Genomic DNA, 120,666 nt, shown 5'->3' with positions numbered 1-120,666 from the left:
AAAGTGTCGCTGGAATTTTCTTACCACAGACGCGTCTTGTTTCTTGTTTCAGACACTCGTAACTGAAACGTGTCGGTAGTAGTTTATTATTACAGACGCGCCGTAGAGTGTCTGAAATCAGTTATTATCACAGACTCCTTATTAAAGACGCTCGTACCTGCGTCTGTGATGACACTTAAGGCGCGTCTGTGATACCAGCACCACCCTAGAGTTCTAGTCACGGGTAAGGTCAAGACAAAAACTGCAAGTATTCGTCCAACTTACTACACTAGCTACTACACGTATTTATGCGTTTTTTTTGTTCATTAGTACTAATTCCATATTTATTATACGTTGACGACGTCAAACCATGCATGCATTATACGTACAATGCAATTCCAGCAGTACATGCATGTGCAGCCAGTGTATGATCAGTAACTTCCAAAATTCTAGCTGGACAACTTGCGGGGGCTAGCTAGTAGCTACCTTTCATCTATCACGTTTTCCTTGGCTACGAGATTTGGCATCGTCCCGTCCTTCCCAATCAATGAGTAATAATGCAGAGTAGGCATGTCTTCACAATTCGGTTCTAAAAAAAAGATAGCAACTGAACCATTTTTTACATGTCACATTATTAAATTAAACTGCCACTAAGTAAGGGATCGACCATTCGCCACTACAACTACAACTGTTTTGTAGCTAGCTAGTAAAATAAACTCATGAGATACATCGTATTGTGACGAAATGTGAAGTCATAAGTGCATCATTACAAAGCTAGCTGCTGCCTTCTTCAACGCTTGTCAGTGTTTTTACCACCAGCTATATATATGTGAACGAGATGTGTTTACGTGTAGCAGATTTAGAAAGCTGCACACTACTAGATACGAGATTCAGGCTGAGTGTACGTCATATGCTCATTAGGATGGTGATTATATTGCTTCTACGATGTATATATGCCAATGAGCACAAATATCCCTAAGGTGTCTTAAGTTTTAGGCGTAAGTACTATCTATCATGCATGGGCTTTCCAACCCTTCCTATATATAGCCTGGAGTGTAGGATTGCAGTGATATCCTATCCTAACTAGCACTACTACAGAATGAGGCATTGGTCGATGCCCCAAATCGCCAAAAACCTCGGCATTTTTTGCGGCTCAGGGCTAAAGGCCCCTTTAGCACCGGTTTGTAACAAGGGCCGGTGCTAAAGGGTCCTGCCCAACGGCTACGTGCTGTCGGGGCAGGGACTCTTTAGCACCGATTCGTGTTACCATATATGTTTCCTGTTAGGTTATCATCACAAGATCTGACTAATTAGCTATTTACATATGTATATCGATTTATTTATGCCTTGCACATCGAGTATATATAGGTACATCACTGTCAACGGTGTTTTCTTTTTCTTATCTAAAAAAAAGTATACGTACATCACTAGTCCCTTATACTACAAATATATAGCTTTGTTCTAATCTCCATCACATGATTCAGCAATAATATATCAAAAATTAGAAAATTGTACATAACATGTAGATAAAGTCAATACAAACCAAATGTCAAAAAGTACACAAAGGTCCATAGAGGCGGGTGGCCAATTAATCACTACATAAGAGGTTTCTAGAGACAGGAAAGACCTCTAGGATCGGAAGAGCCTCTATCAATTGGAAATGGCAGAGACGGCGAGAATACTTGTATCTATGAATTGAATGAAACAAACAAAAAAGCATGTTGCCCAATCCATCGAGCCTATCTAAGCCTATAGATCTGTAACCATCCGAATTGATTGGAGGGGAGGAGTGAGAAAGGATCGGCTCAGACAGTTCAACCCTAGGCTTAATTTCGGGTAATTAAATTGGGAATGCCCGAACCCAAACCCAAATCCAAATTATCAGGCACTCAAAATTGTGGGTAGTATTTTTTTTAGGACTAATATCAGGTAGCAATTTTCATTATGCGAACTATCCGACCCAAAAAATTCAGATAACTCGAACGCCCAGACTGGTTGGGAGTCAGAGGGAGTTATTAGATCACTGTGAAGCCATGCCTAGTGTGGTGGATTAAAAATGGGCCTCAGTTGATTTTTTGAGGCGAGGGCCTTACAAGGCTCTCTTCTGAAAATGGATCACATTAAAAGAGAGTTATTCCCCTCAAAATATAATTAAGGCCCTGTTTGGTTGCTCTCGATAAAGTTTACCATCCATCACATCGAATGTTTGGACCTATGCATGGAGTACTAAATGTAGACTATTTACGAAACTAAAAACACTGATAGAGAGTAATATGCGAGATGAATCTTTTGAGCCTAATTAGTCTATAATTGGACACTAATTTCCAAATAAGATGAAAATACTAAACTTTAACACCCCTAACCAAACACCCCCTAAAAGAGACAGTTATTTTTCTGTTGCCTCTGTAAATGGACCAGAATGTCTCCTAAAACCTTTTTTCTAGTACTGTGTTTTCTAAAATCTTTTTTGCAGTATCATATCAACAACCTATGCATGATTGGGGATGTTCCAGCTTGAGTCAAACATGTCAGAGATTAATTATGTTTGTGATTTGATTATATGGAGGAATCAAGTAGGTACATCGTAAAAAAAAGAGAAATGAAGTAGGTAGAGGTTAATTTGATTATATGCAGGAATCAAGTAGGTAGATACCAAAAAAAAAAGAAATCAAGCAGGTAGAGGTTAATTATGTTCTTGTTTTGATAAAATAATACATATATATGCTTATACGCCGGAAAAATCTGTTAGGTAGAGATTAATTATGGTTGATGATTTGGTTGAACGGATTAAGTATAGAAATCAAGCCAGAGACTGGATTGGATTCTTTTTGTCTTAACATGCCGACTAATGAACGTTACATAAAAAAGGAAAGGATTTTGCTCTATGAATGGGGGGGAGGATTTTTGTTCCTTCATTTTTTTTCGGTGACATTAAACCGATTTCTAAGTAACATTTCTGCATAATTCTTATGAAATTCCAAAAACGCCTGGCTCTAGCTCCCATTTTTATCCATCAGTTCTGGGTCTCTAGGCTACTGTAGCAAGAGCCGAAGATGATTTATATCCTCCTTAGTAAGCTTTTTGCTTTTCCTTCTGTTCACTCACTACTTAAAAATTGATTGTCAGAGATGATCTATATCCCCTAGAATAGCTAGTGGATTTCGAAGACAGTTGAAGCATCTACGAAGACAGTTAAAGCATCTACGATAGATAGATAGATAGATAGATAGATAGATAGATAGATAGATAGATAGATAGATAGAAGCATGTTTTTTTCTTTAAAAATTACAAGGTACAATGTAGACGTCCACACGCACGTATACATACTCACCTATATGAATATACATATATAAGTTATACCAATATGAGGGCTTCCGAAGAACTAAGCTGGGAGATTTTGAAACTATCGTCGACGGGAACAAGGAATACCACATATGTTAATTTGAAAACTTAAACCCAAGTGAACAGCTTAAATCCAATCAATTATTGTGACGAGAGCCATCTCTAAAAATGAAGTTATTGATAGAGATGACCATGTTAGAAGGCCCACTTATACAGCCTAAGGCCCATTAAAATTACCTCAACCATAACTCACTGCGACTGCCTCTACAGGAGAGATAGGCTCGTTCAAGCTTCCTCTGAACAGGTCAGCTTCTTTTTCCATTTCCTCTCTTGATCTGCATTTTCCATTTGGCTTAGGCCCTGTTTAGTTTGCCACCTAAAATTTTTTCATCCATCCCATCGAATCTTTGGACACATGCATGAAACAATAAATGTACATAAAAAAAATAAACTAATTACACAGTTCGGTTGAAAATCACGAGACGAATCTTTTAAGCCTAGTTACTCCATGATTAGCCTTAAGTGCTACAGTAACCTACATGTGCTAATGACAGATTAATTATACTTAATAGATTTGTCTTGCAGTTTTCTGACGAGCTATGTAATTTGTTTTTTTATTAGTTTCTAAAAACCCCTCCCGACATCCTTCCGACACATCCGATGTGACATTCAAAAAATTTTTATCTCCAATCTAAACAGGGCCTTAGCTATAGCTCCTCAGGATCTACTACTGCTGCCTTCCTGAGTTTTTTATTTGGCCTCTATTTCTATGACATGTGCAGGTTTAACGCGTGGCTATGCGTGGTTACCTCCAAGCATGGAGGCTGACCATGAGAGGTATAGCTGCTATGGCTAGGGACGACCACATGGGCCCGTCACAGGCGTCAGAGAAGTCCACTGTGGTATATATATATATATATATATATATATATATATATATATATATATATATATATATATATATATATATATATATATATATATATATATCGTTTTTTAATCTATTTTAAAGACGGGCATCTTCACACACTCGTCACTGGAAATTAAACAATATTTATAGAGGAGGAAGATATTGCTGTCAGAATATAGTTAACGATTAACAAAGGCCATTGAATACAATCAGTGACTGTGAGTTGTGACCGCTTTTGAAGTTCCATTTTGCACCGTGAACTTGAATTTTTATAGTGGTGTCTTGTCTCCTATCTTCTTGATTCCTTTTTTTTCAGTTCTAGCTGTTTTCCAAGTCACAACGCTCATAAGCACTCATCTATATAAACATACACACACAAACCCCTGAGTCATCGTATCTTAGGCCAGTCTCAATGCATGTTTCATGAGAGTGTCATGCACATTAAATATGGTGCTACATAAGCAAAATTGCTGACTTGACAGGGTCATTAAATAAAGGAGTTTCATCAGATGAGAGAAGAATTTCATCCCCATAAAACTCATATGGCTCGGTTACCTTATAGTATTGGTAAATATGTCAAACTATGCATTGAGCGCCTCACTGCCTACGGAAAGTGTGCCTTTAGTCTAACTAGTAATTTGTGCACATCTATGGCCGCGTAGGACTACATCCAATTGATGTGGAAGAATAGAATTGGTGATAAGTTGCAGTCGTAGCAGGCATGCATGGACCATATGAATGTACTTTATGGTTGTGGTTATGTGATTGAAACGACAACGTGACCACTAGGACTAAAATGTGATTTGCAGGGGTTTTTTTAGGTCCAAGGACCGATGGGAACAAGTGGCACGAAGTCTTGGAAAGAAAACAATAGCAAAACAAAGGAAACAACAAAAGAGAAGTGATCATGGGATCGTCCTCATGTTTATAATTCGAATGGACTGAACTGTTGGATTATAGCACTGAAGGCCTGGACAACTGGGGTCCGCTGTTGTGGCTCGAAAAAAATACAGCAGACCGAGTAGTTAGGTGATGGAGAAATGTAACCACCAGACGATCAACGAATAATGCTAATTTTAGGGCTATGCTGAAACTTTGGGTAGATAAAAAATGTTAGCTTCACGAACCGATCATAGATCAGCCGGTTGGATTTCTTGTGATGGAACCCGTTCATCCGAGTTCAAGTCCCCGACTTGACACGGGACTCGTATTTTTCTGAATTTATTTCAGGATTTAATGGTGTTATGCTTTCAGTGGCAGACGACGTTACTACTAAAAAAAATCTTTTGCATGGCATTTTGGAATAGACCTCGGAGGCGGGCAACAATTCAAACCGCCTCGGTTAATGCCTAGGATTAACCAAGGCGGTCTTTTTTATTACCTGAGGCGGTTATAAATTGATTAACCGAGGTGGGCATATTAAGTTAACCGCCTCCAAAAATCATCTATTTTCGGAGGCGGTTGGCTAAAGATGTCTGTCTCCAGAAAATAATTTCTAGAGGCGGGCACACTATAATGTCCGCCTCCAAAAAGGCCAAGGCCCAATAGGCCCAAACGAGTGCAATGCACATCGTCTAATATAAATATAAGAGAATTAGGGTTCACTCTTCTATCTCTATCAGACACCGAGCAACACCGTTCCCCTCCCCTCCCCATCGACACACCGAGCCCCAACGCCGCCTGTCCCTTCCTCTGCCTCCGAGACCTCCCTCTCCCTCTCCTCCCGAGGACACGCGGCGGCGAGCTCCCTCCCACGACATGTGTCCACCACCATCATGGTGTGCGGCCAGATCTGATGGCGGCGCGACCAAGGAGGCCAGATCCGGTGCGCACTCCTCTTCTTCTCCACCATGGCGGGCAAAGAGGGTGCATGTGGCGGTGGGTCACTGGATCTAGCGGCAAGCGGTTGGATCGGGCAACTGGCGGTCTGATCTACCGGCTACGCATGGTCTAGGCTCCTTCCTCTTCCCTAATGGCGCTGGAGAGGCAGCTGGAGCTGGGCCGACAGACCGACAATGGCAGCACGAGGTCTAGATCCGTGCGGCCCAGATCCGAGCCCATGTGGGCTTTTTTCTTTTTTGTTTATTTTAATCCATTAACGAAGGTGGGCAAAAAATCGCCTCCTTTAATCCTCCATTGACTATGACCTTCTATTGGAGACGTTTTGTGTGCCCGCCTCGCAAAATCAATTTTTCCCGCCTCGGTTAAGGTTTATTGTAGTAGTGTGTGTCCGTCGACAACGAGGCGCCTCTGGTGACTTGGTTAATCTCGAGATTTGCCACTCTAACTCGGTTCTTCGGAGGTGCTCATAGGGATAGGGTGTGTGTGGGGGTATAAACCCCTATACCCTTACGGCTAGACTTCGGCCAGGAAACTTGGCCCATTACGAGACGAGTTCAAGGCTTGATCCGACAACCTGGAGTTTCGCGCAAGGAAACAAGATGGGGAGATCAAGCAGGATTCTAGTCGGTTAGAATATGAATTGATATCGAATTATCCATGGCAATTGTAACCGACTAGGATTAGTTTCCAGATCTGTAACCCTGCCCTTCAGACTATATAAGGAGAGGCAAGGGACCCCCCTAGGACATCATATTCTCTCAACACAAATCAATACAACCAGACGCAGGACGTAGGTATTACGCCAACTCGGCGGCCGAACCTGGATAAAAAGCTTGTCCGTGTCTTGCGTCACCATCGAGTTCGTAGTTTGCGCACCGTCTACCGATAAACTACTACCGTGGGTATACCCCAAGGTAGACTGCCGACCAGCTTTCGTCGACAGTGGCGCGCCAGGTAGGGGGTGTGCGTGCAACTTTTCCGACGAACAAGATGGCCATCATCCCCGACTTCGCGGCCATGGCGGGCGACTTCGCGTTCACCGTCAGCTTCAACAACTTCACCGCCATGACCACGGAGGAGGTGTAGATCCGATCTGTGTCGATCACTTCTTCACCGACGTCGGCTGGAGCTCCAACCACGCTGGCTACGGCTTCGACCACACCAGCAACGTCTCCGACCACGCCGACAACGCGTCGCCGCTTCTCTGCTACAAAGGGAGGCAGATCGACGACACCGACCTGCTACGGCTATCAACCAAGTTGTTTGGCCTACTTGCTCTAACCACGAGTCGCAATAATGATCACCGCGAAGAACGGCGCTACGACAACCGCGACCACCGTCATGACAAGTCGAAAAGCTCGAGGGCCAGACAATTTTGTCGTCACCGACCAGACTTTCATCCAAAGATAAGTACACTTCTAATATCTTATTTATTTTTGGCATAATATTTTTTATTATCCTTCAAAAACAACTTTTTGTTTAGCCACACTAGTTTTTTCTCCTACACGAGCTTTCCAGAGCCGGTACTGTCTCCGACTCCTCCCTACACGTGCACGAGATCCGCCCTCTGCGTTCCGGGTGGTCGGCAGTAGCTCTCTGGCGAGGCTGGCAATCCCACGCGTGTCTAGGTTCCGCACCTCATGCTGATTGTTGGCTAGACCAGAGCTGGTACAAGCTCTAGGATGAATTAACTACTTGTGCTAATTTTATAACAAAAAATCTAAAACTTATCTCAGTACTGATTTTTATCTAAAGTTTATTTATACATCATGTACTACCTATTCTTTATATTTATTTTTCAGGGGTTTGGCCCAGTCGACAAGCTACGCTCGGGGACTCGTCGACTATTCCCTACGCTGTGCCCGGGGACTGCTCCGACCACCGAGCACGTTTACGTTCCCAACCACGCTCGGGGACTTGTCGACTACTCTCTATGCTGTGCTCGAAGACTGTGCCGACCACCGAGCACGTTTACGTTCCCAACCACGCTCGGGGACTTGTCCACCGGTCCCTACGCCGTGCTCGGGGACTGTGCCGACCACCGAGCACTATACGCTCGGGGACTGGTCGACCAGCTCACCAATTTATGAACTTGGGGACTGCACCGACCACCGAGCACTATACGCTCGGGGACTGGTCGACCAGCCCACCAATTTGAGAATTCGGGGACTGTACCGACCACCGAGCGTTATATGCTCGGAGACTGGTCGATTAGTCTATTCAATCGCAGACGGACTGGTAAATTCAATTTTTTAGACCTTGCTACAAGGCTCATACTTCGCCTTCCAGCAAGCTCGGGGACTACATCGGTACGATGCATCTGGCGATGCATCTCAGTTACAGAATTTCTTTGAGGACTTTTATTTTGACCCTGGCACCACGTGCCTACGTCACCTACTACCAGGCTCGGGGACTAAGTGGGCACACTTCACCTTGCGGTGAATATGCTTGCTTTTTTGATGTTTATACCTTTCAAAAAAGTAAAGTGGGCACACTTCACCAGGAAAGAAATCTTTTTTAATTTAGAGCACCATGCATTCTTCGAACAACTCGCTTCTTCGATGTCAATGTTGATCAACTGTCTTTTGAGTTGGTCAAAGAACCGTTGCAACTGTTTGGGCGACTTTCCCACTTATTGAAGACGTCAAGTCTCACTGATCGAAGAAGCTCAAGACGGCGTGTTACATCACAATACATGGTGCTCGGGGACTAGCTGTGGGGGTATAAACCCCTATACCCTTACGGCTAGACTTCGGCCAGGAAACTTGGCCCATTACGAGACGAGTTCAAGGCTTGATCCGACAACCTGGAGTTTCGCGCAAGGAAACAAGATGGGGAGATCAAGCAGGATTCTAGTCGGTTAGAATATGAATTGATATCGAATTATCCATGGCAATTGTAACCGACTAGGATTAGTTTCCAGATCTGTAACCCTGCCCTTCAGACTATATAAGGAGAGGCAAGGGACCCCCCTAGGACATCATATTCTCTCAACACAAATCAATACAACCAGACGCAGGACGTAGGTATTACGCCAACTCGGCGGCCGAACCTGGATAAAAAGCTTGTCCGTGTCTTGCGTCACCATCGAGTTCGTAGTTTGCGCACCGTCTACCGATAAACTACTACCGTGGGTATACCCCAAGGTAGACTGCCGACCAGCTTTCGTCGACAGTGTGTGTGCATGCGTTCATAGGAGATGAGCGTGTGCTCGTGCATGTGAGCGTCTGTGTTTGTAACTAGGTGTTAGTTGTTATGAAGTTTAGGCGCTCTAGCATGTCCATGACTTTTGTTTGTGGTCCACTATTACTTGGGTCGGAGACTATATGCAAGGGCGGATCAGCATCTGCGCATATGGGCTCCAACTCTTCTTATTGTTGCTCGAAGCATGTACTCCTAAATAAGCATGTAACCTCTCCTAACTATTTATAAAATACCTGAGGATTTCAGAGGTGACATTTTCATTTAGTCACAATCAACCACATCGCAAAATACATTTATGGAAGCGGATATATTCTATTTATTGAGGTGGTCGCGATTGTCCGCCTCGTAAAATTAATTTATAGAGGCGGACAAAAAATAACCGTCTCCTCAAATCGATTTATGAAGCCTCTGTAAATCGTGGGCGAGCTCACCTGGCCCATCTAGACCCGAAAATGGGTTCGTAGTATATATATGTTGAGAAACCCTAGCTCTCTTTCTCGCCCCCTCCATTAGCCACGCGCTCCATCTCTTCGCTCTCCCTCTCAGTCAAGTCAAGCACACCCGTCGTGGCTCCACTCTCTACCTCTACCTCTCCCTCTCTTTCTCTTCTCTGCCTTGGAAGACACACAGGGCAGTGGCTTGCAGGGTGCAGCCATGGCGTGGCACGCACAGGTGGCTATGGGGCAGCCATGGTGATGTGCACAGGCGACCACTTCCTTTCCTCCAGCGGTGACGCCCCTTCCCTAACCAACACCTCCTCTCCTTCACCAATGGCGATGGTGCCCCCACCAGCCCCCACCTCCAGATTTGTCACACTCCACCTTTGGATACGGCGACCTCTACCACATCCACTCTAGATCCAATTACACCACTAGCTCCAATTACACCACTAGCTCCAGATATTGTGACATGCACCACCTCCAGCTCTAGATTCGGTAGCTAGGAGCACACAGGCGGCATGGAAGGTGTCCTAGCGATGATAGAGTCTGACGACATGTAGGATCAGGTTCAGTGGGCTTTTTTTAATTCGTGAAATTATTTGCATAGCGGGCATCTATACCCACCTTGATTATTTGATTAACCCTGATAGGCAAACTGCTTGCCTCCAAGTCTACATTAATGCAAATCTTTCGATGGACGCAAATGCTTTGTGTCGGTGTTTGGACTAGTGATCCCTACAACGGCGAGTAAATTTATATCTGCGTGCCTTCGATCCGGATGGTATGCAAGAAGAACACAAACAATTTATACTAGTTCAGGTAAGGAGTGCCCTACGTCCAGTGAGGGGAGAGGAGTCTTGTATTATCTCGCACCGAGGAGCTTGTAGTAGGGGTTACAAACAGAGTGAGAGAGAGAGGATCCCAGGTCCTGAAGTAGAGTGTTGTGAACTGGAGTGTGTTCAAGTGCAGGTGAACTTGTCTGCTCGTATCGTCATGTGTTGTCGTGTTGGATGAGGTTGTGTGTTTTTCTACCCTCTAGAATTGGACCCTGCCCCTCCTTTTATAGTTTGCAAGGGGAGGCAGAAATTACATATGTGTGTTCGGTACCATTCCTATTGAATATGAGGCCGTGCGGCGGTATGGTGTAGTACTGTGGAGGAATGCCCCCTGTCCTTTAGGTGTTGTAACTAGTTGTTGTACCAATGTGGGGCATGCCTGTCTCTGTAGTCGTCGTGCCGAGCTATGCCTGCCCTATAGACGGGATGTCCAGACCTGTAGTGGGTGTGCCTAGGGATGAAAACGGTACGGATATTTTTTGATCGTATTCGAGACCGAATTGTTTAGAGGGGTTCAGATCTGTCCGTATCCGAGTCCGAATATTCAACATCCAATACCATATCCGTATCCGAATACTTAAAACGAATATTTATAATGTCGACATCCAATTATATCTTATCCAACATAATTGACATTATCCTTATTCGAATCCGAATCTGACCAAAAATATAAAAACAAATATGATATCAATGATATATGTCCGTATCCGACCCATTTTCATCCCTAGGTGTGCCAATTCCTATTTGCTGACCGATTGGGGGGTCCAAGACCCTTCATGTTGGGAGTCGTGCCTTGAACCCTGGTAGGTTGGTGGGAACAGGGGCTGGATAGACACCCGAACGTTCACACAGGTCTTTGTCATACGCACAGTGATGGGAGTTACCCCCATCTCATCCGGCTGTACTGCAGCCCCATCGTGGGATCATGGCTGACGTCATGGGAGGTCTTGAGCGCACCAACGGGGGAAGAGTGTCCGAGCCTTGGGGTCAGGCGAGTTAGAGATTGCTTAGTCTCGGCCTCGTTCGAGGCCTCGTCATTAGGTCTCGGGTGAAGCGGAGAAAAGGATCGATCTTGGTTCCATCAGAGGCCCCCTCATTAGGTCTTGGGCGGGACGAAGAATGATGGTTGGTCAGCTTGGCCTCTTACTAAGAGGAGTGGAGGGGGTTTTAGTGCTCCGCTTTGGGTACGCCGGTTTGTGGTACCTGACACTTTCTTATCTCGATTAATCCAAAACAACCGCCTCAGAAAAGTTTTTGGTAGTAGTAATTTTTGATGATTGTTAGCTTAAAAAATATGTACATACATAGAACTAGAAAGAATGTCTCACGTGTTGATGTGGAAATCGTATGTGAAATTATACTACTTACATTTACTTATATATCGAATAAATATCATAATATACGGCAGTGGATGATTTTTTGCATTCTAATGTGGACAACTAAATATATGTTAGTAATGATATGGTTTGCTGATGTGAATAGCTTGATTCAAGGCATAATAGTATGTGCTAGTGGATGCTGGTGTGGATACTTTACATAGTGAGATAGATTCCTGCAAGGCCGTCCCCGGGCAAGTGCAGCATGAGCGACGGGCGCACGGCCAAATATTGTAGGCCTCCAAATATACTTTATATAGATAAGCACATCATTAGCTACGGCCTTTGGCCCATTAGCAAGCCAAATTATGCAGCGTGCAGCACTACAGCCTAATAACTTGTTGGCCGCCCGCTAACGCTAGCGTGTCTGCACGGTGGGCACTGGCATCAATTTGTTGTGACGATCCAAATTCACAGGGTGCGTCAAGTCTCGTCTCTCGTCTGTCGTCTCCTATCGGTCTATCGCCGCCAATTCTGTCGCTGGGCGCCGGCCGCGATCATTAACCACGAGGAACTGATGGCAACAGCCAACACATAGCGAGGTGTCCCTGCTGAGGCCCTAAGGTAATGTTAATCATTCTTTTTTCAAATCATTCACAATCATAGCGCAAAAGCATCAAACTATAAGTGGTGCCTGGTGGGTCGATCACTAAATTTTTTTTATTTCTTTCATCTAGAGACTAGACACCTACTGGAGTTGTGTTCAAAGATTAAAGCTATGTCTTCCGCAAATCGTTCTAGAAAATTTAAATCGGGTTGGGAAAAGCGTAAGAAAAAACAGAGACTAGAGAAATTAGTCAAATCTCAGGCAGGAGCTATGGATAGGTTTATTATAAAACAGTCATAATATAGGTACTATTTTTTATATATTATATTATTATAATGCACTACATACTATGTTATATTATACATTTGGCTATATTTTTTTCTAGACTAATAGGCCACATTTTTTATTTCCTACGAGGCCTCCCTTTTCTCCGCGACAGCCCTGGATTCCTAGTGGAGATTGAAAATATATTAGGTATACAAATACAGATATAGATACAAGATGGAAACGCCCTCCTAGCAATGTTGTTCTAGATCTGCCCTTTCTATATGTTACTGCCTTTGACCAATTTTGTGCTTGGATGGTACGGCACTGAAACTTTAAATTCAGTTCCGTCGTGTACTTGTCTCCAATATGTGCATTACATGCTGAAATTGAAAAACAGCAGTCCAGCGCTATATTCTCCGTCTTGCTTTGGATGGTGAACCGTGAACGTGACATTTCAAACTACAGCCAAACAGTCAAATGCGATTAATTGGAGCTGGCCGAAATCTCTACAACTAATAAAAATTATGGAGAAGACCCGTCTACCACATCACGGTGAAGCCATAACTTCCGTCTTTTTTACTGTGCCACAATAGGCTATGCCATTAACTCAGGCCCTACTCACCTATGCATACGAAATTGTTTTAGCGAATTAAAAAGTCATAACTCTTAAACCGAAAATATAAATTAAATTCCGATTGCAACATTAAATTTCTTATAACAAATCATTCAGAACAAGATCTATGGATATATTTAGATAAAATTTTATTAATGAATATTTATCTCTACAACTAAAAATTATGGAGAGGACCCGTCCACAACTCACATCCCTTGTAGTCTTTTTTACTGCGTGATGACACGTTATCCCATCAATCTAGGCCCCACTCACCTATGCATGCAAAATTGTTTTAGCGAATTAAAAAAGTCATAACTTCTAAATCGGAGATATAAATTAAATTCTGATTGCACCATTAAATTTCTTATAACAAATCCTTCAAAACAAGATCACACATGGATCTATTTAGATAAAATTTTATTAATGATATTTATCTTATAAAGATAAGATATTTTTTTTATTAAGTAAAGACAATATTCTAGATTCTACACACAATGTTCTGTCTTTGTAAAAAAAATGTTATCGATTTAGAAGATTAGTATTTTGGTTTTAGGTTTATGAAACTGATATTACAATATACATAAAAATACATAAATACATGACATAGATAAAAATAATAATAATAAAATTAGAGTAAAAAGCATAAGAAAAAAACACAAAATGGAGAAAAATTTCAAATAATGTCAAAGGGTTACGTTTCAAATAATATTTATAGAACATTAACATCACTAAATACATCATAAAACATCATTAAATATATTATAGAACATCACATCTATTATAGATTACATGTATACTAACCGAACACCATAAGAAACATCAAAGAACATCACATGTATACTACATAAACATGACATAACACAACATAGAACACTAAAATATATACTACATAAATATCACATATATATAGAAAATAAAAATAAAAAATAAAATTACTAAAAAGAAAAATATAAAAACAAACATGATTAACAAATGATAAAAAGTGCATAGAGCAAATAAAACAAATGAATAATTTAAATAAAGATAAAAAGAAGATTAAAAGGAAATAAAATATAAAATAAGAATGAAGAAACATAGAAAACCTAAAAAGAAAAAAAGAAAAACAAATAGAAGTAAGAAAGAACAATAAAAATAAAACCAAAATAAAAAGGAAATAAAAGGTAAAACTAAAACAAGAAAAGAATAAGGAAAGGACATAAAATAAAATAAAATCGAAAAACAAAACTGAAAAAAAATGAAAAAAAAAGAATATAGATAGAAAAAATGAAATAACAATGAAGAAACATAGAGTATGTGAATTTTAAAACTCGTAACAATGTACGGACATTAACCTAGTCAAATGTGAATTCTAATAATATAATAAAAAAGGAATAGGGAAATAATAATAAATTGGATTCTAGTAAAGCCATGGAAGCTCCTTCCGAAATGCATGCACCGTTTGAAATTGAGCTTTGTGCTGGGCTAGTTGGAAGCCCACTCGAAGAGAGGGTTGATCGAGGCCCATAAAGACGAAACGGGCCCACACCACACAACCGAACGGAGGAAAAAGAGAGGAAGGGGAAAGGAAGCGAGCTCACTCGCCGACAACGCCGCGCCGGCACCAGCCACCGCCCCGGCATCCACGCCTCCGCCACCGGCTTCGCCTGCAAGGTCGGCACTCTCCCTCATCACCTCTCTCTCTCTCTCACCCTGCCCCCTGGCACCTGGACCCTATTTTCCTCTCTTCTTTTTTTTTTGTTTCTCGGTCCATTTCTTGTGGTAACTTAATCAATCCGAGAAAACGTGTGGCGCATTTGTTCTTGTGGTCCGGGCGGGGGATCTCCCGACTCGACCTGTTGCTAGGATTTTGGTGTACTAGTGGGGTGTACGGAACGGAAGAACCCTAGAATCGATGCAGTCAGTGACCTGACAGACGTAAACGGATTTATGCGCTGTAACTGATGTGGCTACAGTAAAAGACGCGATAATTTGATGCTGCGTGGTAGTCTCCAACAGAAATTTGGATATTGTATCAGTGTAACTGTGTATATATGTCACGGTTCCTCTGCAGATGGGAACTGGTGGTATGCTTTTATTAGATACGAAGAAGTTTTGGTATTTTTTCATAAATTTTGGTTGCCATTTTTGTAGTCCACTTTAATTCAATAGTTGTTGCTTGGCAGTCGGCACTGACCTCTTTTTAGATTTAGAAACAAAAAAAAAGTTACATAATGTATTCGTTTTGGCATAGTACACACTGGCTTTGACTTGTTCGTGCTGCTGATTTCCTGGCCCCTTTGGGACAAGCGTAATCGATGCCGTGTTCTGGGGTGAATCCAAACAGCTGCATCAACTACTGCTGCTCATCTTGGAGGATGCCAACACCTGGATTCAGGCTGGGTACAGGCCGCTAGCACTACTGCTCACATCGGCTATTGTCTAGGCTGCTTAGTGCTTTGTCGCCAATCTTGTGCCATGTAATCACGCGTATGTAATGTCGGGGGTTTGCAAGGAAAGGGGTGTCTTCGGGGTGCATCTTGCATTGCCGTGGCACTACTTTGCCTGGGTTGTATGATCTTTCTATCTCCTTTCCTGTTAATGAAAGAAAAACTTGCGCTATGGTGCATGTTCACGAAAAATATTACGCATTGGGCATTTATGCCATTTAAACAACCTTGCTTGGTATCTTTCACGTGATGATCGGGTAGGGTACCAGGAAATTAGGTAGTTGAATTGGGGGCCGTTAAACAACCTTCTGTGCACACCATCAGAATTCTAATTTGTATCAGTGTATATTGTTGTTTCAGGATACCTGTGGGCATATGGCATAGCTACTATCAAGCAGTGAGTATAGAAACTTTCCCTGTCACCTAAACCCTACATTCTTTTTTACTCTGTTCATTTTGAACGACCATTCTCTTTTCGACTCAAATCAGGCCAACAAATTGTGTCATGCAGTTGTTTTGTGGTGGGATCTTGGCTCTAGTTAGTATGATTAATTTCCACTGCTATTGTAGGGTGTCTTTGTCTCTTGAAAGTTATCTGCCTATTTCTCATTTTGTATTCAATTCATGCCTCTAATTTGTGTATTGAATTTCCTTTGTTGCAGTGAGTCTGCCATCATGCAAAGCCCTATCACAATTCACAATTTCTGGCACCTCTGCCTCCACAGAAACAGCCCCTGCTACATGTGGGATTCAAGGGTGGGCTGATCTCCCTGGAGGCCCACTCCAGTCTATTGTTGCCCTCCTGGGCTCCTTCACTGACCTCCTTGCCTTCAGAAGCACCTGCCGTTCTTGGCGTGCTGCCTTCTCATCATACCCATCCAAATCCAGGTTCTGTGCCTTGCTCCCACCTCTCCTCGTCAGGCCCAATATCCCCGTGCGTGCACCTGATGGCAACGAGCTGCGCAGATGGCAGGTCATTGATCTAGCCAATCCAAAAACGGATCTTTGCTGCCAGATTCCTCAAGAAATATGCAAGGCTATGCACTTTGCCGGCTCCTCTTATGGTCAGCTGATATGCGGCCTTCGCAAAGATTGCCTCATTGTCGATGTGTTCACTGGTGCCAGAGTTTGGGCACCACCGCTCCCACTTAACGAGGACACTTTTTTCTACTCTGGCATGCTGACCGCTCCTCTTGCACTACAAGACTCGCACCTCCTTGTCTGTGTAGTATCCAGCCAGCACAGTGTTCCGGCCTCCCTTCTTGACTGGTCAGTTGGAAGTGATTGTTGGTCGGAAATACAGCTCGGTAATTCACTGATCGAGCAGATTGTGGAGTTCAATGGCCAGTTCATCGCGATGGACAGCTACTACAGGCTCTACACTCTATCCTTGGGCCCCCAGCTTGGTCTGCAGGAGATGACAACTGTGTGGTGGGACGACAATGACATGCATGGATGCCCATTCCGAAGGCCATGGCTTGTGGTATGCAGTGGCATGCTTCTAATTGTGGACTACTACTTGAGTGTCACATCATCTGGAGCACCTGTCAACTACAAAGCCTACCACCTGGATATGTCCACTGAACCTGCAACTTGGGTGGAGGTGGTGAAGCTGGAGAATGATGCCATTTTTATTGGGGGTGATGTGAGGAGCCCGCCGATCTCTTGCATGAGCCCAGGACGATGGGGCGGGAGAAGCAACTGCCTGTACTATGCTCATTACAGACAACCCTGGGTCTTGCATGGGCTGGGTGATGATGTAGATGCTGTTTGGGATGATTCCACTGACCCTGGCCTTGGGTTCAAGAGGGACTGGTACATCCAGCTTCAGCCATTCTGGGTGTACCCGAGCATGTTCTACTCAGATGGACAACAGTGATCCTTGCCCGTCCTATGTTGCTGAAATTTCGCCTTCGAGTTCTTTGGGTAGCGAAGACTTCTGCATTTGAATAGATGATGCCACTATGGTAATGTAGTTAAAAGAAGTTGTTTAGCGCTTACAGGTTTATCATTTTTCTCACTGAGAGTGGTGCCCCTGTTTGGTTGAGCGGGCCGTCTCCCTATCTGAGTGAGGTGTTGGTATTGTTCTAGTATATGGTTTGTCAAAAAAAAAAAAGTATTCTAGTATATGCATTAGAGATTTCAATTTTTGTGTAATTGCTAAATAATTTGTGTATCTGAAGAAAGATGTATGCTCTTGAAAAACAGTATGAAGGAGAATTACAGATATGAGTGTTCTGTCTTTACCTTATTTTGGAATCCTGGTGGGATTCGGATGTGGAAGGAAATGTGTGAGACTGGTAACTAGTACAAGAATAAAAATATAATTTCAAACGGTTGCGAAACAGATCAATGTGGTACCGGAATTCATTTTCTAACTTATGTCCAATTTGAAACTTCAAATCCGAAGCAATGTTTTTTTTTCCTTCGGCTGAAAAAAGTGTACTGTCGCTCAAAACAAATGAGCGCAAAATTCCAAATATGATAGTAAATAGCTAATGGGCTGGTTGTATCCTTCATTTGGGCCTGCCTACGTGAAATCGCTACAGCCATGGCCCACAAGGCCCTATTTGGCGCAGAGAGCGTAGAGAAGCAGAGGAAATTTAAATATTTGCCTTGTCACTCCTTTAAAATGACAATTAAACATTTGTCACCGAAACAGTTCAAAGTGCTTCATTTTTACCATTTTCGGCGACGTAGCACGCAAACTTATTCTTCCAGCATGGAGAAGACATAGGAAATGACACTCTTGCCCCTGTCTCTTTATCCTCTCATCCTCTCTCCTCTCTCTCTCTCTCACCTGCTGACAGATAGGCCCCACCTGTTAGCTTCATCCCAACCTCTAGCAGGCCTTGCCACTCTCTTTTTCTGAAAATCCGGCGAGAAATACCATGGCAGCCGGCCACCCCAGCTGCACCCCTTCCTCCCCGCGTGTGCCACCTCCTCGCCTTGGGCCCTTGCACAGTTGCGCCCCGACCACACTAGCGCTGAGCGCTACAGCAGAGCACGTGTTGTGCAAACAGCCGAGGTGAAGCACCAACGCACGCAGGGGTGAGCTGGTCCTCCACCACTGGCGCCTGAGTCAAGCGGCTCACGTGAAGCTCAATTTTTCACTCACCCCTTTTTCTTGTTCGTGTGCTCGGTCTCTCTGTTGGTGCGTTTGTGCACTTTTTGGACGAGCCGTGAGATCACCGGCTTCACTGTGGGTCGTTAGGCGTTGTACACCTATTGTTGTGCTCCCTGCAGCCGCTCACCCAGGCAGACCCTCCTCCCGTGCGTAGCTCCCTTCGCTCGATCTCTCTTCCTCTTGTGTTCCGTTTGTTGCTCGTGCAAAGCACTCTGAGCGCCGGCACATCCCTCTCTCTCTGCGTTCATGCTTGGCTGCTCATGTTTGGAGGCCGAGCTCCTGGCCTAGGTCTGTGAGGTCGGCTAAAGGTTGGGGATGAAGTTGTGGGGCCAGCATCGACGGTGAGAGAGAGAGGCAGGTGGAGACATATGGCTGGGAGTAAAGATGGTAATTTGTACCCGAAACCCGATGGATAATTACCTCATTAGGGTAAGAGTATGGCTATTTTTTACCTATGGGTAAGATAATGGGAAAAAAACTTTACCCAACGGGTAATGGTATGAGACTGCATTGCCCGTACCCGTTAACCCATGGGTAATTTTAACCCGATTTAATAAGTTAGAATCATAGGTCAAAATCACCATACACAGCCAAAGACCAATAAAAATCATATATAATGCTGTCAAACCCTAGACCATCACCTTAATACCTCACCCATCCGCTCCCTCCCCTTTGCCTTATCTCCTTGCAGCTGCCGCACAATACGGGAACTTGTGAATTTTGCCACTTGTTATCTAGTAACGATGGATTTATCTATTAAATTACTTGATCAGGTGTTCATGGAGCTTGTATATTTGATGATTTTATTAATGACTTGTGATGCTTTGGCTGAAATTGGAAGCCTGAAATATTTAAACATGTATTTATTTTTTGCAAGTATTCTTACAATCATGGGTAAGGATAACCCGTGGGTTACTCGTTACCCGCGTGGGTAAGGGTATGAGAAAAAACTTTTATCCGTACACGGATATAGATAAATTAGCGGGTAAAATATTTTCTCGTGAGTATATATACTCAGCGGATAATTACCCATTGCCATCTTTACGGGGGATGAGAGCGCATGAAGACAGGGTATGACTGTCATTTACTATGCCTTCTCCACGCTAAACGTGCCATGTCACCAAAAATGGCAAAAATAAAGCACTTATTCCGGTGACCGAGCGAGCGAACCGGAGAAGAGGCAATTCTTGCCGCCGTCGACGGCGAAGAGGAGAAAGGGGAAGCGATTTCGCCGCCGTAGCCGGCGAATGCGCCGGCATCGATCGACCCCTGCTTCTTAGGCAAGTCCTGCACTCTCACTCTCTCCCCCTCCCTGATATTTTTTTCTATTCTTTCTGTTGGTTTATCTGCGCATCCCTGTACGTCTCCTCCTCAGTCCTTCGGTTTCTTGAACCAAAGCCAAGAAATTGAGTCACGCATTTGTTGCTGGGAAGATGTCATCTTGAATCGAGCTGTTTAGATTAGGTTTGCATTGGATTTTGTTGTGATGGTAAAGATGTACGGCACAGGAAAGCCCTAGTGTCGGTATAACTGAACGGGACGGGAAAATGTGAGTACAGTACATAGAAGAAACGGCATTGATGTTGGGTTCCTGTCTCCGGCAGAAGTTTCATCAATCTTCGTGTATGTCACGGTTGATCTTCAATCTTTGTGTGGTCTATTTTCGATTCTGGATCTAATCCTTGTCATTATTAATTACTGGTAAAAAATCTTGTCTGGTAGTTTTCCATGGAAAATCTAGGTGTGTTAGCAGCCTGAGTGTTGTTTAACTTTGGATAATCGTTGCTGTACTCCACTTGACTTAGAAGCTCTCCTCTCCTTAGACTTAGAAACATGAAATTCCTTATTGTACTTGTTTTAGTGCGTTGATATGTGTTTATGCCTTTCGAGCAGCCCTGGCCTTCTCTGGCATTTTGTGTAGACTGTAGACTACTCAGGCAAGTAGAAGTAGGCATTACAACTAGAAACCTCTAATCTGGATAACAAATAATTTCTTCTGTGTGCTACATCAACATTCCAATTTTGCGATTTCAGATGCCTATGGGCTAATATCTAGTTGACAGTACAGATTCGCTCTGTAGTCCCTAGTTTATTTTTACTTGGTTCATTTGGCACATCTGTGCCTGTGCTTTAGTGCTTTGGTTTCTTAATCCAAACCAAGCAAAGGAATTTCGTCAGCATCATCCTCTGAGTTTTGATGAACCCTATAACAGATGGACCTCATTGATCAAGTAGATCCAAAAGGATGTATGCCCAATGACTAACAGTAACATGGCTATGGTTAAAGAATCCGCTTTTATGTTAGTTGGAGGGTTCAACCCAGGATATTGAAATATTTTCTGCATGCCATGGTTGATTTGCGAACATTACATGAAATTGTATTTCAGTGCATAATAATTGGGCATTTTTCCCACACTTTTCACCTTTGTTTCATGCTTCACTAATCTGTGCTGCAGATCATCCTAAATAATAAATATCATGTCCAATTCGAGATGGGTTTAGGCTTGTCTTGAAGAAAGGTTTTGAATTGAAACAACACTTGCATAAAAAGTGTGTTTTCCATTGTTTTGAACATAAAATACAGCAGGGGAAACCCCCACTGTGAGATTTTATAAAGAAAAAAAGGGTAAAAACTGTACAAGAAAACAAGCACAACAAAAACCACCCAAGAGGCTGAGAGAGCCACTTGGCAACAAGAAAACTAAGAAAAGGGATCTAAACAAAGGAGGAAAGAAGAGCGTTTGTCCTCAGATATCCTAAGAGCTTGCAGCTAGCCTCGTCTAAGAAGGAGCGTTTTCCATTGTCCATCTGTCCTGGGCTCCTGGCTAGAAAATTAGGATTTACCCAGCGCGAAGAATTCCTTGTTTGTAACAGTGTATAGCTACTTAACAAGTGACTTCAGATCTGTACTGTGCAACACATATATACTAAAATATTTGCAGTTACCAAGTCTCTCTAGCAAGTTAACTGTCTATTTTCCATTTTAGATTCAGTTCTAACTTGCTCATTTGTTTTTACTTTCTTGCAGATAGTCTGACATCATGCAAGGCCCTAGCAAAATGATCTGTGCCTCTGCCTCCAGTATGCCCCCTGCTGTGTATGGACTTGAAGGGTGGGCAGATCTCCCAGAAGGTCTGCTCCATTCTATCATTCCTCTGTTGAGCTCCTTCCTTGAGCTCCACGCTTTTGCTGGCACCTGCCGCTCTTGGCGTGCTGCTTTCGCCTCATACCCATCTAAATCCACATTCTGCACCTTGCTCCCACCTCTCCTCATCCTGCCCCATATCAAAGTCTCTGCTCCTAATCTTCCTTCTAGAAGCGATGATGGTCACGAGCTCCGCACGTGCCAGGTCCTTGATCCATCCAACTTGAAAAGTACCCTTCGCTGCCAGATTCCTGAAGAGACATTTCAGAAGTTGCACTTTGCCGGCTCTTCCTATGGGCAGCTGATTTGTGGCCGCGGCAGAAATTGTGTTATCGTGGATGTGTTCACTGGTGCCAAAGTTTTACCTCCACAACTCCCATTTGGCGACAACACTTATTTCTACTCTGGCATGCTGACAGCTCCTGTCGCATCACCAAACTCACACCTCCTACTTTGCGCATCATCGAAACAGGGAGGTCAGTGCTTCCTGCTTGATTGGCTGATTGGAAGTGATTCTTGGTCAAAACTTCAGCTCGATGATTCACGGATTGAGCAGATTGTGGAGTTCAATGGCCAGTTCATCGCGATGGACTACTACTACAAGCTCTACAATCTGTCCTTGGCCCCTCAGCTTGGTCTACAGAAGATAGCAACTGTGTGGTGGGATGGCAATGATGAATGCTGCCCATATCTAAGGCCATGGATCGTGGTGTGTGGTGACATGCTCCTGATGGTTGACCATTGCATAACCCTTTCGTTAGCTGGAGCACCTGTCGAGTACAAAGCCTATCGCCTTGACATGTCAACTGTGCCTGCAGCTTGGGTGGAGGTGAAGAAGCTAGAGAATTACTCGCTTTTTATTGGGTGTGATGTGAGGAGCCCTGCATTTTCTTGCGCCAGCTTAGGACGATGGAGCGGGAGGAGCAACTGCTTGTACTACGGGTATTATGATCCACCCTTGGTGTTGCATGGGCTTGGAGATGATGCGGATGCTGTGTGGAATCCAGACAACGATGATTACCTTGAGTTCAAGAGGAACTGGTACACCCAACTGCAGGTTTTCTGGGTGTACCCAAGTTTGCTCTATCGCTGATGGCAAGTGATCGATGAACTCCATCTGCTTGTGCTGAAACTTCGCCTTGAATTTCCTTAGAGAACAGAAGCTTTAATTTGCAATGAATAATGTATGGGAGATGAGAGTTCTTAGACTTGCAGTTTCCATTCAGTTATCAGCTGTGCTCCGTTGCTACTTCTAATCTTTTGCGCTACTTATGACTTAGGAACTTGTTAGCTATTCTGGGAAGCCTGGAAGGCTGGATACTGTTATTTTAAAGAGTAGTAGAGAAACGTTTCTAATATGTCTGAGTTTCCTCTGTCCATGCAAAATGTGAAGATGTAATTGCTCGTATGTATGCAGGAATCTTGCTGCTGCCTTGTCCTTTATTTGCTATGCTATGCGATCTGTATGTCTTAATGGAAAATAAAGGTTGTCTTATGCACGCTGGACATGAAGCAGAAATCCAAATGTGCACGAGTATTGTCTTCAGCCACTCTCGTTTCGTAGATGGATTTCAGCGCAGAGATTTTGACAGTTAGTATCTGAATTACACGAGCTAAACAAATGACAGAAAATGAATTTGGAAAGAAATAGTCCCTATGAACAACATGCACAGCATTGATACCTCTGTGAACAACCCTATCCCTATGAGCATCGTCGAACGATTGAGCTGAAGGGTTTTGAAATTGACTTAAAACCTGAAATAATTCCATGAAAATGTGACAAATGAATTTAGTGAACAAAACTAAAATCAACATGCCTTTTGATGAGATGGTACCTCTTTATATTTTGTTGAGAGAGAAACCTCTAATCTGTTCACATGGCCCAGGAAGGCTGTAGAAACAGTCATCATGCTCCAGGGCAGTGCTGGACTGCCTGAGGAGGCCCTCGCCGCTGCACCGCCATCTTTCAACCGTCGGCGATCAGCTGCTCGCTGCTCAACTCAGAACAGAGAAATGAGTTATTTGCCGATGTGTAGAATGCACATTTTTTCCCTGTCGTTTGACGAAATGGAAGTTTATGTGTTATCTTTTCTTGCTATAGTAAGAATTCTATAGCAGATCAATTCGCTACAAAAATCGACAGAAATCACAAAATCATAATAGCCGGTCGTTGTAGACAAAAAAAAATCTGAAATTTCAACAAGACAAATTAGCTGTTGGGCCAGTTGTAAGCTTCGTTTGGGCCTAGTACAGCCCTGGTTCACAAAGCCCAAATGTGGCCCACAACAGAGAGCATACTTCTACCACAGAGCTGCCTAATTTTTTTTTTACATTTGGACCCTTTTTTTTGAAAAAATTTATATTTAGCCCCTTAAATAACATAAACTCATCTTTAGACCCTGAGGGTCGGCGCCAGAACTCATGGCTCCGAAATAACACATCTCGGCGCCATAAATCTTGGCTCCGAGGTGTCTGGTCATGCACAACATGACATCCTAGGTGGGGCTGACGTGGTCGGTACCTCGTAGCCACAGATCTTGGCGCCGAGCTCGGAGCCATAGATCTGGGCACTAAGGTCAAAACCGTACAAAAAGATATATCTGCATCCTTTATGTATACAATTGCAGAGATAGTGGTGGGTATCACGACATGCATGCAATATGTTTAGCTCTGCGCGGCATGCAATATGCTAGCTGATGCATGCGGCACTAGCCTAGAGCTGAAAGCTAGCATGGAGTAGCATGGGGTAGCTATAGTAGGTAGTCGTACTAGCACAAAAAAAATCAAACAATGAGCCTAAGATAAAAAAGAAAAGTCTGTTCGTTGATCTGAAAAGTCATGGCTGAAATTACTATTGGCTGATCTATCATGAGACAAAAACATTGTTGCCTGGCACAAAAACATAGACTGTTATCAATGAGTTTTCTTTTTCTTTATTTTTGGGTGGAAAATCAACAGAAAAATACATTACTTGGAGTTTGAATATAGTTAAGTCAATGCAAATAAGAAAATGATTTCCCACCCATATACATTACTTGGAGTTTGAATATGGGTGGGAAATTAACATTAGTCATATTGCAAATCATTTTCTTATATGCTCCAGAAATATCAATTAGGCATAGAATACTTTTTTTAGCAAATTAGCCATAGAATACTTGGACTGCAGATTCCAGGTTAATTTGCAATATTCTTGGCAAGACAAATCATAAACAGGTAGCTTGGTGAATTTTTAAGTCACTTCATATTTATTATTCTAAAAATAATTAACAAATAACAATAGGCGGTTGTCGTTGGGCCAGTTCAAAGCTTTATTTAGGCCTGGCCTGCAACGGCCCTGATTCACAAAGCCCAAGTTTGGCCCACAACAGAAAAGCATAGCACGGAGCAGACAACAGTGGAAGCGAAGAAACAGGAGAAGCGGCGGGTTCTGGAAGAGGGGAAAAACGATCTCTTCATCGCCGGCGAAGGCGACGGCACCGCCGCCGCACTGTCGGCTCTCTTCGTAGGCAAGTCTCGAACCTTCACTCTCTCTTGCTGGCGTCTGAGCCCGACCCTCCTTGTCTTTTTTCCCCCCTCGGTTCATTTCGCACGTAGGTGTCTTCTCCTTAGGCCTTGGGTTTCTTGAACCAGTCCAAGGAATTGCATCGCGCGTTTGTTGCTGTGGTCTCAACTTTAACCGAGATATTCTATTTAGGTTTGGATTGGATTTTGGTGTGATTGTAAGATGTACGGGTCATGGAAGAACCCTAGAATCGATAGACCGTAGCTGGCCGAGATAATTTTGAATGGGATTATGCCCACGGCTAATGTGGCTACAATAGGATTTTATAAGACACGGCTTTGATGTTGGGTGCTGGTCTCGAACACGAGTTCCAATTTCTGTGTAGGCTTTGATGTTGGGTGCTGGTCTCGACCGTACCTGAGTAGTAGTATCGGTACACTGGTGTTTCTAATTTTGATTTGGGGTCTAATATAATTGGCTATTTGCTATTGCAATTTGTTAGTAAATCTGCTAGTTTTCCTTGTAATGGCTAGGGTGTGTTTGGCAAATGGTTTATGAGAGATGGGATTGGGTAAGGTGTTTTTAACCTGCGTAATGCTTGATTTGGGATCATCATTGCTGTAGTCCACTTTAGCAACCTGCTCTGCCTAAATTCAGAAGCAAGAAATTGCTTATTGTGTATATGTTTTAGATCATTACTGTGCATTTATGCCATTTGATCAATCGTTGCATCATTTCTTTCATTCACGTGGCATGGTGCAGACTGCAGACTAGGCAAGTAGGAAGTAGAACTGGAAACCTTTAATATGGAGATAAAAAAGTCTTCTTTGTGTTACTATTACATTGACATTCCAATTTTTGAGATTTCAGATGCCTATAGGCTAATATCTAGAAGGCAGTAGCGAGCCTTGCTCTGGCATCTGGTTCCTGGTTTCCTTTTTGTGTTCATTTGTGCATTTTCTTCAGTGCTCTGATTTCTTAATCCAAATTTCCAAACCAAACAAAGAGATTTTGTTAGTATCTTGGTTCCAATGAGTTCTGCTTCTGCTTTACCCTGAAATGATGGACATCATTGGTCGATTAGATTCAAGGTGTATGCCCACACCTAACATGGCTACGATGAAAGACTCTTCACTTTTATGATAGGAACGGGTTCAGCCCAGGATATTAAAATATTTTCTGTATGCCATGGTTGAACTTCAAACACCAAACAGTACAAGAATCTATATTTTCAGCGCATAACTGGCCATTTTTTTGCCATACTTTTCACCTTTGTTTCACGCTTAACTAATGTGTACTGCATGTAATTCTAAATGTCGTGTTCTGAAAATAGATTTGGTTTAGGAAGTTTTGGAGAAAAGATTGAATCGAAACAAGACTTGGATAAAAACTGTGTTTTCCGGTGTCTATTTGTCTTAGCCTGAACATTAGCCCAGTGCATAGAACTCCTTGTTTATAACAGTGTATAAGTCTAGCAAGTTAGCTGTCTATTTTTCATTTTTCACTCAGTTATAACTCCCTCCCTCCTTCTTACTTTGTTGCACAGAGTCTGACATCATGCAAGCTCTGATTCCCTTTCTCTTCACTCTTCAGAATCTAAATGAAATATACCTTCCACTTCACTTTCTCTATCTTTCTCTGGCACCTAAACCTGAGTTTCGTTCTGTTTCTTTTTTCTCATCAGTTCATTTCACACATAAATGTCTTCTCCTTAGGCTTTGGGTTTCTTCAACTAATCCGAGGAATTGTGTCGCGTATGTTGTTATAGTTTCAACTTAAACCGAGATGTTACATCTAAGTTTTCTATTGGATTTTAGTGATTGTAAGATGTATGGGTCATGGAAAAACCCTATAATTGATAGACTGTACCTGACCGAGTAGATTTTGAATGGGATTGTGCTCCACGAATAATGTGGCTATAATATTACCATATAATATACGGCTTTGATGGTGCTGGTTTCAAACGGAAGTTTTGGTTTTTTTTGTGTATTTCATGGTTAATCTGAAAGTGAGTAGTTCTATCAGTGCACAGGTGTTAGTAAATCTGGTAGTTTTGCTTGTAACAGCCAGGTGTTTTAGCAGCTTGCGTGAGGCCTGACTTGGGATTATCATTGCTGCAGTCTATATCCTGATGTTTAGGGCTCTGCTCTGCTCTCCTTAAATTCAGAAGCACAAAATTGCTTGTTGTATATATGTTTTGGTATGTTACTGTACATTTAGGCCATTTGAACAATTGTTGCATCTTTTCTTTCATTCATGTGGCATTTGTGCAGACTGCTGACTAGGAAAGTAGGAAGTACAACTGGGAGCCTTTAATCTGAAGAACATAACAAATTCCTCTATCCTTTAATCTGAAGAACACAACAAATTCCTCTATGTGTTTCTGATGCCTATAGGCTAATATCTAGTAGGCAGGAGAGAGCCTTGCTCTGGCACATGGCACTGAGTTCCTTTCTTTTTTTACTAGGTTCATTTGTGCCTTTTCTTCACTGCTATGATTTTTTTTTAATCCAAGGTTTGAAACCAAGAAAGAAATTTTCTTAGTATCTTGTTTCCACTGAGTTCTGCTTCTGCTGTACCCTGGAATAGATGGGCCTCTGATTGATCAGGTAGATTCAAGAAGTATGCCCACACCTAACATGGCTGTGATTAAAGAGTCCAATTTTATGTTTGGTGGGGGTTCAGCCTAGGATATTGAAATATTTTCTGTATGCCCTGGTTGAAGAGCAAATGGTACAAGAACATGCATTGTTCAGCATATAATTGGTCATTTTTGCCATATTTTCCACCTTTGTTCGATGCTTCACTAATGCATCGTGCTCTGAAAATAGAGATGGGTTTAGGATGGGTTGCAGAAAAGTTTGAATTGAAACAAGACTTGGCCTGAACATTAGGATTCAGCCAGCGCATGGAATTCCTTGGTTATAACAGTGTATAACAACTTAACAAGTGGCTTCAGATCTGTACTGTACAACGCATTACACTAAAATATTTGCAGGTTATTTAAGTCTCTAGCAAGTTAACAATCTATTTTTCATTTTTGATTCAGTTCTAACTTGCTCTCTTTTTTTTTTTTTTTACTTTGTTGCAGAGAGTCTGTCATCATGCAAAGCCCTAGCAAAATCTCCGATGCCTCTGCCTCCACTACAACCCCTGCTGTATGTGGACTTCAAGGGTGGGCAGATCTCCCAGAAGGTCTGCTCCATTCTATCTTTCCTCTATTGAACTCCTTCCTTGAGCTCCTCGCCTTTGCTGGCACCTGCCACTCTTGGCGTGCTGCTTTTGCCTCATACCCATCTAAATCCACATTATGCAGCTTGCTCCCACCTCTCCTTGTCCGGCCTCATATCAATGTCCGTGCTCCTAATCTACCTTCCAGGAGTGATGATGGTCACGAGCTCCGCACATGCCAGGTCCTTGATCCAGCCAACTTGAAAAGTTCCCTTCGCTGCCAGATTCCTGAAGAGACATTCGAGGATTTGTGCTTTGCCGGCTCTTCCTATGGCCAGTTGATTTGTGGTGGCGGCACAAATTGTCTTATCGTCGATGTTTTCACTGGTGTGAAAGTTTTACCACCACAGCTCCCATTTAATGACGACACTTATTTCTACTCTGGCTTGCTGACAGCTCCCCTCTCATCAAATAACTCACACCTCCTTGTCTGCGCTGCATCCAACGTGTACAGCATTCAGTCCTCCCTTCTTGACTGGCCGGTTGGAAGTGATTCTTGGTCAGAACTACGACTCAGTGATACACGGATTGAGCAAATTGTGGAGTTCAACGGCCAGTTCATCGTGTTGGATGGCAGCTACAACCTTCACACTCTGTCCTTGGCGCCCCAGCTTGGTCTGCAAGGGATAGCAACTGTCTGGTGGGATGGCATGGATGAATGCCCGTATCTAAGGCCATGGCTTGTGGTGTGTGGCGGCATGCTTCTTATGGTTGACCATTACATGACCCTTTCATTTAATGGAGCACCTGTCAACTACAAAGCCTATCGCCTCGACATGTCAACTGTACCTGCAGTTTGGGTGGAGGTGAAGAAGCTTGAGAATTACTCACTCTTTATTGGAAGCGACGTGAGGAGCCCAGCGTTTTCTTGCGCCAGTCCGGAACGATGGAATGGGAGGAGCAACTGCCTGTACTATGGGTATTACTATCAACCCTGGGTGTTGCATGGGCTTGGTGATGACGCAGATGCTGTGTGGGATCCAGAGAATGACCCTGACCTCGTGTTCAAGAGGAACTGGTACATCCGGCTGCAGCCCTTCTGGGTGTACCCTAGCATGTTCTATCGCTGATGGCAAGTGGTCCATGTGCCCCATCTGCTTTAGAGAACAGAAACAGAGACTTGCCATTATGGTAGTTGAGAGTTTGCAGACTTGTCGGTTTCACTAGTTTTCAGCTGTTTTTCGCTGCTACCTTTAATCTTTTGCACTAGTTCTGAACTTGTTGGTTGTGTGCTGGAAAGCCTGGAAGGCTGGAACCCATTAATGTTGGTTGAACGAGTAGTAGAAAACACTTTTGTAATTTCAGAGCTTCCTCTGCCCCTGCAAAATGTGGAGATGGTGATTGCCTTTCTGTATGCCTTGACGCCAAAAAAAAAAAAGGGGGGGGGGGGGGGGGGGGGAGTGTTATTTGCACGAGAAATATGATATGGTCTTCACTTGGTCTATGATAGCTTTGCTGCTTATGGATTACATGAACAAGTGAAACAAACGTCTGTAAACAAATTTGAAGAGAAAATTGCTCTTAAATTTTAAAGTCACTTCGGGCAAAGCCTCCATTTTTACAGGTAGCCATCCCCAGAAAAGTACAAAACACGGAAGCGGTCAAGTTGCAGTTAGAGGAGAGTACAGAGGTGCCTCGCCGACGCCGCACCACCTGCCTCCACCCACGGTCCGCCGGTTAAATTGTTGGAAAACAATGTTTTTGTTATTTTTCTGTAATAGTAGACTAATAGGATAACAATGATGAAAAATCGTGTTACTCAGAGGAATCTTCCTGATCGGGGGATATTACCCAGAAGTCTTTGTACTGCAAGAAGCCTGGACATCCGTGTGCATTAGTGTAGTATCTTAGCAAAACCAGCATTATTATGTATGTAATCCAACCATGAACCATAACACACTTGCCTAATTTGCGACCGGTATTGTTTTTCCATGCTCTGTTCAGCTGCATTCTTGTGCTTAGGATTGACATTTTGAGAAACCATATGCGCTGGCCATTTTTCCGATAAAGTACCATTTGCTTAACAACTGTGTATACTGCTATGATTCTCTTTCTGGCCATCTGGTTGCATTCAGAGTTGGGCGAACCACAACTGCTTGGAGATGATGCCGCCAGGTCTCAGGTCCTTATTTTTCGCATGTTCCATCGGCAGGGTGCAACCAATATGGGTTGTTCCCAGTATGTTATCTTAGTATTGTGATGGTCAATGATTTCTGCTGTAAGAATTTACCACTTGTTTTCTTACTGCCGTTGAGAACTGGTTTGTCTAGTTATGCAATTGGAGTATGATGACTTTATGCTTCGTATTAGCATTCATCGGATTTTTCATGTTCTGAGCCAGCTTTATGCTTGTGCGTTTTTTATGAACTATTGAGTACTGGAAGCATTGTTGCTATTTCAGTGATGCAGCTGCGCGACTTATTAGTACTTGTTTGTTCGGCATTCATGTGAAGGCAAAGCCAGCTTTAAGCTTGAAGTTCCCATGGTTTGAGCTATGTTTTGAAAGTAAAAACATTGTATTGCTAGCCGTCAAATTTTCACCGTCACTCACTGTCTACTATACGCTCCAATCCCTCGTGGCGCCACAATCTCAATGGGCCATTGTGCTCATCTTCTGGTCATCATCTGGCAATGGCGTGGAACAAGTGGACGGCCGTTTCAGATGTCTGCTATAAGGGACGGCAACGAAGTAGTGCTTGCGACGGACGAGCTGTTCGACAACGTCCATGACTAGCAGCTAAAGAATGCCACGTAGGTAGAGTTTGGGTTACGTTCTTGGCCAAGAACATGGCGAGTTGAGAGGGAAATATTTAGGACAAACTAATTACTTTATTTGAACTAATTAGCATGCCCTAAAATCATAAAGAGGGCCTTTTCTAAAAAAACATAAAGAGGGGGTAGTAATTTCTAAAATAATGTACCATTGTGGTATATGTGTTCGTGAGTTCTGAAGCAGTTGCACTTGTGCTCTCCCCCAAAGGGAATGAAAGGGGGGAAAATGCATTTTTAAGTGCCCTAACTTAACTTCTTTTAGATTAGGTACACATCATGGGTAGTCCTTCAGGATCATCAAAGCTTCGATCCAATTTTCATGTTCCTCAGGAAGGAGGTACCACTCACACTGATGGCATCCAGGACATCCTGGGCTTCAGACTCCCTGCCTGCATGATCATATAGATGAAACGCAGCGCTCAAGATGAAGCTGTCAGGTTTCAGCGACCCACGCGTCGTCTCATAGAGAGTGATGCCTTCGTCCATGAGACCGTGCTCCATGTACACCCTCATCATGGTCCTACAGCAGGCCAGATCAGGAGCCACACTTGCCTCCTTCATTTGGTTGTAGATCCTCTGGGCTTCACCAATCTGGCCTTCCTTCAGAAAGGCGAAAATCAGGTGGCTGAAATGAGGACAGGAAGGGGTTGTGCTGCTGTTCAGCATCATCCGGATGGCTTCTTCTGCCTCCATGTATAGTTTAGCCTCTGTGTATGCTCTGATCAGTGCGAGATAGGAGAATGAGTCGGGAGCGTGACCACAGTCCTGCATCTCATGGAATGTACTCTTCGCCTCGCTGCACAATCCTGAAGTGGCATAAGCATTGATCATGGAATTGAAGCTGATCTGCACATTGCAAGTTTTGTCCAGATTAGCCATGTTTGCTTTAGACGGTCAGGATTCCTTGTTTTCTGAAGGTGATTTCAAAAGCTCCTCTCAATGAAAGAGTACCTTTCCAGGCCTGATGCCATCTTCCTTCATTCTTTTGAACATTAAAGACGCCTCCTGATGCCTACCTGGAAATATGAAAAATCCATAGGCTTAGAACTGGAAAGAAGGAAACTGAAGTAGTGGGTGAAACAAATCAATAAGGTTTTTAATTGATTTGTTTACAGGGCACAAGAACCTGACCGGCTTTTCCATATAAGCTAAGCATGTTGGTGTACATCTTTTCATCAATCGGCAAGCCTAGCTCCTGTGCAGCAGCAAACATTTCAACAGCCTTGTCCAGCTTTCCTCCTTTGCCAAAAACACTGAATAGAAGATTGAAGCTGGTGAGTGATGATGTGGTGCTACCAACAATGTATTCAATAAAAAGAATGCAATTCTGAATTTGGGCTCCCATTTTCCAGGGGTTTCTGAAATCTTATCTACCTTATCATTAAATTAAATGTCTGCATAGACTGAGAAGTGCCAGAGGATATCATACGATCATATATGCTGATGGCTGAATGCAGTTTACCTGCTTGGAAACTAAAAATGCAGAAGTTAGCTATGATGCCCTGCAACCAGAAATTTTGCTTGCCTATCTGATGAATAGGAGAATATGTTAGCCAGACCTGACTCAAGCATCGACTTGATAAAAGTATTGTACAAGACAGTGTCGAGCTGAACTTCATCTTGAAAACAGCCATGTATGATGTTTTCAACCTCTTGAAATTTCCCTGGCAGTGGCAGTAACCTTGGCCATTTAAAAAGAATTGGATACATAGCAGGCAGCAGCTGAATAAAGCCATAGAACAAGTACAGATATAAGAAAACCTTTACCATGTTTAGTTAGGTGAGTGACAAGAATGCTAACTGTCACAGCATCTCTATTACTGCCTTGATCGACCATTTCCATGAAAAGATGATATGCATCTTCAGTTTTGCCACATTTACAGAATGCATCAACCATGGCATTGTAAACATTTGCTCCTTCTGGAAAGAGCGCTGATGCTGACTCGAATAGTTCTTGTGCTTGCTCTAACTGCTTGCCCTGTCCATATTGGACAACCAAAGTAGCAATTGCGGTATGATCAGGCTTGAATCCCAATTCAGTCAGCTGGTCATAAATGAATTTTGCCTCATCTGTGCTCCCTGCAGCAAATACATGTATAGACAGCAGTCAGAGATTGTTACAACTAGGTGTGAGTGCCCTGTTCTCTGTGGATCCTAGCTTTCTCACCTTCCCTAGCCAATTTGCTGATCAGTAGGGACACACTGGACAAGCCCCCAGGCATGTCCAACAAGGATTTCAACGCCACACTAGCTGCTGAACTGTCAGTTCCATCGAGTGCCTTTGATGAGCTGTGTTCTCTAAGAATCACACTGGATTTGTTTCTAGCATACATCTCTATAAGCAAAAGCATTGTTGGAATCTTCACAGTTTTGTTGTTTCTCTGAATATCTTTGAATATTTTCTCTGCATCATTAATCATATTGCTTTTGCAATAAAATTTCATCACTGTCATAGAGAGGTCCTCATCAAGCCGAAAATCATCTTCCCTCATCTTTAAAACTAGTGCCCTGGCCTTCTCTAGATGTCCCAGCCTCATATACAATCTGAGCAGGTCATTACAGCAAAACACATCAGGGAGGCCATGTTGGGAGAGAGCTCTGAAGGTATCTTCTGCAGCAACTATGTCTTCCTTTGCAACATAACATCGGAGAATAGCACTATAAGAAAAGTGTGAAGGCTTCACATTCCTCATCATCATAGATTCTAACACCTCCAATGCTCTATCATAATCTCCAGCATTCAAGTGAACTTGAGCCATTGCTACATAAGTCTGCTCGTCGCTCAGAAGACCCGCCTTCTCAATTTTCTCAAACGTTTGCTCTGCCTCCTCATAAAGCCCAAGCTTACCATATATCCTAATAAGAATTCCATAGATAACCTCATCAGGAATGACCTTACTATTTTCCATCTCAGATAATAGCGAAAGTGCCTTTGAGTAGTCTTCATTCTTATAATAAAGTGCCAAGAGAGATGCACAGGTGTAGTTACTGGGGACAATTCCCTGAGCCTTCATCTCTTCAAAAAGCCGCAACGCCTGCTCTCCTTTGCCATGTCTGGAGCTCGCACTGATCAAAAGGCTATAAGTCGCCTCTTCCGGAACAAACCTACACTGCCGCATCTCACCAAACACATCCATGGCCTTCTCCAAGAGATCTTCCTTGACAAAGGAGCTGATGACAACTGTATATGTGAATTGATTAGGCAGCGCGCCAGCTTCCCGCATCTGCTTCCACACATGGATGACCTTGCCATGCAGCTTTTGCTTCTGCAAAGACGAGATCATGTAGTTGTAGACCGAGACCGGGGGAACTAGGTCGCGCCTGCGCACGGCCGAGTAGAACAGCATCATGTCCTTGTGCCGCCCCCACCTAGCATACATGCACAAGAGGGTCCCGCAAGCCACTGCATCAGGCTCGCAGCCAACCTGGAGCATCTCAAGAAATGTCTCTTCAGCAAGCTTGATCTTCCCAACCTTGCCATACAGCCGCAGCAGAATGGTGTAAGCTACAACGCTTGGTTCGTAGCACAGCTGCAGGGATCAGCAGAATCAGGCGGTCAGGGATGCAGTCAGTTGACAATTGGGACAAATTGCCCAAGAATTCAGAAGAAAATAAACATGGAGTACTTTTAATACTAGTTTCTAGTATAACAAAAGCTAAGAAAGCTCTATGAGTTTGATTTGCTGATGACGGTGTGTGTGATGACACACCTGAAGCTTCATCCAAGCGAAGAAGTCGCGCGCCTGGCGCCATCCGCGCTGCTCGCGGAGCACGACGCACATCTCGCGGAAGGTGAGCCTTGTCACGAACGACGCCATGGCCAGGCGCATGTCCGCGGAGGGGCGCGACGCCGTGGCGCGCACCGCGCGGACGGCGGCGACGACGTGCCGGCCGTACACGTGCCCCGCGCGGTCGTCCTCGACGTACCGGGCCATCTGGTCCGTGGTGCGGCGCACCCACCGCGGCGTGTCGGCGCCCGGGCCCTGGCCCCGGCGCGCGCGCCGGAGCCGCTGCGCCTCGTCGCGGAGGAGGCGCCGGTACGGCTGCCGGCGCCGCGGCGACGACAGCGACCAGGAGGACGATGCGCCGCCGTAGTCATCGTCATCTTCGTAACAGGAAGCGGCGGAAGACGAGCAGGCAATGGATACGGCGGCGGACGTGGCCGCTGCGGCCCCCACTGGAGTGTGGCCGTGAGGAGGAGCGGCAGCCATTGCCACGGGCGCGGGAAGAGAAGACGGAGATAAGGTTGGTTAGATTTTTCTCTTTTTCTTGGCTCCAGGTAACTCCAGTGGGCCCACATTGCAGCCACTCCGGTCAGCACAGGACCAGTAAACCATCAGTAAGTGTGCCCGACCTGTCAGCTTCTCAGGTCAGAACAGGAACAGCAAATCAGGAAGCAATGAAGCGTCAGTAGCACTGACAACTTTTTTTTTTTGCGAACGAGTAACACTGACAACTAGACAATCTGACAATCTGAATTTTGAAGCTCTGCTCATCAGCACAAGATATTTCCTTTGCTATATTGGTTTTGTTTGGAAAACTTACTAGCAGGCATACAATTACAGAAAACAACAACACTGCAACAATGCTCTACGACGAACAAAGAACAAGATTACACGACTGTACAGTTACTAGTAAAATTGTGACAGCAAATGAACCACACCAACAACAGCTATACACATGTCAGATCACTCTGCGGCGACGATGAGGCGGGACGAGCTGAGCTCGGTGGTGCTATAGAAGGACTCCTCGGGGCAGTAGCCGGCCGCGTCGCGCTCGTCCTCCCACCGGAGCACCTCCCGGATGTAGCGGAAGGCCTCGTCGACGGTGGGGCGGTCACGGGCGCGCGCCTGCCACACAAACAGCTTCCTCCCCGTGCTCGCCGCGTACAGGTCCTTGAACCTCATGGCCACGTAGTAGAACGCCTGCTGCGCCAGCGACTGGTTGTTGTGGTTCGTCCGCAGCGGGCAGAAGTCACCGAACCACTCGCACGACGACAGTGGCGACCGGCCGATCTTCTCCTCGAACAGGTCGTACTTGTTCAGCACCAGCACGAATGGCGTGTCGCGGAAGCACGGCTGTCTGTATATAGCAAGTAAATAAATGTGTATATATATGGTTCAGTAACTTAATATGACGCGACTCAAACTCTCCTGAAAATATGGAATTGATGAACTGTACAGAACTATCTGCATCAATGGAAAAGTTCTTGTACCTGATTGTTGCTTCAAACAAGTCCCTGCTTTGAATCATCTTATTCGTGAGTGTCCTGCTACTGCCGCTCGCTGGGGCTCCAAGCTGGTCATAGTCACTGAGCGCTACAGAGAAGATCACCATGCTAACATCCTCAAACATTTCCACCCACTTGCAGCCCTCGTTCATGCCCTTGGCGCTTACTCGAATCAGCTGGTATCTGAAAGAAGATAGAAGCAGATGAGACACTTAAGAAGTTAAGATTTTTAGAACTTGTTTTAAAGAAGAAAGAATTTGACAGATGAAGAGAGGAGAAAATGCAACCCGCATACTGTGCTATTGAATTAAGAAAAAGAAAGTAGCAAGAGATATGATTCCACAATACCAACACATCAAAACGACTATTAGATGCAAGAAAGAAGGCCAGTATCAATGTGCTTTAGACATGAGCATGAAGATAGACTTTACTTGTTTACTGGTTGAGAGTATGCATCGTGATTGTCACCGAAGGGTTCTGACATAGGGCTCCGGTCATCCAAAGTGAAATCAATAAAGGCCAATCCATTCCCTTGTGTTACTCCTTCAGCATATATTACATCTTTCTCTGATGGTTCGTATTCATTACTTGATACTTCAATAGCCTGCATGCATTTATCATACAACGGACAAATCAATTTAGATAATCAAATACCATTACAGTGTAGGCAAAAAATAAGTGGCGGCACATCCAGTTAGCATGGAACCGAAGATCATTGTTTGCAAATGAGGGAAGGCCAGCAAAATCTGGAAACATAAAGTTTCTTAAATGATTCAAAACCTGTGGACCATCAATTCCATTTCCGTAAGTTTCAAAGATATACCCTAGGCTAATTAGCAACAATATTACTAATGGGTAAAGGGATTCACTAGCAGAGTAACAGTCACACTATATATGGAGTGCTGATCTAGCAGAATCTATGAAATGCAAGCTGTCAACAGGATAAATCAAGGGTAACTCCGTACTCAATTGCAAGTTATCAGCAATGAAATGGGCTGAACTAATTTAAGTTACAAAGTTTGATTTATACCCTGCTCAAGAAATACTCAGCGGCATCAGGGAGAAAATGCAATTCATCCTTTCTTTTATATGTTGCTTGAATGGCAGGATCTTTCCACAGCTCATCAACAACTGGAGCATATTCACGGGTAGCTGCAGGAAAGAATGCATCTAGGTCTCCCATTGCAATGATGTCCAGAAGCCAATCAGAAAACTTCTTCAGCTTTGCATTTATCGAGTAGATGCAAGGACTGGAACTTGAAGATTTACTCTCATCTGCATCAAAAAAGACCAACTTAATATACAGCATATGCTCCTGAAAAAATTAGCAGAACAAGTATCAGCTGTCCTGATACCTTGCTGAGAATCATCGCCCTCTGAGCCTGGGTGATTTGATACAGCCAAAGCCTCTTCTTCAAAGCGCTCACGGCCCTCGAGCAGAATCCCCAGGTACTTGAACATGTTGCTCTGGATCATTAATTTGATATTCTCAAGTTCCTCCTCAGTAAATCTATTGCCGTATAACAACTTAGCCTGTTATGTAAACCAGATATCATGCAAATGTATACGAGATAAATAATAACTTAGCCTGCTATGACAGCATATGACCTCGAATGGTGCCATTTCTCATTTAAAATCTAGATGCATATAAAATTATTAAACTAGACACATGGACATATATCATAGCTATCTTACAGAAGATTTCAGTGTTTAACCACACAAATCAACACTCAGAAACAATAATACTATTTCCACACTATCAAAACAAGGGACTCCTTTTTTGACAGAGGTAAAACCCGGCTTTTATAGAAAGCATATAGGAGTTTCCTGAAGAGAACCCCTTTTTTGTTGTTCTTTTGCTCAAACTTTATTGCCAAGATTCAAAGTGTTGATTCTACCAAACATATAATGTATATAAGACCTAGTTTGCGTAAGGTTTTATAAACTACTGCAGAAACCGACACTCCAAAATAGTCAAAGGTTTCTGCGTTACCAGAATTTGGACTACTTGAACAGACAAAGTTTATTAATATAAATGTTCAGAAGAGTTTCACAGAAGAACTGATGACAAATTTGGAGTCCATCCAAGGTTCTAAATAGCTAGCTATAAATACGCTACAGATAGCTATAGATGAGTGATGCATGCTGCTATATAGCCTATAAGTGATGTCACGTGGCACCTCGCCGCTACCCTGCAGAAACATATAGGGAAACTCAAGGTGTTATAGATGTAAATTTCAGTGAGACCTGCTTAAATATGGTGCTTGTTCCAGCTCCAGGTGATCCAAGAATAAGAAGCTTTTGTATTCTTTTATGATCTAAGTAGTCAGGTACAGTTCTTGATGAATAAGGGACGTCATCTTTTGTCGCATCAAAGTGTGTAGGAGGCACTGGTAGTGAAACCAAGGCGCACGCAAAACGTGTCAAAGGCTGTTAAAAGAAGAGAACAAACAAGTCATGCTAAAAATAACGAAACGACAATACACATTGATTTTTTTTAAAAAATGAACAATGTTTAGAAAATCAAAAAGGAATGCTTGACCAAGATACATACTGACTCCCATATTTTCCCTTTGATATTGTTCTGTCCTTCTTCCTCATAGCCGCCATCATGGTAAACCCAAAAGTGAGTATCACGGGGGCATTGGACTTTTGCAATCTACATGAAAGATGGTGATTGTGACCGATTCAGTTAGCGGAGTGACACAGTAGAACTACAATGTACATTTAATAACAACTTTCAATCATCGTATTCTTGGACGGAAAACCAATGGTAAGGAAAAATTGACACCTTTAGAATTCTCAGTTCAATCTTTGTAATTTCCCGTCCGTTAATGAAAACCTGAGCGTTGCCGTTACTAGCATCAGGCTGAAGCTTTCCGTTAAAGTTGAGGTTAGTGCTAATAATCCTGTCTGGTTTTTCACCTTCCTACAAAGGTATATCAGCAGAAACAGAACGTTATCATCAGAATAGGCTGCTGAGGTTGCATGAAACAGTTCGTTCATCGCAAACCGACAAGAATTACCTTTCCCCACAATCCTGATTCCTTATCATACCAATATCTTCCAGGCTTGAGATTCCCAGGAGGCCGTTGGCAGCTAAGCAAATCCGCCATCTCCTCGTCATGAAGAGGGAAACCATTGACCACGAGCTGCTCAGGCCTGAGCTGGTTCGCCTGGCACTCCTTCTCGACCCTGAGGATCTGCCTGACCTCCAGGGGGCTGAGCAGGCGCGCCAGTACCCTGGAGCCCTTCCCGAGCTTGGAGCGCTTGGCCTCGTCGATGGGCTGGCCAATGCAGGTGACGCACTTGCGGCCCTCAGGCATGGACCCCATGGCGCGGAGCAGGCAGTGGCCACAGTAGCGCGCGTCACAGACGATGCAGGACTCCTTGCTCTCCCATTTGCTCTTCCCGCATCGGTGGCAGCAAGTCCTCTTCCCCTTCCTCTCCACAGCCGGCCTCGTCACCGCGACGTACTGTTGGTCGGCGGACGCCGCGTCGAAATCGTTGCTCTCGTACCTGCTATCCTCCGGCTCCCCAAAGGTGACCACCTGAGCCCGCCTTCCCTCCAGCGCAGCAGGCCTAGAACTCCGCGGCGGGCGGGAGCCGCCGTCCTCCTCCTCATCGTCATCGGAGCAGCCATCCTCATCCCGCGCCGCCGAACCACCCGACGGCGAGCTTTCCCTCCTCGCGCGCGCAGCCGGCTGCGCCTGCGGTGCACGGTGAGCAGCAGCGGAACCAGCCCGGGACGCTGCCGGCGGGTTGTCACGGGCACGGGCCGCAGCAGGGCCGATGACGGGCGCGACAGGCACGACGCCGCCGCTGCCGAGGCCGAGCCCCAGGGGCCCCGAGACCGGCTCGGCGGTGGGTATGGCGGGGAGACAGACGGGGTCGATCCGCGGGAGCTCGTACGAGACGTCCGGCCCGTCGTACTCCAGCGCGATGGAGTAGTCCAGGTTGGGCGGCGCCTCCGGGATGGTGGTCCCCGGCGGGAACATCCGGCGCACCAGGTCCTCCCAGTCGCCCCGGCCCGCCGCCGCCGCGCCCGCCATGCTTGTATGCACGGTGCAGCAGCAATCCGTCGAGCACCTTGCGCGCGCGCGTGCGGGTGACTAGTCCAGCATCGGCGCCGGGCAAGGGGGGCTACTTTTCCGGTTTCCGCGGCAGATATTTCCACCCGCAGCGGAAGCAGCAGCAGGCGTGGAAGCGAAGAGAAGGCGGGGAATTCAGTTCCGCGCCGGCGGATGGATGGGTGGAAGTGAACGGAGTGGCCTCGACGACGGCCAATCCAACCAAGGCTAGGCTGGGTCAAAGAGAAGAAAGGCAAGGCAACACCTCCACTAGCGGCGGTCGTGGCCAACCAACCAACGAACAAACAACCGCGACCGGCGGTGCTGGTGCAGGCCCGGGGTGGCCGGGTCCCCCCAACGACTCCCCACTCGGCGGCTCGGGTCAGTCAGTCAGCGAACAACAAATCTTTGAACGGGGGAGAGGGAGAGGAGACGACGAACGCTGGGGGCAGCGTGGGAACTGCCGTTCTCCGCCAACTCCGCCCGGATTATCTTATCAAACCGACGCTGGACTGGCAGGACAGGAAACGAAAGGCGCTGCAACTTTCCTCTGGGTTGGGTGGTTTGTTTGACTGGGGAACGGGGATGGATGGATGGAGTGGAGTGGGAAGGCAGGACGGGGACTCGGGGAGGGAGGCGGAGGAAGGAGACGACGACGACGACTGCAGTGGCCGCTGGCGTGCAGGGAGGGACGAGGGTGGAGGTGGTGGGACCCGCCCAGCAACGGCAAACGCGGGTTGGGCCTTGTTTAGTTCACCCTCAAATCCAAAAAATTTTCAAGATTCTCCATCACATCGAATCTTGTGGCACATGCATGAAGCATTAAATATAGATAAAAATAAAAACTAATTACACAGTTTGTCTGTAAATCATGAGACGAATCTTTTGATTCTAATTAGTTCATGATTGGATAATATTTGTCAAATAAAAACGAAAATACTACAGTAGCGAAATCCAAAAAAATTTCGGAACTAAACAAGGCCTTGCTTGTGTTGTCACACTAGCCGGTTCGGTTCTTGACAACCCACAAATCGAAAAGGTTTGCGATTGCGTCGTTGCGTGGTACGCGCACGCACGTGTATCTCCGAAATGCACTAGATTCGCTTTGTTCGCTTCCCTTTTCGACTGTGCTTCTGCCTTTCATTTTTTTAAAAAAAAAGTGAGCTGTAAAATTTATTTTATGAATAAGTGGGCAGTAAATTTAAATTGTTATGTTTAATAAACTGAGTAACTTGTTTAAATCCACTAAACACTGGTACTAAACAATCTAGTAACTCGTCAGAGTATGTGTTTTTTCTGTCACCGCGCTCTCTCCATGACTCGGCCGGTCCCTCCAGAGCCATGAATGAATTTTGGTAACGGACGTGGCCGACACATCCTTGGTACGGTACCGTACGGGATGGCATGGCACAGCAGTACGGCGCAGTAACACTGTTCCAGAGAAATGTCGGTAAAATTTTAAAGCAAGGTCTTGTTTAGGCCTTGTTTATATCGAAAAAATTTCGGATTTCGATACCGTAGCACTTTCGTTTTTATTTAACAAATATTGTCTAATCATAGAATAACTAGGCTTAAAAGATTTATCTTATGATTTACAGACAAACTGTGCAATTAGTTTTTGTTTTTATCTATATTTAATGCTCTATGCATATGCCGCAAGATTTTATGTGACGGAGAATCTTTAAAAATTTTTGGTTTTCGGGGTGAACTAAACAAGGCCTAAAATAAAAAAATATATTTTTACATTATAGCATTTTTATTTTTATTTGACAAACATTATCTAATCATGGAATAATTAGACTTAAAATATTTGTCTCATGATTTACTGATAAACTGTACAATTAGTTTTTGTTTTCATCTATATTTAATATTTTATGCATATGTCGTAAGATTCGATATAACGAGCTTAAAAAGTTTTTGATTTTTAAGGTACACTAAACAATGCCTAAGGCCCAAAGGGCAGCAGGCCCTTGGACGTGCGCGAGGCATGCTACCTCTTTTTTTCTCACGTGATCCTAGCCATATATGGTGTTTGGTTGAGTTGTTAAAGTTTAATAGGTAGTGTAGTATTTTCGTTTTATTTGATAATTAATGTCTAGTTATGGACTAATTAGGCTCGAAAGATTCGTCTCACAAATTATTCTCTAGCTATATTTTTAGTTTCGTAAATAGTCTATATTTAGGCCTTGTTCACTTCTACCCAAAATACCAAATTTTTTCAAGATTCCTCATCACATCGAATCTTTAGACGCATGCATGGAGTATTAAATATAGACGAAAATAAAAACTAATTACACAGTTTGGTCGGAATTGACGAAGCGAATCTGTTGAGCCTAGTTAGTCCATGGTTAGACAATAATTACCACACACAAACAAAAGTGCTACAGTGTCGCGAAATTTTTTTCCTTCAGCGGCCTTATTTAGGCCTTGTTTAGTTTCCAAAAATTTTCAAGATTCCCCGTCACATCGAATCTTTATACACATGCATGAAGTATTAAATGTAGATGAAAATAAAAACTAATTGCACAGTTTGTCTGTAATTTGCGAGACGAATCTTTTGAGCCTAGTTACTCTATAATTGGATAATAATTGTCACAAACAAACGAAAGTGCTACAGTAGCCAAAACCAAAAATTTTCGCGAACTTTCGCAAAAAAATTCGTTTTTGGCTACTGTAGCACTTTTGTTTTTATTTGACAAACATTGTCCAAACAAGGAGTAACTAGACTCAAAAGATTCATCTCACAAATTACAGGTAAACTGTGCAATTAGTTTTTATTTTCATCTATATTTAATGCTCCATGCATGCGACAAAAGATTCGATGTGACAGGAAATCTTGAAAATTTTTGCGAACTAAACAAGGCCTTAGTACTTCATATATGTATCCAAACATTCAGACGATAAACTTTAACAGATGCAACCAAACAAGATCTTATACCTTTGTTGTGAATTGTGATTCCTATCATGTGAGGGGAGCCTGAAATGCACGCTAATGCAATGCCTTATTCTTTTTTATTATTACTCCTTACGTTTCAAAATATAAAATATTTTATTTTTCTAGATATATATGCTTTTATTATATATATATTGTATATGTAAGTGCATATAACAAAATCTAGATATAAAAAAAGACATCTCATAATTTAGAGTGAATGGGGTAATTAGTATTACACAGGCCTTGGGAAGAATTAATCACCTAGTTACTATATATACACTCCCTTACCTATAAAGAATATATATTTTTTGTCAAAAGTTGAACAATGTTATGTTTCATCAAATTTACGTATAATGAATAAGTATCATTAAATTAATTGTCGAATATTTTTTTATTGAAAACATACGTGGTAACATGAATGTTGATAACATTTTCTATTAGTTTAGTTAATTCAAAGACAAATTGATTTATTTTTCTAAATCTAGCTCTATTTGGAACGTGAGTTCTTCTCTGTGAAAAAATAAATCGATCCCTCTTAAATTTCTGTATGATTCCTATAAAATGTGTGCATTTCAAACGGACCTATAACCATGTTTCTTTTATGTGTGTTAATGTTGTGAGGCAATAAAAGATGTAATAGTTCCATCCTGATGGGACCGTTCTTGTCTGTGTTCGGTTGCAAGGAATCAAATCATCATTGTCCTGTATTTAGTTTCGGACCATCAAAATCTAGAATAAAGTCTTGTTTAGTTCATCATAAAATTTAAAAACTCTTTAATATTCTCTATCACATTAAATCTTATGATACACATAAAGTATTAAATATATAAAAAAAATAACAAATTACATAGTTTTTCTGTAATTTGTTGGACAAATCTTTTGAGCTAGTTAGTCTATAAACAACAATTACCAAATATAAACGAAAATATAACAATATCAAAATCTAAAAAAAAACTTTTTGAATCTAAACCGGCCCTAAACCATATGATATGTGGATCTCGTCGTCTCTCACCGTTCCCTTGTTTTTTGATGGATTGTTTTTTGATGGAGGGAGACGACTCTTTTCTAGTTATCTCATTAAAAAAAAAACACTATCAAAAAGAGGATCGTTCCGTCCCGTCTCCCTTCATCATAAAAAAACAAACACACATTTTAGGCCTGGTTTAAATACACCCAAAAATCTAAAATTTTACAAGATTCTTCATCACATCAAATCTTACGACATATGCATGAAGTATTAAATATAAATAAAAAATAATAATTAATTACACAGTTTGTAAATCACGAGACGTATCTTTTAAGCCTAGTTACTCTATAATTAAACAATGTTTGTCAAATAAAAACGAAAATGCTACAGTATCAAAATCCAAAACCTTTTTCATCTAAATAAGGCCTTAGCCTTAGGGCTGAGTTGCTTGCGTGTCACTTGGAAACATATACCTGCAATCCTGCATACCATCACGTACGTATATGTGCAACGACCATATACAACGGTGCCCAAAGCCAGGGGGGACCTCACCGCCCGCTGCCACAGCCACGGCCCACGGGGGAGACCGGAAACGAAAGCGAGAGCCGTTCGATTCGGGCCTTCGGGACTCCAGGCCCGGGCCGTCAAGTTTTTGACCAAGTCAAGCCCGCACACGTTCAGACAGTTTCAGACAGGCGACGACCGATGTGAAAGAGAGGAAACACCGAACAAGCATAACGAAAACATTTTTTTTTGCTTTCCCTTCATTCAGGCCTGTCTTCAGCTATAGTGTAATACTTTTATTTATATTTAATAATTATTGTCCAATCACAAAATAATTACATTTAGAAGATTCGTCTCGCAAATTATAGATAAATTATGTAATTAGTTTTTATTTTTATTTATATTTAGTGTTCCATGCATACGTTTAAAAATTTAATGTGACAGTTTGAAAAATTTTAGAAACTAAAACAGGCCTCCTTAGCATCCAATCGTGATTATCCGCAATTTCGACAGCTAATAAGTCAAGTTCTCTTCCTTTTCCCATCTTTATAGAGTAGTACGAGTACTCGAATAGGGCACTCTTTGCTAGAGATTTCGGCAGCCCCGGGCCTTGCTGAATTTTTTTTACTGTAGCACTAGCGTTCACTAGAGCTGATTCATCTCTCTTCCTTCTCCCTCTTACCGAGTTGATAGGAGCAAGTAAGTAAAGCTAAAATTTTTAGCTTCCGCAGCTCTTGAGTGTTGGTGAGAGAGTAGAAGATGGGAAAGAAAAATATATTTTGTCTATCATAGTATATAGTGTCGGTATGGATTTATGGGAATTCATACCAAACGAGCCCTAGTACTAGTCCAAAAGTGTTCTCTTTTCTTTGGTTAATAACAATCTTGCTTTTTTTGGCCTTTCAGTTGTACTTGTACCTTTTTTTACGAGAACACTTATATTATATTAAAGCAATAGCAAAAATACATAAAGGTCCTCAAAAGAAGACCTGATTACAAAAAGGTCCTTTATCTCCATATGGGTTGGGAGGCAGCATTGTCGTCGGCATCGGATAGGACATGGCTGCCGGTGGAGGGTCGCAGGGGCGTTGGAGGCGCATACACGTGAGTGGACGGACCGCGCAAAGCATCGGTTGTAATTGGGATAATTGAGGCAGCAAAGTTGTCGTACACTGGCGATCGAAGTATAAAATTGGGGTCATCATTGGAGGTTGAAGATGATGCTTGAACCAGGATCTTAGGTGGTGGCGGCACAGGTAAACCAACATCAGAGGAGGAGCTGCCTAGCTAAAGAAAGTACAAGGACTAGAAGCTGTTGTTTGGAGAAGGAAGCGGGCGGTGGCGATGGAAGTAGGGCGGGGTGGAGCAGATCACAATGGCAACGTGATGATGTTGATCTGGCTGCGGGGATGAAGGAGTGGAGATTTGCTGGGAGGAGAAGGAGATTTATTTTATTACCACTAACCTTGGAGTCAGCGACATCGGCGGCGAGGAAGACACCAAGGAGAATCATGACGGCCACAACTTCGATGATGAAGGCGACGATAAGGAGGACGAGAGTGGCACACAAGAACTGAGGCTACTCGATCTATTAGCTACTTACGTAAATGAAGACTGTCCCCCCTACCCGCCACGGCAAGCTCACGTGACGCTGGGGAGTAAGGGGTCGACGAAGCTCAAGCAAGGAGAGGGGTGTCGTGTATGAGTCTACTTTCTGCTCCCGTCACCTCCCGCATTGTACGATGAATACCGAGACACACGTGTTCTGAAATCTGGCACAAACCATTCTCACCAGTGTGCATCTCAAATTAAATGGGAATCAGACCATTTCGTTTGGTAGAGTCGTTTCCTCAATCATTAAACAAAGAATCATATAGATTTTGTCAGGGATTAGACACGAATTTTTTTCTTCATTTGCGCTGAAATTTTATATAGGTAAAAAAAATACCCCTCCTTGCTCCCTATCAATTCTTACTCTCACCGTGGACTCATTTCACGCTTGCTCTCCGAGTAGATCCACCTCATCGGAGAATCAAGCAACTAAAATATTATAGGAGGATCGCAAAATAATACTGTAATACTAATAAAAACAGGACGTGGCTTCAAAGACGCCATAATCCTCAATCATCAATCAATTTGTGATCCGGTAAGATAATGACATGCACGTGACATCACGCTGACGGCGTCGGAATGCTCCAAGCAAGACGAATCGGAGCCGCCGTGACGTGGCCACCCCCGGGCGTGAGTGGGAACCGGGAAGGTCAGCTGGGGGTGTTGGGCCCGCCGCGTCAGCCTCACCAACTAACCAAACCAACCCACCCAGCGTCCCTGCTTGGGCGGCGGCGGCCGACGACGGGACCGGTATAGAGTATGAGCAGGCGACCACGCGGGGGCCCACCCGTCGGCGTGGCTGCCCCCCTGCTCCTGCCCTTGCCCCTTCCCCTGCTCGTCAACAACCACCCCCCAAGCCGCCAACGCCAAGCGGGCGGCTGCTGCGCGAGCGCGAGGGGCGAAAGGGACCTTCCCTGCGGCCCGATCGATTGGAGATAGATATTTAAGCCGGGGTGGGGAGGGAGGGAAGGTGGCGAGTGAAAGGGAGGTAGGTGGACGGTGGTGGTGGCATCGCCAATTCAACTCCGCATCTGATCTGCATCCGCATCGGCACCAGCGCGATTCACACCGCCCAGCGACCAGGCGGGAGAGGAGGCAGCACCAGAGGTGAGGCTCCGGATCCCCCCCCCTCCCGATCTCTTGGTTATGCAGCATGTTGGATCCCAGCTCCGTATCCATCTGTCTCGCTTCCGATTGCTACTCCGTCATCTCCAGATTTCAGTTCCGCCGCGCTCAGATTTCTTTTTTCTCTTTTTTTGGGGGTCATATTCTCTCTTGTGTTCCCGATAGATGGGGACTGGAGGGGGGCGGCCGGTTGAATTCGTGTAGCGATCGCGATGATTGCGCTGGCGGTAGTTTGTCGCTGCTAGTATCTCAGACCGACGATTCTTACTCTGCTGCCTGCTGCCGGTACAGATCCATGGAAGCAAGTCGGTGAACTCAGCCAGCGGACAGAGACGCATTAGGGAATTACCTATACCTTGCCCTCTCGCTCTCTTCTCCTCCTAATTACGACCCCTTTTTTTTTGTTTTTGTTTTTTTTTTCTTAGCAGTGCTGTGTATTCAGTTACGTACTACTGTACTAGTACATCATACCAGTGAAATTCAGATGGTTTCACGAGTTGGTTGGTTGTTAACTGGGCGCTGTTCTGTAATCCTATAGACTTTTATGTAGCCTGTGACTCGCAGGTCAGCCTGTGATCTTTTGATCCTCCGCTTATAATACTCACCTCATCGATGGCTTGTTCTTCGTACAATCATACTTAAGAGTAGATTTTTGTTTTCAGGATCCTACCAGCTTCCTGTCATTTGCACATGGGTTACTAAAAGTTGAAATATAATGATGCCCTTTACCTGTTGGGGTTACTTTTAAACTTTGTTGCTGGTGGCAGTAAATTTGCCAGTTTGCCACCACAATATGTCCTTATGATTAAAGAAAAACAAAATACAGTCATTTCTTCCGTGCTGCTGGTTATTTACCATCTGTTTTTACTGTCTTATTAGTTTCTCAGTATTTTGTTTCCCACAAATGTGTATTCAAGCTTCTTCCTCCTTGTTGCTTTATATGTGGATCAATGTCATCGGGTCTCTGAAGATTTAATATGCATGTCCTACTTGCCAGAGTTCCTTTTGAATCACGTTGCCCGTGGCAGTAAATTTTGCACCACAATGTGTTCAGATGCTTAAGATTTACATATATGCAATGTTTTTAGCCTTTCAAGGCGAGTGACATCTCTATAGACTAAACTTTGCAACACCTGATGTGTTTGCTGCATTTTTTCAGTGTAGGAGATGGCGCTCACAAGAATTGGTCTTGCTGGCCTTGCGGTCATGGGGCAGAACCTTGCCCTCAACATTGCAGAGAAAGGCTTCCCCATCTCTGTCTACAACAGGACAACCTCCAAGGTTGATGAGACCGTGCAGCGTGCCAAGGCAGAAGGAAACCTTCCTGTGTACGGCTTCCATGACCCTGCATCCTTTGTGAACTCCATTCAGAAGCCGCGTGTTGTCATCATGCTTGTCAAGGCTGGTGCACCAGTTGACCAGACCATTGCGACGCTCGCAGCTCACTTGGAGCAGGGTGACTGTATCATTGATGGAGGGAATGAGTGGTATGAGAACACTGAGAGGAGGGAGAAGGCCATGGAGGAGCGTGGCCTCCTCTATCTTGGAATGGGCGTCTCTGGAGGAGAGGAGGGTGCCCGCAACGGACCATCCTTGATGCCTGGAGGCTCATTTGAGGCTTACAAGTACATTGAAGACATTGTTCTCAAGGTGGCTGCTCAGGTCCCTGACAGTGGCCCATGTGTCACGTATATTGGCAAAGGTGGATCAGGCAACTTTGTCAAGATGGTTCACAATGGTATTGAGTATGGTGATATGCAGCTGATTTCGGAGGCATATGATGTGCTCAAGTCAGTCGGTAAGCTCACCAACAGTGAGCTGCACCAGGTGTTCTCCGAATGGAACAAGGGTGAGCTCCTTAGTTTCTTGATTGAGATCACGGCTGACATATTTGGCATCAAGGACGAGCAGGGTGAGGGCTACTTGGTTGACAAAGTCCTGGACAAGACCGGGATGAAAGGAACAGGGAAATGGACAGTGCAGCAGGCTGCTGAGCTATCTGTGGCTGCTCCTACAATTGAGGCATCCTTGGACTCCAGGTTCCTGAGCGGACTGAAGGATGAGCGGGTCGAGGCTTCCAAAATCTTCCAAGGGGACTACTCCACTGGCCTACCAGTCGACAAGGCACAGCTGATCGAAGATGTGAGGCAGGCCCTCTATGCCTCCAAGATCTGCAGCTACGCACAGGGCATGAACATCATCAAGGCTAAGAGCTCAGAGAAAGGATGGGGTCTCAACCTTGGCGAGCTAGCCAGGATCTGGAAGGGTGGGTGCATCATCCGCGCCATCTTCCTCGACCGCATCAAGAAGGCCTATGATAGGAACTCTAACCTCGCCAACCTCCTCGTGGACCCTGAGTTTGCACAGGAGATCATGGACAGGCAAGCGGCATGGCGTAGGGTGGTCTGCCTTGCCATCAACAATGGCGTCAGCACCCCAGGCATGTCCGCTAGCCTGGCCTACTTCGACTCGTACCGGAGGGACAGGCTGCCTGCCAACCTGGTGCAGGCCCAGAGGGACTACTTCGGGGCTCACACCTACGAGAGGGTTGACATGCCTGGCGCTTTCCACACCGAGTGGTTCAAGATTGCGCGCAACATCTCCAAGAACTGAGCTGCTCCAGATGGGCATGCCATGGCAGCACATTGACATGGTTCTCCTATTTTCGTCATCTTTTATTGCTGCTCAGTGTTGAGCAATCGGTAATGTACTACTTTGTAGGGGGAGGTACTGTGGTTAAATTTGATTTTTCGCGCTCAGTGCTTAATTTGGGTCAGGAAGTTGAATTTGTCTCTGTTCTTCCCTTGTAAGCGGTTGGAATGGAGAACAATGATGTTTCTTGGAACTTCTCCATTTGATCTTTGTAAGTTCGTTATCAGAATAAATAAAAGCATTCTGACATGCTTCTGCTTGTCCATCAATCTTGCCTTAAGAAAAATACCGTTCTTCCAGCACTCCATGCGGTCGGCTCTGGATATCATTCTTTGCAGGCATGTTAGTAAGTTTTTTTATGCAGATAAAGCACTTTGACTTGATTATGTTTACTGATTTCCTTTACCCTGATAAAAGACACTTCTTTTCTCAGTAATCCTTGACTAGCACCTGAAAAAACTATTTTCTGGAAAGCATCTCCATTCGATCTGTTTCCTCTCCACAACTTGCATATGAATATGATAATTTAAAACAAACTGTTTTGCATATACAGAGCCGAGAGAGTTCAGTTAACAGTGCAGTATTAAAGTTTCCAAAAAAAAAAAACAAAACAAAACAATGCAGTATTATTCTGAACCTGCCAAGGCCTTGTTTAGTACCCAAAATCTAAATTTTTTCAAGATTTCCTGTCACACTGAATCTTTTGGCACATGCATAATGATTAAATATAGATAAAAAATAATTAATTTGTGAGACGATATTTTTGAGTCTAGTAGTCTATGATTGGATAGTAATTACCAAATACAAACAAAAGTGATATAGTAGCCAAATCTAAAAAGTTTTTGATCTAGGGGGTGTTTAGTTCAAAAAAAATGCAGAATGCAAAATGCCAACTACTTTGGAATGATGGAACCCAAAATGCCAAAATTTTCAGGGTTATGTTTAGTTTTATCCAAAATGCAAAATTTATTGCTCTCATGAGGGCCTCATGAGGCTCTTTTGAGTTTTTATTGCCTCTTCAGACTAAAATCTAAAATGGAAAATAACCACCTTTTTCCAAAAAAAAAATTGCATGGTGTTTAATTTCATTTTACAAAATAATGAATCAAAAACCATTTTTTTAATAGGAGGAGAACTAAACACCCCTAAACCAGGCCTAAATGCAGCAAGGCAGTGACTCCGAGGCCCAACTTCTCCTCTTCCATCTTTTTTTTTTCTTGCTTCAGTTAGCTGGCGTCCCCGACGAAGCCCTGGAGCCGCCACCAGCCCATCCCCGTCATGCCGCCGCCGCCGGCCCCCCCGAAGGCCCAGCCCACCCTTATCATGCCGCCGCTGCCGCCGCCGCCGGCCCTGCCGGAGGAGCTCGTTGAGGAGATCCTCCTCCGCTTCCCTCCCGACGAACCGGCGAGTCTCTTCCGCGCCTCCGTTGTCTGCAAGGCATGGTGTCGCCTCATCTCTAGTCCCAGCTTCTGTCGCAGGTTTTGCGAGTTCCACCGCACGCCCCCAATGCTGGGATTCATCTGCAGCACCAGCTATTTCGGCGCCCGCTTCGTGCCCACAACCGCCTTCAGCTCGCCGCGTGCCCACTGCTTGGACTGGTTCCCGCTGGACGCCCGCCACGGTCGTGTCCTCGTCCGAAGGTATGTCCCGGGGGAGGACGACTTCCCCGTGCTCTGGGTCTGGGACCCCATCACGGATGAGCAGCGGGAGCTGCCCATTCCGCCGCGGTGGGGATTCAGCTGGTCTGCTGCAGTTCTCTGCGCCGGCGCCGGCGCCAGTGTATGCCACCACCTTGATTGCCGCCGTGGACCCTTCCTTGTGATTTTTGTGGGCCATGATCTACATGGTGAAACGTTCGTCTGCACCTACTCATCCGATATTGACGCATGGAGTGAGCCACTCAGCACTCAACACCCTGGCCTTGAATACCACAGCTTGTTTGGTGTAGAGAAGCACACTGTGCTTTTGGGGAATGCACTTGGGATGCAATATCCAGAACAAGTAAAGAATCTGGTTACAAACATGGCATGATAGGCTCTAAGAATAATGAATTTATGAAAGTGCAATATTACAATCCTGTATCGTACTGGCTCTGTCCTAAAGGCTAAAATCCTTTTAATACTGGGAATTTATTGACCTACTTTGATGCATGTTATGCTCTCATGGTAAGGACCTGACAACTTAAACCTCAGCCAGGAAGGTATATAGCTAGAGAGATAAAAGAAAAAGTTGGATGAGCATCTACCTTCTACCTAACTCTAATCCTGTTCATCCATAGTCCTCATCTGTCAATGATTGGTGATATCGGTGCTAAACATACATGGTTATCTTAGTGAGTTTGTGTAAGTGTTGCTGTGAATAATAAATTACTGTTGTTTGGTTGATGATAAATAATTGTTCATCGAGGCAAGTTTGATCACAATGATCTGATGCCATTCTCAAACTTTTAAAATTGCTGCAGAATTGTAAGCTGGCTTGTACAGGGGAAGGGACCCAAGTGTGGGTGGCTCAAGTGCTTGAATAACTTGAGGTCCTGATGGAGAGTGGGTGGCTCAAGTGCTTGAAAAACTTAAGGTCCTGATGGAGAGGTTCTGGAGCAATGGTACTGCGTAGTATAGTAATTTTAAGTAGCATGAGGTCTATGGTGGGACAACACTGTTTGCATCAGTAACATTGCTGCTGGCCTTCAACTTTTGTGTTTTTTTAAGCAGCACTTTCTCTTAATTTTTTTAGCTCCATTTGTCTCGAGGTCCTGTTGGGCTTGTATGTAAGTTGTTAACCCTTACATTGTCCTACATTATGTGTGATGTGCTCCAGCATTCCTGCTTGTGATGAAATCCAGAAATGCGCATAACATTTGCCTTCCTCCTAAAAATATTTGGGCCCAAGGAAAATGTGAATTACGAGATGAAAATATTACAATTCCAAATGCTGCACGTCATTCCCACATAAGTTTATTGTGGTTCAACATTATGTGGCTTCTAATTCATTAAGATGATAACCAGAAACTAGCTAATCTATTGTTGTGATATTTTGCTTTTGTGGCCAACTTGGTACAAATCCAAAGTCATTCAGAACCTTGACCGGGTGACGACGAATGCAGCTGTGCATTCTGACTGCTTCCTGGTTGGGGAAGCCGATGGCTGTGTGTTATCACAGATCCAGATACACAGCTTCACTCCTCTTTCTCTTTGTTTGCTTCACTTTCCTGAACGATTCATCAGTTATGTCAGTGTAGTTCTGCTCTAGAGTTCCTCTCTGAATGGAAGGTCATAAACGATGACCAATGTCAAACATCCGTTTGACTTGCTGAAGCCATGTCTTTTATTTTATTTTATTTTTTAAAAAAGAAAGAAACCATCTTCTGTGTGTTGATTGGCAGTGCCTCTCTCCTTTTGCTTTTGCGAATGAATTGTGTGGTAAGCTCCTGAGGAAGTACATACAGAAGTGTGTGGCAGTTAACAAAATCTCCAATGAAATTGACAGATGCAAAGGAACAAGCCGACTAGTTTTCCCCCTGCCTAAACAATGATGAATGATCTAGAGCATATTATGACCAAGCCTGCAAGGCTGCAACAGAGGAGCATCAGCTTTGGCAATGGAGCCTGCTCCGCAGCGGAAGGGTGTGGCGGCCCATATTACGCCAACACCAATCGAAAGCGTATTCTCTACACGAAGCTCAGAGCCTCTAGTGCGTTAACCAAACTAGAAAGGCGTACTTCTCCAGGCATAGGAGCAGCAGAAGCGCGCGCAAAGTGCAATTGCTCTTGCTCGCTCGCTCGCTGTTTCAAACGAAGCCGACTCCCCGCTCCCCAATCCTTCGGCTGCGGAATGGCCGCGGCGGAGCCGTGCTGCATCTCGCACGCGTTCGAGCGCGCCGCAAGCCGGGAACCCGACCGCCTCGCCGTCATCCACGCGGCGGCCTCAGGTGGCGACGGCGAGGAGCGCCGCTTCACCTACGGGGACCTCCTCGCCGCCGTCGGCTTACTCTCCCGCCGCATCGCCGCCGCGCTCGGCGGCACCGCCCCCGACGCCCGCCACGACCGCGGGCAAAGCCCAGGTGCGTCAACGTCAATCGACCGCGGCGCCCGCTCGGCTGTTCGCGCTTGCTTGACTTGCCCCCCTGTTGTAATCTCGACTCGTGTCTGACTGACGGGGACGAATTCTGAACGAACGCTAGGGTTTCGTGCCGCCGGCGCAGCGGTGCCGAGGATTGTCGGGGTGTACGCCTCGCCATCGGTGGAGTACGTCGCCGCCGTCCTCGCGGTGCTCAGGTGCGGCGCCGCGTTCCTCCCGCTGGACCCGTCGTGGCCGGAGGAGAGGGTCTCGTCGGCCGTCTCGGCGTCCAACGCGGCGCTCGTCGTGTCATCAGTTGCGTCGCGAGGAGCCACGCTGTTTGAGAATAGCGGCTGTCCTGTTCTGCGCTTGGACAGTGGCATCCGGCGGTGGTTTCAGGATGAAAACGGTGAGGATGGCGGGGAGGAGCTTGCTTGGCCGTGCGAGCGCGAGTGGCGCCGGAAGTTCTGCTATGTGATGTTCACCTCTGGTTCTACCGGAAAACCAAAGGGTGTTTGTGGCACTGAGAAAGGTAAGCTGTGTGTGCCCTTGTTGTTGGGGCCTGGTTGCTTGAGATATGCAGTGCAGAGTGTATAATCTCGTGCAGATGTTGAGATACCTTACCCCTTTCTCATTGTTGTGACTTTGATATCGTGAATCAGTAGATCCCACTATTTTCTAATTGCTAAGTGTTATCAAACCTTGAAAGAAATAAGTCTGCTATTTGTTCAGTCATGAATGTCTTACAGTAACAATGTCTTGTTCAGTCATGATTGTCTTATGGTAGCAGGGTCTTGTTCAGTCATGATTGTCTTATGGTAACGAGGTCTTGTTCAGTCAATTCTACTAAAAGTTCTAACATTGTAGCATATTGTCTGGTTGGACCAGGTACAGATTTGCATACCAGAAATTTATAGTATAGAATATTTGTGACCAGCGGTGAAGTTGTATGTCTCAGAGCATAGGGTTTATTTGTTTGCCATGGCATGGCTAGGTTTGATTTGAGCAGCCACCTTATGAAGACTTATTTCTTTTGATACCATGCCTAGGTCTTCTGAATCGCTTTTTGTGGATGCAAAGAAGGAATCCTTTGTGTTCAGATGATGTGTTGTTGTTTAAGACATCTGTCAGCTTTGTTGACCATCTACAGGAGTTCCTTTCTGCGGTGTTGACTTGCACAACGCTTGTCATTCCTCCTCCCAGCGAGTGGAGAGCTAACCCTGCATCTGTGGCCAACTTGATTAAGGTTACATGGATCTTTATCCTAATGAGACACTGATATGATTTTTATGGAAATATTAGGGAACAAAAATAAAATACTATTTTCTGCGCCATTTAGGTTTGTTACAAAATGTCTCATGCAATGCTTAGCATACCTACTTGTCTTGCCTTTGAGATCTGGAATTTCCATTTAATGCTCTAAACTAAAATGAAAGTGAGGATACACATTCTTGTAGCATGTTTGTTGACTAGGTTGGTATAAAGAATAATGACTGTTTATTATAATGCTAACTAGCTCCTTTATTCTTTTTGGCATCATATTCACACCTTACTCGTTCATCTTAGGTTTACCGGATATCAAGGATGACTTTGGTTCCATCACTTATGGAGATAATACTACCTACCCTGGCGGAAAAACTTTCTGATGGCTGTAACCCACTTAAGATCCTAATATTTAGCGGGGAAGTTCTGTCTGTATTGCTGTGGAAGAGAGTCTATGAAGTCCTGCCAGAGGCTACTATCATTAATCTGTATGGAACAACAGAGGTGGTTATTCATTATTAATGAAGTAGATTTTTGCAGTATATTCTTGTAATTGTAGACCTGTGATATAACCAGAGGTGCTTTGGTTATTTGTTTAGTTTTACTACATTCAGTAACCATTTTACCCCCTACATTTACAAATATGTGTGATTTTGGCAAGATACTTCCACTTTCCAAGTAGACTACTAGTAGTCTATGAGAACATGTCTAGATTGACCGAGCCAATCAGTAATAAATAATTTTCGTTAAGAACACCAGTATCTGGAATGAAATTTATTTTCATAGTTTCATTAGACTACATGTTTACAGTATCATACCATCATATTACAAGAGCAATTTTAAGAGTTTGCCGATGCACTTATATTTCAGGTTTCTGGTGACTGTACATTCTTTGATTGCAAAGATTTGCCTGCAATTTTGGAGCAAGAAGAACTAAACAGTGTACCAATTGGATTCCCTATTTCAAATTGTGATGTTTCTCTTGTCACCGACGATGGACTAGCAGATGAAGGTGAAATCTCTGTCAGTGGAGCATGCTTGTTTACCGGATATTTAGCTGATTCCATGACAAGTAACTGCCCTGAAGGCAGTGAAATTTTAGCACACTACAGAACAGGTGACTTTGCTCGACGCCTAAAGACAGGTGAACTTATTTTCCTTGGGAGAAAAGACCGAATTGTTAAAATTTATGGGCAGCGTTTCTCACTGGAGGAGGTAGAATCCATATTAAGGGAACATCCTGATGTCAGTGACGCTGCTGTTACTTTTCAAAGTAATGGATCTCTGGATTTTAAGGCATACTTGGTGCTGAAGAGTATTGATCAAAGTCCGAAATGTATTCAGCGTTATAGTGGATTAAATTCTTCCCAAGACGTCATTGCACCACTTCGAAATTGGCTCATCATGAAGCTTCCACTAGCTATGGTTCCAAGGCTTTTTATCCCCATGAAATCATTACCTTTGACTTTGTCAGGAAAGATTGACTATGTCAAGTTATCTAGCTTGGATTGTGCATTGGAGCCTTGTGAAAGTGAGCCAGAAAGCAGTCCAGTTGATCCTCATATGCAAGTTATCAAAAAGGTCTGTACTTATCCTTGACTATTGTTTCTATATTTTATTCTTACCCTTTCTCCTGATACTTATTTAATTCTTCTGTTTAGTTTCAGGTAACTGTTTTTGTGCATATTATTTGTTAATTAGTTATTGATATAATTCTTTTTCTGAAATAGGTTTTTTCTGATGCCCTACTAGTTGATGAAGTTTCTGAGTATGATGATTTCTTCGCCTTGGGTGGTAACTCAATTACTGCTGCTCATGTTGCTCACAAATTGGAGATTGACATGAGATTACTTTATATTTATACCACCCCTTCTAAACTTTTTCATGCTTTACTTGGGGAGCGCAGTCATGTAGTTCCTCCTACTCCTGAGTTTCACAACAGAAAGAGGTTGAGAAAATCTGAAAGCTTATCAGATTCCTTTGATCCAGTGTCTGCATATAAGGATGATAACTTTCATGGCCAAGGGCAGATAAGTAAAGAGGGTGTATACAATCACTTTGCAGGGAATCATGTAAATGAAACAGATGGCCAGCTTAACAGAAGTATGACTTATGATGAATACCGAGCAAAAAACCTGTGCCCAGATGCATGCTCAAATGATGAAATTTCCAGTGGCAGTCCATGGATACTAAATTTTGACTTACAAAAGAAGTGGTCAGTTGGTCGTTGCAATAGATTTATGCATGGTTATGAACGGATGCTACAACTTGAAGATATTTGCTCATATGTTCCATACAATAAAAAGGGTTTCCTCATGAAACTTTGGAGCATTCTTCTGGATTCATGTGTTGATGCCTCACCTTTGCTTGTCATAAGCAATGGGATGATGACCATCTTTATTGGTTCTCATTCACATTTGTTTCTCTGCATTGATGGTTATAGGTGAGTATTGCCTGTTACATGGAATTCTATGCTTCTTTTGATTTTCTGATTTACCTTGCTTTTTGAAACTAGGACAATCAAATGTACCTCATATATGCTATAATTTTTTGTCTTTATTTGAGCTTATTCTATCAGTAATTTATTTAAATTAGATTTGATGAGAAAATTAGTACCATCTGGTGTGTGAATACTGACTTTTCTTAGAGCTTGCTTCCTGTTGGTTTTGCAGTGGTTCAGTGAGGTGGAGTGTCAAATTGGAAGGTCGTATTGAGTGTTCTGCCACTATAACAGGTGATTTCTCAGAGGTAACAGCAACTCTTGAACTTCACCCGAAAGAAAAGATTATAACCAATTCTTTAAACACTCTGGGTTCACACATATATTCCATACAGGTGGTTGTTGGATGCTATAAAGGGAAAATTTACTTCCTTGATATGTCTACGGGAAAACTATCCTGGACCTTTCAAACTGACGGGGAGGTACTTTGACCTGGGAAACCTGCCTTTTTTTTTCAGAGAATTTCCCTCATTTATGTTCAAATTGGATTGTTGAAATGGTTATAGTTCCCTGACTGCTGTAAAATTTGAGTGTGCCGATCACACATTTGACCTGCTACAAAAGTTATGTAATGATTATTTTGATTACATAAGATATGTATAATGGTACGTTAAGATTACTACTTAGGAAGAACACCTTAAAGATGTTCATTTTTACAACGAACCATACTGTTACCATCTCACGTCGGGTATCTCCTTTCAGGTAAAAATGCAACCAGTTGTGGACAAGACGAGGAACTTAATATGGTACCTCCATAATATTTTTCCTTTTTACTTTCATCTGCTATACAAGAGCATTATTCCGCTTGACGCAGTTTTGGTGAAAACATATTTATTCACACAATATAAAATTTTAGTTTTCGGTATACTAATGGTCTATCCAATTTGACCTCTTCTATCAGAGATGGAACATAAAATGTGCACAAAATATTATTCTAATTCCGCATCAGAAATCTTTATATTAATAACAGTGCTGTGTACATTTTGCAGGTGTGGCTCTTATGACCATTACTTGTATGCATTAAATTACAAAGATCGCTGCTGTACCTACAAAATTTCTTGTGGTGGAAGCATCTATGGTTCTCCTGCTACTGACATGGTATCATCACCGGTTCACAGAAATCATTTTATTAGATATATATACAGATGGGATCAATGGGCTCTAATAATTTTGTGTCATCTCTATAAACTCCTTGCAGGCACAAAATATAATCTATGTCGCATCTACAAGTGGCCTTGTGACTGCAGTATCATTTAAGGTGATTTTAGGACTACTTTGGGAAATTTGAATGTCTAAAGCACACATTTTTTAACTTTCAGTCTGTTCCATGGGATGTCCTTACTTTTGAGCAAAACTTGATAAATGAATACACTAATAACCTTTCAATATTGAATTTGAATGTTTAGAGTCTTCACTGATTTTTTTTTGGTGGAGCAGGAACCACCCTTCAGAGTTCTTTGGCAATATGAAGCTGGTGCACCAATTTTTGGTTCTCTTGCCATAGATCATCAAAGTGGAAAAGGTATTTCTCCAGCCATTTGATGTGGATATTCTGGAATATGGATATACATACATATAGTGTTATATTTCAAAAGCCATACTTTGATTCAATATATGTTATTGAATGCCATAATATAACTCTGCGCTAACCAATCATCATTTGCTGGTTATATGCCATCATGTTTAATTTGGCAAGGTCAATGATTGTAGGTACAGTTACCTTCAATCACACCGTATTTGATCAGTCTCTATATAAAAGCATGGCATAATAACAAAATTTGAATATAGATGCCATCTTATTTTATACCTCATGGCTCATGCCAATCTGGGCCAATGTAGGGTTTGCTACATACCTTTTCCTTTTATATGTGCTGTGCTGATTATCACACTTGCTACATGCAGTCATTTGTTGCTTAGTGAATGGCCTAGTTATGGCATTGAACTCACAAGGCTCCATTGTTTGGAAGGTAATTTTTCTTCTGTACCTTGTTTTTGTAGCAAAGGAAATGCATATTCATAGTTGAGTAAGAAAGAGCTATTGATGCTTACAATCTACAATAGTTTGGCCCTATATGACATTGTTTCAATGAGAGAAAAAATGCACATTTTTCACTCTGATGTTACAACATATTTATTAGTGTCCAAATCCATAACTTGCTATTAAAAATCCAGGCAACTGTTGGTGGTTCTATTTTTGCTGGTGCATGTTTGTCGCCCACCCTCCCTCATCAGGTACTTGCTTGTTCTTGAGTACATCGATAACTTAATGTGCTCCCAGTTTGGAGGAAACTAAGAAAATCTTACGCATTATGTCACTGGCAGGTGCTTATACCTTCCCGTGATGGGAATTTATACTCTTTCAATACTGTAAGTTTGATTTCATTGTACCATTTAATTTAGTGACTAATCAATCATGCATGCTTAAGAGTTTGCTTTGTGTTGCCAGTCTATGTTTTTTAACAAGGTGCCTCCTGATTTGTAGTGATTGTTTTTATTAAAAGATATGTAGTACTACTTATCAGATGTTAACTTGGCCCTTGCCGGTAATAGTTTTGAAAAACAGTCGTAAGTCTTAGCCAATTAAGCTGTGCCTATGGTACTTGTTAAATAACCATTAGAAAAAGGTTATCTTCACAGTGAGTATTACCTAGCAATTTAAATGAAGTTTGGTTAGGTCCTATAAGAATGACAGTTTTTCGCAATGATATTCAAGTAGTTGATGAAAATGATGCAAAAATGGTTCCCTTTCTAGCATTTTGGTAGAAATCGATTGTGTGAAGTGATTTTTTTCATTTACAACTTAGTAGCATAAACTCTTATTATCAATGCTGCAGGTTTCTGGTGCCCTTCTTTGGGTATACAGGGCTGGGGATCCAATTACTGCATCCGCTTTTGTTGATGAGCTGTTAACATCAGAGTCATCTGGACCATCTGAGAGGTACCAAACTTACTGGTAGCACAGTCGTTAGCTTATTAGATGTAAAGAAAATGACATGGCTGACTTCTCTCTTCAGATTTGCTTGTATCTGCACGAGTTCTGGGAAGGTCCATGTCATCAGGATTAGAGCTGACGCTAAGTACAATCAGGAGCAAGCTGGTGAAGGTGTTAAATCTGAGGAGTTGGTCCAAGGAGTGGCGTCCATTGATCTTCCAGGGGACATATTTTCTTCTCCCTTGATGGTCAGTGGACGCATATTTGTTGGATGCAGAGATGATCGGTTACATTGTCTCACCATCACCACATAGTTTCAAGTGATTTTATTGGAGGTGATATAACTTGCCCATGCCTGGCTTTGCCCTGCTGCCCGAGATCATGTCTTCCTTGACAAGGGCCTTTCTTATTGGCAAGGTGCACGGCAGCGCAACACAGGACATGAACGAGTTTGGCAGAAGCTCCTGATGCATATGGATCTCGAATGATTGCTTTCCATGTCTGCACAGGAAGCTTTCGGCAGCCTGCTCTCACGACACAAGTGCTAATTGATCAAGTGAGTGGATACCTTTCAACCTCACATTGCCATTACAGCATTTGCATTCACCCGATGTGGAACCTTTGCCACTGTATTGCAAGGCTGGTGACTCATGCTGTTGTTTCTTTCAGTGAGTGCTGAAGGTGAAGGTGGCTACAAGGACGTGGCTGGGCGAGGCAGGCACAGCACCGCAGCATGAGCGCGGAAGCGAGCAGCGGGGCAGTGATGAGGCTAGGCGCGGTGGCAGAAGCAAGTAGGCGCGTGGCCCTCGACGACTGGACGCGGTGACCACGGACACCAGCCAAAACAGTGGCCGCACGAATTTTAAAGTGCTAACTACGCCAAAACTTCTATGGCAACGATCCCCGGTGAAGTCCCCGTGCTAGAGAAGGTAGGGCTGCCAAAAGTCTTAGGGCACTTCACCGATTAGACCAACAGAGAGGTAGATAGAGAGGCGCCAAGTTGGGTTTGTCAGACAAAACGAGCCAGAGCATGAACTGAACTGGGAACAGCATGTTCTAGCGAACTTTCATCCAGATTTTGAGAGGCTACGAGCCTGCTAAACATTCAACCAACTAAACCTACTTGCAGTTGGCAGTTTACACTCCACAACAAAGCAAAATTTGAATCAAGTGTTAAATGATATTAGCAGAAGACATTTGCCAAACAGCAGTGTCACTGAGTTCCCAGACTTGGAAAATCTAGCCTAGAGAGGCTGAATTGATTTTCCATTTCCATTTTTGAGACCCTAATACAACTATCAAACTACACACAACTTAAGTGAACAAAGTTCCATGTATTGCCTGCACAATTAGTACTTCATTTTTGGTATAAAGTGACAACCTAAGTTTCATACACTTTTTTTTGCTCAACAAAAAATCATTTTTCAAGGCATGGATTATTAAAAACATATCACTACTTATCCATTTTCAAGGATTTTAGCATAACATTTTATATAAACAACAAACTTAATCAAGCACATCATGCAATGAAGGATTATTATGGTGCTCATGACATAATTAAGCATTTTAATTATTGAGGGTGTTACAAGCGGGGGGGCTCGCTCGTGGCTACCATGGCCACTCTCCCCCCGCTTGGGAGAAAGCCGCTGGCTGCCATGGCCATGGCCACGCCCAGCCGGGGGGCCGCACCTAGCAGCCGTGCACTGGAGCCAGCCTTGTGTCATATGGAAGGAATAAGATGTGTTTTTTTTTATTTTATCCCCTGTTTATATCTTAGTAATTACATATGAGTCTATCTTGGAGTTGGAGCTCTACCAAATAGTTTGGTTGGAGGCTAGCTCCATCACAAAGTTGTTTTGTCACCCATTTGATTTAAATGATCATTATCATGAATGAAAACAACAAAACCTGCATCCAGGTGAATACTGTCATCAGTAACCATGCATGAAAAATCTTTTACTCTATGCACTGTATAAAAAATAATTTTGTTAATGTCTTGGAGATGCTCTAAATTGAGGACAAGAGACCAACGCCCACTACGATGTTGACGACACTCCACTTACAGTGCGGACGATCAACATAACTAGTACATTCAGACAATTTAAAGCGAGGCACCCTAAGATAGAATATAATTTTGGGGGAAAAATCTGAAACTGGTTTCATAATTTTTCGAGCAATAATAGATTTTTAAGATTAAAGTAGATTTTAGGATTTCTAATTGTATTATTTTTTGCAAGGCAAAATATATTTGGATAATTTTTTAAAATCGTATTTTTTTGAATGAATTAGTTCGATTTATCTCTTAAGCTTTCAACTTAGTCTGATTATCAATTGTCACATGGCTCCATATTAGCAAAACCACCGTCAAAATTGCTTAGGGTGTAAAAATGATTGTTTTAAAATTCAAGGATGGTTTTAAAAAACTAGTTTACAGATCATAGAGGAAAAATCAGACGACCACGGTCGCCGAAGAGGTAAATTGAACTTTTTCTCGTTTTAGAAATTTAAATTTAATTTTTCGAAACATGTTCTTTTTCTTTAAAACCTCTAGGGCGAAGTTAACATGAGGCAAGAAACTCAGGCCTTATTTAGCGAAAAGATTTTTGGTTTTGGCTATTGTAGCACTTTTGTTTGTATTTGATAATTATTATCTAATTATAGACTAACTAAATTTAAAATATTCGTCTTGAAAATTATAGATAAACTATATAATTAATTATTTTTAATATATATTTAATATTCTATTTATATACCACCAGATTCGATAACGGAAAATCTCGAAAATTTTTGAAACTAAACAAGGCCTCACAGCTTTGATCAAGGCCCAAACGGCCACCCACCAATACCCACGGCTGTTGCTTAAAAAAAAAAACCCGGCCGGCGACCCTCCCCACCGATGATGGCCGCGGGCGAACCTCCCGCGCGTCGCGCCGCCCAGCGCCAGGGCCCGAACCCGCGGCCGAGGCCGAGCACCTCCTGGCGCTGGCCGAGTCGGAGCTCTCCGCGGGCTGGCTCCCGGCCGCGCGCAGGCACGCCCTCCGGGCCTCCCGCCTGTACCCATCCTGCCCGCGCGCCTCGGTGGTGGTCACCGCCGCCAACGTGCTCCTCTCCGACGCCTCCTCTCATAGATGGCCATCGGGCCGTGCCAGCCCGACGCGGGGTCGTGCCTCAACGGGCCACCGTGCTGGCCGTGCCGTGCCGCTGCCGTGCTCGTGCCTGGCCTCCGGCCCAAGGCACGGCCCGTGGGCCATCGGGTCGTGCCGAGAGCACGCCGTGCCGTCGTGCCGCCGTGCCACCGTGCTGAGCATGCGCACGCGGAGAAGAGGCAGCCGCGGGAGGTGGCGGCAGCCGTCGGCGTGCTCGACATCGCCGCTGCGGCTCCGGTCTCCGGGGAAGAGGACGAGGTCGCGGTGGTCGTCGCAGGGGGCGTTCGCGCGAGCCAAGAGGGCGCCGCCGCACCGACGGTCGTCGGCCGCGAGGAAGATGGCCGCGCCGCCGCGGACGCCGCCGGAGGCCAGAGAGAGATAGGAGGAGAGGCGCGGCGCTGGGAGAGGCGAGACGCGAGACTGCAACTGCAAGAGAGAAGCGCGAGGCGTGGCGGTGGTGCTGAGAGGAGGTGCGGCGACAGCGGCGCTGGGCGAGCTGCGGGCTGCGGCGCGGCGCGGGGTGGAGAATGAGACTGAGGGGTGAGAGCGTTAGGGTTTGGGGGGGTCGGGGTGGCCGGGTGGGCGGCGTCGGGCCGCCATCGTGCCATATCGTAATTCGGGCCGTGCCCGTGCCGGGCCACGTGCTGGGGTGGCGGCCCATGGCACGGCCTGGCCACCGTGCCGTGCCGCCCGTGGCCCGTCAGCTACCGTGCCGGGCCGTGCTCGTGCCGGGCCAAATCGACGGGCTGCGGGCCGTGCCAACGGGCCGCGTGCCAGATGGCCATCTGTGCCTCCTCTCACTACGCCGCGCTCCTGCTGCCCGATCCCGATGACCCCGACGCCTCACCGCTCTCCGCCTCCGAGCTCCGCCGCCACTTCAAGTCGCTCGTCAAGTCCCTCCGCGTCAGCCCCGACTACGCCGCGGACTACCCCTCCTCCGCCGACGCCGCCGAGGAGGCGCTCTGTCGCGCCACCGAGGCCTACGAGGCGCTCACCGCCCCGCCCCCCGGGACCTTCTGGACCGCCTGCGCTGGATGCCGCCTCCTCCACGAGTTCGAGCGCAAGTACGTGGGGTACCGCCTCATCTGCCCCTCCTCCCGCCGTACATTCCTCGCCGCGGAGGTCCTACCTCCGCCGGAGGCCGAACCCCCTGCCCGTTTGCCTTCGCCGCCGGCGGCGAAGAAGCCGGACAAGGTGGAGATGACGCTCGCCGAGATGCAGCTCCAGCTCACCAAGAAGAGGAGAGGCGAGGAGGCTGAGGCGGAGAACAACCATCCGGGCCTGATGGCCGTGGAGGACTCTGACTTCTACAACTTCGACGCCGACCGCAGCGAGAGGTGCTTGAAGAGAGGCCAGCTCTGGGCTTTATACGCCGACGCCGACGGCATGCCACGGCACTATGCGCTGGTGGCTGGGGTGCAGCGGCGAGGCACCCAATTCAGAGCCGCAGATACGGTGGCTGGATGGCGAGGAGGGGAAGCCATGCGGGCAGTTCAAGGCTGGGAGAGCAGAGACCGTGGATTCAGTGAACGTCTTCTCCCACCTTGTGGCCTGCGTGAGGGTGGGGAGGGAGGTGTACCGGGTTTATCCCAGGAAGGGCTCAGTTTGGGCGCTCCATGGTGGCGAGGAAGGCAATGCCGGGAGGACAGAGTATCACATTGTGGTGATGCTCAGTGGCTACGTTGAGCGGTATGGTGCCAGCTTCGGGTACCTGGAGAAGGTGGAAGGCTTCAGGAGCATCTTCAGACGCCGGGACGCCGGAAGCCATGGCGTCCACTTCTTTCAGAAGGATGATCTTGGGGCGCTTTCGCATCAGATACCGGTCTGGAAGTTGCCCAAGGGAGAGGGATCAGCTCTGCCTCCCGGGGATTGCTGGGAACTGGATCCTGCATCATTACCTCCTGAGTTGCTGCGCAGGTGTTTTAGTTGATAGGATCGGCTGTGCATATAGCACATAAATCGAAGAGGAAGGCTGTTGGTTTGTTCTGCCATGCCAAATGGTGTGAGGATGAGTTTGATTTGCCCACTCTAGCTGGGTATTGATTATGATTATGATCCTTCTTCATGTAGTTTACTAGGTAGCATGATGAAACCTGTAGGTATTTGAGTTTCAAGTTCTGTTACCCATGATGTATCACATGAATGATTTTTTGGGTATTGAATTGATGACTGACTAAACACGAATCTGGTATATGGATGGTTCTTATGAACTTGTACAGTGATATTAGTACTACTCTTGTATTTTTTTTAAACAAGAATATTTGTTTCTTTCGTATGCAGATTTTCTTCAGGTGTCATGACTAGGGCAGCAGGGGTTGATTTTCTTGCCAGGTTAGTCTGTAGTTAACAAGGAAGTTGTGGTGGTAAGGGAGCAATGCTGTTATAGTGTTATGCAAACGCAATAGACCCTTGACTGCATCTCATGGGCAATACAAACCAGTACTACTCATGTATTTTCTTTTAAACAAGAATGTTTGTTTCTTTTGTATAATCCAGACCCGAAGGCGGTTTTGAGATGACTATGGATCAAAATTAAACGGTCTGATATAGTTGAGGTGCTAAGTTAGATGGGTTTTCTAGTTAGAGGTTAATAAAATTATACAAAGGCAGAAGTTGACAGGTGAAAATGAACTTAATCCTTATTAGAGTACGGTTACAAACTTGTAGTGTGCAATAAATGTAGAATCATGAAAGTAAAACCTCTTGTATTGAGCAAGCAAATGATGGTCAAAGCTTTAAGAATTCGACTAGATCTTCATTTAGTATATGTTCAATTTTGTTTTTGGCTAAGGAAAAAAATCTAAACAAGGCCATTTTTTTACCGTGCTAATTAAAGTAAAAAAATATGCATCAATGGCATTAGAAAAAACTAACACAAAATATATCTATACGTTATTTATAAATTGCTACGTCCATCATGGTAAAAATAACTAAAAAAATACCCTAATATCAGCTTAGAGGCGGGCATTAGAAGTGCCCTAATATGTAAGCCCTAGATTTAAGTTATGTCTATGAAGAGAAAGCGTGTGATGTTATATACTCTCTCCATCCCAAATTGTAAGTCATTCCAACAATTTTGGAGAGTCAAAACATTTTCACGTTTAACCAAAATTATAGAAAAAAAATACTAAGATTTGTAACGTAAAGTGAGTATCCTATAAAAATACAATTAAGAAAGAATCTAATGATACTTAGTTAGTACCATAATAATTATTATATTATAATATAAATTTGGTCAAACTTAGAAAAGTTTGACTCTCCAAGATTCTTGGAATGACTTACAATTTGGGATGGAGGGAGTAGTAACGAGAAGAAGAATACTCGTAGTGAGGACAACACATGGACGCTTAGATTGTACTCCCTCCATCCCAAATTGTAAGTCATTCCAAGAATCTTGGAGAGTCAAAGCATTTTTCATGTTTGACCAAAATTATAGAGAAAAATACTAAGATTTGTAATGTAAAGTGAATATACTATGAAAATATAATTAAGAAAGAATCTAATAATATTTAGTTAGTACCATAATAATTATTATTTTATAATATAAATTTGGTCAAATTTAAAAAAGTTTGACTCTCCAAGATTCTTGGAATGACTTACAATTTGGACGGAGGGAGTATTCTACATGCTCGCCTGGTTGACGGTTAATTCTGTTGTTATCCTTGGATGGTGGGCTCTTGAATCCAACCGAAGATAACCCGGGTCATCAGATTAAACCACAAGAGCCCAACTAAAGGCCTCCTCTATGCCCCAAGTTTCCTTGGGCCCTATGATTAGTAAGATGCCGTTGGTTCAAAGTTGAGGGTCATTTGACTTGGGTTTGGGTCGGCGGACTTACTGGAGAAATAACTTCTGTGTACGTAAGTATGGACTCCGAATTAGGTGAATCGAAAGTCCAAAGAATTTTGCACCATAATCGCATATGCTCCGTTAATATATTTTTGTGTATAGCTCAAGTTTAGCCTGCAAAAAAAAAACCTTTAGAACCACACTAACTCGTGAAATATATTGGTTTAATTGGGCCTTGTTTAGTTTCGAAAACTGAAAAGTTTTCGGAACTGTAGCACTTTCGTTTGTTTGTGGTGAATACTCCCTCCGTTCCTGAAAGAATAGATTTCTAGCAAGTTTCAGACAGATTAGCATAGCTGCCAAATGACCAAGTTACCCTTAATTAATATGAGTTTCACCATTAAGATGCACAGAAATCACTGCTTTGGGCTACGAGCTGTTCACGTCATTTACTCATCCAGCCAACTGTCCACCACTAAATGAAGGAGAGAGAGAGAGACGAGGCGTGTGTGTCTTGGATGCCACGATGAATACGAGGCGAGCAGTGGGGACTATATATCCTAGAAATTGATTTATTTGGGGACAAATTTTTAGGCCAGAAATCTATTCTTTCAGGGACGGAGGGAGTATTATTCAATCATAGACTAACTAGGGTCAAAAGATTCGTCTCGTGATTTACGGTCAAACTGTGTGATTAGTTTTTGTTTTCGTCTATATTTAATGCTTCATGCATGTGCCGTAAGATTCGATGTGACAGGGAATCTTGAAAACTTTTTGGATTTCGAGGTGAACTAAACAAGGCCTTGGTTTAAAATCATACCTATATCTCTATTTATTTATTTATTTATTTACCAAGAGTTAGTGGTGGAAATTTGCATTTAATGACTACTACCACCACCTGCAGCCCCCACTAGTGAAGCTCTGCTACTTGATGGCCCACCTGCAGTCACACAGTCGCGGGTGGACCATTTTTCAGCTGTGCTGGGTTGCCACTTGCCAGCCAGTGTTGACGAGAGACATAAATAAGTGGGAGGGGAAAAAATAAAATAAAAAAAAAAACAAAAGCAAAATGGCTAGTGGGCGTAGCTAGTGGAGGGCTTTGGTTAACGCCTTCCAAAACTAGCCGTTGCTCACTCCACGCCAACACACCCACGCCACACAGCCGCTCCCTTCATTTATCATTTTTCACTCCCCTCTTCTCTCGCTGCTCTCCTCCGTCTCCGCCTCCGCTCGAGAAATTCAAAAACCATACTCCTTCCTATCCTCCTCCCTCGCACGCGCAGGCGCACCCGCGAGGGCGGCGGCGGCGCTTGGGCTGGGCTCCCCCGACCGCCTGCCTCCTAGGAGAGGAGGCTCCCTGCTCCGCCTCGGGTGCGCGCTCCTGGCGACGACTGCTCCTGCTCGGCTCGGCTCGGCTCCCGGATCGCGCTCCTCCCCGTCCCCCGGCCCCGTCGCGCTGGTGAGTGGTGCTGTTCATCCTCCCCGCCTCCCTCTCCCACTTCCTCGTTTCCTTGCGCGGCGCGCGGCGGTTGCTGCTCGCCACCTCCCCACTCGGTCACTCCCACTCCCCGCGCGGTTGGGGTTGATGGCGTGTCGCGTCCGGGATGGGTCTGGGTGGGTGGGCCGTCGCTGGCGTCATCCGCCGCCGCCCGATCTGCTCCTGTGTTGTGGCGAGGGGGCGCGGACCGCGGGGCACGGGCGGCGCCCCCCCGGTTTCCCCAGTGGCGCGGTAGATTAGGAAACCGGTTATCTCTGTTCTGAGTGGATTTGTTCTGGAAAGGAAGGTAGTTTGCTTATCCGCGGCTGCTCGATTCCGGGATTTCTTATTTTTGGTAACGCGAGTTCTTCGGATTGGGTTTCCATATCATGCTCATAAATCCGATCCACTCACTAGTCACTACTGGTATCCACGCGTCCCGTGGTGTCTCAGTGCCCACTAGTTTTGTTTGCGCCCCACTTTTGACAAGGGTTCGGATCGGACATCATCTCGAATTCGAGATGCAGATTCCTCTGTGGGGGATTTTGCGAGATCCTGGGATCAGCATTTCCTCGTCTCTACGTCCAGGCGAGTCTAGAACGAATGCTGCTCGTGACGTGACATGAGCATTCAATCCAGTACGGATTTTTGCTTACATTGAAATTGCTTTGTTTGTTCTTGCATGAATCAGTGGAAATTAGAGCTGCGTTTTCCTTTCTATAATATAATATGCAGGGTGTCAATTTTGCAGCATTTGAAATTTTGAAGGTTGGTGCCTAGATCCCTGTAAAATACTACTCTACTAACGTCTGTTTATTTCTGCTGCTAGAAACTAAACTAAACATTTGTTTATTTGGATTCGAAGTTAAGGCATTTTAGAAAATGTCTTTACTAGTTTGCCAGCAATTCGGTTTATGATTAATGATGCAATTTGTTTTCTATTCATGTGATTGCATATAATAAATTACACTCGACCGTTGTTGCATTTTGGCACATGCAGTGTCTTCTTTCAGCAAGAATCTTGTGACAAGACTTCCAGTTCCTTATTCAATTCCTGAAATCTTTGTTTTAGATTATAAAGCGAGGAATACAAAAAAATGGGCGTGTCAAGGCCGCCAAGCACCCCTGCATCAAAGGGTGAGCACACACCGATGTCGACTCCTGGTGGTAGCTCAAGGGCCAAGGAGGAGAAGATTTTTGTTACAGTGAGGGTGAGGCCACTAAGCAAGAAGGAGCTGGCTGTGAAGGATGATGTGGCATGGGAATGCGCTGATAGCCAGACAATCTTGTACAAGGGCCCCACGCAGGACCGAGCTGCACCGACATCTTACACTTTTGGTAGCATGGCTTGATCAATTCGTGAGAAATGCAACTCGAGAAAATCTGTTTGCAACTGATCGATGTCTTTGAATTCCTTTCCTTCCAGATAAAGTGTTTGGACCTGCTAGCCAAACAGACGTGGTCTATGAAGAGGGAGCTAAGGATGTTGCAATGTCTGCATTGACAGGCATTAATGGTAGGTTAATGCTCAGTTTGTACATTTGTGGTAGTGGAGTGATCATCTGCAACTGACCCCTTACCCCTTGTGTTTGTTTTGCAGCCACCATTTTTGCATATGGGCAAACCAGCAGTGGTAAAACATTCACGATGAGAGGCGTTACAGAGAGTGCTGTTTGTGATATTTATAGACACATAGATAATGTGAGTTTCATAAATCTGAGGAAGTCATTGCTTTTTGCTGCTATGGTATATTGCTTTCTAAGATGCATGTAAGTGTTATAACTCATAATTGTTCTTGTTTAGACTCCTGAGAGGGAATTTGTGATAAAAATATCTGCTATGGAAATTTACAATGAGATTGTGAAGGATCTTCTACGACCTGACTCTGCTCCCCTTCGGTTGTTAGATGATCCTGAGGTTTGTTTACAACTTTGTCAGTTATTACAATGGCCCAAGAAAAAATTGATCTTATAGTGAACTAAATGAAAATATTTTCCGTTTGACAGAAAGGAACCATTGTGGAGAAGTTGCAAGAAGAGATTGCTAAGGACAGCCAACATCTGAGGCATCTAATCAGCATTTGTGAAGGTAAATACTAAGTGCTGTCAAAAAAAGAAGAAATGAATAGTGCTAATCACTTTAACAACCTTTTGAATGATTGCAGAACAAAGACAGGTTGGGGAGACTGCACTAAATGACACTAGTTCACGTTCCCACCAAATCATTAGGCTGGTACGTATCCTGTTTGCATTGAGCCATTCCAGGAAAAACATGGTGATGGAAGTATTAATATTTTGTGGTGTATATCTTTATCCAGACTCTTGAGAGCAGGCTCCGTGAAGTTTCAGGATGTGTTAAATCTTTCGTTGCTAACCTGGTAAGCATGATATCCTCAAAGGTCTTGTGTATTGCTAATGATGCTGATATTCATAATATCAATAATTGCTTCCTTTGCTTGCAGAACTTTGTTGACCTTGCTGGAAGTGAACGAGCTGCACAAACACATGCCATAGGTGCAAGGCTGAAAGAAGGTTGTCATATAAATCGCAGCTTGTTGACTTTGACTACTGTCATCAGAAAGCTAAGGTAGAATTCAAAACACATTAAAGCATTTCTGGTCCATGAATTCATCTTGCTAAACAAAAGCTTCTGAGATGTCTTCTTCTCAGTTAACTGTTTTGCTGGTATATTCAATTTTGTTCTAGTTTGGCCTTCAGCGATCAATAACTTTAGGTTTGGTGTTAGATAAATGGTGATTAAAGATGATTGCTACATTCAGTTTTCAAAATAGGATATCTCACACGTTAAAGCATTTGTCACGTTAAAATAAATGTTCTACAAACATGTTGCTTCATTAGCTTATTTTGTATCAGTGGATTGTCAATGATGTAGAAATAAACTCCACCTAATAAATGAAATTGTAGTGCTCGTATGGTCGCCCCAAAGCTAGATGACATGTATTTGGCATCAGTGCAATTGATTGATTGAGAGTGACTTTTCCAGTCCTTCATGAATTTCTCATGTAGAAAAAATAGTTAGTAGTGAGGTATACTGTGTGGTTTAAAGGACTCTCGGTGTTCTTGAGTGTTCTGTTATTCTGCATTACAAAATCGTATATCACAATTGCTACTTACAGAGAAAATGCCAGTCTTATTTGCAATGCATACACTTGATGAAATGTAGGTATACAAGATGTAAGCATTCACATTGTATGAAATAGAAAGGCATGCATTGTTTCCAGGCCTTAATAGAAAATTCAAGCGACAAATATCCATTGTTATTTGAAACTGAAACTTATCTGTAAACTTCAATTGCAGTTCAGGAAAAAGAAGTGGGCACATACCCTACAGGGACTCAAAGCTGACACGCATTTTACAGCTTTCTTTGGGTGGAAATGCAAGAACAGCAATCATCTGTACTATGAGCCCAGCCCTGACACATGTAGAACAATCTAGAAATACTCTATTCTTTGCAACCTGCGCAAAGGAGGTCACAAATACTGCAAAAGTTAATATGGTAAGGGTCTGAGTCGTGACTCTGAGACAACATTTCTTTGTGCCTTAATAATTGTTTAAATACATCAATGTCAACTCAACAATACATTTTCCATGCAGGTTATATCAGATAAGCAATTGGTGAAACACCTTCAGACAGAACTTGCTAGACTAGAATCAGAGCTGAGGACCCCTGACCGTGCTGCCTCTTCTGATATCCTCATAATGGAAAAGGACAGGAAGATTAGAGAGGTTTGTCTCTGACAAAGGTTTCATGTTCACTTTGAACTTTCAAGAGTTCACTAAATACTTTAAATCATTGCCATTTTTACATGATCTAATCCATGAATTCTGCAGATGGAAATTGAAATAGAGGAACTCAGGAAACAGCGAGATAATGCACAGTCAGAGCTTGAAGAACTGCGGAAGAAGAAGAGTGATCACCAGCCAGTAAGAATCTGCCTTTGTTTGTCCCAAACTTTTCTTTATTACCGTTAATTAACCCTTTGGATTTTACTCAACTATTGCAGGGGTGGAATCCCTTTGATTCGCCACAAAAAGCACGCAAGTGCCTTACATTTTCAGGATCACTAGAGCCAAGTAACAAAATCAAGATGATGAGGAGCTCGATTAGGCAATCATCTACTGCTCCATTTATGTTGAAGCATGAAATCCGCAAGCTGGAGCAGCTACAACAGCAGCTTGAGGTTGAAGCAAACCGCGCCATCGAAGTACTTCACAAAGAAGTTGAATGCCACAAGCATGGCAACCAGGATGCTGCGGAAACCATCGCTAAACTTCAGGCAGAAATCAGGGAGATGCAATCTGTTAGGTCTGAGAACAGAGACGTGGAGATGATTACAGATGAAGGAAATGGATCTGATTTGAAAGATGAGATTTCTAGACTTCATATGCAAGACAATGATATTGCCAAACTTGAGGCGAAGTTAGAAAATGTGCAACGGTCTATTGACAGATTGGTGATGTCACTTCCAAATGTTGCCATGCCGTGTAATGAGACTACCCCAAAGTCAAACAGATCAAAGAAGAAGAAGAGGCTCCTTCTTCCTCTGGGTGTGAGCAACAACATCAACAGAGCAAATCTTCTCAGAGCACCTTGCTCTCCTCATTCTTCCAGTAGGCCTTCAGAATCAGAAGTTGAGAACAGGGCCCCAGAGGGTGACACTATGTCTGTTGAGGGTTCAGAAAAGGCTACCCCCACCAAGAGTGAAGATGGAGATATATCATCTCGTGACGAAACACCACGCTACAGGCGCTCCAGTTCAGTCAATATGAAAAAGATGCAGAGGATGTTCCAAAATGCTGCAGAGGAAAACGTGAGGAGCATCCGGGCCTACGTGACTGAACTGAAGGAGCGAGTTGCAAAACTTCAGTACCAAAAGCAGCTGCTAGTCTGCCAGGTTTTGAACTTACTTGACCTTTCTTCCAAAAAAAAAACATTGTCTGCTTTCCTGCTACTAAAATATGTTCCATTACTTTATTTTGCAGGTCCTCGAGTTGGAATCTAATGAAGGCAAGTCGAATGGAGAGGATAATTCTGGGCCTGTACAGGATGGTCCTGATTCATGGGACAGATTATTCAAGGAGCAGATGCAGTGCATTATTCATCTGTGGGATCAGTGTCATGTATCGATCATACACAGGACCCAGTTCTACCTGTTATTCAGGGGTGACAGGGCTGATCAGATATACATAGAAGTCGAAGTAAGAAGACTGGTATGGCTGCAACAACACTTTGCTGAGGTCGGTGACGCAAGCCCTGGCGCTGTTGATGACCCTGCAGTTTCACTTATCTCCAGGTACTGAATAACTAGTACAATAGCGTCAAACTAACATACTGCTTGTTTTCTCTGAGTTTCACTGATTCTAGTTCCAGCATTAAGAAGAAAATATCTAGTGCTGAAGAGTAATATAACCGAAATAAAAGGAAAACAGTGTGTTTATATACCTTTCAGCCATAGTATAAAAGGAAAGCATTGCTGTGTTCATTAGTTAGTACGTATAACAGAGTGTTTTGTCTGTTGCAGTATGAAGGCATTGAGGAACGAGCGAGAATTTCTCGCGAGAAGGATGGGGTCAAGGCTGACGGACGAAGAGCGGGAGCGCCTCTTCATCAAGTGGCAGGTGCCCCTGGACGCGAAGCAGCGGAAGCTGCAGCTGGTGAACAAGCTCTGGACGGATCCCAACGACCCGGCGCACATTGAGGAGAGCGCGGACCTGGTGGCTCGGCTGGTGGGCTTCTGCGAGGGTGGCAACATCAGCAAGGAGATGTTCGAGCTCAACTTTACCGTCCCCACGAGCAAGAAGCCGTGGATGGTGGGCTGGCAACCCATCTCGAACATGATCAGGGAGAAGACCCAGCAGCTCTGGTGAGAACTGAATCAACTGATGTGCTGGCCTCGCCGATGTTGTACAGATGGAATGGAACAAGAAACAGTACATTTCGTGACGGTCGGTTCAGCTCTGGAAATTGTTGATCAATGGGGGAAGCGTCTCAACTTCCTTCCCGACGACTGATCAAGGCCACAAGCCGTCGGTCTGGTACCCTCTTCCTTTGTCCTGTGTAGATGGTGAATTCGTGGAGTCCAGAGAGAGAATCTGAATGTTCTCGCATTCTTTACATGTTTTCTTTCCATTTACGCCAAGTTTTGTTTGTACATTTTGTTTTATGGTATGATCTGGATCTGATGAGTCGATTCAAATTCTTTTGCCCCCTTTTTCCTGCTGTCTGTGTCTGTGCATCGGGATTGCCGATTCTTGTTATCTTATTGTCAATCACATCACAAATACCCCGTTCGGTCGGTTGGGGCCATTCCTGGCCGGAACGTATCCTGGTGATGCATGGCTGTACAAAATACAGTAGTGTTTACCTGAAAACCGAACGTGCCCTCAGAGTGTTTTCACATACTCTGACGAAGAAAATCATATACTATCAGAACAACGCTCCTAGTTCCATTTAAACAAGAATCGAAATTCAGAGTCTAACGCATAAAATTTTGTATGATTTTCTTCGTCCTTTCTGTCTTGAACTGTTTCATCGAAAGGGAAATTCAGAGTCTATTCTCAGGCTAGGCACCATTCTCATCCCGAGCAACTGCTTCAACCTACCTGAGTGTGAGTTGCATCTTTTTCTAAACCTTTTTTTGTAGAACAAAAAGGAACATCTCTGAGTTAAACTCAGGCCTTAGAAATGAAAAATGCGTGCCCGGTGTAACCTATATGGTATATGCTGATAGAACGTGTGTACCTCGCCAATTTCAAGCAATTGCTTATTTGTAGAATATGAACCTCAGTGAAAATGAAGTATATCTTCAAATAAGAAAATGCCTGTGTTAAATCAAATTCTCAGCACTGGACCAACAAAAGCCAAACAAATTGTCCATTTGACTAATAGTTCATCCAGGAATACTCAGGTTACATATGTAATATTCAACAGATCCTATGGATATTCAATATTATGATAGTTCCAAACATTTAAACGCAACGATCAGCGTCCACAATCTGGGGCTACAAAATCTTAACCACATGGTGCAGCAGTTGCTTATCCGAGGAAGTTCATGATCACCAGGTGGAGCACCAGATTGCACAGGACGAAGTCAGCAAAGGCCCTTTCTGGGGGAAGATCCTGCAGGAAAAGTTTTGGCATATGTCGTCATGCCAGATTTTCAAAGTAGAATGGATCCTAGCATTTGAAGATGAAACAAGTGATACCTTAAATTCTTTGTTGTCTTTGTTCACTTGAATGCGGAGGCAAACTGAATGAAAGGCAAAAAGAGAATGTGACAGTAAGCTCGTATCATGCAACCAAGGTAAAAGGGGAACAAAGGGTAAGAAGATCCTACCAGCAAGAACTGCAGTTCCTATGCATGAAAGGACTCCTGAGAGGAAGGAGTTGAAGGGAAACGACCCAACCAATCCCATGTAAGCAACCTGTTTTATCCACAATAATAGCATACCAGTAATAAGTGGTGTTTCGCTTGTATTTAGCATGCCAAGGGCGATTACTAGCTATGTTGCAGAAACAACTCAAGAGAAGAGTTACCAACCGAATAAAAATGTTCAGTTCACAATACAAGTGCACAAACATAGCCTGTCCTTAAACCTAAGAATCACGCTTTTCAGAAAATGACAGGTAACAAGTTGCCCAATCAACCACTGAAGAACATATAATTTGCAAGTCAACAATGATAAATACAGCGCTAGAACATCCACAAAATCAGGTTGCCAACAGCTAGGTAGAGCTGAGATTTGTAAGCTGGCTGCTTTGTTGTAACCAGTAACTGGGAAGAGTTACAAACTGGATAAGAATGTACAGTTGACAAAGCAAGGGCATAATATAACTTGTTCATGCTTGAGGACAATAAGTTCCACAATTTAAGAAAATGGCAGGTGATAAGTTCATCTATCCAACCAAACACTGAAGAGCATACGGAGTTTGCAAAAGTACAAAGGTACAGTGCTACACCACCTAGGCAATCAGGTTCACAGCAGCTATGTATAGCAGAAATTTGCAAGTTTGACAGCTTGTAGTTGTAGCCAACAACTGAGAATTACATACACAGTATATCAGTTGATAGTTTTAGCAACACAGCCTGTTCATAAGATTTCTTGTGCATGTATCTGATGCCTACTTACCTAGTACCTACCCACTGTTCTATGACAACCAAATAACCAGGCAATGTGTTTTGGCACCCCTCATATTAGGTTTAGTGAAAATCGAAATCACAGAGGAACATTGGCTGATGTGGGATAGTACACACTCCAGGGTATTCGAATAAACTTCCCTAACCATATTTCGAGGCTTTCAAACCTATTTGAACAAGATGTTTGCACATAAGAAGACATAAGTGTTCCAAAAAAAACTTATACCTGAATAAGGGCAGTGGCAACGGCAAAAACCACGTAGAGGTCAATAATCTGCAGTCATATCACCACACGTAGTAGTTAGAGGGGATTGCGGACGACAGCAGGGGAAATGGGAGAAGGGGAGGTCGGATGGAATGATGCTACCTTGAGATTTGTTGGTGTGGCGGCATACGCCTTGCCAAGGGACTGGATCAGAAGCTTCGCATCGCTGGTGGCCCTCGGCATCTTGAAATCCCCTCGTCTTCTCCACTTGAGGTGAGGATGTAACCAGAACGGAACAGGTCATAATCAGATCAGATCGCTTGGATCGACAACTTTTGCAAGCAATTCGGAGTTTGTAGGCATAATTTTACATGTGCACTCTTGCAATCAGATCAGATCCGAGTACAGAGTAACAGGCGAGTAGCTCCAGTGAGGTTTTGGGTGGTTGATTTCGCACAGCAGCAAGGGCAGGGAGGAAGGGAAGAGGCGGGCATACCTGGTGGAGCGCGTGATGGGTGGGTGCTCGTCGCCGGCGACGGCGAAGACCTGGGCAGCTGGCGTCGCGTCGGGCTCGGGCGGCGGTCAGAGGCAGGCTGTTTCGGCAGCCGAGGGGGACGGGGTTTTTCTCTTGATTTCTCTGGACCGTGTCGTGTTTCCTGGGCTGGGCCGTCGTTCCTTCTCCACGTAATTTTTTTTCAAGTTTTTTTCCCCTCTCTTCTTGTTTCACTCTCTTATTTATTTTCCAGATTCCGTATTGTTTTTTATTCTTCCTTTCATATTTTGTTATTATTATATATATTTCTCATTGGGCAGTGCCAGTATTAGAGATTCATGGACTTCGGTTATTTATTCCTGATTTCGAATTTGTTATTTTAAAATTTATTGTTATATTTTTCATGGCACAATGCCAGTATTAGAGAGCTTCATACCGTTCGGTTATTTAGGCTTTAAGGTTCAACTTATTTAAGGTTGAACATCATTTGGCAACCGATCCTCCGCGAGAATCAATCCTATACACCTAAACGATTGAAACAGATTTGACAAAAAATGCTTCAACAAAAAAAAAAAAAAAAACCTGCACTACACTCCGATGGTGATTTGAGAAAAATCGCTTACCTACTTACACTACGATTTGTAAGCTAGAAAAAAAAACTCCTTTGACTTATTCAATCCCTTCCAAAATCACTTTAAACACTTCTCACTGGCTCCCACACCCAAAATCACTCAATCAGATAATCATAAAGCTGAAGCTAAGAATTTACAGAGTGAAACTCAACCAAGCATGCCTTTATCATGCTCGTGTTTACTAACACAATAAGGCCTTGTTTAGTTCACCCAAAAAACCAAAAAGTTCTCAAGATTTCCCGTAACATCGAATCTTGCGGCACATACATAAAGCATTAAATATAGATAAAAATAAAAACTAATTACACAGTTTACCTGTAAATCGCGAGATGAATCTTTTGACCCTAGTTAGTCTATGATTGGACAATATTTGCCACAAACAAACGAAATTGCTACTATAGTGAAATCCAAAAAGTTTTCGCATCTAAACCTAACTGCTCTGAGAAGTTTCTGATCCTGTAGCATTTGCCCCACGGGTCTTGACAGCTGAATTTGGTAGAGCAATGCATGCAATCTATGGTTACAGATCCAGTATATGTTGGGGCGACAAGAATCATGTACCCAGAAAGGTTAAACAACAGAGCTCATTTTCCAGGTTCTGTCGGTTCAGTGGGAATGCAAGCTTCCATCCACAAATTAGTAAAAACAGTCACTACAATAATGTCCTACTCCTAAATTCATATCACTTTGTCCAGCCATCTCGGTGGTCTCAGTGACGGCTTTATTCCAAGCTTCGTCAGGAATACTGTATACATTATATGCAGGAGGAAGACGAAGAACGCACAATTAAATAGAAGCTGCAATAGAAAAAGAAAGGATTAGAATTCGAAGCAGCAGGTTTAACAAGACAAGATTATCAGGTCAGGAATTACCAGTGTCCCAAAGAGTACATATATTGCATCCATGGACGGAATTGTGTTCACACCAGCTGCCGTCAGGATATATGTCAAGGAAGCATGAATATTAACCGTTATCTGAAATTGAATACAAGTTATTCAATAAACCAATTATGTTCCTCCCATCTACTCTAAAAGTTGAATAATGGAGTACAGGTACCAGTGCAAGAATATTTTCTCTTATCAGAAACGATGACACTAGCACATAACCACAAGCTCCCAGGGCACGGACCTACAAGACAGGTTGTAGTATTAGACTCAGTTTGTTCCATGCTGAACAACAACAGCAGCAGCAGCAATATAGATCGATGCAAATTCAGAGTTCACTTGACAATTTCCCATGAAATTCAGACTTTGATCTTATGAAACTGGTAAGGGAAACTGACTGGTAGTATCAGTTAATTTCTTACGCTCTAAAAAGTTGCAGTTTATTTCTAGTCAATGCTCTGCAGCGTTGATATAATTTTGATCCTTCTCCTTTACTGACTCATGAACTTTTGTACCAACATCTATTATCAGTTCCCAACAGCCCACCATGTCTGAAGTTTAACTGTTCATATTCTCATATGAGAAATGAAGTTAAGAACAAAGAAAGATGGCCACATGTAGGCCCTGGATGAGATGGTGTTTGCAACTTTGCTTCACGAAAGCTATAAGGTTGGTTCTGTTTTAAATAGTAAAATTCATGTGGTCCTTAAAATTCTCCCAAAGTACCATTCAAATTCCTCAATCTTAAAATGCAGATTTGGCCCCCCTAAAGTTGTTAAGTGTGAGGTCCTGATGTCCACAATTAGCATTTACATTCATATGTTTGTGATGATTTGGCAGTTCTTGAGCAATGCTGTGTAAGCATGTTCATGGTAATGAGCAATACACCTCGTGTGGAAGAGGACCTTGATCACATCCAGGGACAAGTTTAAAGGACCTAATCCTCGTTTTAAAACAGGTAAGGCCTTGCAACGATATGACAAGAACCTAACACCAAGGTTAATAAGATTTGCAACAATAACAATGCTTTAAGACAGACAATTTGATTGCTATATGTAGAACCGTAAATTTATGCCTGAATAACTCTATGGAAAAACTTCATAGTGAGGCTACTGGTCATGGAGCTTAAAATGTCATGTATAAGCTATGTGGGTCAGCAAGATAACTAAAAGAAAGACAGAGAATTTACAATGGAGCAGAGGAGGATGGAAACAATCCAATTGGTCTCCAATCTGATGATAGAGGAAAGAATGTCATCACTTGCTGGTGAAAGAAGCCAATGGTGAAAGCAGAAGCTTCAATATGTAACCTCTGTACTTCTCACCTCCAAACAGTACCCATGATGAGACCAACTACTCCATGCATAAGCTGCAAAACAGTGCAAGGAGCGCAGTTCAGCCTAAGTTCAGAATCATTAATTCTTTAAATCTCACATATAAGTAGTTAAAATGTAACATATGTTTAGGAGAAATTGACTACACAGATCATAACTGGAATAGTACAAGAGATGCTGCTGCTAGGTGATAGATAAACCCAACTGTTACTGTTTGAAACATGTAATCTAGGAGGATCATTTATAGCAATCAATGTTTTATTTTCGTAATAAGCATTATCTAATTGTTTTCCTTGAATGCAATGCTATTATTCATTTCATTGTTGCTTGCCATTGCCAATAAGGCACCCAGACCAAGTCAACAGCAGCACTGATGGTTAACTTGGAAATATGACAATAGCCAGTCTTAGATGTTTTAACCACACAGTTGCCACTGAACCTACTAACTCATAAGGCAGAATTTTACGTACCAGATAAGTTGATGCTTTTACAGGGCCAGATAATGTGAATAGCAGTAAGACAGTAGCCACCTGGTGAAGCATTTCAAGAAACAGCTATATAAATTTGACAAAAGAAAAAAAAAAGCAAACAATTTAATTGGACTTACCACAGTTTTCCTGCCAGCTTTCAGTCCCCATCTTAATGAGGAAATGACGATCGGCAATGGGAAAAAGCAACTGAAATAATTCTGCATCAGCATAAAACAAAAGAATAAATTTGTGTCATGGGCATATGGTTTCAGTCAACCTCTCCATTAAACACGTCATAAAGACCCATGGCTTGCAAATGCATAAAAAATGGCAGAAGCTCTGATGTCATCCATCACCTTCTGATGCTGCTCCATATGCTACCAAGTACCAATAGTGTACCAGCACAGCAGCATTGGCTGGATGAATCATGAAAGGTTCTTTATTCTTATAGCAAAGCTAAGCATAAAAACATTTTAACCACAGAACAAGCAAATCATTCCCCACCCAAATCCTCGTTCAATGTTTCCAATTGTCAGTTCAGTCCGATACTTGGATGGCATTTGTAACGAACGCATTGCTGGCGAGGTGATTCATCTTGTAACAATGCAAACTAGGAAGACAAACACAGACTGACGGCAGGCAGAGCAGAAGGGAGGAAGGAAGGGGAGCAGAGCAGAGCAACCTCAATGGCGAGGGAATTGCTGAGGAAGTAGGCGAGCCCCGCGACGGCCGCGAACATGGCGCACTCCACGAGCTCCCGCGTCCTGGCGAGCGCCTCCCCGAGGTCCGCCTCGCCACCGTCTTCATCACCCGCCGCGAGTCCCCACCGCTCCTCGCGCGCCGCCGCCGCCGCTAACCAAGGAGGGCCTGGAGCGCGGGCCCTGGGGACGGAGGAGACGGCGAGCGGGCTCCTGAGGACCCGCGAGGAGGCGGTAGCCGACTGGAGGCACACGGCGGCGGGCCGCGGCGGCGGCAGGACTAGGAGTAGCTGGGGAAAGCGGTGGAGGCGGGGCTGGAGCATAGTCCTGCTCCTGCGCCGCCACGGCCTCCACCGACGAGCTCCGTGAACGGATGAGACGGAAGGAAAGGAAGCGACGAGGGGAGGAGGAGAAGGGTGAGGCCCTCGTCTCACTGGCGGTGGGACCCACTGCTTTGTTTGGGCCATGTTGTCAGTGACTAAGGAATGGGTGTATTATTTTAAAAAAAGTAGCAATATTTATGACAACTAAATAAATATCTCTGTACCTAAAAAGGCTTAAAGGGTTTCGTAATGGTATGAACTGGGTCGCTTCGTCTATACATTAGAAACTATAATTATGTGCTAGAATATTGTAAACATCATGCTTGAAATATCGTTTTTAGTAATGGTAACATGTACATGTTCAATTTCCTTTTCCCGTTACAATGTACAGAGATGATCCTATTATAGAAAACAACTAGAGCTGTTCTATTCTAACGTGCTCAACGACTCCAATTTCTAGTCAAAATGAATGTAAAAAGGAACTACATAAAAGCCCAATTTCCAATTTAAATGAAATAATGTAAAAAAAGGAATTACAAAATACTTAGAGCACAACATGTAGTTGGTATAATGTACATGTTCGAAACTAAATTATTGTAGTATTATTTTTTATATTACAACGTACGAGCACGATTTTATTATAAAAAACACTTAGAGTTGCTCTAATGTGCTCAACTACTACTGTTTCCAATGAAAATGAATGTAAAATAGGAATTCCAAAAGGCTCCAATTTCCAACAAAAAATGAATGAATGTAAAAAAAAGGAATTACAAAAAAGCTTAGCCTTGTTTAGTTCCAAAAAATTTTGCAAAATGGTCACCGTAGCATTTTTATTTGTATTTGACAAATATTGTCCAATCATAGATTAACTAGGCTCAAAAGATTCGTCTCGCAAATTACGGGTAAACTGTATAATTAGTTTTTGTTTTTATCTATATTTAATGCTCCATGCATATGCCGCAAGATTCGATGTGATGGAGAATCTGAAAAATTTTGCAAAATTTTTTGGGAACTAAACAAGGCCTTAGTGCACAACATTTAGTGTTCTTTGCAGGTATTTCGACCTAGGAGTCATAGTATTTAGACAACACCCAATTGCAATTTTCAAGTCATAGTAGTTTGATAATAGCTTATCATGATCAACTGTCCAGGATACACATTTTGAGGCCGCGATCAGCACCTTTCAGAGGCCTTATGGGACTAAAATAAAACAAAACAAAACACAAAGCATACCGGAATACAACAATCGGATCAAATGAGCAGGGCTCTTGGAGATTCTATAAATGGGCCGAATAGCCTAGTATATTTTAATAATACATTCATTCCACGATGAATTTAAGATAAACATTCAATTTGCGTGGACGATTAGTCTACGGAATAACAAAGCTGGAAATAAAATGAGAATGCGTTCCTCTCAAAAAGAAAATGTACATAAAAATATACCAAAAAAAAAAGGTTGCTGACCACAATAGCCTTGGCAGGTTGCATCTACCTGCTACGCAAACGCGTCAAGAAAGCAGTCGCTGGTTGTGGTCTTGTGGATGGCATCATAGCAGGCAGGCATAACAAATGACAGCAGGCAAATTATCGCCTTGGAAACCTCCATCTCCATGGATGGGTACCACCACCAAACCCACAAGAAACCGACGAATGGTGCGTGCGTGAATGGGTCATCGACAGAAACAGCCCGACCTCTCTGACCTCTTCTACCCTTTTCATGGAGGTGCACGAGACGACTCCATGTGGAGCCAGTTGCCAGGTCTCCTGTAGACTCAGCAAACGCCAAAATCCTACACGCTTAGTTTCACTGTCTCCTTCAACTACTATCTTTTACAATGAAAGCAAATGCATCCCAGCACATCAGACATCACCAGCACGAGACATTTCAAAGGCCAGCATGCAACATCCAAAAGACTGGAAATTTGTGCTCGTTTAATAGTCCAACAGAACCAATCCTGGGATCTGAACATATGTATATATATAATAACAAAAATAAAAGAACAAAAGAACTACTTTAGCTCATCATAACAGTATCAGCTTTCGACAAAAAGGCCCTAGCCATTTCGACAGTCAGAATCCCACTTCCCGCAGCAGCTCTGAGTCTGAGGATGAAACGCTGCTGGAGCTGGTACAAAGCAAGAATTCCATTCCATTCCATTCCATGCGACAATGAAACTGGCAAGAGCTTCAGGGGAAGGTGAAGGATCCACCAATCTGCTGGTTCCCAGATGGCGGGTTGATGGCGACCCACAGCAGGGAGATGGTGATGGAGAGGAGTCCTGCCCAGACGAAGACGATGGTGGGCGTGCGCCCTCTCCGCCCCATCAGGCCCTTGGCGAACGGGTACAGGTGCGCCAGCACCCAGAAGCTGAAGAAGACACCACCCAGCAGCTTGCTCCACTGCGGGATCTCGCTGTAGATGGTGCGGCTGAAGCCCACGGCAATGCCGATCAGGTTCACCATCATGATCACGATGGGCGGGATCATCAGCGATGTCCACTTGACGATGTACAGGTCTGCAAACTCGTCGTCCACGTCGTCGCCTCCGGACTTGGACGTCAGCGTGAAGGAGATCTCGATGCCCGCCACCACCTTCAGCAGGCCCTGCAGCACGGCCGCAAGGTGCGCGCTCGTGCCGCCGATCAGCCAGAACTGCTCGTTCCGCCACCATTCTTCCAGGCTGATCCCCGACCACTTGATCTCCAGCACCGCCAGCAGGCACAGCGTCAGTGTGATCACCAGCAGGTAGGTTAGGAATGCCACATTGAGAGTCTTCACGATGAACTGCCCCGAGAAGAGGGACAGTGCCGGCAGGAAGCAGTAGACGATCAGGAAGATGGACGTGAATGGGTAGATGCCGACGTTCAGGTAGGCGATCCTCTGGAGGAACTTCATCCTGCGGCTTGCGAGCAGAGCATTGTTGCGGGAGAAGAAGATCTCCACTGAACCGGTAGCCCAACGGAGCACCTGGTGGAGACGGTCAGTCAGATTGATGGGTGCGGTGCCGCGGAAGGCGTCACGCTTGGTGACACAGTACACAGACTTCCAACCACGGTTGTGCATCCGGTACCCAGTGACCACATCCTCTGTGACTGAGCCATAGATCCAACCAACACGGTGGCCCCACTCGGTCTTGTCTTCGTACCAGCATGAGATGACACTGATGGCCTCAGCAACTGTGGATGCATCAAGAAGGTCACGGGGGACAGTGAGAGCACCCGGAGGACGGCCATTCTTGACACCAGGGTGATCAGCTAGCGGACGCCCTTGGAATTCTGCAATTGGAATGGAGTTGATGAGGAAGTTCGAGTTACCAAACTTCTTGGGGAATGATGACATGTTCATTTCATCCTCATCAAAGTCTGCCATCCTTAGAGCCCGGGTCTCCTCCGGTGCAGCAGCTGAAGCTTTGATCTTGCGTCTCTGGGGGAAGCAACAGCTGCAGCAGCCACCATGTTCCTTGGAGCGGGGAGGGTCAAATCCATAGAGGGCAACGCGGCGGAAAAGACAGCCGGTGCCAACATAGACTGGTCCCATGATACCATCCAGTGCGCGCATGTTGACATCAAAGAAGACAGTGTTGTGGTTGGCATAGCGATCTGATGGATCAATGCCCTCAAACCGCTGCGGGAACTGAACATAACCAATACGGTCACCACCACGGTCCATCATGAAGCACATGCCCTCGCGGAAAGCTTGTGAGTTGTAAACATAGTGATCACAGTCGAGGTTGAGGATGAAGGGGCCATTTGACATGACAGCAGATGAACGGACTAGGGCATTCATCGCACCAGCCTTCTTGTTGTGGTCATAACCAGGGCGCTTCTCTCGGGACACATAGACCAACATTGGCAAACGGATGTCGACCTCAGTGAAATCAAGAGGTCTGCCTTCGTCACCAGTGCTGCCATACAAGGGATCATCACTGGGAGGTTTCAGCATCACCTGAAGCATAGAAACACGATGAATTAGGTGCCTGTTTTTTCTTGATGTACAGAAGAAGCAACAGAGTAGAATTAGGACATGCAAGTGAAGATGCATATATACCTGAATTATTCCAGCATGATCACCACGGGTATGCTCAGCAGAAGGTTGAATCCAGGTACCAGGCCAATGAGTGCCATCAGCCATCCAGGTGGCTTTAGCGATCTTAACAGGCTCTACTGCATCATCAAGAGCAGTCTCTCGCTGCCTCTTCATAGCCTTGATTTCCTCCCTGGCATGGTACGCATCAGAGCGTCGGCGTATCGAGTCAGGCAGCGCATTGATCCTGACCTTAAACTCATCATACTCCCTCTTAACCCTCCTCCTGTCCTTGACAAAATCCTGGCGAACCTTGTTCTTGTAAGGGTCCTTCTTAAGATTGAAGTAGCTGTCAGGATTGCGAGGCTCAATGTTGTGCTTGCGACAGAAAGGAACCCACATATTAGCAAAGCTAGCAGCTTCAGCCATGGCTTCAAAAGTCAGGAGAGCCCCTCCATCATCAGAAACATAGCAAGAAAGCTTCTCCACAGGGTAGTCAGCAGCAAGGATGGACAGGATAGTGTTTGCTGTGACCAATGGAGGTTCTTTCTCTGGATCAGCTGTAGACACAAATATGTCAAGCCCGGGTAAATCTGATCGTCCAGTAGGGTTCGACGGTGTTGGAGTCTCAAACTTGTCTTTCAGGACAGCAAGGTCGGTGGCTCGGTTCACAGGGCACAGCTTTGGCAGCTGGTCAAGCAGCCATGAAAAGCCAAACCAGAGTTCACAGACAACAGACATGCCCCAGAGCCACATTGCATCCTCATTCTTGTTCTTAATTCTCCACATAAGGAACAGAGCAAGGACGACCATGCGGATAAGAATGAGAAGCCTGCAGGAAGCACCAGAACCGCCAAGGTTAATCCACAGGACATTGCTACTATATATGAAAATTTGCACGTCTATTTTGCTAGATAGAACCAAACGATGTCTAGACTATGTGATGAAATTGTAGGATATAATAAAAAATGCACAGGTTGGGAACCATTCTGCAATTTGAACAGCAAATACATACAACAAAAAGGGGGTATGAATGTAGTAGTAACCATTATTAAGTTCACATGTTTGGAACATGGTAGAGGTCATAAGAAGTACAGGACAGATCTAAGAATCTAACAACTCACCTAACCTACTAGTTTGTTCAAGAGATCACAACAACTGGTACTAATCTACACAACCAGGTCTAACCAAAGTTTGACTCAGAATCAGGGTGGAATATTTTTTTATATATGAACGCAAATAAAAACCATCAAGTGGATCACAGATAGAACAATGCATTTCAAATTCAAAACAGCCTAGTGTGTGTGTGTGTGTGTGTGCACATGAATGAATGATGAATCCAATCACGATTAGGGGAAGAAAAACAAGCAAACTTCAGGTAGCTAGGTAAAGGCATGCATTTTTACCTGTATGGGCTGAGTATGGCAGCAGGGATGGAAAGCTTCCGAGTGAGCGGCCTCCATGGCTTGGTGGTGAACTCGGCCGGCTGGCCATCAGCTCCACCTCCGCCTCCACCAACGCCTCCGGCGTCCACCTCATTCTCCTTGGGCCAGATGGCATTGCCATAGCCATACGTCCCCTTGGTCTCAAAGAGCCAGCGGTTGTGGTCCCAGTCTCCAGTCTGGCTCCTAGTCATGGCCTTCTGGGAGCGCATAATGGATAGCCTCCTCTCCATCCTAGACGCGGCGGCGCCAGGCGGCGGGGGCAGCGAGAGCGTAGGCCTAGCTCCGGCCCCGGCGTTGGCAGCGCCGACGATGTCCTCGAGCTCCGTGCTCTTATACGGCTCCTTACACCCAGGGCAGACGGCGCCGGCGTTCTTGACGGCATCAGCGAAGCACTCGGCGCAGATCTTGAAGTCGCACTCGCAGGGGAGTATGTCGTCGCCGCGCTCATCACTCATGACCTTGGCGTCGCACCCATTGACGGCGCAGGAGGATCCCTTGGCGCCGGCCATCTGCGGGTGTGAGGCCTCGGAGTCGATGACCTTGTCCATGAGGTGCGCGCGCGTGACGCTGTTGAAGCCGCCCGTGAAGAGCGAGTTGGAGACGTACTGCTCCTCGACGCGCGCCGAGATGGCCGGGTCCATGGGCTGGTTGTCGGGCGTGGCCGGGATGTGGACGTGGTAGCTCGCGTACTGCTGCGGCTGGTCGTCGCGGTCCGGGGACATGTCGCCGATGCCGGCGTTGCCGAGGTCGCTGTCGAGGTCGTCGCGGGAGTAGCTGACGTAGCGGCCCGAGTGGGTGCGGCGGGCGAAGGTGACCATGGGACGGTCGCCGGGGACGGCGGCCTGCGCGCGGGCGTCGTCGCCGGTGCCGGAGTAGGACATCCGGGAGAGGCGGTTGCTGTTGCTGTGGCGGAGCCCGCCGCCGTTGGAGGCCATGGCGGCCGGTCCGGGTGACGGAACTGGATGCAGCAGCTACGGATCCGTCAGTGGTGGCTGATGATCTGCGAAAGAGGAGGGGAAGGAAGCGGAAGCGGAAGCGTCAGGGACAGACATGAATGAATGAATCAAACAATCGACTGAATCAACTAGTAATAAAGTAGTCAAAGTCAAGAACGGCAGATTTTGCTGGACAGGGAAAGCGAAGTGGGGGAAAATGGCAATTTTTTTTTTTTTGGTTCTCTCTCGCTCCTGGAGAAGGAACGGAAAGCAAGCAAATCCTCCGACAGGGAGCGAGAAATCAGGGCGGAATCCCCGGGTCCAGGATTGAAACGAGCAAGAAGCAGCGGCAAAGACGCGGCGCGCGCGGCCGCAGATTCAGATGGCGGGCGGGCGGGCGGAGAAGCAGAGGCAGAGCAGGAGGAGGGATGTGGTTGTTTCTTACCATCCGAGATGAGGAGTCGGAATCTGTGGAGCTTCTTGCTCGTCCTCTTTGGAGGGAATGGAGTTGAATGAATGAAGGAGCTAGTAGATGTAGGACGGACAGAAGCGAAGGGACGAGGAGAGGGCGGCGGTGGCAAATGAATGAAGCGGAAGGGGAAGCGCCGGGTACTAGTAGTAGTAGTAGGCAGCCGTGGGGACGGCCGGATGGGGTGGTTTGGTGGTGAGCTCCGAGGTCCGAGTGGGGGACAGACAGAGCAGAGGGAGGGTGGAAGCTGGAAGACGACGAAGTCCACAGGAAGCAGCAAGCAAGCAAGACAGACAGAGAGCCGAGTACACTGGGGAACACGAGGGGAGGGAAGGGACGCGGGTTTTGGTTGGCGAGGGAGGACACGAAACGAAACGGGCAACGGACGCGGCGCGGCCTCGCTCACATCACATCACATGGGAGTTGCTGGTTGCTGATTGCAGCGGCGGAGACGAGGACGGATGGATGGATGCTGCAGGCGGCGGTGGTGCCGAAAAATTTCAAACAAAAGGAGATGGCGATTGGTACGCCTCCTACTATACTAGTAATATACTAATTCAAAGGCTTCCCCTTAAAGCGTCCTTTTCGCTTAGCGCATGACATGAGTTGAGATATAGAGGGGGAAAAAAAAAGGAAAAAGAAACTAATTAATAAATAAAAGAAAAGGTGTGCACGAGAAAGAAAGAAGGAACGCGTCCAGGCCTGCAATGCAACGGAACGGAGCGTTGCAAAGAAGCGACGGTGACGGTGCCTCGGTCAGCGACTGCAGCTGGCCCTCCCCCTCCCTCCCCGGTGAACGCGCCCAGTCCATGCTGCTGTCTTTTTTTTTTAATATAATATAATAAATCTTCTTTATTAGCCTCGTGTTTTTCCTTAACTTTACCGTTTCCTCACAGAGTTACTAGTATTTTACTCGCATCTCCTGTACTTACCGTCTATTAGTCTAGTAGAGGAACATATCTGCCAGTTGTGTTGTATGGCCCGTGCCCGTTCGACTAGAGCCCGTCATCATTCACGCGTACTGCTTTATTATTACGTATACAGTTTGGACCTGATCATCATATACTACTGTATGGATAATGACCCTGCGTCGTGTTGTTTCGATCTTCATCAGGTACTGTTATTAAAAATCCGGAGACCAGCCAGCTGAAAATCTCCTGGCACAGCATGTAGACAGACACGGCTGCCGTACGTACGTCGTCACATCGTGTATGACAATGAGCTGAGCCTAAGCTGGCTGCTACCTCATCCTCAATACGTATAATATACTAATACAAAGGACTTGTTTAGTTCCCAAAAAATTTTGCAAAAAATTTTAGATTCCTCATCACATCGAATTTTTATATGTATGCATAGAGTATTAAATATAAACGAAAATAAAAATTAATTACACAGTTTGGTCGGAATTGACGAGATGAATCTTTTGAGCCTAGTTTGTCCACGATCGGACAATATTTGTTAAATACATACGAAAGTGCTACAGCGCCGATTTTTCAAAAAAATTTAGACCTAAACAAAGCCAAAGTTCTGCTTACTACTTGACCATGCAGGCATATATATATATATGCATGCATGCCACACGGTGTCAAGTTTGACCGGCCGGCCACTGGCCTGATCGGCTCCTCTCCTCGCTTGGAATGCCGGCACGGCGTGGCATGGCGTTGCGTTGGCCGGCAGCGGCATGCATTGCAGTACAGCGGGCAGCACAACAAATAAAGAGATGGTGAGCAAATGGCAGCCGGCGGCGGATGGATCGCGAGCCGGCCGGCCGGCGGCCATCCCACCACACCACAACAAAATGTTTGCTCCCCAGCGCCAGACACTCGCTACAGTCTACTCTACTTAGGCTTTGTTTAGGCCTCGTTTAGTTCACCCAAAAAACTAAAAAGTTTTCAAGATTCCCCGTCACATCGAATCTTGTGGCGCATGCATGAAACATTAAATATAGACAAAAATAAAAACTAATTACACAGTTTAGCTGTAAATCATAAGACGAATCTTTTGATCCTAGTTAGTCCATAATTAGATAATATTGATCACAAACAAACGAAAGTGCTACAGTTCCGAAAAGTTTTCACTTTTCGGAACTAAACAAGGCCTTAGATCCAAAAACTTTTTAGATTTTGACACTGTAGTACTTTCGTTTTTATTTGACAAACATTATCCAATTATAGAGCAACTAGGCTTAAAGGATTCGTCTTGTGATTTACAAGTCAACTATGCTATTAGTTATCTTTTTTATCTACATTTAATGTTCCATGCATGTGCCGTAAGATTCGATGTGATGAGAAATCTTGTAAAGTTTTAGGTTTTGGGTGTATCTAAACAAGGCCTTACTACAGAAGAAGACAGTAGGTAGGAGATCGAGTAAACAAAACAAATTAAATTAAAGGGTACCCATATGGCCCATGGTGATGTTGATGTAGTGTGCCATCTCTGTGCGGCGCGGATGGTGTGATTGTGTGAATGAATGAAGGCACACTGGTCCCATTGCATTGCATGCATCATCAACTACACAGACGAAACAATCATGCGTATATAGAATGTCAACAACTTGCATGTGATGGATCTCTGTCGAGTCGACGGTTGATGTGGACGATGTGCATCCATTCGCCTAGGGACACCCCCTCCTCGCAGCCGGAAACCCCATGGCGCTCAGGCTTGCATTTGCATTGTTCGCTAGCAGGAGCACACGAGCCTCTCAACTATGTTAGCTCAGCTCACCCTCAAGCAAGCATCGAGAAAATGAACAATTTTATCTTATTGAGTACCACTAGTCTTTCATGTTTTACTTGCTACAAGATGCTTAAAGTGAACAGTGTTATATGATTTGGCATGCATCCAACAGTATGAATTAATTTTACTACTTTTAGGCCCTGTTCGGACACGATCATCTGGACCGCATGGTGCGGTAGCGGTACTATGGCCATGGAAGTGTGAGACGTAAAATCGAGGTCCGCGTTAAAACTCACGGTGGTTGAGGCACAAGCGGTGGAATGAATCGTCGGCACCATAGACCGTTTGGATCGATTCTTCATGATTCTCGCGGCCAACCATTGCCAATCAGCTTAAAATTGTATACTCAACCATAAGTTGCAATGTAATCATGTTGATCCTATTGCAATTATGTTCATCTTATTTATGTTTGATTTGTTTTGTATGATATATAGAAATTATATTTATGGTTGACCATACCTACATACAAAACATTAAACAGTTTGCATATACTAAATTGGACAATTTGTCATACAAATTATTTGTTTAGATGTACATGTGTGAGGTGGTATCACTACTAAAAAAGATTTATTATGACCTTTTGAAAACACCCTCAGAGATGGGGCAGAAATTCTAATCGCCTCGGTTGACATTAACTGATCGAGGCGGTCATTTTCTATTAACCGAGATAGTTATAATAATCGCCTCACAAAATATATTAACCAAGGCGGGCACCATTGAAATACCTGTCTCGAGCATTTTATCCGTAACCATCTCGGTAAATCATGCCTACCCAAAGCCCAACTGAAGCCCACCATCGTGTTGGCTATATAAACAACACCTAATCCCTAACTCACTTCATTCGCACTCCCTCAACTCGCTTAGCTTGTGTGGCGCCCCTCTCCCTCTCCCACCGACGACCATCTCCTTCCTCCCTCCCTCCTTCCCTTCCCAGCCACCTCTCTCCCTTCCCTCCCTTTGTGGCCACCTCCTCCCTCTCTCCCTCCCTCTTGCGAGGAGGAGGAACTCCTTTGACATTCGGCGGCGCAGGAGAGGCGGGCCGACAACACTCAGCTCGTCCAACGCCGAATCTAGTGCCGGCACGGCACTCCTAGCGGCGAGCATAGCACAGGCGGTGTGTCGTGACTGACCTAGCATGTGGGGGTGGTGAGCTTAGGGCTCGCGGATCTCCTGGCTTGGGCGAGCAGCACCCCTCCAGAGGACGCGGGCTACGCGGGGCCGGACCCTCTCCGCTACCTCCAACGACGATGACCGAGTAGATCCCCACCCCAATGGCGGTATCGGTACTCCTCCCCCACCCTACCACAGCAAATCTGGCGGATCCCCCTCTCGCAGATTTGGTGGATCCGGCTTTGGGCTGGCAGATCTACCAAGCTCACCAGCAGGAAGGCTAGATCCGGCCTCGAGCAGATGGAGGAGCGACCGAGCGATGGTGGCACAAACAAGTTTTTTCTTTCTTTTTTGTTATTTTTGTTTGATTTATTGAGGCAGGTAACAAACCGCCTTGAAAAAGGCCATGTTAATCGTGACCTTTCATCCGAGGCGGTTTTTGCAAAAACCATCTCGGTTAAGGGATTTTGTCCGCTTCAGTTAAACAAATTATAGTAGTGAATAAACTTAAGCCGTTCATGGGTTGTACGTGTCCAAAAGAACGTTAAACTATATAGTTAAAAAGCATGACTGGTGTCATCATCAATGTTTTCTTCAATATAATTTTGTGGCCGGGCGGGTCGATGTTTTTGAGTAATACAAGAATGTATAATGAAGAGACTAATTTACTAGGGAAACAAGTAATGATCATACATGAGACTTTCATAAAGAAATGATCATGCATAGGAATTAAATAATGTAACTTGCACATGGAAACTAGCTATAGACTCTCGACACGCCACGGCAAATGATGGTCAGGTCAGCATCATGCATGCATATGATCAGGGCCTTGTTTAGTTCCAAAATATTTTGGGAAAATTGACACCGTAGCAATTTCGTTTGTATTTAACAAATATTGTCCAATCATAGATTAACTAGGCTTAAAAGATTCGTCTCGTCAATTCCGACCAAACTGTGTAATTAGTTTTTATTTTTGTTTATATTTAATACTCTATGCATGTGTTTAAAGATTTGATGTGACGGAAAATTAAAAAATTTTGTAAAATTTTTTGGAACTAAACAAGGCACAGGTTAGCTAGCATGAATGCAGCTGTTAGTACTAGTAATTACTAGCTGGAGTAGTTTATCATCGAAAAAAAAAAGCTGGAGTAGTTTGTTTTATTAACTAATCGTATATATCGCCGGTGCGGTGCGGTCGTATAACGCAGCCATATGGCGCATGGATGGATGATTTGTTTGACCCAGTTACGCCCTCCGTCCGAAAAGAAAACAATAATTTGTCCTTTAAGTTAAATTACATTAAGGCCTCGTTTAGTTCGCAAAATTTTGGTTTTTTGGCTACTGTAGCACTTTCGTTTTTATTTGACAAATATTGTCCAATCATGGAGTAACTAGGCTCAAAAGATTCATCTCACAAATTTTAGGTAAACTATATAATTAGTTTTTATTTTTGTCTTTATTTAATGCTCCATACATGCGACCAAAGATTCGATGTGACGGAGAATTTTGAAACTTTTTGCGAACTAAACAAGGCCTAAATTTGCCAACGAGCTCATAGCTTGGTGCTAGCGCTCGCAGTGGGTAGGCTATCCTCACCCGCCCTACTAGGTATATAATTTCATGACCCAACTGGCCAACTTAGTATAGCTTATAGAAATAATTTATTAATACAAAAGGAGTCTTGATTCAAAATGATATACTTCTGGTCTATATTGAGCATATGTAGGTGGAACAATCGAAAACCTAAAATCGGACCCAAAAATCCAAGGAGGGAGGAGGAGGAGGAAGGCCTGCATGCACATCTGAGGCCCCCAAACCGTCTTGCTACCATCCCTAGTTACATCGCCCCCGCCCCCCCCCCCCCCCCCCCCCCTCTCTCCTCACCAGGCGCGTGTTCACGGAGAAAGGTTTTGCATTGCCCTTGAGAGGATTACGGCATCAATTGATATGAGGTCGCATTCCAAATTAACGATGAACCTAGAATGATATTAGGGTCGAAGAAGTCATGATAGACATACGTAGCTATATGTCTAAAGGTTTGTTTAGCACAGCTCAACTTCACTAGTAAAACTGTTTTTTTTTAAAAAATAGCATCATGAACGACTTTTTAGATGAAGCTGAGCTGTTTTAGAAAAAGTGTTTGGCAAAATAGCTTCACCAACTACTTCATACATAGTTGAGAGAGAGAAATGAGGGAGAAAGCTGCAATAAGCTACTTTTTTCAGCTTCATCTCAACTTATGTCTTTGTGAGAGGAGAGAAAAAACAACTTCACCCATGAAGCTGTTTTGGAAATAAGTATTTAGCAAAAAAAAACAGCTCACAACAGCTTATGAAGTTGTTGTGAGCTGTACCAAACATGCCCTAACATTAACATATTTATAATAAGCAGCCATGAACCGAATTTTCTTGATTCTATGTAACGCGGTCTAGAATCCGATTTTAATCGGCAACGAACGTGCATATATCCTTTAAGCTTGTTATTATGGGTAAAACAAACCCTAAACTGAGAATGATGCATTTTTTCTACAGTTTTTACCGGCACCAAACTGTGGCTTTGTTTAGTTCCAAAATATTTTGCAAAATCGACACGGTAGATTTTTCGTTTGTATTTGACAAATATTGTCCAATCATGGATTAACTAGGTTCAAAAGATTCGTCTCGTCAATTTCGACCAAACTGTGCAATTAGTTTTTATTTTTATCTATATTTAATACTTTATGTATGTGTCTAAAGATTCGATGTGACGGAAAATTAAAAAATTTTGCAAAATTTTTTGGAAACTAAACAAGGCCTGTGTTAAAGAATTGCCGTCAACTTCTCCGGCCGGCCGACCGACTCCCATGTCCCATCCCATGTGCCATGCACCACGTCAGGAGTAGGAGGAGGGGGTGGTGGTCCCCACAAGCAGGCAGGAAGGGTCCCACAACTGAACATGCGTCCTGCCCGTGTCGGAGTCTGGAATTGGAATTCCCATTCCCAGCCGCGTTTCCCTTTCACGCATCAACAACGGTCGTGGCCGTGCACCGCACCGTTGCTCGCCTCGCCTCGCCTCGGGCTGGGCCGGGCCTCTCCGTACTTACACACACATAGTACACTTGGAAGAGCAGCTCAAAGCCCACATGCTGATTGAAAATTGGGCCGACCCAATTACACACACGAAACATGTCTACGGGCCCTGGCTTCTTGCTCTTTCCCCATTTTTTCTTTTTTCAAATCAGTGCTTTCATTACTCAACAGAAGAGACTGGCTAAATCGCCAGTCACCAGCTCCTCAACAAAGTGAGGTACAAACTGCCAAGTAATTGGTTTGGCTCATCACTTGGATTATTAAGGCCATAGGCAGCTAAAACACATTGACTACCCAATTGCAGTTTCTAGGACAAACTTGCAATGGAGCTGCTAGAGATCCGAGGTTTCAGCAATAGATGGAGGGAGTGGCTGTCCATTATCTTCAGGTCCTCGCACTCAAGGGTCCTCCTAAATGGCACAGAGGGGAGACGAATTGACCATTTGCGCGGCTTACGACAAGGTGACCCGCTATCTCCCTATCTGTTCATACTGACTATTGACACCCTGCACAGGTTACTCGAACTGGCAACTATGAATGGCACCCTCTCGCCCTTGCGTGGTAGAAATGCAAGACTTCGATTATCCTTATATGCCGATGATGCTGTTATTTTCTTGAACCCAATAAAGGAGGAAGTTGCTGCTCTATTTGGAATTCTAGAGATGTTTGGCTCAACAACTGGGCTTAAACTAAATCTTGAGAAGTGCTTAGTGGCCCCGATTAGATGTGCAGGAATGAACCTTGATGACATTCTGGAGAATTTTGCAGGGAGGAGAGTGACCTTCCCACTAACATACTTGGGGCTCCCATTAACTTTGGGCCGGCTGAAATGGCACATGTGCAAGGTTTTTTAGACAAATCAAGGTCCAAACTTGCAGGTTGGCAAGGGCGACTCCTAAACCAAGCAGGCAGAAGGGAACTCACTCGTTCGGTGCTGAGTGCGATGCTAGTATATCTGCTGACCACATTGAGGCCGCCAAAGCAAATGCTGCAAGACATTGACAAGATCAGAAGGAGGTTTCTATGGGCTGGCGACTTGGAACTCACGAGGGAAAGTGCAAGGTGGCATGGTCGTCAGTAGCCAAACCAATTGAGTTTGGGGGGCTAGGTCTAATTGAACTAGAAAAGTTTAGCAGAGCCTTGCGGCTCAGATGGTTGTGGTTTCAATGGACAAACCCAGAAAGACCTTGGAGTGGCTCAACATCAACATTGCCGGTTGATTCAGTGGATATGGCCCTCTTTGCAGCTGCCACCACGGTTACGGTCCGGAATGGACTTGTCGGTGTCTAGACTCGTGGTCTAGGCACTAACAAGTATAAGTCTGCGTGATTACACGAATTTGGATGGTGATGCAAGTGAGACACAGAGGGTTTATACTGGTTCGGGCCAAGAATGCCCTACGTCCAGTGCGGTTGTGGATTCTGTATAACCTTGCACCCGAAGGTGCTTGTAGTAGGGGATACAAGCAGGTTGCGAGAGAGGGCTAAGTCCCAGGTCCCGGCTTGGTGGTGGGCAGAGCGCGGGTCGCTGCTCTGAGAAAGAGTGTTGTGTGCGTGTGAACTTGCTGCCTCTAGCTATGAGTCCTGGCTCCCCTTTTATAGCCTCAAGGGGAGACAAAGATTTACATGAGTCGATTTCCTGGGTGGAATGGTGAAACCACAGTCCCGACCCTGTTGGAGCTGGCCCATCTCGTCCTTGAGGGATGGTTGTCAGTATGGCTGCCCCTGTAGAGGGTTACCGAGCCCTGTAGGGGTCGCGGGGGTCGGATCGCCAGCACTACTGCACATCCTGTCAATAGTGGGAAAAGACCTCAAAGAGTGGTGCTGATTAACCTCTCCCACTCTCTTTCTACTGTGCGTCAGTGCGCTACAGTGAAAGGGGTAAGGATGTATAGTGATAGAGGTAAGGCCACTGTGACCGGGGTGGTTGGAACAGTTGGCACCCTGCCCTGCCACGGTATGGAGGTCATCGCGCTTGTCATCTCACGGGTACGGGCGCTGTATGGTGAGAGTCTTGTTGACCTGGTGGACCGGGATCCGGCGTCCGAGCCCATATGGGGTCGGGCGAGGCGGAACCTGCGTCCGAGACCCTGAGGGGTCGGGCGAGACGGAACCTGCGTCCGGGATCCTGAGGGGTCGGGCGAGACGGAACCTGCGTCTGAGACCCTGAGGGGTCGGGCGAGTCGGAACTCGCGTCTGAGACCCTGAGGGGTCGGGCGAGTCGGAACTCGCGTCCGAGGCCTTGGGGGGTCGGGCGAGTTGAATGAACTGAGGCCCGTACCCCGGTGATTGTGGTTAGTATGCTTTTTGCGTTTTTTCATTGCTCTGATTTGGGTTTCCCTTATTATGGTACCCAACAGTAGCCCTTGAGCCTCTGAAGGGGTGAGGTCACCTCTTTAGAGGTTCTTTCCCCAGGGACTCTAGTTGAATAGGAGCTTTTTACTTTTCTCCGGGGGGTGCGCGCGAGCGCACCCGCCGGGTGTAGCCCCCGAGCCTTTTGGAGGAATGGTGTTATTCCTTCAAAGGCTTTCACCCTTTGACAGCTATGGTCTGGAGTGTTTTTAGGGGATAGGTTGCGTGTTCTCTACATGCAGTGCCTGTTCCCATGGTGCGAGGAAGCCCCCGAGCCCTTTCCCCGCAAGGGTCGATCAGGTTCTTTCTCGTCTTGTAATTAAGTCCCTCATTCTTCCTTTCGCTCGGAGGAGGGGTGGGTCGTGCCGTACTACCCTCGATGGGCGAGTGACGACGCTTCCCGGGAGCTGCAGGCGGGTAGATCCAAGTGGATGTCCGAGTCCCGTTCGATAGGGGTCGGCTAGCGGCCTTATGGGCACATCTCAAAAAGTACCCGAGGGCAGTCACGGTGGATGTCGGAACCGTTCGTTAGGTTCCGAGGGCTCGATGCCTCCCTCGATGGGATCCCACTCACATGACACTCGCGTGGGTCTTGGATATGACTTGCAAAGATGTGCCGACTCCCTGTAGGGTTCGGACCTTGGCCTCTATTGTGCTCATCTTCAGTCATCCCTCGCTCAGTTATCCTAAGGCGACTGTTCGAACCTGTGTCGCAGGTCAGTCTCGCAACCTCTGGAACGTAGGTGGCCATGGCCTGGGGGTTTTGGGCCTCGAAAGGCTTTCTTCAGACTCATTCTTTAGTGTCGGGGTCGAGCGAGACGGAGTCTTCGCCCGACGTGAAACCGCCTTGCAACTTTAGCTCGGGATTTTGATGGAGTCGGGCGAGACGGAATCTGGCGCCCGACGGAGACCTCCCTGCGACGCTTGGTCGGTGGGGGGTCGGGCGCCGCGTCTCCTGGAAGGAACCGTCTTGACATAACTTTTCAGGGCGCTCCTTTTGAGGCGCGGTGCGTGGGGACTCGAAACGGCCGTGCCGTCTCGCCCCAGCTGGATGTGACGTTTCGCCTGCGAAATTAATGCGTGCGTGCGGCGGGTGCGGGAATCGGAGGGAGTTGGCGCTTCGAGTTTTTCACCTGAGTGGGTGACGGTTGCCATCTCTCCCGCTCGGCCTTCCTCGCAGGGGCGTGGTCGTGGCTCGCTCCTTCTACAAAGCGGCTGCTGGGGGCTTGACTTCTTCCCTCTCGCTCCTGCGCCACAAAGCCCTTGCCTCCTGTCCTTTCTTCTGCCGCCATTTCCCCCACTTCCGCCGCGCAGACGCTCCTCGACCTCCCAAAGCCATGGCCGGCGTCGAGGCGTGGCCGCCCTGTAATGTGACCAAGTCTGCGATGCAGGCGCATGTGAGGGCCGGGATTCTCCGTCCTCTCACGGATGTCGAGTTCCCGGAATGGATCGTTCCCTCGGCGAACGACAGGGAGCCAAACCCGCCACCGGGCTATGTGGTTTGCTTCCTGTCGTTCCTAGACCAGGGGTTCGGGATTCCGGCCGGCCGTTTGATCAGGGCGATCCTCCACTACTACGAGGTGGAGTTACACAACCTGAACCCAAACTCGGTGATGCAGGCCGCCGTCTTCACCACGGTTTGTGAGGGATTCCTGGGGGTTCCAGTCAACTGGAATCTCTGGCTTCACCTCTTCAAGGCGGAGATGGCGGCCCGTTACGTGGGGAAGGAGAAATTCCCCCTGCGGGCCGGTGGCTGCACGCTGCAGCTCCGTCAGCAGCGGGCCGGGCTGTACATCTAGAGCTCGATGCCCTCGTCGAACCGGGGGTGGCAGAGCGGGTGGTTCTACCTCCGGAACGGCGGCGGCCTGCTGCCGAAGTACACCGGGAAGATGGTGACGGAGGTTCCCATGAAGTGGGCGTGGGGTGCTCCGGCCGAGGAGCAGAAGAGGCTCGCCCCGCTTCTCGCGGGGCTTCAGAAGTTGCGAGATGCCGAAGTCACCGCGGGCACGGTGGCGATCGCCTTCCACAATAGGAGTTTGCTTCCGCTGGCGCAGCGGCGAGTGCCCATGTTCGAGATGACCCGGGGGGTCCCCTGGGCAGGGACGAGGATGTTAGCCGAGCCGATATCGGCTTCGGACATCACCGCCCGGGTGGAGAGGACGACTCACTCGGACATGAAGAACTCCCGGGTGGTTCCAATGCGCCCGCAGAAGGGTTATATTTCACTGGTACGTGTAGATATTCGCGCTTTCTTCTCTTTTTCTTTCTGCGTTTTTCTTGATCCCTGATTGTTCGCAGAGGATGGGAGTTGTCAAGGATTCCCCACCCCCTGTCCCGGAGGACAAGGAGATCCGGGCCAAGAATCGGGCTCGGAATGAGGAGCAAAAGAAGGCCAAGGAGGACAAGAAGGCCAAAGCAGCACGGAAAGCGGAGCGGCGGGAGATCTCCGCCAAGAATCATCGTGAGGCAGAGCTTCCCCCCCTCGGGGCTCAAGGAGACGCCTTGGCTGCCTTCTTCGACGATGAGGCAGAGCTTCCCCCCTCGGGGCCCTGGAGACGCCTTGGCCGCCTTCTTCGACGATGAGGCAGAGCTTCCCCTCCTCGGGGCTCAAGGACCTGGGCAGACAGGGCAGTAGGATTCTTAGTTTTCTTTTTGTGGGTGTTGAGGCCGGTGGGCCTTTGTATTATATACAATGTTAATGTAGATATGTGTATAACTGCTCTTTTTGAGCTTTTTTTCCTAAGTGTCTCATTTTCTTTCTCTTTATGCTGATCCGACCTCGGCAACGCGAGGTCGGGTGAGCTACTTAGAGTTTTGCGCTAGCCAGAGTCCCCGAACCTAAGTGCTTTTCCTTTTTCCTTAGTAACTCTTGGAAGTCCGAGTTCGTTCCCCGAATCTAAGGTGAGTAGAGGCGGTCTTTGCTCGTGAGCGCAGATCCTTCCTCGGGCTCATGCCTTAAGATTTAGGGGATGGACTTTCGGTTTCTTAAGTCTTTTTAGGAGGGAGGAGGAAGACCTTGGGTCGGGGTTCTTTTAATTTGCGTGAAAAAAGAGAAAGATTCAGAGTCGACATAGGGGGTTCCCCCCATGTAGCCCCCGAGGGGGGCTCGGACTCTGCTTAGCAGGTCCGAGGCTCTCTAATAACTTAAACTTTGATTTATTCCTTGAAGGTAATGAGTGAACAAAGAAATTTTTACAAAGTTCTAAGGGTAAAAGCGACGTAGCTGTTCTATGTTCCACGCGTTTTTGAAGACCTCTCCTGCTTCATTGGCGAGCTTGTAGGTCCCGGGTCGGAGGACTTCGGCGATGACGAAGGGTCCTTCCCAGGGGGGTGTGAACTTGTGACGACCCTTGTTGCTCTGTCTGAGCCTTAGTACCAAGTCGCCGACTTGAAAGGCTCGGCCTCGGATTCGCCGCGCATGGTATCGGCGGAGGGCCTGCTGGTACTTGGCGGAGTGTAGGAGGGCTACGTCCCTGGCTTCATCCAGCTGGTCCAGCGCGTCTTCTTGGAACGTCTTGTCGCTATTCTCGTTGTAGGCTTGTACCCTTGGGGACCCGTACTCTAGGTCAGTGGGGAGGACGGCTTCCGACCCATAGACCATGAAGAACGAGGTGAAGCCTGTGGCTCGGCTTCGGGAGGTTCTCAGACTCCAGACCACGGCCGGTAGCTATTTGAGCCACCTTTTTCCAAACTTGTTCAGACGGTTGAAGATCCTGGGCTTTAGACCCTGGAGGATCATGCCATTGGCACGCTCCACTTGACCGTTGGTCTTGGGGTGAGCCACTGCCGCCCAGTCCACATGTATGTGGTGTCTGTCGCAGAATTGCAGGAACTTTCGCCCGGTGAACTGTGTGCCGTTGTCGGTGATTATGGAGTTTGGTACTCCAAATCGATGGATGATATCCGTGAAGAACAAAACCGCTTGTTCAGCCTTGATCCTTGTAATGGGTCGGACTTCGATCCACTTGGAGAACTTGTCGATTGCAACAAGCAAGCGGGTGAAGCCCACGGGCGCTTTCTGCAGAGGCCCGACCAGGTCGAGGCCCCAGACAGCGAAAGGCCAGGTGATGGGGATCGTCTGTAAGGTCTGGGCGGGCTGATGTATCTGCCGAGCGTAAAACTGGCATCCCTCACAGGTCCTCACGATCTCTTCGACGTCGGCCACAGCGGTTGGCCAGTAGAAGCCTTGTCGGAAGGCATTTCCTACCAACGTCCGGGGTGCGGCGTGATGGCCGCAAGCCCCCGAGTGTATGTCCTGTAGGAGCTTGAGCCCCTCTTGACATGGGATGCAGCGCATGAGGACGCCCGAGGGGCTGCGCTTGTACATCTCCCCGTCAAGGAGGACGAAGGTCTTGGCCCGACGGGCTACGCGTCTTGCCTCTGCCTGGTCCGGGGGCAAAGTGCCGTCGACGAGGCGTTGAAGCAAGGGGTAGCGCCAGTCAGGCGAGTCGTCAAACGCGGGTGGTTCTGGCTCGATGTCCATGACCCCCTGCTCTGGAGCGGTGGTGTCTTTGGGGTCGGAACTTTGTTTGCTTGGGGGTTCGTCCGACCCCCCGTCGTCCTTGTAGTCGACGGAAGGCTTGTAGAGATCGCTGACGAAAACATCTGGGGGGACCGTGGCCCGCTCGGATGCCATCTTGGCGAGTGCGTTGGCGGCCTCATTATACTTCCTTAACACGTGGTTAAGTTCGAGACCGTCGAACTTTTCTTCCAGGCGTCGGACCGCTTTGCAGTACGCATCCATTTTGGGGTCATGGTAGCTAGACTCTTTCATGACTTGATCGATGATGAGTCTAGAATCGCCTCGGGCGTCGAGCCGTTTGATCCCAAGCTCAATCGCGATGTGGAGACCGTTAACAAGGGCCTCGTACTCTGCTGCATTGTTTGAAGCGGGGAAATGGAGCCGGATTGCGTATCGCATCCTTACCCCGAGGGGTGAGATGAAGACGAGGCCCGCGCCGGCCCCGGTTTTCATCAAAGACCCATCGAAGTACATGGTCCAGCATTCATGCTGGATTTGAGGTGGCGGGAGCTGAGTCCCGGTCCACTCTGCCACAAAGTCTGCCAGAACCTGAGATTTTATGGCTTTCCGAGGCTCATAGGTGATCCCATCACCCATGAGCTCTATGCCCCATTTAGCAATCCTTCCATTGGCCTCTCGGTTCTGAATCACTTCTCCCAAAGGGAAAGATGAGACCACTGAGACCGGGTGAGGCTAGAAATAATGGCGGAGCTTGCGTCGGGCCAACACTACTGCGTAGAGTAGTTTTTGGATCTGGGGGTATCGGGTCTTTGTGTCGGAGAGCACTTCACTGATGAAGTACACCGGCCTTTGGACCGGCAGGGCGTGCCCTTCCTCCTTCCTTTCGACCACGATAGCTGCACTGGCCACCTGATCAGTGGCTGTGACGTAAAGAAGAAGTGGCTCCCCCTCGGCGAGGGGCACCAGGATGGGAGGGTTGGAGAGCAGAGCCTTGAGCTTGTCAAGGGCTTCCTGGGCCTCGGGGGTCCAGGAAAAGTGCTCAGATTTCTTAAGTAACCTATACAGAGGCAGCCCTTTTTCCCTGAGGCGAGAAATGAAGCGGCTTAGGGAGGCTAGACATCCCGTTACCCTCTGTACTCCCTTTAGGTTACGAATCGGGCCCATATTTGCGATGGCCGAGACCTTTTCTGGGTTGGCCTCGATCCCCTGCTCAGACACAATAAACCCGAGGAGCTTGCCTCGGGGGACCCCGAAAACACACTTTTCGGGGTTGAGTCTGATCCCTTTTGCCCTAAGGCATCGGAATGTTTCTTCCAGGTCGGCAACTAGGCCGCTTGCTTTCCTGGACTTGACAACAATGTCGTCTACGTAAGCCTCTACCGTTTTGCCTATAAGGCTCCCAAAAACCTGAAGCATACATCGTTGATATGTAGCCCCCGCGTTTTTGAGGCCAAAAGGCATGGTTACGTAGCAATACATTCCGAAAGGGGTGATGAATGAAGTCGCGAGCTGGTCGGACTCTTTCATCTTGATTTGGTGGTAGCCGGAATAAGCATCAAGAAAAGACAAAATCTCACATCCCGCGGTAGAGTCAATTATCTGATCAATACGAGGTAATGGAAAGGAATTCTTTGGACATGCTTTATTTAAACTAGTATAGTCTACGCACATCCTCCACTTCCCATTTTTCTTTTTGACTAGCACGGGGTTGGCTAACCACTCGGGATGGAATACCTCCTTGATGAATCCGGCCGCCAGCAGCTTGTGGATCTCCTCCCTGATGGCCCGACGCTTTTCCTCGTCGAATCGGCGCAGGCGTTGCTTCGCGGGCTTGGAGCCGGCTCAGATGTCCAAGGAGTGCTCGGCGACTTCCCTCGATATTCCAGGCATGTCCGAGGGACTCCACGCAAATATGTCAGCGTTGGCGCGGAGAAAGTCAACGAGCACCACTTCCTATTTGGGGTCGAGGCTGGAGCTGATCCTCAATGCCTTACCCTCAGAGGTTCCGGGGTCGAGGAAGACCAGCTTAGTTTCCTCCGCCGGCTCGAAGCTCCCGGCGTGACGTTTGGGGTCGGGGACGTCCTGGTCACAGTCACCGAGGCCGGTGAGGATGGCCAGAGATTCTGCCAGAGCCTCGGCCTGCTCGACGCACTCGACGTCGCACTGGTAGGCGTGCTGGCTAGTCGTGCTGACGGTGATGATGCCCTTTGGCCCTGGCATCTTGAGCTTGAGGTAAGTGTAGTTGGGGACGGCCATGAACTTGGCGTAGCATGGTCGTCCCAGGATCGCGTGGTAGGTCCTTGGGAACCCGACCACGTCGAAGGTGAGGACCTCCCGTCTAAAGTTGTCGAGGGTCCCGAAGCAGACGGACAGATCGATCTGCCCGAGGGGGTGGGCACGATGTCCCGGCACCACTCCGTGGAATGGTGCGGTGTCGTTCCTTAGCCGGGACTTGCTGATCCCCATGAGGGCCAGAGTCTCGGCATAGAGGATGTTGAGGCCGCTGCCTCCATCCATCAGCACCTTAGTGAGACGGGTCTCAGCGATGATGGGGTCGACGATCAGAGGATAACTCCCGGGATTGGGGACCCGATCCGGGTGATCCTGTCTGTCGAACGTGATTGCGCTCTCGGACCATTTGAGGTACGAGGGTGCGGCCACGCTGATTGTGCAGACTTCTCGGAGTTCGCGCTTCCTCTGACTCGCAGTGAGGCGAGCCACTCGTCCCCTAAAGATCAGAAGGCAGTTCTTGACCTTGGGGAAAACCTCCCCCTGGGGGTCGTCGTCCTTGGGAGGCTCTTCGGCACTCTCTTTGGTGATGATGTCGGTGTAGTACCGACGGAGGACAGTGCACTCCTCAAGGGTGTGTTTGGTCGGCCCCCTGTGATAGGGGCACGGCTTCTTCAACATTTCGTCGAAGAGACCGGGGTCAGCGGGAGCCCGCTTGGGGTTCTTGCGATCTGCCGCGGCGACCAGGTTGTCGTCCGACTGACCCTGCCGCCCCTTGCGGCCCTTCTTCTTCTTCTTGGGGTTGCGCGATCCCGAGGCCTCGGCGGCCTCAGCCTTCTGTTTCCCCTTGGCTGTGCTGTCGGAGAAGATGGCGCCAACTGCTTCTTCGCCTGAGGCAAAGTTGGTGGCGATGTCGAGCAGCTGGCTGGTGCTTGTAGGGGTCTTGCGTTCGAGCTCGTGTACGAGCTCTTTGCAAGTGGTGCCAGAAATGAAGGCTCCGATGACGTCGGAGTCCGTGATGTTGGGGAGCTCGGTGCACTGCTTGGAGAATCGCCTGATGAAATCTCGGAGGGACTCATCTGGCTTCTGCCGGCAACTCCTGAGGTCCCAAGAGTTCCCAGGGCGCACGTATGTGCCCTGAAAGTTCCCAACGAAGATCCTAACCAGGTCGGCCCAGTCGTGGATCATGCGCTCAGGAAGGTGCTCAAGCCACGCCCTGGCCGTGTCGGCCAGATGCAGTGGGAGGTTGCGGATGATGAGCAGGTCATCATCCGCTCCGCCTAGCTGGCATGCTAGGCGGTAATCCGCCAGCCAGAGCTCAGGGTTAGTTTCTCCTGAGTACTTGACGAGGCTGGCGGGCTGTCGGAACCGCGCAGGAAACTTGGCCCTACGTATGACCTCGCTGAAGACGCGGGGACCCGGAGGCTCTGGTGACGTGCTTCGGTCGTGATCGGGGTCGTACCTCCCGCCTCGGCGCGGTCGGTAACGTCGGGACTCGGCCTCGTCCCTGTCACGTCGCCTGGCCTCGAGGGTGGCCTGTACGTCCGCGTCAGCTCCGACGCGCTCGTGTACTGACGGGGCCCTGTTGCCCCCTTGTGGGTTAGGGGGTGGCGGACCCTGTATCGTTGGTGCCTTGTTAGGAGGGGGTCGGTCTCCACGACGTCTCGTGCTATGGGATTGTGAGGCAGAACTTTCCGCGTTCTGCACCACAGCCTGCTCTAGGAGGCCACGCAGTCCCTGGCGCACTCTCCTTCCCTCAGGGGTCGAAGGCTCGGGCATCGCCCTGAGGAGGAGCGCGGCGGCCATCACATTCTGGCTGGCCGTGCTGAAGACTGGGGCGTCTCCCCCTTGGTCCTCGACAATGCGACGGTTGACGTCACGGGCGTGACGTCTGGCTTCACCCCCGTCTCCGCGGCCTGATGGCTCTCGGACCAGGGCCTCGCGGAGTTGGCGGAGGCGTGTGCGCTCTTCTTCGAGCCTGGCCTCCAGCTCATCGAGCTGTGCGAGGTCAGGACGGTGTCCCCCAGCAGGGGCAGATGCTACCCCACGGGCTCTGGGATTGGTTCCGGGAGTTGGATTGGGAGGTGGAGTTGCGTTCTCTTGCCTAGAGGGCCCTGCGTCCCCCTGGGCGTTACGCGGCGTACCTCCGACTTCTAAGTTGAAGCACTCTCGTGACGGGTCGTAGCTTCCGTCGTCGGAGTCGGAGTAGCCGAGACAATAGTTGCTGGCCTCCAAGAAGCGCATGAAGGTCTCCGGGTCGCCACACCCGGAGAAATCAGCGCCAGCCCACTCGTCGTCGCCTGAGGTGAGGTCCTCTGGGTATGATGAGACGGGCGGTGTGGAAACGAGGTCCAGAGTAGACCTCAAGTGGTGCCCCGGAAGTTCCGCATACGCACTTAATGAAGTACTCACGGAAGAGGCGTAGGTGGTGGCGGCGTTCCTGAGCCCAAAAGGTAACTCGGGAGGTGCCACTGTTGCTCCTTTACCCATGGGTGGAGGAGGAACAGATGTTGAGGCCCCTTTGTCCCCCTTGCGGGGGACGGGCACGGGCCGTGCCTTCCCCTTCGAACGGGGTGGGACGGGTGGCCGCGATGATCCTCTGTTGGTCCTGGGGGCGGAGCTTGATGCCCCGCGAGTCCTTCCTCTAGCGCCTGTCGGGCCGGAGGAGCGGGCGACCTGGTGAGGGATATGCGGGGGGAGGACCGGACGGAACCTGGCCTCAGTGGTAGGGTCGGAGATCCTTGATCTCTGACGCCCCCGCCGGGCGCCCCCCGCATGGTGTCCCGAACGGCTCCCACGCACTGTCTGTGGTGGGATTGGCTCGGGAGCAGGCTCGACATCACCACGTGGCGGGAGAAGGACCATGTCGTAGCCGGAACCGAGGGACATGAACTCCAAACTCCCAAACGTCATGATGGTGCCGCGGCGGAGCAAGCGAAATCCGTCTGCCATCCAAATCTTCCTAGTAGGGACAGGTGGATGTCACGCAGAAGGCCCCTACCTGGCGCGCCAACTGTCGGTGTCTAGACTCGAGGTCTAGGCACTAACAAGTATATAAGTCTGCGTGATTACCCGAATTTGGATGGTGATGCAAGTGAGACACAGAGGGTTTATACTGGTTCGGGCCAAGAATACCCTACGTCCAGTGCGGTTGTGGATTCTGTATAACCTTGCACCCGAAGGTGCTTGTAGTAGGGGATACAAGCAGGTTGCGAGAGAGGGCTAAGTCCCAGGTCCCGGCTTGGTGGTGGGCAGAGCGCGGGTCGCTGCTCTGAGAAAGAGTGTTGTGTGCGTGTGAACTTGCTGCCTCTAGCTATGAGTCCTATCTCCCCTTTTATAGCCTCAAGGGGAGACAAAGATTTACATGAGTCGATTTCTTGGGTGGAATGGTGAAACCACAGTCCCGACCCTGTTGGAGCTGGCCCATCTTGTCCTTGAGGGATGGTTGTCAGTATGGCTGCCCCTGTAGAGGGTTACCGAGCCCTGTAGGGGTCGCGGGGGTCGGATCGCCAGCACTGCTACACATCCTGTCAATAGTGGGAAAAGACCTCAAAGAGTGGTGCTGATTAACCTCTCCCACTCCCTTTCTACTGTGCGTCAGTGCGCTACAGTGAAAGGGGTAAGGATGTATAGTGATAGAGGTAAGGCCACAGTGACCGGGGTGGTTGGAACAGTGGGCACCCTACCCTGCCACGGTATGGAGGTCATCGCGCTTGTCATCTCACGGGTACGGGCGTCGTATGGTGAGAGTCTTGTTGACCTGGTGGACCGGGATCCGGCGTCCGAGCCCATATGGGGTCGGGCGAGGCGGAACCTGCGTCCGAGACCCTGAGGGGTCGGGCGAGACGGAACCTGCGTCCGGGATCCTGAGGGGTCGGGCGAGACGGAACCTGCGTCCGAGACCCTGAGGGGTCGGGCGAGTCGGAACTCGCGTCCGAGACCCTGAGGGGTCGGGCGAGTCGGAACTCGCGTCCGAGGCCTTGGGGGGTCGGGCGAGTTGAATGAACTGAGGCCCGTACCCCGGTGATTGTGGTTAGTATGCTTTTTGCATTTTTTCATTGCTCTGATTTGGGTATCCCTTATTATGGTACCCAACAGGACTTAAAGCTTCCTTCTGGCACTCTAGTTGGCTGGACGGTCGGCCACCTGCAAAACTCTATCCGCTATTGTACAGACATAGCAGGAGGAAGAACCGTTTGGTCAGAGATGCACTCACTAGGCAGAATTGGGTCCAAGATGTAGCCTACAATCTAAATCATGATCTCCTAAGTGAGTACTTTAAACTATGGACAGCTATTGATGAGGTTGGCTTTGACCACGATGAGAGCGGGGATGACAAAATAACCTGGACACTTGACAGCTCGGGAGTATACTCTGCAAAGTCAGCCTATGTAGCACAGTTTGCAGGTCAAATTTCCTCAAACTATCCAACACTGATCTGGAAGGTCTGGGCACCTCCGAAGTGCAAATTTTTTATCTGGTTGCTTCTCCAGAACAGACTATGGACGGCGGCGCGGCTACAGCTGCGCGGGTGGGAAAATAATTGTTTTTGTACACTCTGTCAACGCAGTTTGGAGACGGCGCTGCACCTGTTCTTCGAATGCCCGTGCTCGCGGATGATCTGGCAGTCAGTAGCCTCATGGAGTGCTTGCAGCACCCTCAACCCAAACAGCTGGGTAGGAGGCCATGAACTAGAACTTGAGGATTGGTACAGTCAAGCCTTCAGAAGCAATGAAAAGAAATGCCAAACCTTGTTAATCTTGACCCTCTGGAGTATCTGGAATTGGAGAAATGACAAGATTTTCAGAGGAGACACAAAGACACCCCAGATGATTGTGTCTGAGATAAAGGAAACAACGCTGCAGTGGTCGCTAGCAGGATGTAAGGCCTTGAGGCATCCTATGGTCGAGTCAACCTTTAGCGAGTAGTAAGTCATGTAAAACACCCCTGCAAGGCCTAGGCAGTGTGGGGTAGCGCAACTCGCGCGTGTAAAACTTTATTGTTCACTTCTCCTTATTAATCAATGCCGGCACTGCCGGATCTTTCAAAAAAAAGGACAAACTTGCATACTGGACATTACAAACTCTGACAGAGCAAGCTTAATTTCAGTAATTATACCCCCCATCGCCGATAGCCGATAATCCTCACCTTCCACAGCGATGTTCAGGAGTGTTGCATCAAGGAGTGTTGCATCAGTTTCAAACACAACTTTGTGCAGACCCAGCAGCAGAGCAGCAGCTTTCTCATTATTTATTTGTACGTGATGTTATATTTGCCACTGGTGTTAATGAAAAAACGACAGCTCCAACAATAACTAGCACACGAATTAAAGATGCCTCTGGCCTTTGCATTACATACATAAATATACACCATCTTAATCTATGTCCTACCCTCTTATAATAGTATATAATACTCCATCCGTCCACGAAAAAGTCAATTTCTAGAGTTGTCCTAAGTCAAACTTTTTAAACTTTGACCAAATTTCTAGAAAAAAATGCTAAGATTTATAGTATCAAATTAGTATTATTAGATTCATCATATAATATATTTTCATATAATGTGCATTTTATATTATAGATGTTGTTACTTTTTTCTATAAAGTTAGTCAAACTTTAAAAAGTTTAACCGGCACGGATCCTAGGAATTGATTCTTTCGTGGACGGAGGGAGTATGTATATATGCAGTGAGTATGTACAAGGTTGATCATTCACAGTTGCGCCCAAAACTAAATGTGAGGAACAAGAGTAGATAATATTTACATAATATATATATATATATATATATATATATATATTGGGTACCATAATAAGGGGTACCCAAACCAGAGCAGTTAAAAAACACAAGAAACATGCTAATTACAATCATCAGGGCCTCGGACGCAAGTTCCGGCTCGTCCAGGGCCTCGGAGGCAAGTTCCGACTCGCCCGACCCCTCAGGGCCTCGGACGCAAGTTCCGACTCGCCCGACCCCTCAGGGCCTCGGAGGCAAGTTCCGACTCGCCCGACCCCTCAGGGCCTCGGACGCAAGCTCCGTTTCGCCCGACCCCGTCCAGGCTCGGGCGCCGGACCCCACTCCACCTAGGTAACAAGACTTCCCCCGACATGACGGACGCGATGGCCCCCATAACGCGGCAGGGCAAGGCTACGACTGTTTCAACTACCCCGGTCACTGTGGCCTTACCTCTGTCACTATACACCCTTACCACTGTTCACTGTAGCACACTACCGCACAGTAAAAAGGGAATGGGTGAGGTAAATCAGCACCACTGTTTGTGGTCATTTCCCACTGATTGACAGGATGTGCAGCAGTACCGGCGATCCAACCCCCGTGACCCCTACAGGGTTCGGTAACCCTCTACAGGAACAACCATGCCGACAACCATCCCTCAAGGACGAGATGGACCAGCCTCAACAGGGTCGGGATTGTGATTTTACCATTCAATAAGAGACATCAACTCATGTAAATACCTGGCCTTTCCTTGGGACTATAAAAGGGGAGCCAGGGTTCACAACTAGGGACACGCACACAATTTCACAGAGCAGCAGCCCGCACTCTGTCCACACCAAGCCGAGACCTGGGACTTAGCCCTCTCTCGCGACCAGCTTGTACCCCCTACTGCAAGCACCTTTGGGTGCAAGGTTATACAGAATCCACAGCCACACTGGACGTAGGGCGTTCTTGGCCCGAACCAGTATAAACCCTCTGTGTCTGACTTGCATCACCATCCAAGCTTGGTCAGTCACGTAGATTTATATTTGTTAGTGTCTAGACCACGAGGCCAGACGCCGACAATATATATATATATATATATATAGACACACACAAGTGCTATTCTACACTCTAGGTGTAGAATACTATTCTACACCAAAATGTTATACTGAACAAAATTCAGTATTGTTCAGTACCCGTGTTTCAGTATTTTTTCTGCTCAGTTTTGACTTGCGGTGTAGAATAATATTCTATATATATATATATATATATATATATATATATATATATATATATAGGAGGTAACAGGAAACAGACTGCTGAGCCCAATGCTAGTTGATTTACAAATCTGAATAGTGACTCCAATGTCTTGGGACGATGTAGAATATAACTCAAACAGCTCTGCTGTGTTCATGCACAATGAGTATACTGAATTTCGATGTCGATGCTAAAAGTAAAGCTTGTTCCTTCATTATAAGGAATCCATAACATGCTGCAGAAGGATACATAGTACCTGTTAAATGATGCTAATCCTTTCGGTTAGGATCTGGTGTCTAGGTTCATTGTATAGGTTTGGATTGTTGTACAAGTAGGTTTGTTGAGATCCAACCAATGTAATCTATCTTGTTGTAAACGCTATGGAGAGGGTTGTTCTCTCCCTATATAACACGAAGCCGAGGACCCTGGAAGGGTAACCTCGTTAACCCATCTCGTTTTACAGTACCAACACTACGATAGTGGCGTAGTGCATAATATTGAAGACCACGAGAAAGTGTGAGACTATGAGTGGCCATGTTTTAGCATATGCAAGACCACTGCAATCCATGATGTATAGTATCTGCAGGAGATTGTTGCCAATGAGCAGGTCGGCCGCAACTCGTCCACAGTAGGGTGAACCATGTACATATCTTGTCACCTTGTATTTTGGTTTCGAGTTGAATTTAGAGACCACTGAAAGTAGCGCATGCAACTACTGGGTTTATTAGCTGATTTGCTTGCAAAGAACGGAGGTCTTTGCAGTGAGAGAAAGCTATCTATAATTTGTTGAATCCAATGGTTTCAAAGCGTAAATAGCAAGTATCAGTATGATCGAATGCAACAAAAATAGAGTCAAACATTGTCATGTTAATTACAACCACCAAACAAACTAATAACTTTGCATCATTGGATTGTGTACCATGTGAAGCATACATAGCACGTATCCGTTACTAAGCTAGTTACTTGTTGACACAACTCCTTCATCCTTGGTCCCATACTCCCATACCTAAGGAGCTAAAACACTTGGATTGCATAATTCATAGAAAATCCTGGAGAAACTAGCCAACCGACCTAACTGGTCTTTCTGAGGATCCTGCAAAAAACCTCAAAAAAGCCTCGCGAAATGGAACCTGTGTTGGGGGAGACTAGGATTGTTTTTGGTGTTGGTAGACCACCTAGAATGACGACAAATACCATCGAGATATTTCTAGAATAACAAGTATTGAGTTTGGAATAGCTAGCGTTTGAAAAGATAAAAATAGTAGATTGTTTGTGTTGATCAATTGGATGACCTCGATTGGCCGTTCACTTTGTATATTTATTGGATGTAGTGGACTTTTTGTAATACCCGATTAATCGGACAAAATCAGATACGCACCATATGTGAGTTTTAGAAGTCAAGTCCCATATATAACTACAAATAAAGGGTAATATCAAAAGACAATGCATAAATATATAACGTACATAATATAAAAAGAGATAACCTTTGATGACAAAACAGCGAATAAATAACTCCAACTTCGGGTATTAACTTCACTCTACAGGATCCAACTGACTGGTTGATCACAAGCCTAAACTCTTCCTGAGGTGTGGGGGGAAATAGCAAGAGTGAGTCCATGTCGAACTCCACAAGTATAGCAACTAGATTGTATAGCTCCCACAATCTCATGATCAATGTGACATAAATTATGTAAAGCATTAAACAATAATAATGAGCATATTTAACACACAGGAATCATCACCCTTAATGTAGATGTCCCCAAGGCCGCTCCTGACCGTGAGCTCGGCTAGTATACTAGTTTTTAACCCTCTGCAGAGGTTGCACATCTTTACCCATGAGTCATGATTTACCCTTTCGCCCGAGGTAGCTAATCTCTTAACCCCCTTCCTAGGGAGGTCGGCAGGGATCACTATGAAGTCTTTCAAAGGTTCGTCTAACAAGTTGGGCCGCTTGGTTTCATTAGTCAGTCCGTGTGATTCACCCGCAGGAATCCACGGTCTGCTATTCCCCAACTGCGCCACAACGGGTAACCGCTAACGAGCTAGAAAAGTTACTCATACTTAACTAAAGCCAGAGCCATTATAGCCCTCATGGTTGCACTGTTCTCCCGGGTGATCACGTACAGACAAATCATCAAGTTGCTAAAAAGTCATCTTTATCGCTTATTACTTAACATTAATCTAGTCACAGGATCACGGGTCACAGAAATATAATCCAAATGCTATACTTGCCTTGATCCAAATGCTCTGGCTTATCCTTTTGGTTTTGCTGGTCTTACTTGTTGTCCAAAGCTTTGATCTTGATCACCAAAAACTGCTCTCCGACTAAACTCGATCATCGATCACACAAACAATCGAAGATAACATACACGAAGCAAACAAGGCTATAATTAGAACAGTACACCAATCATATAAAAACAGTATGAAAAGTTTATAAAAATAATTCTACGCATCGCTACAATCTCACAAACGTAAAGATCACGAAAATCGGAGCTAAAACGGAAGAGATATGATTTTTCTAAGATTTTATATAGAAAAGTAATTAATTAATTAGGATCATGAAAATAAAAAGTTTCAAACTGAGAAAACAATGTTACTAACATGTAGAGCTCATTAAAACGAACCTAACGCAATTTGAATGGGTCAAATCGGAGTTAAAATGAATATTTTATGGCCAAAAGAAAGTTAGTGGCAATTCTGTAAGTAGTGAAAACGTATTTTTAATCTAAAACCGAGCTGTTTGTATTTTCCAAACTGAAAGATAAAGTGATTGGGCTTACGTTGGTAGACAGGGAGTAGGTTCACCGGCAGTGACGCTTTCTTGGAGCTACAGCAACGCCGGAGCAGTCGACCGTTCGTAGATGTCGTGTATAGGCGAGACGATGGCGATCACGTTGTAGAGAAGAAAATATAAATTTTATTTTACTACCTTAGGAATTCTCAAATTAGAGGCTTCCCATATGATAGTCTTTGATGTGCTTTGCCTAAGGGGTTGGTACATATATATAGGGAGAAAAACTCTCCACCTCCACGTCAACTAGCGATATGGTACTAATTGATTTGCAACCTTCATCTTTACTAATAGGCCTAATTAATTATTAAAGCCCATTAGTAAATAAAGATATTGACCATTGAGATCATGGGCTTGAGCGTGAGATAAAATGAAAGATTTTATTATTTTCGAAATTAATTAATTTGGCGAATAAAATAATTCTAGAAAAGTCCAGGATTATGATTTAAGCCATGAAAAATAATCCAAATACTCCAGAAATTCAAGGAAAAATCTCGGAGACAATATGGAACATGAGAAAACCAATTAAAGTATTTGGATCTCATGATAAGATAATTTGGAGCATCTAAACATTAGATTATGCTTACAGAAAAGTGAGAACGGAAGCTGGAAAATTCCTAAAAAGTTTGTAGAGACTGCTTGATGGACGAGGAACTAAAAGAAGTGCTTTGAGTGACAAAGAAAATATTTTAGGAAGGTCCTAATAAAAATTTGAACTTAGAAACAAGGAATTTGGTTGTAGATAAAAGATAAATAGGTGCCGAATAAGGAAGATCGATCTACTAAACGTATTTTTAAAAACATTGCTCACTCAACACATAAAGGAGCAACAAGCAAACATTACATCAAATCTTATGCGCCAGCATGTATGCACAACAACGTTGCTAAGGCTTATGATAAATTTTAATTTAATGAAAAATATTATTTTCCTTATATTTTCATGAGCACAAAATACAAAACTGAATAAATTTTCATCTATTTTGAAAAGAGCAAATTTTAGGGTGTTACACGAGTCATTTCGATGTCAAATTCTATATGAATCTCCAAGTTGCACTTGGACAGTTGGACTAAGCAAAGGTGGCCTGAGTGGTTTGATAATTTGGCTTGGCCGGTTTTGGCAGTAAGTCCACAGTTTTGGTCGTCAACATATGACCCTTATTTTTAGATGAAGCATGCAGATCTAAAAACATGTTATGATTAGAACTAACCTAAGGGACGATACTAAAGCATAATACATCAGCTATGTTTATTCCAAGGGAGATATTCATATGTATCAGTATCACCCTTTGGAGTCCCATAGCAAAGCCTAGCTTGAAAGATGATCAGAGGCATCACCAAATGGAGCATGACCCAATCGGTGAGTGAGAAACAAGAAAACTATCATATTCAGTGACAAGAAGGATGAAAGAAAAGCATAATAAGAAGCACACAGTCTGCTAAGGAAATATCTATTACACCCTACAGTCAAGGAATCGGATATATGCCCACTAGCCTAACATACCATCAGCCATCTGGTTTGGGTACACACAGCTGCAATTGCCAATGAATTAAATTCATCTGCCAATGCAATAGCTAGCCAGGGTCCGAGAAGGCATATATGTATAAACACACGGTGGCATCTATTGAATATGTGTCCCTGTATATATGGAGCCACCCACCACACATGTTAGGAGTATATATAGTGACCACTGACTATTACATAGGGATACACAAGAAGGCAGCTTTGTCATCATCAACATCATATATATAAATCAGCCTTTGGTTTGGCACATAGAATGAATCTTCTCATTCATTCTCTATATATAGGAAAACAAAATGAGAAAAATACAAAATAATCATTGTCTTGATACATACGTATAGGAATGAAAGGCATCGAGAAGGAGGTTTCTGCTAAGGAAGGAAGTTGTGTGCCACAGATCCAACAGACTATCATGGCCATTTTCTCAGTGTGTCCCAGCTCAGACCACACACCTGGCCATTTTCTCTGGTCATATGAAGCCTGCGTTGCAACTAAGGATTGCCACCCTTATATATGGGAACCAGACATTGTGGAAAGAGCACAAAGAATACATATATGGCCATCGCTAGGTTCTTTGCTGCAGCTTGCACATATCTTTTGGGTTAGGTGAACACGGTGACCAAACGTTGAAACCAGTACAGTTTGGAGATTTATTTGACAACTTTGGACGTATCAATAATTAGGATTTTTCTGCAGTACGTATATATATGGAGATGTTAGGATAAATTACTTTGTAGATTCCATAATTATATGGTGGTATAATTGTGCATGTTGTCCACGTGCTAGCTTTGCAACGCAACCGATCGCCAATTAAAAGTTTGCCTCTACCCGACAAAGATGGGGTGGATTGGAGGCACCACTTTGTTTATCATGTTTAGTACTTTCTCCATCTTAAAATAATTTATTTTTTAAGATGTCCTAATTAAGCCAAACTATTTTAAATTTAATTAAATTGTATTAGGATGGACGGAGTAGTTTCCTAAAATATTTTGTTAGAATAAAATATAGTTTATGTTTAAGCCAAATTTTTAGTGGAACCTTAAGCTAGTCTATTTATTGGCCTAGTTCAGTCCTCCATTAAGGTGTGATTAACTGATTGTTTGATTGATTCTGCTTAGCCTGGCTTGTACTAGCGAAAACCAGGGCTCAGTTATCTAGGCTCGATAGATACACAAGAGCAGCTAATTTGTTGTCCATTTGTATCTAATTCTTGGTGCTGGATATTTTGACCGAGACTGCATAGTGGTGACGATGACGAGGAGACCGGCGATGCATTCAACCGCGTAGTGGAACAGTTCAAGGCCGAGAATGGGAGCAGGGAGGCCGCCAGGTCCGATGACCAATAATTCTCCGCCTGCATGTCGAAATTAGTAGTAGTTTTCTCACTCCTAAAAAATCAAACAGGAGATGGCAACACCTTTCAACCTGCCTCCGAGCTTCTACGTCCCCCTCCCGCTCCGGTGAGCTGCGCCGACAGGTGGGCCCCATGCGCGGTGGGCCCCACGCGCTCACATCTCACACGCAACGCGTGAACTGAGCTCCGGACGGGAATTGCAGCACAGTACATGTACATAAGTTTTCTTTTCTCTTTTTTTTTTCCTTTTTCTTATTCTTCTCATGTACGTAAGATTTCTTATCTTTTTCAATTTTATTCTTCTTTTTTTCATATTTTCTCATTTCTTCTTTTTTTTCTCTTTTCCTATCTCTTTTTTCTTTCTGTGCTTCATTTTTTCCTTTTGTTTTATTTGATTTTTTATTATTCTTTTTATTTTGTATATTTATTTTATTTCTTTTTATTTCTTTCATTTCCTTTTCTTATTATTTTGTATTTCCTTTTGTTAATTTATTTTAATTTTTTTGTTTCATGTGAATTTTTTTATTTTTCTTTCCAACTTTTATATCTTTATTTATCTTATTTTATTTTTGCTCGTACTTTAATTATTTATTTGTATTTGTATTTTTTGTTTATTTTTTATTTTACATTATTCCCTTCATTTTTTATATACCTTTTTTATTTTACTATAATTAATTAATTAATTGTTTGTCTTATTTCATTTTTTATATTTTATTATTTTTCCTTTTTTATTTTGTCTTTATGTTTTTTTATTGTTTTTCCTTAATGTTTTTTTATATCTTTTATTTCCCCTTGTTCTATTTACTCTAGTTAACTGTTTTGTTTTTTGTGTTTAGTTTTTTATTTTATTTTATTTTCATGACATGCTATGTTTACTTTTTAGTTTCACCTTTTTATTTTTTTTATGTTCGCACATGTAATGTTCTATTTTTATATTTTTTATTTCTTTTCTTTTGTTTCTTTTCTAATTATATTTTTATTCAATTCATGTTTTTTCTTAATTTCTTTTCTTTTCTTTTTCCTTTTTGTGCTTTACTTATTTTTTATTTTTATTTTATTTTTATGTGTTTATTATTATTTTTATTTTTTATAATTTTTACCTTTCTTTCATTTCTTTTTTCTTTTATTTTTTATATTATCTTTTATGATGTTCTACATTGTTTTTCATGATTATGTAGGGATGTTTTTTTATGTTCACATATTATACATGCGATGTTCTGTGATGTTTTCTTTGTGTTCACGTGATATACATATAATGTTTTAAATATATGATGTCCTCGTAGTATACATATGATGTTTTAGGATATTTTTTGTGATGTTCACACAATATATTGTAATGTTCTATGATATATTTTAGTGATGTTTACGTAATACATATGTCATGTTCTATAATGTATTTAATGGTGTTCTATGGTGTATTTAGTGATGTTCACATAATATATACGATGTTCTATAATGTATTCAGTGATGAGTGATGTTCACATAATATATACGATGTTCTATAATGTATTTAGTGATGTTCTATGGCGTTTTTTGTGATGTTCACTTAGTACACATATGGTGTTCTATTATTATTTAGCGATGTTCACGTAATATATGTGATGTTCTATAATACATTTAATAATGTTCTATGGTGTATTTAGTAATGTTCACTTACTACATAAGTGATGTTGTGTAGTATATTTTAGGATATTTAAAAAGTATCTATGTGATGTTCTTTTAATTTTTCTTCATTACATGTTTTTATTCTTTTTTCCTTATGTGTTTTCTCTAGATGTTATTATTTGTACTTACGTTATTTTATTTATTTGTTTTTTGTGTATATCATATTATAAATTTTACGAATCTAAAACTAGAATACCTACTCAATAAAGAAAATGTTCTATCTTTATAAGATAAATGGTCGTTAATTAAATTTTATTTAAATATATTCATGTGAGATCTTGTTTTGAAGCATTTGCTGCAAGAAATTTGATGGTGTAATCAGAATTTAATTTTGATATTTGGTTCAGAAGTTATAACTTTTTTAATCTGTTAAGATTTATTAGTATCTATGGGTGAGTAGGTCCCATTGCGATGAGACAGTCTGTCATATGTCTCCATGTTCATCTACTTTACCAGTGCGCCTTGTTTAGTCCTAAAAAATTGCAAAATTTTTCATATTCCCTATCATAT

At 45.1% G+C, this 120,666-nt stretch overlaps 12 protein-coding genes and 1 pseudogene across 17 annotated transcripts; 8 read left to right on the top strand and 5 right to left on the bottom strand.

The window, feature by feature from the left end:
- LOC8066896 lies at positions 14,862 to 18,033 on the top strand. The gene is made up of 3 exons (XM_021448596.1): positions 14,862 to 15,006; positions 16,143 to 16,179; positions 16,445 to 18,033. Coding segments are annotated over exons 2-3 (1,218 nt in total). The 5' UTR covers positions 14,862 to 15,006; positions 16,143 to 16,178; the 3' UTR covers positions 17,662 to 18,033.
- On the top strand, positions 20,016 to 23,412 carry LOC8066895 (putative F-box protein At3g25750). The gene is made up of 2 exons (XM_002437655.2): positions 20,016 to 20,189; positions 21,938 to 23,412. The coding sequence occupies exon 2, from the start codon at positions 21,951 to 21,953 to the stop codon at positions 23,145 to 23,147; it is 1,197 nt and encodes a 398-aa protein (XP_002437700.1). The 5' UTR covers positions 20,016 to 20,189; positions 21,938 to 21,950; the 3' UTR covers positions 23,148 to 23,412.
- Positions 25,433 to 30,141, top strand: LOC8067917. Of its 2 annotated transcripts, XM_021448871.1 has the most exons (3): positions 25,433 to 25,560; positions 28,648 to 28,751; positions 28,873 to 30,141. In XM_021448871.1, exons 2-3 carry the CDS (start codon positions 28,717 to 28,719, stop codon positions 29,855 to 29,857), a joined length of 1,020 nt encoding a protein of 339 aa, XP_021304546.1. In that variant the 5' UTR covers positions 25,433 to 25,560; positions 28,648 to 28,716; the 3' UTR covers positions 29,858 to 30,141. The 2 variants fall into 2 exon arrangements, with proteins under 2 accessions (XP_021304546.1, XP_021304545.1); XM_021448870.1 differs by having other exon boundaries at positions 25,439 to 25,560; positions 28,648 to 30,141.
- LOC8067916 (pentatricopeptide repeat-containing protein At5g27270) lies at positions 31,675 to 35,815 on the bottom strand. Its single transcript, XM_021449007.1, has 8 exons — positions 35,270 to 35,815; positions 33,727 to 35,089; positions 33,327 to 33,638; positions 33,119 to 33,223; positions 32,934 to 33,021; positions 32,691 to 32,812; positions 32,511 to 32,575; positions 31,675 to 32,405 (listed from the first exon to the last, which is right to left on the bottom strand). The coding sequence occupies exons 1-8, from the start codon at positions 35,768 to 35,770 to the stop codon at positions 31,857 to 31,859; spliced, it is 3,105 nt and encodes a 1,034-aa protein (XP_021304682.1). The 5' UTR covers positions 35,771 to 35,815; the 3' UTR covers positions 31,675 to 31,856.
- Positions 36,034 to 40,841, bottom strand: LOC8066894 (extra-large guanine nucleotide-binding protein 3). The gene is made up of 9 exons (XM_002436314.2): positions 39,816 to 40,841; positions 39,581 to 39,718; positions 39,344 to 39,448; positions 39,037 to 39,219; positions 38,145 to 38,322; positions 37,820 to 38,064; positions 37,221 to 37,393; positions 36,775 to 36,972; positions 36,034 to 36,641 (listed from the first exon to the last, which is right to left on the bottom strand). Exons 1-9 carry the CDS (start codon positions 40,839 to 40,841, stop codon positions 36,248 to 36,250), a joined length of 2,640 nt encoding a protein of 879 aa, XP_002436359.1. The 3' UTR covers positions 36,034 to 36,247.
- Positions 47,605 to 50,922, top strand: LOC110431266 (6-phosphogluconate dehydrogenase, decarboxylating 1). Its single transcript, XM_021450185.1, has 2 exons — positions 47,605 to 47,983; positions 49,161 to 50,922. The coding sequence occupies exon 2, from the start codon at positions 49,169 to 49,171 to the stop codon at positions 50,612 to 50,614; it is 1,446 nt and encodes a 481-aa protein (XP_021305860.1). The 5' UTR covers positions 47,605 to 47,983; positions 49,161 to 49,168; the 3' UTR covers positions 50,615 to 50,922.
- On the top strand, positions 51,551 to 53,476 carry LOC8066893. Of its 2 annotated transcripts, none has more exons than XM_021450186.1 (2): positions 51,551 to 52,293; positions 53,115 to 53,476. In XM_021450186.1, exons 1-2 carry the CDS (start codon positions 51,932 to 51,934, stop codon positions 53,188 to 53,190), a joined length of 438 nt encoding a protein of 145 aa, XP_021305861.1. In that variant the 5' UTR covers positions 51,551 to 51,931; the 3' UTR covers positions 53,191 to 53,476. The 2 variants fall into 2 exon arrangements, 1 of the variants encoding a protein (XP_021305861.1); XR_002448704.1 differs by lacking the exon at positions 51,551 to 52,293 and adding an exon at positions 52,300 to 52,995.
- LOC8066892 (putative acyl-activating enzyme 19) lies at positions 54,224 to 62,585 on the top strand. Of its 4 annotated transcripts, none has more exons than XM_021450248.1 (19): positions 54,224 to 54,713; positions 54,834 to 55,241; positions 55,759 to 55,955; positions 56,276 to 56,476; positions 56,843 to 57,553; positions 57,703 to 58,415; positions 58,645 to 58,720; positions 58,808 to 58,894; positions 59,175 to 59,218; positions 59,462 to 59,570; positions 59,671 to 59,730; positions 59,910 to 59,994; positions 60,375 to 60,439; positions 60,645 to 60,704; positions 60,795 to 60,839; positions 61,307 to 61,410; positions 61,487 to 61,739; positions 61,833 to 61,960; positions 62,074 to 62,585. In XM_021450248.1, exons 1-17 carry the CDS (start codon positions 54,485 to 54,487, stop codon positions 61,716 to 61,718), a joined length of 3,426 nt encoding a protein of 1,141 aa, XP_021305923.1. In that variant the 5' UTR covers positions 54,224 to 54,484; the 3' UTR covers positions 61,719 to 61,739; positions 61,833 to 61,960; positions 62,074 to 62,585. The 4 variants fall into 4 exon arrangements, with proteins under 4 accessions (XP_021305923.1, XP_021305924.1, XP_021305922.1 ...); XM_021450247.1 differs by having other exon boundaries at positions 54,225 to 54,713; positions 61,822 to 61,960; XM_021450246.1 differs by having other exon boundaries at positions 54,225 to 54,713; positions 61,487 to 61,960.
- Positions 64,304 to 66,783, top strand: LOC8066891 (annotated as a pseudogene).
- Positions 70,914 to 76,050, top strand: LOC8067915 (kinesin-like protein KIN-7A). Its single transcript, XM_002437650.2, has 14 exons — positions 70,914 to 71,154; positions 71,243 to 71,332; positions 71,417 to 71,517; positions 71,620 to 71,733; positions 71,823 to 71,904; positions 71,981 to 72,048; positions 72,134 to 72,193; positions 72,278 to 72,402; positions 73,134 to 73,332; positions 73,431 to 73,562; positions 73,668 to 73,760; positions 73,841 to 74,731; positions 74,820 to 75,130; positions 75,359 to 76,050. The coding sequence occupies exons 1-14, from the start codon at positions 70,914 to 70,916 to the stop codon at positions 75,702 to 75,704; spliced, it is 2,853 nt and encodes a 950-aa protein (XP_002437695.1). The 3' UTR covers positions 75,705 to 76,050.
- LOC8067914 (dolichyl-diphosphooligosaccharide--protein glycosyltransferase subunit DAD1) lies at positions 76,638 to 78,835 on the bottom strand. Its single transcript, XM_002436313.2, has 6 exons — positions 78,676 to 78,835; positions 78,342 to 78,446; positions 78,201 to 78,248; positions 77,174 to 77,261; positions 77,043 to 77,086; positions 76,638 to 76,956 (listed from the first exon to the last, which is right to left on the bottom strand). Exons 2-6 carry the CDS (start codon positions 78,420 to 78,422, stop codon positions 76,873 to 76,875), a joined length of 345 nt encoding a protein of 114 aa, XP_002436358.1. The 5' UTR covers positions 78,423 to 78,446; positions 78,676 to 78,835; the 3' UTR covers positions 76,638 to 76,872.
- On the bottom strand, positions 79,706 to 83,091 carry LOC8067913. Its single transcript, XM_002436312.2, has 8 exons — positions 82,674 to 83,091; positions 82,129 to 82,209; positions 81,992 to 82,051; positions 81,513 to 81,556; positions 81,378 to 81,420; positions 80,361 to 80,432; positions 80,177 to 80,278; positions 79,706 to 80,101 (listed from the first exon to the last, which is right to left on the bottom strand). The coding sequence occupies exons 1-8, from the start codon at positions 83,010 to 83,012 to the stop codon at positions 79,982 to 79,984; spliced, it is 861 nt and encodes a 286-aa protein (XP_002436357.1). The 5' UTR covers positions 83,013 to 83,091; the 3' UTR covers positions 79,706 to 79,981.
- On the bottom strand, positions 84,913 to 90,247 carry LOC8066890 (cellulose synthase-like protein D2). The gene is made up of 4 exons (XM_002436311.2): positions 89,861 to 90,247; positions 88,442 to 89,480; positions 87,060 to 87,867; positions 84,913 to 86,957 (listed from the first exon to the last, which is right to left on the bottom strand). The coding sequence occupies exons 2-4, from the start codon at positions 89,413 to 89,415 to the stop codon at positions 85,200 to 85,202; spliced, it is 3,540 nt and encodes a 1,179-aa protein (XP_002436356.1). The 5' UTR covers positions 89,416 to 89,480; positions 89,861 to 90,247; the 3' UTR covers positions 84,913 to 85,199.

This window comes from Sorghum bicolor, chromosome 10, assembly GCF_000003195.3.
Source record: "Sorghum bicolor cultivar BTx623 chromosome 10, Sorghum_bicolor_NCBIv3, whole genome shotgun sequence".
Taxonomy (NCBI): Eukaryota; Viridiplantae; Streptophyta; class Magnoliopsida; order Poales; family Poaceae; genus Sorghum; species Sorghum bicolor.
The sequence above is the reverse complement of the archived record's forward strand: the minus strand, read 5'-3'. Positions and strand labels throughout refer to the sequence as shown.

Bases quoted from the DNA above. Each gene is read 5' to 3' on its own strand.
- LOC8067915 (XM_002437650.2), top strand. From the start codon at position 70,914: ATGGGCGTGTCAAGGCCGCCAAGCACCCCTGCATCAAAGGGTGAGCAC. The intron at 71,155-71,242 runs GTAGCATGGCTT...CTTTCCTTCCAG, and splicing joins ACCGACATCTTACACTTTTG to ATAAAGTGTTTGGACCTGCT. The intron at 75,131-75,358 runs GTACTGAATAAC...TGTCTGTTGCAG, and splicing joins GCAGTTTCACTTATCTCCAG to TATGAAGGCATTGAGGAACG.
- LOC110431266 (XM_021450185.1), top strand. From the start codon at position 49,169: ATGGCGCTCACAAGAATTGGTCTTGCTGGCCTTGCGGTCATGGGGCAG.
- LOC8066893 (XM_021450186.1), top strand. From the start codon at position 51,932: ATGCCGCCGCCGCCGGCCCCCCCGAAGGCCCAGCCCACCCTTATCATG. The intron at 52,294-53,114 runs GTATGTCCCGGG...AAATTGCTGCAG, and splicing joins GGTCGTGTCCTCGTCCGAAG to AATTGTAAGCTGGCTTGTAC.
- LOC8067913 (XM_002436312.2), bottom strand. From the start codon at position 83,012: ATGCTCCAGCCCCGCCTCCACCGCTTTCCCCAGCTACTCCTAGTCCTG. The intron at 82,052-82,128 runs GTAAGTCCAATT...ATGCTTCACCAG, and splicing joins AAGCTGGCAGGAAAACTGTG to GTGGCTACTGTCTTACTGCT. The intron at 81,557-81,991 runs GTACGTAAAATT...ACTGTTTTGCAG, and splicing joins TAAAAGCATCAACTTATCTG to CTTATGCATGGAGTAGTTGG.
- LOC8066892 (XM_021450248.1), top strand. From the start codon at position 54,485: ATGGCCGCGGCGGAGCCGTGCTGCATCTCGCACGCGTTCGAGCGCGCC. The intron at 55,956-56,275 runs GTTACATGGATC...CGTTCATCTTAG, and splicing joins CTGTGGCCAACTTGATTAAG to GTTTACCGGATATCAAGGAT. The intron at 60,440-60,644 runs GTAATTTTTCTT...TTAAAAATCCAG, and splicing joins AAGGCTCCATTGTTTGGAAG to GCAACTGTTGGTGGTTCTAT.
- LOC8066894 (XM_002436314.2), bottom strand. From the start codon at position 40,841: ATGGCGGGCGCGGCGGCGGCGGGCCGGGGCGACTGGGAGGACCTGGTG. The intron at 39,719-39,815 runs GTAATTCTTGTC...ATACCTTTGTAG, and splicing joins AATCAGGATTGTGGGGAAAG to GAAGGTGAAAAACCAGACAG. The intron at 36,973-37,220 runs GTAAAGTCTATC...ATCTTCTTTCAG, and splicing joins TACTCTCAACCAGTAAACAA to ATACCAGCTGATTCGAGTAA.
- LOC8066895 (XM_002437655.2), top strand. From the start codon at position 21,951: ATGCAAGGCCCTAGCAAAATGATCTGTGCCTCTGCCTCCAGTATGCCC.
- LOC8067917 (XM_021448870.1), top strand. From the start codon at position 28,661: ATGCAAAGCCCTAGCAAAATCTCCGATGCCTCTGCCTCCACTACAACC.
- LOC8067916 (XM_021449007.1), bottom strand. From the start codon at position 35,770: ATGGCTGCCGCTCCTCCTCACGGCCACACTCCAGTGGGGGCCGCAGCG. The intron at 33,224-33,326 runs GTAAAGGTTTTC...TGCCACTGCCAG, and splicing joins CACTCACCTAACTAAACATG to GGAAATTTCAAGAGGTTGAA. The intron at 32,813-32,933 runs GTAGATAAGATT...TCTTCTATTCAG, and splicing joins ACATTTAATTTAATGATAAG to TGTTTTTGGCAAAGGAGGAA.
- LOC8067914 (XM_002436313.2), bottom strand. From the start codon at position 78,422: ATGCCGAGGGCCACCAGCGATGCGAAGCTTCTGATCCAGTCCCTTGGC. The intron at 78,249-78,341 runs GTAGCATCATTC...ATATGACTGCAG, and splicing joins CCACACCAACAAATCTCAAG to ATTATTGACCTCTACGTGGT. The intron at 77,087-77,173 runs GTAGGATCTTCT...CCTTTCATTCAG, and splicing joins AGGAACTGCAGTTCTTGCTG to TTTGCCTCCGCATTCAAGTG.
- LOC8066890 (XM_002436311.2), bottom strand. From the start codon at position 89,415: ATGGCCTCCAACGGCGGCGGGCTCCGCCACAGCAACAGCAACCGCCTC. The intron at 87,868-88,441 runs GTAAAAATGCAT...TGCTTCCTGCAG, and splicing joins GCCATACTCAGCCCATACAG to GCTTCTCATTCTTATCCGCA. The intron at 86,958-87,059 runs GTATATATGCAT...TCTATGCTTCAG, and splicing joins ATCATGCTGGAATAATTCAG to GTGATGCTGAAACCTCCCAG.